At 41.7% G+C, this 121,896-nt stretch overlaps 2 protein-coding genes across 4 annotated transcripts; both read left to right on the top strand.

Annotated features, from left to right (window-relative positions):
* The first annotated feature begins 9,939 nt into the window (after positions 1 to 9,939).
* On the top strand, positions 9,940 to 50,935 carry tfpia (tissue factor pathway inhibitor a). 2 transcript variants are annotated; one of them, XM_037110592.1, is made up of 7 exons: positions 9,940 to 10,157; positions 32,866 to 33,066; positions 43,765 to 43,938; positions 44,846 to 44,908; positions 45,736 to 45,798; positions 48,879 to 49,067; positions 50,101 to 50,935. In XM_037110592.1, exons 1-7 carry the CDS (start codon positions 10,010 to 10,012, stop codon positions 50,166 to 50,168), a joined length of 906 nt encoding a protein of 301 aa, XP_036966487.1. In that variant the 5' UTR covers positions 9,940 to 10,009; the 3' UTR covers positions 50,169 to 50,935. The 2 variants fall into 2 exon arrangements, with proteins under 2 accessions (XP_036966487.1, XP_036966486.1); XM_037110591.1 differs by having other exon boundaries at positions 9,942 to 10,157; positions 43,762 to 43,938.
* A 1,660-nt stretch (positions 50,936 to 52,595) lies between these two features.
* Positions 52,596 to 80,643, top strand: calcrla (calcitonin receptor-like a). 2 transcript variants are annotated; one of them, XM_037110409.1, is made up of 13 exons: positions 52,596 to 53,054; positions 70,712 to 70,820; positions 71,944 to 72,097; positions 72,624 to 72,734; positions 73,369 to 73,481; positions 73,876 to 73,967; positions 74,075 to 74,201; positions 74,465 to 74,618; positions 74,844 to 74,904; positions 75,137 to 75,203; positions 76,596 to 76,814; positions 77,448 to 77,489; positions 78,082 to 80,643. In XM_037110409.1, exons 2-13 carry the CDS (start codon positions 70,746 to 70,748, stop codon positions 78,298 to 78,300), a joined length of 1,434 nt encoding a protein of 477 aa, XP_036966304.1. In that variant the 5' UTR covers positions 52,596 to 53,054; positions 70,712 to 70,745; the 3' UTR covers positions 78,301 to 80,643. The 2 variants fall into 2 exon arrangements, with proteins under 2 accessions (XP_036966304.1, XP_036966306.1); XM_037110411.1 differs by lacking the exon at positions 52,596 to 53,054 and adding an exon at positions 65,784 to 65,803.
* Positions 80,644 to 121,896: the final 41,253 nt, after the last annotated feature.

Below are 121,896 nucleotides of genomic sequence, written 5' to 3'. Positions count from 1 at the left end.
GGAACGGAAAAGTAATGCTAGGGAACACAAAACATTTTGTGAGGAAATGCAAAAGGAGGGGTTGTTTCTTTGAGCTCAGTGTTGAGAAATATCTTGCTTTCTGAAATGCTTCGCAACACATACAGTTGGTGAGGAGTTTTGTCAGCGCTGATTGTTCAATGGGGACATTTCAACTGGCATTTCAAGACACTGCTGGGTTTAGAGAGCCCACAAGTGTACAGTTTGCCAGAATTAGAGGTGAAACTCACACTGAAGCCATCAATAGTACAAATGCTTTCACTGTAAAGTGCTCCACCTGAAAGACTGCTACCAAAGGAGATGGTATGCATAATAATATTGAACTTATCATTTAGGGTGTGAATCTATCCAGTAGATGGGTCACAGCCCATTTCATCTCCTAACTTTGGATCCGTAATGACAAAGCTTAGATGATCTAGGGGGAAATAATTAAAGCAGGTTGGGAGAGTTGGCTTTGCATTGCATGATGTGATTGCATCACCTCAGAAGAAGCCTATTATTTGTGCAGCGGAGCAGAATAGTTTGCAAAGGGAAATTGCTGCCATTTGACAAAATTTGTCGAGAGGATGGCCTGTAATTTCACCCTGTAATGTAATTATTTCAGCATAGCCTTCTCAGTGTGTCCCTCCTGAGTGAAGGACAGACTGGTTAATGTTCCCTCTCGGGCATCAAGCTCATCATCTCTAAGATGGGAAGGATATTGCACACCAGCAGCTTCTAACGTTAAACCACCAGATGCATTCAAGGTTTCTGTTAAACTGAATTTTTATTCAAAGACTTGAATTGCCAATAAAGTCCTCGAGATGGCACGACAGCTGTTGTAGATGTCCCTTCAGACAATACAACAAAATCATCTGCAAACATAACCTTAAAAGGTTAGGTGATTACTACAAGCACAATCTGTTTTACAGTCATTTAGCTGCCAGAGCAAATTAAACAACATGGAAATAATATACCACGTTGCTTCACAACATTAGGAAATGAAAAAAATGTAGTGATGAAGCTCTTTCTGGCGTGTCTGATCCAACATGCATGTTAATGTACGAGGATTCAGAGCAGATACCATCCTCACATCTACATGACTGTATAGGTTAATTCCTAGTGTCTCCCAAAACAACTTATGTCAAATCTATTCTCATACGCTCACAGTTTCAGGCAGGAAAACTACTTGGTTAGGTTTAGGTTAACTTGTGGTTAGGCTTAAATTAATTTGGTTGGAATAGGTCAACATGAAACCACCAACCACCAAAGAATGAAATGTGAATTTACTGTGTAAAGGTCTCAAACTAAACCACAGTAACTGATAAGCACATCTTTTTCAATGGGCAACAATCACAATTCACCCCAAATTGTGTCTTTTGTGGTTGTAGAGGATTATCAATAATCCCCCCAGGCTGAAACCTGTGTTTATTTTACATTTTTCTAATGGGTAAACAAAACTTTCCCCAGAACTCTCGGGGATTATATTATTCACATCAGCTGAAGGACTCGTCGTCTCTGTGGCGGTGTTCTCACCGCTGCAGGCCCATAATGATTTGTTGGCCACTTATCAGACCTGGAGTCACGAGAAAATGAATTTTCTTTGTACTCCATCGTAATGCACTTGTGGTTAATTATCAGTTATGCGAACGGAGTGTGAGGAGAATCTAATTGAATTTGAGCACATTTCTTGTTCCTGGAATGTAGCTTGATGTTTGATCTCAAGACGGCGTGTCGACAAGGTTTTCTCAGCCTCTCAGGATAAAAACAACAGCAAAAGCTTTTCTTCCTTTCAAGAGGTAGATGCCTGCAAGCACAAAGTAAACAATTGTAATGTGTGTATGTGTGTATGTGTGTGTCTGTGATCCAGCTAGGAAGCTCATAACTGTCTATGCTTTCAAATTTACAGTTTCTTCAAAAGTGAGACCGCCGTGTCATCTGAAAACTCAGAACAAGCGTGAAATCTACTGACATGAGTGCCATTACTTTGTCTGATTTTCAATTTCCTACTTTTTAGTTTTGCCTGTAACCACAATCAGATTAGAATAACTTGGGATAGTACAAGGCCTTAATTGCAGAGAAAAGCTTACTCCTATATCTGTATGAAGTAATTGTCTGGGCTGGAAACTCCCCCGAGGCTCCTTTGTTTGAAATTAGCCTTGTACGTAAATCCATTTTAATCAAGTTCTGGTGGACTTGCCCTTTTAATGTGTGCATGCAATCTGATTTCTTCATGTTGAGAATGAGATATGTTTTAATGACAAAGGGGAAATGGTTCCTCTTTGAACTAGGGCTAGATGGAACAACAGATGCAAAACATGCACTTGGTGAAATGATTTAGAGCAGCGTTTCCCCAAGAACTACTTCTGCACTACGACGGAAAGTGAAAATAAATTATGATTTGATTTGGTTTTTGTGGCCCTAGTTGTAAGAGGAATGAGGGATATCAGCAGGAGCCAGTGTCCAAGGCAGAGTGCCTCTTCTCAGCTGTCCTCTAGTTTTTGCACATCCCCTAGACGGTCATGATGGTCCATGAGGAATTTAATCTTCAATCACACCATCACAAATACAAGAATTAGCCAGCAAGTGATTGTGTGGTGTTGGTGGGTTGTGTCTGGTGTAGCCTAATGACTAACAGTTTATACAGGATAATTACAAAAGAATGGATAAACATGATTAGCTAAACATAGCTAACTTTAACTTGTTACACTTAATTGATGGACACAACAATCTGTATGTAGTGGATAAACATAACTAGCTAAACAATGGATAAATATAAGCAAACTAGCTAAACTCAGGCTCATAGATAAATATAGCTAGTCTTATGCTGGTGGATAAAAACAACCAGTGTAATGGATAAATATAACTAGCTAAACATTTAAACATAATGGATAAACATAGGTTAACTAGCTAAGCATAGGCTAATGGATAAACATAGCTAGCTATGTAGGCTAATGGATAAATATTACTAGCTTAACATAACAAACCTGACTGATTTATTAAAATTTTGATTGTAGCCTGTGACAATAAACCCACTTCCTTATCTCATTTAAAATGTTTGGTACCTGCTGTGAAAAAGAGAGAACTTGTTATTTCAAGGACAGGTTCTTATAGGAAATAACTATCAAGCCAAATAGCCCTTTATAAAGTGCTTCCCAATTACGCTCTTTCACCAGATGGCAGATGCATCTATATGACGGTGATTCTTGATGGGAGCGAGGATGTCATACTTAATGGTGTTTAATTCTACCCGTTTTCTCTGGCATCACTTAAATGCTAATTGTGGAGAGGAAAGAAAATCCAATTAAAACACACTTATCCATCAAGGCACTTTAATCTGTCGCGGCCGTAACTTGTGACATTTAGCTTGGCAAGCGTCAACAGATTTATTTATTTATTTATTTTTCTGAACATATTCAGGAGTGTAAAGTGTAATATTAGCCGCTCATTTCATGCAAAATGACTCACCATCCTGTTAAGATGCCTCTAAAGCATCTCATATTTTTAACTTGAGGTTAATGTAGCTGGGGTTCAGATTGGTGCTCAGGGAACCGTCGTACCAGGTCATGAACAGAAGCAGAATGCAAGATATCGTGCTGTATCCTCTTCATACCGGAGAAACTGCAGCTTGTACTTCAGCCCCAGGTGAGAGAGCTTTCGTATGTCCCTCTGTGTCACTGTTGACAACCGATTCCAAGTTTCAAACATATCAGTAGGTGGGGCTGCCTGCTGTGAAAGAATGGACTGTTCGGACATTTTGTAACGCTGCGGTAGGTGATATAAATAGTTTGGACCGTAACCGTGGCACCATTTTACATCAAAGAGAGCTGCTTATTCACCGGCCCTCGAGCCCTGAGAGGCCACAAAGATTATATTGAGACAAATAATGAAGTTCACCAGGTGGCTACAGAATCCAGCAGGGGAGTTTTGCATTAAAGCCAGCAGGTGTTGAAGCTGTGACTCATGCTCCGTACCTTGATTTATAAGTGGCTTCATATTTCAATCCACACAGCGAGCCTCTGCTGAAGTGTATGCTTTCTCATCCACCACCAACAGAACCGTCCTTTGTCAGAGCCTGACTTCTTCTGACTCATTAAATTGATTACTAATCTGGAGGTTAACTCGCTGTGGAGTACATTCTTGGCTGCTTTGTCAAAGAATGTGAAGGAGCGCTCATTTAAAGTTGGACTCGTATGAATGGCGGGCTGTTATTTGTGTCAAGCCCTTGGCGCAAAACAATAGGCTTCATTACTCCGCTTGCTAAATCATTCATACTGAGTTGTCCCACTAATGTCATTTGACTATTTTCAAACTTCTTTTCATTAAAACTTGAGACATGTTTGGCTCCAGCAGAGGATTTCTAATGGAGCTAACGCGCTGCAAGTGTTATCTGAGCCAAACAGGGTATGACAGAATGAAGTAGCCTTGAGAGGGGGGGTTGGGGTGGCCTAATCCAAATCTTTTGGGGAAAGCAGCGACAGGACAGAAGATGATGGCTTTGAGGACCAAAACTTCAATCTATAAAAAGACCCAGACATGTTTGCAAAGTCTCTGTATGTATGGAATTGGAAATAAGAGCTTTGTTTTTGTTCCTTACCTTTAAGATTAACTTTACTGAAGTGGTTTTTCACTCACTCACAACCCAAAACTAAATATTTAGTAGCCTGCTGATTCTCCACAAGAGGGAGGTGTTTGGTCATTGCCAAACCACTTTACAGGCTAATGTGTACCAGATGTATTCTTGTTGATGTCACCAATTAAGTCAGCAGAATAAGTGATGGACAGTGTATGTTCTTGCAAACCACAGATATGTTGAAACGTTTAGTTTCTTGAGGTTGTGAAGATGCTGTGCTTGTGGTATTGTTAGGTTTAGGCACAGAAAACATTGGCTAGGGTAAAGAAAAAATCATGTTTTGGCTTAAAATACATGCTTTGGTTGAAACTAACACAGCTGGAGATGTCCTGATGTCTGGTTTTGTCACCAAGAACATGGCTAGTAATGATCCAAAGTAATGTCAAGAATATCTTTTTTTTTTTGGGGGGGGGTTGTTTGCCGCCACAAACACAGCTGGAAATTGTCTGATGGTTTCCTGGAAAATATGCAGTGGTACCACCATTACAAATGTTGAAACACAGTCTTGAACTGTGGTCACTAGCTTGGCAGTCGTCTTACATACGTTGGCCTGTGATATGTACAAATGTAACTTATCAGTCTTTTGTGCTTTGACATACTGTAGTAGTGTTAGTGTTATTTTTTTTTCACCTCTCGGGTTGCTCATATTTATGACTTGGGAGATACATGTACGTATGTTTTGTGTCTTAGGGTGTTTCATTTTAACTACGTAAAAAATAACTTGACTCGTTCATCGTCTCAGGATCTTTCTGATGTATTCTGTGTCCCCTTGGGGGGATCCAAACCTCCAGGCTGGAAACTGGCCTAAAAGAAATGATTATATTAGCTGCTCCAATTGTTAGAGTTAAAACAGCTGCAGGGCATAAAAGTTCCAGCTGTTTTTCATATGCATATTTTGGGGCTTTTACAACCACCTGCCAGCTTAAATGAGATCCTAAAAGGAATCGTAGAGTAGTGAATGTTAAATTGTGGTTTGTTTCTGTGAAACAAATAGAATTATGGAAGCTTTTGTGAGCTCTGGATTTTAATTTTCCTCCCTTTTTAAAATGTAATCAAGCCAGACATAACAATGAACAATAGATTTGTAAAAAATGTGTTGTTTCCTTTTTGCCTTTGCATTTCTAGGAACTTCAATGAGGGGCTCCTCGAGACAGACCGCAATCACTGACATCATTTCAAACAAGCCACAAAGTGTCGGCCGTCTTCTCCTACACATCGTCTTTAAGTGAGAAATATTGAGGTCATTATATCGTGGGAAAATTAGCACACAGGAAATTCCATCGGAGCTTTGGAGCAGATTTGCCCATGTGACTTTTACTTTCTCTCCCTCTAAGAGTTTCCATGCTGAACGTGTGGGACCACAGCGGCACTGTTTCCCTGAACAGAGTGAGTAATGGCACTGAACTGATTAGTCTCACAGACAGGCACATTCTTGTCCACTGACATCCCACACATGTGCATAAATGTGCAACCGAGCATGCAAACACTCACAATGTGCCAGGGCTGTAAACTGATGCGCTACAAGAGATTATGTGTGCTTTTCAGCCTTGAACGGTCAAAAACAATAAATGAATCTGTCTGTGGGTTGAGATGATTCAGGTTGTTCCCATTGCAGCTTCCTCAGGAATAAGAGACAAAATTGTATTTGTTTTTTACATTTATTTCTTCAAACATCAGTTTGCCAAACATTTTCTACTGTTAGAAATTATGTTATGACAACTGCACTGTTCTGTAGTCTGGATATAAAGGTAATCCAGAACAAAGTTGATCTTCTGAAACAATCCGAGAGATGTTGGGGCTTATTTGAGGAAATAAGATGCATTTTGATGGAAACACAATAATGGCTTGGTTACTTTTACAGAAGTTTTGAATCATGGGTTTATATTGCATCTGCAAATTAGTCACTGTCGAGATTCTTGCTTATTCCTTATACTGGCACCTGTGAATCGAAGTATGGTTACATACACAACATGTATTAAAGGGGCAGTACGTAGTTTTGGAGAAATAATTCAAACTCAGAACTGTTATATTTACAATATTAATGAGGTAATAAGACAAACTCAGATATATCAGTTGTTTCCATAAGTGAATAAAGTACCTGTCCTCAGAGGAAAATAAGGTCCCTGTGCACCATTTGAAGCTAGAAAGGTGGCAGGGTCCGCCACATGCAAACAAAAGTATAAGACTGTGTTGAACTACTTCCTGCACTGACATATTAATTTCTTATTTGGGAATAGAAATGAATGTTAATTAAGAAGAGACAGCTGCTGGAGCCACATGCGTTCTGTGCTTTAAATCTGAATCTGTGCTCTTCCTTTAAAACACAGCCGGCTGCAGCTCATAATGTGAAACCTTTATTGGTGATGACACACTGTTTCATAAGAAAAGCATTGCTCAGGTAGATATCGGCCTGGTACTAAATAAAATAGTCATAGTGTACTCAGGGTGGGATGATGTCATTCAACTGACTCATTCAGTTAATAAAATTTCCATTGGAGTATCACAGTCGATTGGCTTAATGACTCTTTTTAATGTTTTTGTTATTATCTTTTTTATAACCTGGAGCCGTAGACCCAGTCACTCCTGGGAGCTGACCGATATGACCACTGTCTTCTGCTGCTGGCTGTTTACGAGCTCCGTGAGAGCAGTTGGGGTTTTCGGAGGTGTACTTGGAAGGCACCTCAGCGCACCCTCAGGAAGAGGAAGCAAATATTAGCTTTCCCCGCACAGATTTTCCCAGCTGTTCTGGGGAATTGGACCAGGACTTCTCGTCTCAGTCCTGTCCGGAAAGACAGCACGTCGGCGCCCGTGTGGCACCGTCTGAGGACAGCTGGAACACTTTGAGTTTATGCAATTTAGAGTTTTTCTTTGTTTTGACATCTTTCACTTTCTTCTACAGCAATCTGAGTTAAGAACACGGCAGGAGAACAGTTCAGTACAGATCTGTTGAACAACTTTATCAATAAGCCAAAACTAGTTAAAGGACAAGTTCACCCAAAAATGAAAATTCAATAAATTAATTGGACCTTATGTTGAGAAATGGAGAATTGAGTGTTTTGTTGCGGTACACACAGCTGGAAAATTATCCTGAAGTCTTTTCAAAAATATCGAAATGTTGAAACGCAGTCCAGAACTGTGGTCACTGGCTCGGCAGCCTTCTTTCCTGCATCTCCTCCTCCATCCCCTCCACTCCCGACAGGACACTCAGGTCATAAACATGTAATGTGAACCTGAGAAGACTGAAGATGAATGTAAACCTATAGAAATATAAATATGGTACGTAGCCTGTGGGCTGAGCTCGGTCACCTGCTCCTGGCTGCAACATTTAAGCACTGAGATGATACAGTTCCTGTGTCGCAGTTCAGGGTCTGCATCCTTCGAAGGACCCGGCCTTTGCGGTCTTCGAAGGTGAGTCCTTCAGCAAGACCTTGTTAACCTCGTCAGCTGTTGTTAAATGGGATGGTCAAGCCTTTGGAGCATTTCCTGGTTGCGTCACCAGATGTTTTATCCTTACGTCAAGATTTCTGCCGATCTTCGTTTTCGGGCTCGCAAAGAATCTTGGGATATGTGAGGCCACAAAGGATAGTAGCGTTGCATTCTCCAATAAGAGGGAAAATAAGGAGTATTTGTGGGCTGCATCTGGAGGAGTCTTTGGATTGGGACAGACTTCACGTGGCGTTGTGACGTAATTGGCCTTCAAACGCTCCTCTAAAGGATGTAGACCCTGAACTGAGACACAGCATGTGTCTGTGTGCAGAAGTTTTGAGGATTAATTTGAAGATTTTGTATTGATTACTTTTTAAATCCCTACACAGTCTGGCCCTTTACATCTCAGAACTCCTCACCCCTCATTCCACTCCGAGACCGCTCAGATCAGAGAATCAAACGCTCTTAAAACTTACACCAGTCCCGACTCCGACGGAAGAAACGGAGATCCTGCTTTTATTGTTTTTGCTCTAAAGCTTCCAACAACTCCCTTTTTATCAAGTCTGTTCAAATGTTTTAATGTTCTTTGATATTCATCTTTATCGCTCTTGGAAGTGCTTGTTTTTACTAGTATTTTATTTAGTTTGATTTCTCTATGATTTGCCATATTTGCATCTATATTATATGGTGTTGTATTTCATGAAGCATCTTGTAACTCCGGTTTTTAAAGATGCTATAGAAACATCTTTATACTTTTTTATATGTCTTTCTGTTCTTAAAATACTTTGTACTACTACTGTTGTAAACTCAGTTTACTACAGATTAAACTACAGTTTGCCATTCCCAGATATCTGGACTGAACCAGACATGTTCATCTGGCCCACATACAACATGGAAAGATGGCATTTGGCTGATACGGGCCACAGCTCGCTCTATTCTGGTGGGCTTGGATCTTCCCTGGTAACATCATTCCGTGCGATTTGTGCGTTGGATATGTTCGTCTGGTACATTTTGCTATCTGGGATTATTTTTCCGCTCATCTACATGTTTGTCAATTCAATTTTAATCACATATCCAACAATCTCACATTTGTCCCAGAGGGGTTTTCCCATCTGTACAGCAGACAACACCCATCTTCAGACAGTGAAAAGACAGACTTTTTGTTCATAGCGACCCCCAACTGTGTATCAAATCTCCATCCTTGGCAGCAGTGCAGGCATCGCTATTTAACGCGTTCTTCTACATAAATCCAGTGTGGTATTTAACACGGCGTAATGGAATCAGTCAAGTTGGGAGAACGTTGGGTACAAAGTGGGCTGGCAGACTATAATTTAAGCATGTATATGTGCCAGATTGAAGCTCAATTATAGTATGTGTCACCAGCGGAGGCCTGGAGGAGCTGGGAGGGGTTTCAGAACCTCTCCAGAGGCCGCGGCTCAGGTCCAAATGTCCTGAACGAAGCAGGCAGCCGAGGCTGGGTAATAAGCTGCAGATGAAAATTTCTCATCACTCTGAGATGAACTGCTGTGGATTAAAGTGTTGTCGAGGGGTTGAGGAGATGCATCTCGGGGCTCCTCTTCCAGCAGTTCATCAGCTCCCAGCAGACACAGACAGAGAGAGAGAGAGAAGCCAAGTTGATGATGCTGCACTCCTTATATGGCTAAACTGATATGGGTAATATGATAAGAGGAAATATTTTTTTTAAACGAAATCCCCGTTAGACCTTTTCTTTTCATTCCCCAGACAACGTAACCAGTTAAGGGGAATATTTTATTTTGAGTGAATTGACGCGTCCCTCCAGGAAATTACTGAGAAACTCACTTCTACAGAGCCTGCAGGCTGGCAAAGTGTTATCAAGCGGAAGTACGCACCCACCCACACACACACAAGCACACACAAGCACACACACACACTCATACACACTCACACACTTCACTTCAGCCCTACAACTTGATGAAGTTCTCCTCCAGACTTTACATTCAGCGCGGATCAGCCTCCCTGGTCAGCAGCAGCATGGCTTCATCCAACAAGTGGTGGGTTTTGTGCGCCGTCTCGCTCTGCTGCGTCGCCCGCCTCGGGTCTTGTAGAAGACACAGAGAAGGTAAGACGATTGAACAAATAAATAAATAAAGTTTGAGTGTGAATACTGTTATTTCAGCTGCTTTTCACCGCGTCCACAGCTCGTGAGCTGATGCGCGGGCGGCGCAGGGGAAAGTTTCTGTCCAGAAACTCGTGCGTAAATTTAGGAAGTTTAGTCCGAAGTTCGTACATATTCACACTCCTGGCTTCAGTCTATTCTTGTTAAAACTTATCATGTGATGTGTAACATTTCACTACGTGTTATTGTTACTGTCACATTGCTGTAATATTCATATGTTATATGTGTTTTTCAAATTAAAAGCATAAACTCGCGTTGAAACGGGATATTAGCGCCGCAGAGTGTCTCCATAAACTGGCTTACTTTTACAAAATAACTTCGGCTACTGTTTCTTGTAGTTCTTCTCAAGTTTATGATACAACTCTATATACTTATACTGTACTACACGATCCATACTGTAACCAGTGCTTTCCACATTTGACGCACTCCGGGGATTGTGTTGTTGTGCCGGAGTCCATTCTTAAGCTCGTATTGGCGTCAGGTTGGACCAAAGTCCAACCTCGACAGCAGCTCCCAGAGCGGCCACGACCCACACCTGAACCACCTGGCACCTCCTCCTGCCCCGTCATGTCGCAACGGCAGCCTGGCAGGCGCTAATGAGGCTGTTGGGATTGGATGTCAGATAGTCAACAAGCTGAGAGAAGGAGCTGTGATAGTCCTCCTCTACTCCTCCTGTCCCGGGAGGGACAAAACCGCTGAGCTGGGCAGGACAGAGAGGTCATGTCGAGTGTGGCGGGGTTAGTTATTGGCTGAAGGAGTTTGGGGAGTTTGGTGATTCACTGTAAGACTTTAATGTGCGTATAAGTCAGCTTCTCTTATCTCTCAGGGACACACAGACGGGTTTATGCATCATTTCCCTGCTTGGATAGAACATTTACAGTCTGTGAGCTTCAGGAAGGCTGGAAACTTTCTAATGGAGAGAAAATGTGACATTTTGTCATCTTTAGAAATAATGTACAAGGTCAAATACTGTTGTTGTATTTATATAGAGCCAACCTACTTCTTGTAAATTAGTTTCTAGATGATAGCAAATGCGTGTAGTTTTCCATTAACATTTTGTTTTTGAATTCATGTTAAGAAGTAACTAATTTCTGACTGCACAATCACGCTCTGTTACATTTTGGTCACCTCGGCCAGTGCCGGCTCAACTTCCCCGTGAGTGTTGGGGCAAAATTGAGCTCTGGGCCCCTTTGACACCTTCGGTTCTTCCCTTCCTACATGCATGGTGTATGTATCTTGTTGTTTTTTAAGTACCCATGTGGTACAGTGCACAATGCACATAAGACAAGGCAGCAGTGACGGAGCATAACATACATTTTAAGGGTGGGTAAAAAACAAGTGGATTCAGAATCTATTCACAAATGTCAAAAATTGATTCACACCGTAGCATTCAACACATTAACCAAAGTTAATTAAAGTATTGAAGTATCATTAATTTAAAGTCTGTTACTCACGTTCTATTTGTTTGGGTGACGATGATGCTTACAGAAACCTTTACTTTTTCCTGAAGTAAGACTTTTGGGTACTTTTTACAAGACTTTGGATGGTTTCTGAGCCTCTTCACAAAATATTACAGAGTCCTGGAATAGTGAATTTACTATAATATTCATCAAAATACCACAAAGTAATAGCCAAGCAGTGAAGCTGGGACACTGCGATGTTAAATATGTAATAATGATTCTGGTGGTGGTTTATAGAGCGCTTTTCAAGCAAGAAGCACTGAGTTAGGGAAATACAGGGGTTAGAAGTTCAACACTTTTAAGCCATACAAATCATCATATGTGATTAATGATACTTTAAAATGACACCTACAAGAGTTTGGAGGCCAGCGCAGTGAAAGCAAGATCAGTGTGTTTGTTCTTGTTCTGTTGTTTTGAATGTGGAGCGACGGCACAGCTTCAGGCGAGTGAGCAAAATATCTTCATTATCAAGGTGAAAGTACAAAACGTGATGCATAATCTTCAAAGTAAAAGATCTGATCTAACTCAAAGATATTCCTCAGCTGATAACACCACGACTGGACTCATTTCTTTTACATGTTGCTTCAGGCTCAAGCCAGAGAGTCAAAAATAACCCAGGCATTTTTTGGGGTGCTGACTTCATGCAAAAGAGTTGCTGTATTTTGTTGGAAATGGACCTTATCATCACATTAGCTAGCTGCTTAGACTTCAGCCATACCAGACCAAGTAAGGCTGTAGCAGCGCGGCCTCAGAGAGCACTGAACTGGCCAAGAATGCATTTTATTGCATATATATGAAATACGGTCTGGCACCAGTTTGGACAGGATCCTGAAATCCCCCAGAATCAGATCAGATTTGAGTGGTTTTGCAGATAGACATACTTTTACTGTACAGTAGTAGATCTTAGACTAATTGGTGCAACAGTGTAATGTTATTGTGTGGACATCACATGTTTGGCATGCTATACTCTGAAAATATTTGAATCTAAATGTATTTGAGCGTTATTCATGATAACGTTAAATATTCTTTTACTTGTGTATTCTTTTTTTTAGCCAGCACTTAATATTCTTCTCATTTAATGGCTTGCAGTGGTAGTCTCTCAAGTTGCATAGTGGGTAATCCAGGTGTCAGCTTTGAAATAACAATCCAATAACACTGTTGGACACATTGCAGACAGTTTACAAAGAAATATTCACAATTGACACAGCAGAACCAGAGATATCAACCCCCCCCCTTTTTTTTTTATTTTAATACACACATTCTTCTTTCTTTTAAGATCTGGTGCCTACATTACCCAACAGCTGTTAACCCACTTTAATGAGTAAAACTGTTGGAGTAACCCTTTAAGAGGCTGTGGTTTCCCACAAGCCATCAGCTGACATTTATTAATGCCTCCCATTTGCAAGCAACACACGTTTAGCATTTTAACCTTAAAGCGTAAGGACAAATATGCTGAGTGTAAAAAATATTCCAAAAACCAAAATCGCGCCTCGGGGCAGTATCACAGAAACACATTACCATCCGGCAATTAGACTCTGCATCCATTGCAGATATGAGAAAGCGACTCGTGATGAGGTAAATGTAGAGAGGCTACTCACATTACAGTGGGCTTCAACAAGGTTTTTGTCCATTGAGGAGCATTTTTATTTTATTTTTTTTTACTATTTGCATATCATTTCAGTGCTCCCGTGAGGTAAAACAATGAGGGACAGACAGCGAGCCCCCTTTGAAATTAAACATCAGTATCAATGGCACACGGTCTTGGTAGCCTCACTAATCGTCTCATGGAGGCGTAAACATTGTCTCTCATTAATTTGTGGAGAAATTTAATTAGATGCTCACTTGCTGTTTGAAGTGGTCCTTTTATTAGGGAGCCCCGGGCCACAGACAGAGAGGAAACTGTGGAGCATGTGCCATCTTAATTAGCGCTTGCAATAAGGAGTAGACTTCAGAAAAGAACTCGCCTAAACTGTCAATAAAAACCGTTCGAGTCCATTACATGAATACACCTATAACTGGAAAGCATAGACACTTCACCGACTTGCCAATTAGGTGTTGTCTAATGTCCTCTGCACTTACCAGGATGCAACCCTTTAGTATTTTTAATGAGAAAACCTCTGTGGTGTCTCAACACGAATCTCACCTTGAAGCGGTTTCACTGCAGCAGAAGCAGCAGCTGTTTCTGGGACCGACACCAGAATTAGAATACAGATTATTCATGAATCAAACTGCAGTTTTTTTCCCCGAGTTATGCAATCCACCATTCTCTTCCTGTTCCCTGTTTGTGCGCGCCTGCACACGTTCACTTTCTATTTGAGTCTGGTCTATTTCCAGTTCTAATTTATAGGTTTGCACGTCAGGAGTTGTGTTTGTCATGCCAAGTCATTTCACTTTTCTATGTTTGTTTTTTTAATGACCGACTTATACAGTCTGTGTTGTCCCCACAAGTAATCCATCCTAGTGTTTACCTTTAATTAGAGCTGTAGACTTGAAACTACTACTCTGCTGTGAGGCTGGACTCGCTTGAGACTTGATTTAAGGCAAAATGCTGACAAGACTGGTGACCCATGAATATTAAGAAATGCTAAACTGGCTTTTGTTACATCCTAAATCTAACTGCCCTTAATAATTAATGACATAATGAGTATGCACACAATGACTTTGTGACCTAGTACAAAGGTTCAGTTTTTGGAGGTTGCACAAAAATAAAACTTTAAATCGAGCTTCGAGAATGGACAACACTCGACAGAACACTGTGGAAAAAACAAAATGAAAAAGGCTTTTAAGTAATTAAACTTTGAACTCCAAGTTGTTTCAGCATTAAAGTGTGAGTCACCAGCCTGCCTTAAAATCTGAAAGTAGCAAAACCAGTACTTTTAAATTGTTTATTAGGTGAAGGTGACTCATGGTGAGTCAACAACTATTGTTGAGGTTTGCTGAGAAGAGCTGCCAGTTTGGCCTTATTTGCAGTAATGCTGACTTGTTTCAGTTGTAAAGTTTTGCCCTCAAAGATGTGAGATATGTGTATGTTATGCCTTGGACCTGTAAATACTTGGGACTTGATCTGAACCTTTTCTCTAAAGTCTTGAGACTTTACTTGAACTTGCTCTCTAAAGATCTGAGACTTGACTTGAACATTTGACGTCTACCAGGCCTCTCAAGAAGTGAGATACGACTTGGACTTCATTTTCTTCAGAAAGACTACTCTCTAAATACTCTTAAGACTTGTGTTGTGCACATATAGCTATGCAATGAATAATAGAAAGTAAATCCTTAAAAAACACCTCTGCATGTCATCTCTTGAAAGCTGGGGTGGAGCATGTAGACTTTCCCTCATTATCCCAGCATGTCTGTTGCTGTCAGAATATTTTTAAAGAAGCCTGCTTTCTTCGTTGCAGAATGAAAAGAAATAACAATGGTCAGGGGTGGAAATCAATTTTGGGACTCAAAGTAACAGCAATAAACAAGTCATCTTTGTTGTAACTAAGCAATTTTCATGGCCATTTCTAACATTCTTGATCACTTCAGCTGCACGTGTTGCAGAGAATCTCAATGTGTGAGGTTGTTCTTAAAACAGAAAAAAACAACAGAATTGATTGAATCCTATTGTGCATGTGGCCTGGTATTGACATTCCCAGCTTGTTCCCGGCAGCATCACTGTAGATTACTGTACTTATCAGAGGCAGAGGGCTCAGTTCTGCTCCAAGCGACACCTCCAGCTAGTACGCTGTAGTTATCATCCGTTTGTTTGTCTCTTCCTCTCTCGATAGAATAACAGTGGGCATACTCCAGTGTGGTTGATATTTAATTTGTATTCTGATACAGTCTTTGAACACACAACTTAGTAAGGATGCCCCCCAGCTGAGTGGGAGTCGTGAACTCATGATGATACTCGTATAATTTAATTGACTTGGAATAACTTGGAGTTTTGTTTGACTTACACAACCACAGAGTGCGACCGAAGTTTAGGTGCCCTTCCTGAATCATCAGCTGCAGAGTATAAAATAAAGGACACCACAGTGAAACAAATACAAGAAAACAAAGGAGTTGCTCCGTCCCCTGAGTTAGTCAGTGAACTCCAGGCGCTTTTTTTGAACAATGCACAGTTAACAATAGACTGTTTCACATGCGATTTGTCATATGTAGAACACAGATGCTCAACCGAAAGACTTTGCCCCGGGGAAATTGGTCCTGAGCGCCAAACCTTTGAGTCACTTTTAACCTACTTCCACATGAAAAGGGGCTGACTACGTTGCAGTAAGGTGAAGATATGTCTTCTGTATGAGAAAATGGCTGTCAAGTCGAGGTTGACACCGCAGTGGAGAAGACAAATGTACTCCGTGGAGCATGAGCCACAGGTTAATCTGAGTGTCCCGTGTGCTGTCGCCTGTAGAAATTGGCGAATGATACTGGCTCGACTCTATATTTAGATGGAATACACTATCTCCTCGGTCATTTCTCCACTAACTTGAGAAGATGGTTACAGCGGGGTAGCCTCACACCCGATGACAGATCTAGAGAAGAATCTTTACCAGACCTGACAACCGAGAAATCTTTCTGCCATCTTGTTTGCTCACCAGCAGGATAAGAAAGCACAGCTCACGGGCAAACAGCTGATACCGATGCACAGCACCAAATGGGTAAAAATGAGTTTTACGATGTAATGTTGGTGTTGGGAAATATATGGCGGACTGAAACATCCAGCTTGTCCGCAGCTGGCCCCCATTAGTTGTACATTTTATAGGCGGCTATCAGTGAACATGTCGCGTATTCCATATGGAAATTTGGGTGTTTTGTGCTTTGAGTTTCAAATGGAAAATTATACATGGCCGGTTTTATGAAGAGGCTGACTCATGCAAAGTCTGTGAAGCTGACACCACAGTGCAGTGAATAAATACATGATTCCTGCAATTAACCTTTTCAGCCCCACCTTAACCTTTTGTATTCTTCTGTTAGACAGATATTGGCCCAATCCCATTTCAAAGTGTGAACCCTACCCCTCGTTTTTGTGGGAACAGAGAAGAGTTACAAGGGTTTGGAGTTGAAATGGGACAACGCCTCAAGGAACCTATATGACCAGACATCTCATGCGTTACTGTGGCATAGTGCCATTTACCGTCATTTTGCATGGAGATAGGAAAGTGTGGATGCTTGTTGTTTGTTCACAACTTCACACTATTCATCAAGCCATCAATTAAAACAGAGCACACACTCAGTTGGAAGTTTTCCTCCCTATTGCTCCATCCCAACAAGAATCGGGACCCTCTAGCCCAAGACATGACCAGGGCTGGCGCTAAGTGATAGGGGAGAAAAATGTTATATTTCAGAAAGGACTCTGAGTCTCAGGATACAGTTTGAGAAATGTAATGCTTTAAACTCTTCTTAAACTCTAGATTTCTGCATAGAAGACCCGCTGCACTCCTTCCACCGGTCATGTTTTAATAAACTTGGACCGCTGCTGTTCTGGCGGTCGGTTAAGAATTGGCTCGTGTGGTGCTTGTATAATTTGTGCACTTTTCTGTCGTTGTATATTTTACTTAATTACTGGAGGAGCAGAAACAGACAGAAGTGAGCCTTTTGTTTTTAACGTCCTCTCAGCTGTCTGCCTACACAATGTGTTGTATCTCTGAGAGCAGTGTGTGAACGACAGTGTGTGCAGCTGGGGATACGTTATTAGTGTGTCTCTCCGGCTCACAGGAAGCTTTAATCTCTCGAATGTTGACACATTATTGGACAAATATTTTCCATTTTGCACGGGGGGGCCGAATGACACCCGTAAGGATACTAATTAGGGACGATGTCCTGCTCTTCTCATGCCTTCATGACTCATTTTGTTCCAAAAGATAGTGCTATCTTTTCCAAGACTGGAAAGTTTTAACTGGCAGACGGATAAGGTTATACTGGAGTTTCCTGCATGAGTCGTATGACAATAATTGTAAGCTTTATTTAAGGGGCAGAGTTTCAGGAAGCGATGTGTTGTGGAGGATACTGAACTTGTGGGAGATAACAGTTGTTGTGAGTCCCTCGGAAAGAGCGATGTACACACCAGAAATGTACATACGCCGTTCAACTGCTCGTGTTATGGAAATATTCAGAAGTCATGTTGAAACAAAAAATCCAGCCCAGTACGTCTACGATAGCAGGAAAAAAAAAAAAAAAAAAAAACTCTCATCATAAGATCGTGTGAAGAGCAATTGTGAGCTTTGCACTCAATGGTAGCAACTAGAATGTCAGTGAAGCGTCCAAAAGATAAAAGATAGAGTTGAACTCGGTCCGAACTTGTTGAGGTAGCACTCAAAGAAAATACGTGATGAAAGAGTGATCGCTTCGCCTTCGCTGTGTGCCAGTTCAGACAAGACGGGAGCGGCTTCTTTCTTTTCAACATCTTAATGCTGATTGTCATCAAAAGTGAGATTTCTCAACTTTTACACTCCATTGCTGCACAGAGTCAGTGTATCAGCTACATGTGGGTAAATGAAGGGCTAAAATGTTTGTGGGAACGTTGAGTGTAGAGATTGTGGGGATGTGTTTGGATCTGCCCTGCAGTTTATCACGTTTAAAAGGCAAACACGGCACATCTGGTTCAATGCAGGTCCATCATAATCAGAAGACATTGCTCAACTCCACTCCAGCCCACCGCGGTTTATTTAAATTACAGCTGTGATCCCTTCATCCAGACGATCCTATCAGTCAAACCAGACCTTTAAATGGAACAACGTGACCGAGATCCAACACATAACAAGATAACAAGAGAATGCAAACCATGTAAACAAGTTCTTTCTTTGACTTTTTGGTGAGCCAATCAGCAGCAGAGCTGGGCGGGTCATGCCTTTTCTATCTGCGGCTTAAAACATGCCTGCTGTACAGACGTTAGCTAGCTATTGGTTTTAGTAGTTTCCAGCTTATGTAGAGACAGTTACCTCGAGCTCAGCTTTAAAAAAGACATGATCAGGTGTACCTCTCCAGCTTTTTTTGTGAAATGGGCGACTCTTGAGAGGAATTTGCGCGCATGCTGGAGTAATTTGTGCCCATCTTTTCTGTTGAGATGTCTCCAGTGATGACGAGGACACAGTGGCAATGTCAAAGAGGACAGACAATCTGGACAAAAATTGAGATAAAAACACAAACGGTGTGGGAGCTCAGCTGGATTTGCTGAAATGTATTTTCATGTGTGATAATTCGTAGCTTAGTTGTCCTCCCAGCAGCAGCAGCAGCAGCAGCAGCAGCAGTCGATCCCGCTCAGGAAACCCTGCTTTCAGACTAAACTCCCACTCTCACTAAAGCTCACCGATTGCCGATAGGAGAAACGTTCCCTTTTTTTTTCTCATTTGTATTGTTTGAATGATAACCTGTGTTGCAGAAAAGGACCGCCGCATCGATCCTCTCCTCTAATCAAGAGTGCATCTACAGTACAATCAGTCGAGGATGACATTTGCACAGACAGGGAATGAACCACTTGCTCTCGCAGTCTGGCCGTCTCATTGATTCAGCTGTGCGATCGCATCCACATCACAGGCGAGGAGGCTGAGGCACAAACATCCGCGGCGGCAGCCTGCAGAGTCCTCGAGGGTTCCCATTTAATGTCTGACAAATGATGGCTTCATTGTATGGGGCATATTGAAGATGCATTTAGAAAAACAGACTGCTTTAACTGTCATTACTTTCATGCGGCAGAAGCCGTCGGTGGTGAGTCAATAACCTGCTGCGTGGCCCCATCCTGTGGGAGTTATTGACCCGCTAAAGTGTTGTCTTTTTCTGATTTCTGTCAGCAAATAATGTTGCCCCGCGGCAAACAGCACACTCTCACAGCGCCGCTCGCACACATCACAGCGCCGCGATGGTGTTGATAATGAACGGGCTTATATTTCATTCATATATAATTCATGACCTTGCAGGGAGATAACACAATATCTCAGTATTGCAGAGGCTGCGATATGAGTGTTTTTTTTTTTTAAATTCATGTTTTAAATGACTGCTGATGCCTCGCTCGCAGGTCAGTAACACTTCACGCCACGTCCTCCCGCAGGCTACGCCGTGTCTGTTGTGGAGTTTACTCAAGCTGTTATCAGTGGCAGAAGGTCGATTGTGTTCGAGTGTGAGGAGCTGAGATTCTTATCTTTACATAAACTTTAGCGTTTTGTGCTTGTATACGAGTATTAAATCGCAGCTGTTGAACGGAGCCAATACCAAGACAATGCCCATGCACTTTCACTTTAATTTGTCTGAACAGCTCGAATACCGAATCATTAATCTAGTGCCGCACTGAATGATAGTAGTCATGGATTATCCATCTCTGTAGGCACTCTGCTGTTTGAGCAGTCTACACGTAGCTTTTAGCTTCACATTAAGGCTCCTATAGTTTAAACTAAGCTGCTACAAACATTCATCTTCCTTTACTGTATAAGCATATAATGACATATAATATTAATACAATATAATCTAACAAATTAAAATATATGAAGGAGTCCATGTATTTGCCTCCATATTCTAATATGTTGCAATTCTGCTTCAGGAATATATTACCAAACGAAATCAATGTACATATATTATATTAAGAAACATGACTTATGAATAAAAATATGTATTTTCTGGAAAACAAATGGTAATTTGTGTTTAGTAGGATAAGGAAATAATAGCAATCCTTAGTATATTTGCCAATATATAGAGAATATACAATTTTATATTCTCTATAATATTGAATAATTACATATTTTTTTCATATTAAGTAAATTATTTATTTGTTTATTTGACAGTGCGCAGCCTCTTGGCTGCACCAGAGTTAGCCATGTGCTAATTTACATCTGCAGGCAAAGTCTCTGTTAAGAAAATAAAGAAAAGAGGTAAAATATAATCACAACAACAATGTCACCAACAACAATGATAGGATTTCAAAACATTATGACACAACAGCAGTAACAACCACAGTTTATGCGGGTGGTTGTGTTTATGTGTGACATGTTTGGGTTGATTTTAGTTACGACCTCTTCAAGTTACGTTCACTGACGCTGCAGCTTTATTTTCTCTTATATTATTTGGTACTGAGGGTCCAAAAAAATGGGTCGCCCTAACAGAGAAGGAATATTTGAATAAACACAAATAAAACACTTCATTTTGGTTTAATTTGCAATTACAGGCTGACAGTAGTGTCATGACATTATTTAATTGACCGGAATAACAAGAAAAAAGTAGAATGTTATTAATTTTTTTGCCTTTTCTCTCTTTTTGTCTCATGCACTTATTTATTGTGTGTGTCATTTGTTAATGTTGTATATTAACTCAGATGGTTTATCATAATTAGAGCTCATCAACAACTACACGAGGCCCCACAGAAGTTCTTTTTCCCCCAAGGGAGCGATCCACGATGTTGCAATGTAAATGATAAAACATAATTTCACTTTGTGTGCACTGAGGTAACAGCGTTGCCTTTAAAGTCAGTCAGTCTTTTCATGCAGGCGTTTCCTGTCTAACATGCTTTTATACTATAAAAGAAAACCAATGCACTGAATACACAGCAGATGACTGTGTTTAAACTGAGCTCTCTGGGCTGCCTGGTTTGTCTTGGATAATAAACACCTCCGCGTGTTCCCTCCTCTGCATCTGATCCCTGATGTGTGGGAGAGAAGAAAAGGACACGACCCTCCCGGTGGCTCCTGGTGGGACGAGGGCACCAGGCTGCACAGAGGTGAGCCACCTGCCAGGCCTGACGCTCAGCTGGACCCCCATTATGCAGACAAATGGAACGACAGGCCAGGCGCCCGTTGACATTTCCCTCCACATCGCCGTGTAACTGCATGTAATCGAGCCTTTCCTCGCATCTCTGGTTGAGATCATCTAAACTTGTTTATTTTAAATTTACAAGCTGCTTGGTGTGAATTAAGCCTTACACGTTCAAAGATCTGAGACGAGCGAGTCATTCGGTACGTGAGCTGGGAGATGAAGAAACCCGAGCGGCACGCGGGACACAATTAAAGCAGGTATCACCGGGAAGCCTCATAAATCTCGTGAGAAAATGCAAGTAAAACATTTCAGAGACTGTCAAAGATTTTTTTTTACTCGCCTGTGTGTTTAAAGTAGCTGTTAAAAAATTCTTGTGCTGTGGGTCGGGCTGGCCCGGTTCTGAATCCCACTGTGGCTTTTTTACTCTCCACTCTTTCTTTCTCTTCCTCGCAGCTCTCTTTTGTGTCATTTAAAATAATTCTGGCTTTTGTGGGAGCAGCATTATGATAATACTACACTGGCTCACAAATAGGCGGCCGCGCGACAAATTGTTACTTTCCCCATTGTGTGAGAATGAAATGATGTAGCTAACAGTTTGTATAATGTAGATTTCTTAATTAAAAATCTCGGTTGTTCCGAATCCGTGTTCCACTTCAGGCAGCGGCGGCAACTTTAATCTAATCAAACTCTAAAATGCTGTTGCTCTTTGTATTGAAAGCCTTTGATTTTTTCCATCTTTGAACATTTTCTATTTCTGTTGTTGTTTTCATTTGGTTGTTACAGCGCGTGATGTGCTGAATAATTCACTGAGTGTTTTGTAAGTGGGACCCTCCCAATTTGGCAGATGGTGCCGTGGCACTTTCTACCCTACAGGCTTGTGCAACTTATGGCAAACTTATGCCCGCATGATTGTTCGCCATATGCTCCTTCTGGACGGAGAAGTCGCCACCAGGCCCCGGACACCATTTTGCTTCCACAGATGCAATGCTTGATTTCCCGCACAAGGCATGAGCGCTGTGAGGATTTGTGTCACCGAGCTGCAGCTCAGCTAATCATACACACCGCTGTCAGAGTACATCCCGGGCGCTGCACTTTGTCCAACTGATTGGCTGAGAAGCGACCGAGACAAACTTTAATTGGCATTGAGTGGGATTGTTCGGTTCGTCGGCGCCCAGACTTTGCAAATGTCAGCGTGCGGATTTGGCAGGATCGCTGAAGCGAGAGGGATTTCTGGTTCTCACTATTGTTTTGTTATCCCGCACATGTGGGAAACAGGTAGGGGCTCAACTTAGATATTGCAAGGAATAGATAATGCTGCCAAAGAAGGGGGGAGCGTGGAGATTTACGCCACTGAGCTGACATCGGAGAAAAAGTCAGTTGATAAAAACAACTGTTCAACTTTGCAGTTGTTAGATATTGGGAAGGGAGTCAGAGCTGTGAAAAGGAAGACTGAAAGTTCGATAATTTTTTTTGGTTTATCTGTCCAGTCTTCTGTTTGAAAGAGCAAAATGAAAAAAAACAAAACAAAACAAAAAAACTTTAGAAGTCGCTGTTGGAAACTGAGATGAATGTTGAAGCTGTCCCGGCACGGACAAATAGGTCGACAAATGCTATCGAGTTGTGCCGCAACAATTAACTCGCTCATTGCATCCCTCCTCCTCCTCCCTCGCCACCTGCCACGCCAACATGCAGGCGCTGATTAAAAATGCATCAGTCTCACAAGCCTTTGGATAATTAAGGAGGTTTCCCTGCAGTGCTTCTTGTTAGAGCGCAGGAGAAAACAGACACAACACATACAGTAATGGCTCTGGTGGAAGGTATTATGTGATCTTTTCTTTTGGACTGAGTCATGAGGGCACAGCTTTTTTTTTTCCACTTCTCCGGCAACAATCAACCCACCAATCTTGCCAGAGTTTGTCACGCTCCGTGCGCTGAGCTGTGCAGGACCGGGCCTGTAGGTTCACCACGCAGTCAGTCCTCAGGGTAGCCCCCGGTCTGTTCCCCGACCACACAGTGTGAAGCTCTCAAAGCTCTAATTGTTCGCAGAAACGGCAACAGATCTCTCCCGGAGGCACGAGCGTGTCCGTGTTACCCGGGGAATCCTTTGATCCGCTGGAGATGGTGCTTCAGAAGGTGCTCGCGGCCCACTTTGATCTCCCAACACGAGGCGCCACAGGAAGCGTTCTGCCTGTTTGCGAGATCGCTGCAGGAATGAGGTCATCTCTCTGTAGCAGCTTAAAGGCCGAGGTCTATTACCTTAATGAGCTGAATTTGAAATGATCCGCAGGTTCATTGTCTCTCTGGTTTCCCTCTTTTTTTCAGGTTCACTATTATCGAGCTGAGCCCTTATTTTGCTGCTAGTAGCCTGGGAGTCATGCACATTAAGTAGCAATCTCCACACTTGATTTAAGTGGTGTGAAAGGAGCTCTGCTCTACTTGAATCCCATCCGGCCTGACAGAGCCTCTTAGCATGAAATCTAAAGTGAAACCAAAGTGCTGCATGATAAAACCATAAAAACTGAAAGTGAATCAGCACACTCACCAGTTTGATTCCACTCAATATTCTGTGGCATCATAGACTTGATCATCGTTAATGGAGCTGTGTCTTTAAAGATTTAGACATTCTGAATTAAGATGTCCCAAAACTCCTTTGTTGTATGTTTTGTTGATTTGTGCACTTGTGCGAGAAAGACAGAAATTCCCTGGAGTTACTTCAGTGAGAGGGAAGTCGGCGAACGAGACAGAATTGTAGGTCAACTCTTTAAAACGTTTGCTCATGTGTGAAGATTTGTGCCTGAGTCACATTAGCTAGATTTACATCAGCCGCGGTGGTTGTTTAATGGTGTATTAACCACCAGCAAAGTGAGTCTGACCGCAGCATCATTCGTGTTAATTCGCCTTACTCACGCAGTGCTTCTCTGGCACAAACAGCCAGATAGTCAGCGGTGGCTATGCACTTCTTCCATTCTTTGTCGTATTTTCACCTGCTCCTTTCTTTAATGTCTTCATTAGATAAAGTGAATCTAAAATCCAGCTCCAGTCAGCAGTCAAACAGTAGTTTCCTCCTCAGATCACCGCTTCAGTCAGGTTGATAAACTGGAGTGAGGATAAAAACGATCTCTGAGCTCTCCTCCCCTCAGTAAACGGCTCTGGATCTGAGAAAATTTTGGAACATTTGAGTTCTAGTAACTTTTGTGTTGCCTCTCTGGGTTCAAGCTGACCCTTGTGCAATCTTTTGTGCGGCCTGTATGACAGAGCAGGTTCCAACTAGTTCTGCCTCACCTTATTTTGAAAGAAGAACTGTCAGCGATAGGCTCGATTCTTCTGCCTGTAAAGGTCTCGCTGCTGCATCTCATCTTTGCCACAAGCGCTGCAGACTGATTGCACTCTGTATGTTCGTCTGAGCAGCAGCTCCTCCCCACAAAACACTCTGTGAATGTCTTGTTGTGTGTTTTGCTTTGAAAGAGAGCCCCGAGAAACAGTGACCAGTTCATCAGCATGGCATCACTTGTGTATTTTGTATTAGGGGAACATAACAGTGGTGATGGTTTCTTAACTGTGTGGCCAAAGACATGTGGATACCTGACAAGCTGAAGGAGTTTGGGCAAAAAAAAAAAAAAAAACACCATCCAAGAAATTACAGCTATGCAAGAACAACTTTGCACATTGTCAACAGGAGAAGGCTGAGACCTTCTATTGGATCCACTTCCTCTCAAAAACAACTGAGGGCTGAACAGTTTGAAAATATTCTAGCGAAACATGTCCGCTAGGATATTTTTGATCCTTCATCACCTCTTCTCTTCTCTTCTCCGGAGCAGGAAGTTGTCACAAGTTGTCATTTGCGCTTGGATACTTGTGTGGACTGTGTCTCTGACCCTGATGTGACTTTTAAGACAGATACATTTATATACAGGACCCAAAAATACAAAAGAGAGAAAGAAATAGGAATAGCAGTATTGAGAATAAAAAGAGACCAAATGTGGCCATATATTTCAGATTTCATATCTTCTAAATGTAGGCAAAAAGGCAGCAAATCAATAAAAAACAAGTACAATACAGCTATGAAAACAAGCTTTAAAAGGTTAAATCAAAATGTGACAGATCATCAACTTTTGAACTTGTTGAACTGTTTTAAAAAGCCGCAAATGAAAGTTTGAACAATGGATGGTTGTTTTCAGGAGCTGTAATGACTGTTGCCAGCATATTTCCTCAGCTGCAGCTAATTCATTCTGTTGCAAAACAACAAATAAAGGAAAGATTTCCTCTCCCCTGGTTAATATTCTCTCTGCATGCTGGTGTCTGTATTATTCACGCCTGGCCAGAGATGGTTTGGTTGAGGCGTGTATCATTGGAGCAGTGGGCTGTGTCTCATATCCATAAAAAAACAAAGCAGGTGTTTATTTTTTTTAAAAACGCATAACAGCCAAATGATCGCCTCGCGTCACTTTGAGACGCAGAGCGAGCAGGTAGTGCAGGCAGCAGCAGATGGATGTGTGGCGTCAACTTGTTTTATTTTTATTTTTTCCAAGGCTCCGGAAATGGGACCGAGCAACAGCTGCATGTTTTCCATTACATACTCAACGCAATCTCCTGTCACACTCTTCTCTGACAGTTAAACACCATCTTCGACATTTGACAGGTGATGTGTCCAGCAGATATCTGCAGTTAGTAGCCTCAGTCGGGAGACGCTTTGCACTTGTTAGCAGGTCACATACTATGAATACAATTTGAAAATGATGTGATTCCAGCTCCTTAAATATGGATATTTTCTGGTTTCTACTCCTCTGTGACAGCAAACTTAATATCTTGGGGTAGTGGACCAAAAGAAAGGCATTGTAGGATGGCACTGTGGGATTTAGGAAACAGCCATTCACATTCTTCACCATGTTCAGGCATTATATAGACATTACAACTATTATAACCCACAATGCATCACTCTTTCAAAGTAAAAGGGTTCACTCTGTCGCTCTCAGTACTTTCTCCATTAATTGAAAAATAAACTTCTGCTTTGAAAAGATACATTTCTAGTCCTTGAGTTTAATTCTTTCCATGAAACAACAAAACAAAAACAAAAAAGCAGTGTTTTTTTCCTAGAGAAGGTAGAGCAGCAATCCATTCAGGGCTTCAAAACTGAAAGACGCCCTTGAGACAAATACATATAATGAGGGCAGCCTCTTTTATTTTTTGAGTCCAGCTCTAAAAAAAAGAAAACCTTGGGACGGGCCGTGACTCACCCTCAGCCCTTTGTCCACTCGCCTGAGGGCACGGCCCTGATAAACACTGACAGCAGCTCCTATACTGCAGGCCGATCACCTCTGATACCACACCGAGCGCCCTGTAGGCTTCTTCACTAAGACGCACCGCTGTGACCGAGTGTTGCAATCCAGCGTATCTTTATTTACTGAAGTTTGTACTCCCCAGCTTCATGGACCGTTTAACGAAGTGAGTCACTGAAGAGATGATTGTTCCAACAGTGCTGACTAACTTCACTATTTATACACATGCAAGGCACACAGGAGAGTTCAGCTCAGAGTCAATTTCAGGTGATGTTCCCCTCGGTTGTTCTCCTCTCTCAGCGATGTCAACACATGCGTCAACGAACGTCGCTTCTAGTTTCCGCTCATCACTGTGATGATGTCACTGATCGTAGAGATTTGCCCTCGGATGCTTCATGAATGAATGAAGCACGTTTAATGTCTCCTGAATTTTTCGTGCACCAACTCGCACACATACTTTATTCCCAAAGAATTCATCTAGTTAAAAAAAGAAAATATATTTTTGTTTTGAATATTTTAACTTGTCACACATCAACACGTCCTCATATTTAAACGACTGACCAGTTAATTTGCCAGTGACAAAACTACATGACTGTTGCAGCAAACCAGTGACAGGCATCACAGTTAGTTAAGTTTTGGGCACTAAACTTACTTGGTTAGGTTTAGATAAACATCATGATTTGGGTTAAAATAATTACTTATGTAACTCTGGTTGTAAACATGCCTACGTTATGCACGTAACCTCAGTTCACTAAATATAACTCACAGTTGGACTTTGGTCCATCCTACATGTACTTTTTGCTCTTTATACTACTTTTTCCTGACTTCCTCCTTTGCTGCTGTAATAATAACTTCCACGAGAGGTCACCGCCTATCAAGCAGCGTAAATATGGCTCATAATAAGCTGCTTTCACAGTTGACCTTCATGGTCGTTTTTCTGATGAGGACGGGCTAAATTCTTGTTGTCAATCACAATCAAAAAATGTGCTTTAGGATCTGTTTACAATCCCTCCGTACTCTGCACAGTGTTTGCCATAATTCTTGTGCATACAAAAATATTAAAATCACAAATTCGCACAACAGCACAGGCTCTTGGTTTAGCACTGGCACTTTTTCAACTTACAGAGAAACACCAGGACTGCTTATTAATGGTGTATAGATCAGTTCCCAATCACACACAGTACACTTGTCCTGTATCTGTATTGGTGTTTTCCTCTCACTCACTCAGTACAAAGGTCTCTGAACTTGGTTACTTTTTAAAAAAATCCTTATTCAGCAAATGTTTTCATGCATACGCTTTACTTTTTCCACTTTTTTTTTTTTTTTGTTTCCAAGTTTCCTTTCCGGAATTACACAGCATGGGAAATGTTGAGGAAGATACCCTTAAAAAGGCTCAGAATCTATCTCCTCTTATGGAGTGTGGAGTCGTATAGTTAGTGCTGCAGTTGAGGAAAAAAACCACGGGGAGCTGTCAGAACCTTGGCATCGCTCTGCTCTCCTCCTCTGATGCTGTCGACGTCTGTCTCCCTTTCTCAGGCTGTTTTATTAGTTGGATCATATTTTACTGTCATCCTAATAACAGTCTGTGCTCTTTGGTGTTGCCACTGAGTCATCAATAATAGACAGTTTTTTATGTTTTTTTTCTTTTGCTCCATGGCTGCTGTAAAGTTTGAGTTTAAGTCCCCCTTTGCAAAAAAAGACCCAGAAATGGAGGAATGGGATAATCCTCGGGTATACTAAACAAGCTGGGACTGGGCCTCAAACAGACTCAACCTGCCCATATCAGGAATTACAGGGGTGCTTGGCACCGTGCACATGTTGAGCAACTCAGATCTTTATCCAAATGTGTGAGTGTGTGTGCAAATCTTGGCCGAGCTGAGGCTGTCAGCAGCGCTCAGGAGACTGGCTGCCAATGGACATTTGACGCATCTAAAATCTGTTTTCCTATTCAGCACGGCCCGTATTTCAAGGAGCTGGCTGATTTGTTGGTTGGCTTCCAAGGGTTTTGCTGATGCATTGTGTGAGTTGGACTATATTTATGTACTTTCTGTTCAACAATATGGAGGACTGCTGATAACAGATCTGGATCTTTGGGAGGACTGAACAGAAAGATTGTTTTCATTCAGAGTCGTTGCAAGTGGTTTGCAAAACCAAGTTTACCTGAAACATTCATTTCTTCTTCTTTTTTTATCAATTTAAAATACTTCCTATTGCACAAGTGCTTCCTAAAGTCATCATCGAAAACAAATACTGGCCTGCAAGACTGCGGCTAGTTCAGCATTTGAACAAAAAGCAACGCTGTTCATTTTCTATGTTTTAATTTCCAAACATTATGTAGCCTTTAGTCAACTATCTGTGTATGAAACTGTATCAGATGACTGGAACTGGAAGTGGAGCAGCTATGTGCTTTATAAAGCTGACTGGTCTGTAGTTTACATGATCTTAAGAGATTTTCACTTTTAGTTCTACAGCATAAAATAAGTCACATAAATTATAGTGTTTGTCATAAAAAAAGGCAATTATGAAGACTTACAGGTGGTTTTATGAAACAAGAAACGTCATTACCGAACACGGAGGCTCATCTACTCAACAGTCCGTCTTTACACATAGTTGCAAATCATTCAAACTCAAACTTTTTGACTTACAGATTGAACATTTTATAGTAAAATGTGCCCAGTAGAGTGTCAAAGGAGGTCAGTGTTGATTATGCTGAAGTCTGAACATTTTTGCTTCTGCAAATCGCATTTATGCAAAAAAAAAAAAAAAAGGCATTTATCTGTGAACATTATCTTGCTCATATGAAAAACACCCAAATTCCCATTTGCTTTTTTGTGGGGTAACTGGAGCGACGCTAACCTCTGGGTTAACTGACCAAAATACGCCATTGTCAGGATTTTAATGACTTGGCTGTCAATAAGAGTGAAGTTGACACAGGTTAAACTCACAGTTACAACTCAGCTTTGACATTGGAAGAATAAAAATCCATGACTTTGGCTTTGGCTGTACTGTGGTTTGTGCAATGGCTCTATTTGATGGTGCATTTGAAATAAACTTCTACTACAGTCATTTTAAAATTGTACTTTTATGATTTTCTATGCATGCATGTGTCTGTGTGTTCTTGCTTTACTTCTGTTTTACTAACAGGGACTTTGGCTGTTTCTCTGTTGGACTGCCTCATAATATCTCTGTCTAGACACTGAACACGAGTGATTGAAGAACACACTGCTTATTGTACTTTGGTCTGTCTCAGGCAAGACAGAAATCAATAGGAAGGATGTTTTCTCCCCTCTCTTTGGATGGCCAAAGTCTGGCTTATTGAGCACTCTTATTTCAAAAAGAACCTACAAAACACCAGTCTGCACCGTTCCTGTCTGTTTCCTCCAAAAAGGAATTCTTCCGTTGTAGCCATGGCAGCGTGAGGCATCCACTGAGAGCAAACAGTCTCAACTTGTCGTTACGTTTCTGCAAAGTTTGTTCAGTGAGGTTCAGCAGTGATGTTGTGTTTGCATAGCCAAAATGTGGTTGGATAGACAGATTCCGTGTTTGTGTGTGATTTTTTTTTTTTTTCCCCCCTCTGCTAGACAACCCAATCGTGTGCTGCTTATCAGACACGACAAGAAGAACGTAAATAAAAAATACCAAGCGTCTCTGCGGGGAAGCCTCGCTGGCCTCACCCCACCTCCCACGCATCGTAGCAGCACCACAAGGAAGGAAGGAGATTTGGAGTGTTTGATTGGTTTCCCCGATCCCCGGTAATAAGTTAGAATTGGAGGCAGGCTGTAGTGCTGAGTGGCTGCCCTCATTACCTCGCCCGGCACGGGGACTGTTTGTTGACTGCTGTGCTGATAGGACGGGGCAGAGTGGATCCCATTAGAGGATGTGCTGTGATAGAACTTTGTACCTTACAGGAAAGAGAATTTAGTGTTTGTTATCCAAGCTCTCCAGTCCCACCAGAAAAAAAAAAAAAAAAAAAGAGGTTGAATTGGACGATCAAACCACATATGAGGTAAATGATTGAATAGAATCAACAACAGGAAAAAACAGACTTCAGAGCAAAGCAGCTCTGTGAAGCTGTGCTGCTGCCAACACTAATAAATGTTGGCAAACATTGTTACATCTTTACATCTCTTTACGAATTGCAGTGTCATGTTTTGAAAAAATCTATCCTTATGAAAATGTTTGTTTGCCACAGAACCCACTTGGTTATGTTTGGGGAAAAGATCAGGTTTTGGATTGTATCTCCACAGGCATGGCAAGAAATTGTCCAGACATCTCATCAAAAATACATCGTTATGTTGCTATAAACATGTCAGGAGAGGGGTTCAACATCTGCTTAACACTCTTACAAATGTTGAAACACCACCTTGATCAGTAATCTCTCACTTGGCAGCCATCTTAACGAGCTGAAACATCCCCTCCACATTAATGCCTGGTCAAACATGACACATTTTATAGAAATGTTGATATTTTACATTTTGGAGAAATGTACAATATCAACAATTCCAGCTTGTTTGTTCTTTTCTCCCCTCATACATCTCCCTCCATATTGTGCTAATGTGATGAAACATGCATTTGAAGTAGATCTCTAAAACATTCAATGAGAGATCAGATAACATCAAGGTTATTGTAAATTAACATGTGCATCGCAGAAAGACATTTTAAAACGCCGTCACTCAAAGCCTCGCCGTATGCGGATCCCTTTGGACGGAGATCCTTCTCTTCTCAGTGTGTTTTGGAGCAGCGACACAGCTACAGGCGGGCATAACAGAGACCTGACCTACAAACAGCAGGGATGAGGGCAGAGAGAATCATTTCCCAGCAGCACACTGAGATAGTAATTTAACATTTGCAACAGTGGCTGGAAGAGCTCAGAGGGTTTTATGTCACCCCTTTCCTGGATCTGACAAAGCCAGTGTTTACACATTATAATGACGGTGGAGAAGTGTGTCTATGCAGAGCTAATTCATCGTCCACAACTGTATCCAATCGTGACAATTATGAACAATGGGAGCTCGGTCTTTGTCCAGCAGAGTAGTCACCCTACATACATCGATTGAACACTCGCTTCACAGCAGGGCAGGTCACTGTAAAGACACTCCGATCATCCTGTCTGTAGCTGCATGATCTGCTGCAGTGCATCCCACCGCTGGGTGCTGCCTTCACTCAGCCCCTCTCCTCTCAGCTACCGCCTGCCTCGATCGGCTTTTTGTTTACTGGGGAGATCCAGGTGCTCCCGGACGGCTCCTAATTCTCACTGCAAGTTAAATAAACGAAAGAACATCTGCAGGCTCGAAATCTAAAGCAGATGTGTTTTAAATTATTTCTTCAAGCGCTCAGACGATTTTTAACATTTTCACTGAAATACTTAAAATAATCATGAATTCAGTTTTTGTCGGGGGCTGAACCAAACAAACATGTTTGCTTCCATCTCGAGTAGAGCCCGACCAAGGCTGGATCTTTGGGGCTAATTCCAGTATTAAAGTGAAACATGCACCAAATTGCAACACAGGCTTTTTATTTGTGAATGTACCTGAGTCAAACCGTAATAGCATAATCATGACGAAAGAAGCACATTTAAGATTTACCGTATTTTCGTTTTCGGGTCAAACTCATTTATGCTTGGGGCAAATTAGCAATAGCATTGTAGTATCACCAGGGTCTCTACACATGAAGTTTATAAAAAAAAAACTTTATAAACTTTGTGAAACTCTGCTGGTGTCTGTTTATTCAGTGTCCATCTTTACTCACACAGAGCAGGGAAGTGAAATCCGGTCACTCGAGACGCATGTCGAGTCACCTAATCCGCAAAAAAAAATTGCACCTTCCGCGGTTTGCTTATTTGCACTCGGCCATAATGTGATTTTGATGGTAATTGGATGAATTCTGCAGACTCTATTGTGTCTAAATTTTGGGTCAGGTCACACAGCGTGCCATGTTTCGCCTTCAGCAAATCTTTCACACAGTCTCCCTCTGCAGCAGAGGATCTGAAGACAGTTGGCTGTCAAACCATGAACTCAAGCCTTTTAGAAAATTACAGTGGCATGCAACTTTACCTTATCTGAAAGCCCGGGGTTAGAGTTTGATGCTGTGACCTAATTTCCTCTCCATCCACACACACACACACAACAAAAACCCTTTTCACGCAGTGCCACAAAGAGGCATAGCACTAAAAGTTGAATTTCTACCCTCCTCTTTTAGATGGAGCGCTGCCCGAGCTCTTCATCTTCAACGAGCTGTGCGCCCTGAAGGACGATCCGGGGCACTGCAAGGCCATCAAGGACCGCTTCTTCTTCAACGTGGACACGGGACGCTGCGAGCTGTTCGAGTACGGAGGCTGCGGCGGAAACGCCAATAATTTTGAGACCTTGGAAGCTTGTGAGGAAACGTGCGTCGTCTCAGGTGGGTTTTTTGCTCTTAAGAGTACATTAAAAATCAGTTTTGCGAAACGGCTCCCAGAGATTCACCTTGAACAAATCTGACTCCACTTTAGAAAGTCAACAGCAACACGGACCCCATCGTCATGTATACAAATGGATCATTTTTCATACGGGGGATGTATTCTAGTTTTTTGCATTGTTTTGTTGTTGTTAGGAAATGATCAGTTTTGTTGTCAAGGACTTGTGTTACTCATTAGACTTTATTGGCACCTTGGGCATAAAAATCCTATTACAAAGTCATTTTGTTGGTATGCGGCTCAAATGGAAAGTTGCCAGCACATTAATTCTGAACAGTTTTCCTGGAGGCATCTGTTTAATGAAAAATATGGGCACTTTTAAAGAGAGAGAGAGAGAGAGAGAGGCGTCCGGTGTTGTATTATTCATATGTTACACATGCTAAATTGATGACAAATTAAAGTAGAATTAAGTGTCGAAAACTAATAATGAAAATCTGTTGGACTTCCCCACTGATGTCTCAGTCTGTAGATGAATTTTCTTTTGTATTTCCCACCACGATTACGTATCATGTAAAATTCCTAATCCTTGAACATCTCAGAACAGATGCTTCTGGTGGAAACTGTTATCTTATAATCATCGATGGTATGAAAGAAAAAAAGAGGCCAGCTGGTTGGAGAGGCCGAGCTCACGGGTCCTACAGTATACGGAGGCCAACCACTGCTACCATGCTTCATATGCTGATTATCGCCTCACTTCAAGCTGCCAAGCTCTGCCTCTCTTAGCTCCTGCTGCTATGCAGTGTCAAGTTTTGAATTCTAGTATCACATGATGCGAACAGCAATTACATTGGCGTTGTTACATTTTTTTGGTTTGTTGTGGAATTGCCTTGACTTCAGCGAGAAGCGGACAAAAAAAGCATATTTATATGGCAACTGTTGATTTCAGAGGCTGAGGCGACGTCTTCTGTGTGAAGGTTTATATCAACTGATGAACTCAACGCTTGATCGATGCTGACGCCAAGAGCTGGACGGAGTTTTTAAATCACATTTTTAGAGGATTTTGTTTTGAAAATGAGAATCCTGGCTACACACGATAACTGAAGCTACAGTTTGCAGGTCGCAGGTTTAAAGTGGAAATAACTGAGCAGCATTGCTCTTGTGTTGGCTGGATTGGTCAGTTGGTGGCTAGTAGAGAGTAAAACACACATAGACGAGCCACGTGTGTGTTATATTTATGTTTTATTATTAAGGCAGCATTTATATAACTATTTTACCTTTTTAAAAGCTTTAGCATCATTTACGGTCCAGTGAGTGTCTGTCAGTCCCACTCGGCGCCTCCATCACTTGTATCTGCGCTGTGTGACGTGTTTTATGACACTGTGTCACACAGAATCAACCGTGTCAGTGAAAGTGAGTCAAATTTATGGAAAATGTTTTCTGCTCCTCTGCGGGCGGCTCTGACTCGAGGTTCCCTGAGAGACAGATAGTTGTTGCTATAGCAACCGCTAACTGCTGCTAACTGTGACTGCCCCTAGCTCGTTAGCTCATCTGATGCGGCATGTGATGTTGTTGTTACAGAAACCAGGGATTTGTGTTTACAACAGTGATATTGCACTGGAGCCAAATCACATAAAATACATAATGTTGCTTTAATATTGAAAAATAATCATAAGATAAACACATGAGCAAAATATCGTAGCCGTGTCGATCATACAGTGGCGACATTCAAGATATAATTGACGTAGTGACGAGACGCACATGCAGCATTTTTTTTTCCTCTCAGTGCAGAAAACTGTTCAGTCAGCACTTCACAGTGTAGACGGCGACTGCCCATGTCAGCATGCTCACGCCCTGCACAGGAGAGGCAATATAATGTTTAATCATGCAATAAAATCAGATAAAACTCATCAGTGGAAAATAATGACATCAATCAAGTACATAAAGAAAGCGATAACTCTGAGGACTGTAACTGGCATAATAAGCAGATGATGTAAATGCTGAAACATCCACCCTACGTGTTTCTCTTTATTTATCTGTGCAGGAAATGGTGTTTTATTAAATAACTCTGTGTGTGTGTGTTTTTTTTTTATAGTTCAATGGGAGTGAAATGTAAAATGTAGCTAAAAATACTTTCTTTTCCCCACCGGATTGTGAATGGAGTATCCAGGTATGCGCCGCGTTCAAAACAACGCAGATGAAAGCAGACGTTTATAACGGGGAGTCGGGATAAGAGTGTCGTTATTTTTTATTCTTTGTTACATCAGCTGTGTAGATTGTCATTACAAGCTGGTGTGAGAAATAAATCAAATCAGCTGCTACTGACTGTGAGAGACCAACAACTTGTTAAAGTGGCACATAAGTGGGTTCTTTTTTTTTTTTTGCAAAATGAAAAAAAAAAAATGCATGTACTTGACCATTGGCCTTGCTTCAGTTCTCTTCTCTGTCATACAGAACACAGCGGAGTAACACCTTGAGCGTGTTCAGCAGCTGCTGAAGGTTTCCCTGTCGTATTGCTCTGCAGTGAATACACACAGAAGAAGCACTAAACCCTGAGTGACACAAGATCCGAGTTTATATAAAACACCCGAGGAGGACTAAAAAGACCAAGGTTAAAGATCACTGTGAATGTGAATGACGACAAAGAGACACGTTCGCTGACATTTGCTCCATCTTCGTTAATCAGTTGTTGGTAAAAAGCATGATGTCAGCTCGTGTCTGCACTGAGCTGTTTGTTAAGTGGGACGTCAGTAATAACGACAAGCAGTCAAAACTACAGCAATTAAGACGCTTTTACTCCAGGGAGCTGAAATCGTTCACAGTGAGAGAAGCTGGATTCATGTGAGCGGCGGGATGTTTGTCACGCTTCCACGTAAAAGGAAGCTGAAGGATGGCAGAGGGACGCACGGTATGTAAAGTGTATCTGCCATCTGCAGCAGGAAACACAATACATCTTTAATGCTAAAGCTATTCTGGTCAATATGAAATATGCCCTCGCTGGCACGGCAATAACACATCTATCAGAGTGGTTTTTTTGGGTTTTTTTTTTTCTGATGGCATGTTGTTCTGCGCCGTGACAAAGTGCTTTCTCCCACCGGCAAAGAACGACCTTCAACTTTCTTATTGCGTGCCACGGGATACGTCATGGCATTCTCTGACAGGAGGATCACGGAGGAATTTGCATCCGGCGGGCGGCGCCATATGCAGTTGATGCCTCCTTTGTGTGACCCCCCCCCCCCATCAGTCTCCACACAAACGCATCAACACGACGAGGACAGGTGCGATCGTGAGGGGGCGTGTCTGATCCAGAGGTGACATTCAGTCAAACAGCTGGACAGAAATGTGAAGGTGACATCAGGCTGCTCTCACTGTTAATGAGCGTGAGCCAACTATGAGTAAGCTTTAAGACGTACACATTTGCATCACAGCGTGTTAAAAGGGCAGCTTCACGCCTGTTTTTATCGACTCACAAAAATATGACTCATTGCATAACAATGTTACGCAGACACACACTTCCTAGTGTGGAATCATTTTACCGCACTGGGTGGTGACTTTGTCTTACCGGCCAAAGTCAAAGCCAAACCCCAGTCTGTCCTGATGCTAGGAGGGTTTTCATGAAGTCCTTTTTGTGTGTTCACACTGAAGAAGGAGTTTCTTTGGCCCGCTGCCTTCCAGATCACCAGGTGTCACCTGCAGCCCCAAAAAATGACTCTTCTCATAAACAATCACTGGAAGAGGAGCAGCCGCGTGTCACAAACACCCCCGAACGATCCTCCCTATTATCAAACTTTCACTTTTGATTTAATCCATCTCAGCCAATCGCATTTGGACAGTCTACAAGAGCCACTTGATTCAATTATTTTATCCAATCTGTGTGCGTGGAGCCAAGAGGAAGTCAACCGGCTCAGAGGCTCAGAGGAACTCCGGGGCGTGAATACTCTCTGTCGGCTCAGCTGGAGGAAAACGTGCTCCGTGGATCCAACACGCAGGAGCTCGAGGAAGCATTTCATTAGCTCACAGAGCAACTGTTGTGAGAACTCAACTGCTGGGAAAATGTGTCAGAAAACTATACATAAGTTCAGAAAAGATTTTGGCTAGCCTGGTTCTTTCACCACTAACACAGCTGGAAAATGTCCCAGTGGCTCATTAAACATATCCGGTGCTTTCAGGTTTACAAATATTAAAACACTGTCTCACTTGGCAGCCATGTTGATGGTCTGAGATCAGTGCGATGCAGAAAGGTCGACTTTTTGTTCTGGCACCTTTATAGGTGGTGATACAGCTACTGAAAGATCTTGAAGAAAATATTTGTGAAGTTCAACTGGAAACAATCAGGTTTTAGCTTAAAATACCTGCTGTGTCTGGCAGTCTCGTTAGGAAAAACAAGTTTTGACTCAACAAACAGGACATAAAGACGTCCGTTATCTTACTCTTTGAAATATGTTTAATTTCTTGGAAACTGACTGCAAAAACTGTATATTACTGTATGTAACTCTACCAGCATCAGACATGAGTGTGTTCGCTGTAAACAACCGAAGCCATTAGTGAGAAAATGAGGTCGCCTTGAGCTCGACTGCAGTCAAATTAATGATCTTGTCATTATTATTGGCTAATTAAGTCTGATGCATTTGTAAATGAATTCAAAATGAACATAGGTCTATTCATTGTCACTGATCAGTACTACCCATTAATATTATCAGCATGAGTCGAAACAATATCACAGAAAGGACGCGCGCTGGATTCCTTTATTGATGTCTGGTTCAGTGGAGTCACACTAACAAGTCGGTGACTTTTTAAAGAAGCGTTTTATTTAACAGCAGCCGACATCGGAAAATGTCACCTCATTTGTAACTTGCAGAAAGCATCACTCAAAGCCTCACGTCTTCTGCAGCCGTTCTGTTTATCACCAAATCTGTGACATTTTTAATCCCCACAAAGAGAACAGACTACACAGAAACTTTCAACACTCAAAATCAGTCCAGCGATCAGTTTACCTCCCGCTGAACTGATATTATTACACGTGATGACGTTTTCCCAGACAGCTGAAAAGACCGTTTGAGTGAAGGTCACAAACTGATGCGAGGAACATCCCGCCTTACCCATCCTTTTTCTTTATCTCTGCACCGGGAAAAAGCATTTTTCCTCCTCAGCCATGATGTTTTACTATAACCCCAATAAGTCATAACCAATTCGGTCTGACACCCCCCCTTTTTACAGCTCAGCTTGAAGAGGTCAGAGACACAAACACAGCGTTCCTGTGTGACAGTCGTGCTTTTTTTTTTTTTTTTTCATGCGTCTTTATCTCAGTGTGTGAGCACAGGCATTGTTAAAAACGAAAATAACAAAAGCAAGAAAAGGGAAAAGAAAGAGGCAGAAAAGCCAAGAGAACAAACAATGTGATGGTTGCCAGAGGCGGCAGAACTGGATAGATTGTTAAGGGAAATCTGGACGGGGAAAATATGAGGCGACTCTGATAATTTATTGTCTTCTTTTCAAGCAAGTCCCTGAAGTTGGAGCTCTGCAGTGGTGGGATTTGCTGTTTTATTTGGTATAAATTGACAATTTGGTGGGTTTGAGGCTGTTAAATGGACAAACAAAGGACATTTTGCTTTTCTCTCCGTCGAGCTCAGCCTTCACACATTAACCTTTAACCCTCATCGAGCGCTGGGCCTTGAGTCCTTCCAGATTTATGTAGGACTTCAGGACTTTTTTTATCATAAAAAAGTAATCAAAAGTATCCTATTTTTGCACTACGGATATGGCAGCTGAGGTCAGTGTCCGTCTATGTGATCGGATCACATCTGTCTCCATCCAGTGGCAGCAGCTGGTCGCACACCAGCGTTCATTCATTTTGCTGACATTTCTATTCCATTACAGATCAGCCGTATTTTTTATTTTTTTGTTTTGCCACGGGATGTCTGGCCAAAAGGTTGTGTCAGCACTTTTAGAAGAGCAACAACAATACGCTTTCAAAAATAAGTTGAAATGAATTGAAGCGACTGACGGAAACGGAGGGAAAATCAATCGAGCAAGTGGAGCGATAATGGAGGGACGGCGATGCAAAGTTCCTGCAAACATTGGGAGTGTTCAGCGGATCAATTGTACATTTTGTTTTCAGATCATCTCTCCTCTGGCTTTGAAGCTCAAAGAGGGGAAAAGCAGGAAACAAAAAACATGAAGACGAGCTGGTCCTAAATGTTGAAGTCTGTTTCGCTGAATTATTGAGGTTTCTGTTTGGAGAGCAGCCAAAACTCTCCGGAGCGACAAACAGAATAATTCACATCCTGCACTTGGGAAAAAAAAAAGAAAAAAAAAAAAAAAGCTGACCCATAATTCTCCTCAAAACACAAATCACCTCTTCCACCTTCACGGCCTTGATAGGGAATTTTTTTGTTTCTGAATTATTCATCGCTGCGTTGCTCCAGAGAGCGTGCTAGACTACCCTTTGACTCTTGTCTCTTTACACACGCTTTTAACTCAAAGTCACCTCGTGAAATGTATTTGGATCTCTCAGCGATAGCCTCTTAATCATCGGTCGCCCTTCACAGGAGTGCTGTTATTCACAGGCATCACAGATAAACCAAATAGAGTGTGTGTTTAGCGTTTTGCGACCTCCGGGAGCCGCATTAGAAGCCCTCATCTGTTGGGACACATTCGGTTTAGACAGGTGGGGAGGCGGAAGGACTCGGCTGAATCCTAATGTAGCTCCTGACAAATGTGACTGAGCTCAGGTGCTTTTCAGGCAGTAAATCACACCGTCTGCTCAGCTGATTGTCTCTGTCTTGTTGGGAACCCATGATGACTGCATGTGGTGTAGAAAAGATGGTTGCAGTCTAAAGCAGTCTGGGGGAAATATTTTGGTTTGGGGACAACGTCTGGATCTCAATCATGGCCTAGTCTCGAAAAGTACATGTGTTTATGAAAATCCAGAGAGTTCATAGTATAGGATCAGGTTTGAAGCCAAAACACGTCTTAACCAAGTCGTTTTGTTGCCTAAAGCTAACCAAGTAAACTCTGTGAATTATGAGTTTATTGGGACCAAACCAAAGCTGAATGTGAAAATATCAGGAAAGGAGAAAGAAAGCACAGAGACAGAATATTTTTTTACATTAAATGAGTAAAACTGAGGGTTTATTTCACACAAACCACACTTGGTGATTGTTGGAACAGTAACGAGACAGACCAAAATGTTTTGAGGGGGTTTTACTTGAGTTTTTAAACGTTTTGTTTCATGATGACAAAATGATGGTTTCTGCAAACAGAGTATGGCGTCTTCAGCCGTTTCTGGTTGTACAGAAATGATCTTTTTCAATAACAAAAGGTCGGTCCCTGCAGGAGTCATTTCAATCATGTCTGTAGACTTTTAGAAAAACTAAAACTGAGTCTGTCAGAGGCAAAAACAAGCACTTAACCCTCCTGCTGTCTTCAGGTCAAAAATGACACTAAACTGTGTTTAACAGAGAAAACACCTGAAATGTTTTTTGGTTTTTTTTTTGTTTTGTTTTTTTCTTTTTCAACTTGAAATGTTATGACCTTTCCTAAAGTGATCCCAACATTAGAAAAATTGAGAAATATTGCCTTTATTCATATTTCCATGGAAGCTGAACACCACTTGGTTACAGAGATTTTCTTTGGGCCATTTTTGACCCGGCAGGTGACAGAACCCTCAGTTCTCTCTGTGCTGCAGAACACAGATCTGGGACCAGCAGCTGTAGTGGTTGTGGTCGCCCTCTCAGGTCACCTTGATGCTTCATGTTGTTCACATTTAACTATTATTGGAAGGGCCTTCTGTAAATAGCATTCAAAACTACTTTCTGCACATTGGTGAGACCTTCTTGGACTATACAAGTACTATTTCTTCATGAAAAAAAAAAATATTGTTTACCACCTTTGCAGTACTTTAAGAGCTAAAATCTACATTAGTAAAGAAAATATATATGACAGCTGTGTTGAAATAAAAACAAGTGGTGTCCACTGAATGAATGTCTGTCGGCTCTGTAAAAAGGGAAAAGTCTGATATTCACACAGTCTCTGATCAGTGACAAGTTGTTTATTCATGCAAAATACACTTGGCATTTAAAATTAAATGAAATTGCTTTATTTCAGATCTTCAGTGAGGGTGGGAGGACAAGAAGCGTATACAGAATGTGGAGACAGCTGGAGGGTTAAAGATATTAGGATTACACTGAAGTCTGTTTTGCGGCTGCCAGGTGCACTAGCAAAAGAAAATGTGTCCCTATTAGTCACTCAGACACAAAACATGGGAAAATAGGGTTCAGTTTGAGGGATAGCCAGCTCACCTGTTAAAGATAAATCTCTGGGTATAAAATTGAAAATACTTTTTGACAAATTGATCATCAACCATCAGTGTGTCGGACCGCGCAACCCAGTTCACCTGCTGCGATCAGACGTGCTCTCCCTACTGCTGCTGGGAAATGTTGATCACGGCCTGTCAGCTCGCACCTGTCTGGTTTGACGTCGCCACTGAAGTTTGTAGGAAACCGAACAAGTCTACTGGAAATTATTCGTTTGACACCGCGGCTGTGATTGTGTTACAGACTCAAATCAAGCATGAGCCTGTCACTGGATTGTGAATATTTTAGGGTTTAGTGACGGCTTATTCAAATAATCAGCAGGGCTCCTGACAACCCCCCCACAACAGCTCTGCTATCAAGTCCTCTGTGCTCCAAACGTTTAAAGTTACAGATTTCAGATTGAAGAGAATCCGAATGCAGTTTGTAAGAAAGATTTCAAACGTGAATAATCTCCAACTTTCTACAAAAGCATAAATGTTGCATTGCCACATATGAAAACTGAAGGCAGGAGGGAGAAGCAGCAGACAAACTGGAAACAAAACATGTTCAGTGACAACAACCTTACGTCAAGCTCACAGGGTGGAAGATGCAGAATTTAGATGATCATCAGACTGTAGCTCCGAGCTATAACGCCCTGATCCCCACATCGCTCAAGACCTGGGACTGATAATGTATGACAGAAAGAGAAAGCAGAGAAGAAAGATATGGCAGAGGAGATCCACAGGGGAGAAGGGAACATAAGACTGTTCTTGCTGGAAGTGTTGACTTTTCAGCTCGCAGAGAAAAAGATGGGGAGTGAATGTGAAACCTGACTGGAGTCGAAATGTCACCGTGCTGCCAGGAAGTGGGCTCGCTGTGAAGATGACCTGCAGTTCATTTACTGGACCTCGTGCTCTCCACAGGCTTTGAATAGCTCTCTCCTCTGTCTGTCTTTGTTATCGTGTCACTTCCCTGGCTTTTTCTTTTAAAGACGTGCTTCATTGGACTCAGTGTTGCCTTACAAAATATGTCATAAGCAATGAAATCATCGTTTTGTCCTCGTAGTTAAATAAAGCAGTTTCGTTATTCTTTATCAGTACAATAGTGCTGTGCGGATGACGCAGTTTTGCCCAAAAGTTAGCATCAACCGGGTTCCCTTGACAAAAAAAGCCAATTTAATTTTGGAATAATGCAGAAAATAACCCCTGTGGCCGACAAAAGCTCATGATTTTTACATGTTTTGTTCAGCAAGGAGCTCTCGAAGACCAATTTTATGTTTTGGAAACAAGTAAATGCGATTGCCAGAAGAAAAAAAAGCTAGTTAGTCCATAAATTAACTACACCACTGTAGAATGACCTCTGCTAGGCCTCCTACTACAAGTTTGGAAAGTTTGCAAGCTAACATCTTTCTATGAGGACGGATTTATTAGTTGAGTTTGTGTGTTTGGTGTGATGTTGTATAATACCCCCAACAACCTGAGGAGTCAACAACCGCCTCTTTTAAGACATATGAAAGCTTCAAAATTCAGAAGACGGGAATTGACTTACATATAATAAATGGTGGAACAAAACATGAAGTAGTTGTTGTCAACTACAGACACTATTCTGGGCAAACTATATTATATTATATTATATTATATATATATATATATATATATATATATATATATATATATATATATATATATATATATATATATATATATATATATATATATATATATATATATATATATATATATATATATATAGACGATGCAGACCACCATGTTGTTGCTGCTGTTAACATTCACTCAAATTTAAAACATTTTCAGATTTATTTCCCGGGTGTTTGTGTGCTGATGCATATGTTGAGAATTACTTATATTCTGTGTCTGTGGCATTGCAGAATTACAAACTCTGTGTACGTTATGCAGCTCTGCGTTGTGTAATGACATTTAAATCACCTTGAACTTCTGACTTAAAGACAGAGAAACTGAAAGTGCAGAAATGTAAACTCTTCTCCAGGTTTTAGAACTCATTCCTACAGCATTTTTTAAATGCTGTCAAAGCAAAACTAAAAAGTCAATTGAGGCAGTGAAGTATCTCCTGTTTTTTTGTTTGTTTTGTTTTTTTCCTCTCTTGTTTTCACTTCACTCTCTTACAGGAAATTGATTTTTAGAAAATTACTGGAGTGTTATGTTCAGAATGAAAATGAAAAGTAACGTGGATCGATGCGAAGAGAGTGAAGATGAAATAAACCGTTAAAGAAAGTCCCGTCTTTATGTTCGCAGCCTCGGTTGCAAAAGTCAGGAATAAATGTAATATTTTGTTGAATATATAACAAATCTCATCTGGAGGGAGAAATTCAAATAATGAAGAGTTTTCTTTGTCTCTGTTGTTTCTTTGTTCTGCCTCTCACTTTCCCAGAAGACAAGAACCCGTGTCATCTAGACGAAGCTCCGGGTCCCTGTCGTGGGCTGGTGACGCGCTACCTCTTCGACAGCAGGAGCCAGCAGTGCAGGCAGTTCTTTTACGGCGGCTGCTTCGGCAATGCCAACAATTTCAGGAGCATGGCGGAGTGCCAGGCCAAGTGTCTGAACCCAGGTGGGCCCCGGTTAAACGTCTGTCCTTTTTTTCAGTAAAGAGTGACGGCCAAGCAGCTCAGACAGCTTGGTTCTATTCAAAGCTACAAATGAAGTCTGGGTGGGTGTATTGGGTTCTGCAGGTGTGGATCCTCCAAAGATGCCGTCATTTGATGGGAAACTGACGTAAAAAAATGCCGCTCAGACCACAAAAGGGTCAACACATCTACAATTCAGCCTCACAAGATTTGTAACTGTTGTGTTTTCATTTCATTGTGAGCTTTATAATTCAGCTGGACAGAAATAATTACTTTTCTTGGCTTTGACCTCAAAGCAAAAGTATAATTTATATAACTCTGGGTTCACAGACAGTCGAGGTGCAGCAGATCACAGCTGCTGCACAACAAATGAAAACTCATTTCAGCCCCGGCGACAAAATCAAAATAGTTCTGGCTCCGAAAATTCAACTTTCTGATGAATTCTGGTTGACCATGAAATCACACTCCGCCTTGATTTAGCATTTAAATCGTTTTTAAGTGACCAAAGCACACTCAATTACACTAGAGTTAGGCAGGACTTACAAGTCATTTAGATATTGAAATTGTCAAGGAAAATAACGAGCGAGTGCCTCGACTGTGACCAATTCTGCCAACAGCCTGTGTTGTGCTGAAAAATCAATTGGAAAAGCTTTTATTAATGGATAACAGTTTCAGATAGATGACTCTGTCTGCTTTTATTACTGGATTATATCTGTTTGCAGACCAACGCCCTTTACAGTCCAACACTAATGAAATTAATCTGAAAATAATTAAGATTGATGACTGGGATTTAATGAGATCCCTTCTAAATATAGGCCGATGTCAAAGTGTGCGCCGGACAGCTGGAGACGCTCTGATCTCACGTTTCTGTTTATCCTTTTGTCAAAATAGCAAAACCAACGAGGGCGCCAGAAGTCCACACGCAGTCCGCTGTGCAGCCCACCATCGACGCCGGTAAGACTGAATGCAATCATACTGTACCTGTACCTCAAGACTGATTAATGTGTTAATGTTCTGTTATCATTGTTATCTTATAATCACTCAGTGTACAGAAAGTTTGTGTGGAATGGTTCAACATTTTGGGAAATATTACTTGTTTTACTAACATTGTTTGGCGCGAGTTTCTACGTTTCTGAGGTAACAGCTGTATGATGGAATAATGGAACAAGGTGGCTCTCTGCTCGTGGTGCTCAAAGTGCCAAAGACACATTTGATAACACCATAAAACCACAGGGAACAAATCAGGGAACACAGGGAACAGACACATGAAGGCAGGAGACGCCGAAGAAGAGTAAGGGGAAAACACAGACTTGAATAGTACACAGGGGTGAATGAACAAGTGAAACACAGTCGCACACAGAAAAAATGATGGGAAAACAGACAAAGATAGGAAGAGGAAGATAAAACATTGTCTAAAACTCAAGACAAACTCAGTGGAGAAAGTGCACAAAACTACTGGAATGGATCAACTCGAGTCTGTCAGGAAATACTACGGTTGCATTACTGTTTGTGTCTGACTCAGATAAATGTAAAACATCATGTTGATTCATAAAGCTCACAGGTGCTGGAAGTCAGATTTGTCAGAAATATCCAGGCTAGCTCTTTCCCTCTGCTTTCAGTCTTTATGCTAAGCTAAGCTAATCACCTCCATGTTCCAGTTCTGTTCTTACAACAAAGTTATGTGTTTAACTTTCCCAGAGTAAAATTAAAAGTTAAAAACCAAAGATGTTGAGCTGCTCTTTAAGATGACTGATCTCTTGGTCTATGTGTTTGTTTCTCAGGAGAACAGACTGTAAGCCTGAGTCAACCTCAGGTGCAAACCAATGACTCTGATCAACCGAAAGGTAAGACAGAATGACTTACGCTGTGCACAGACAGCGATGTGGCACAATTGCATTTAAAGTAAAGAAAAGTGAAAAACACAAGTGGACAAGAATAAACACATATTTCCCAGGTATAGACACTTGAAACTACACGAGTTGACATGTTTTTTGCATATCCCGAGGCTTTCTGAATGTAGTGACACTTGTACAGAGAGAAGTGGAAAACAGGGAGAGATTGGAGGAAAGATAACATAAACAACAGGAGGGCTCAGTGTGTTCTGAGATCAGTGGGGAATGGGAAATCACGGTGCATTCTGGGTCAGCGCTGCTGTTTTTGGAGGATAACGACCCAGCTGTCATGTATTATCTACCTATAAAACCAAAGAGCGCTGAGGCATCTTCATGATGACAACTGTGTCGGCTATAAGGAAGGAAGATGGGTTTTTAAGTATGAAAAGGGGGGTGACTGAATTGTTTGTGGCAAACTGTTACACAGCTTAGGGCCAACCACTGAAAATGCTCCGTCATCTTTGGTTATTAGTTGGGTGTTTGGGTGCAATGAAAGGAGGGCAGAAGTCAAGCCATTTTGAGTTGATTGGAACATATTAGTCACACTGACCACACACACAGTCAATAAGTATAGTACTTGCTAGCTAACAGCTAACATCTGTACAGTTGGAACATTAGCTCCTTTGGCCAATAAATCACAGTACAGACAGTACAAACATTCCTGTGATGATGCAAGACAAAACAGAACTTTACGATCTCTCTGTACAAACTACAAAAAGGAACTTTTTCAGAGACTGCCTGGTTCAGAAATCTTCATCAGCGAGGAAAATAAACTGCGAGTGATATCGTTTTCTCTTTCAAGATGAGAAAACAGCTCACACAAATGCAGACAGTGAGGCACAAAGCCAGAGGAAGTTGATTCATCGCAGACATCACAGAGGCCCAGACGTTTGGGATAGATTAACTGTTGTAATTAAATCAATCAGCCTGTCCTCAGAGTGGAGACCAGTGCACGGCTGAATTATGAATTCCTCTTAAAAACCTCAAAGTAAGCAAATCCAGTTCATTTATTAAATCTGTGTAAGCTGCCAATAATGTAACCGTAATAAAATGAACTACAACGTCCGAGGTGCAGTGATGCATCGACGCTGGACAGCCTGCAGAATTGCTTCTGTTGTGGAAGGCAAAGTGCAGAAACCGAGTGCATCAGTGGCTCCTTCTCACAGCCCATTTGTCATGTATTCCCAATTACTAATTTTATGTGTATTAGGAGCGAGGGGGGCATTCATCACGGTCGTCGTGTACCGGGGATCTTTTGTGCTGCAGCTGGAGAGCACGGGGGGAAACCCTGGCCTGCTTCCCAAAACTCATTCAAGGAGTTATAATTTCAAGAATTCAATTTCACTCTTGTCAGAAAACACAGAGAGGGAGAGATTCAGGATGAGTGAGCCTCACTGGCACCGCCTTCGCATAAATCTGCTTCTTTAAAAAAAAAAAAGTATTTCTGCGATCAGATCTACAGCATAAGGCGTGAATATCTCTCAGTGGCATCAAAGTGGAACTCCTTAGAGCAACAATCCATTATTCAGATGTTAAACTGGACAGATTTTCAGGAGGACGTATAGTCATGATTCATGGGAGATATAAATACGAGGGGATAAACGGCTCTCAGTGATGATGGGAGCATTTGGGAAGTCACAAAAGCATTTTTTATTTTTTTTTTTAAAGATTGGCGTGAATCATTTTACTGAGCTTATGTTGCAGTACAGAAACCAAAGAGTGACATCTTGTGGTTATGTGACGATGTGCACTCAGAGACTCAGTGGGCGGTGCTGCGACGTGTCTGAATAGAGGAGCAGAAATCCAAACATGCCAACACAATAAAACAGCAATGAGTTAATGGTGGATACATCAGTAAGAGTACCATACTGTGGAAATACTCAACTACAAGTCAGACCTGCATTCAAAACCTTACTTAAAAAAATGCAAAAATATAGATATTATCTTCAAAATGTACTTGAAGTGCAGCAAAATGTTCTCCATCAGTGTTTTACAATGATATCTGATGTTTTTATTGATACACATGTGTCATTGTACAGCTGTAGATGTTTAAGATTGAGCTCTTAAATAGTTTAATCTACAGCAATGCATCATGGTCTATAAGATAACCAGTAAAACCTTTAATAACCATCACTGATAAATGTTCATGTTGATACATGATCATTAAAGTTGATTAATAGTTATTTCACTGTTAATAAAATACTCTTTCCATTTATCAAGCAGTTGTTGGTGTTCATAAAGATGGGACGACACTTTACAACATCCATCCAAATCATTATAGATGAGCTATATGTTATTCAATAAATATTATAAACCACAGCTGCAACTTAATAAGCAGTTGCTTAATAAATGGTTCATAAATCATGTAATTGTTTGTTAACAGTGAAATGGTGATGGTGTTTTTTTTTTTTTATGTTTATATAATGAGTCTTAAACTAAAGAGAAAAAGTCATTTAAAGTGATTAATCACATCTGTAAAGTTATAATTTATCACCATTGACAATAAAAATCAACTTCGTCACATTTAATCCGTCTCTTTGTCCCATTTGACCCCCAACAAATGAGGTAATAATGAGGTGAATATTGGAGTCACGCTGTTTGAAATCAATGTGGGAAAGATCAGTCGTGATCGCTAACGAGCTTTCCCCCCAACTCGACCAAACGGCTGCGTTCTTTCTCCATGAAGAGAAGCGGTGGAATAAATCAAAGCGGAGAGCTGGCAGGGCCCTGCGGGAGGCCGCGCTAACCACTCTCTCTTCTCCAAATCTGTCAATTTAAGTGCGATAGCCTGCAGGCACTGGACGCAATCTATTCCGAAGTCAGACTTGAAGAATAACCGTGTGAGGATATGAACACACGTGGAGTGTAAAAGCTGAGAAACATGTTGAAGGAAACGAACAGGCTGTATGAATCTCTTCTTGCTGTGTCATCCTCTGAAATGGGAACATCATGTAAAGGATGGGTTAAAAAGATCCTACACATCACCAATTGTTTTAATGCTGATTGATACCGAAACTAACTGTGTTTTACAGAGTTGAGTCCTACCAATCTGTGCTTCCATCCTGTGGAACGGGGAACGTGTGGCGGTGCAGAGAGAAGGTTCGCTTTCAACCCCAAGACCAAGAGGTGCCAGGCGTTCGAGTACAGCGGCTGCGGGGGCAACGGCAACAACTTCACACACCGGAAGGACTGCATCATGAAGTGCATCAGACGGAGAAAGGGTGCGGTTGTGATTGTCATTTCTTAGAATGTGTGTGTCCGCTGTCGTGATTGAATAAATAAAATCAGTATTCACTGATAGAACTGTTTAGTTGCCAGCTCAGTTGTGTTTCTGCAAACCACGGATTTGTTGAAACTTTGCGTTGCTTTAAGTTCAAATTTTAGGTTGTGATACTGAACCAGACTGACCAGGTTTATGCACAAGAGCCGCTCAGTTAGGATTAAAAATTATTATGTTTATACCGATATGTTCTCAGCCCCAGGCAGCTCAGTCAGGAGTCCTAAAGCTCCAAATTATAATCCCTCACCTACCAAAGTCCCCACGGTCAAGGTACCAATAACGTTTATGCAACATCCGTGTAGACTTTCAAAATAAAAGGCTCCATGGATCAAAGTTGGCAGCAAACTACAAGGTTCAGTTATACTTTCAAAATAAAACAAGCTGTTTACAGTTCAAACAATGAGATATTGTACGGTATGTGATTTTTGGACTGGTTTTCTGAGGTCTTGGTAAAAAAAAATGCTTGGTAAGAGTTACAACAAGATCATATTTTGGACAGAGCAGAAGTTTTACAAGTGACGTATGACCAGATTTACATATGTTCGATTACTCGTGGTCTCAAACAGGATGCACAACCTGGTCTGTGAGTGACCCACCTAACCACTTCCTCCTGGACGTGTTGGATTAATGACCAGGCAGCTGGTTTGTACAGTTTGAACTTATAAAATGTTGAAATGCTGTCTTGACCTTTGACCTTTGGCTTGGCAGCCGTGTCGTCTGGCTGTAGCACCACCACCAGCACTAACACCTCCTAACGACATGTATCGTACAAATGTCAGCACGGTACGTACGCGAAGAACACGTTTGAACATATCCGTGTTTTGCAGAAACGTAAACTGCCAACATTTTATTTTTCTGTGACCGAGCTGGTGACGCACATGTTCAGTCTGTACGGCTGCGATCATTGTAATTTTTAATTGTTTTAATTGTAGCTTTCTAAAATGACGATGTTGTGTCACTCCGTTGTGTTGCAGCTCACGGGAAGAGGATGATCCGAATAAGGAAGAAAAACATCGACAACATCATCAATCGCTCGGTCTGAATACTCGCTCCTGCATCAGACCCGTGGAGCTGAATGTATTTATGTCCATATTTTTTTTCAATGCTCAACTCATATCTACTGTTTTTAGCTCCTAGAGCACTTATAATTGTAAAATAATCATGTTAAGTGTGCCTGATGTAGCTCTGTGACTGAAAGCAATTATAATCACATTATTTCAGTGTATCTCACTGACAAAAAACACATTTGTTTTGCTGATGTCTCGTACGGCAGATCATCACACTGCGTATGAACACGTCACTGTCATTTTTTATAACGCTTCAGCTGCATATTTACTGTGTTCGTGTGTGTGTACAGTAACTGATGCTTCTCTACAGTGGTTCTGGTGTCGCTCCACTGCTGTTAGTCAATGCGAACGATGGCATTAGCAGATTAAACCGGAGGACGATCTTTAATCTCGGCTCACCGGCGACGGCGTAGAGAATCTTCTTCAGTAAACACATTAATCAAGACGACCTCACAGCTGTAAAATCAATGTGAACGAGATAACGACTGATTTCTTTTTTTTAATCAGGTTAAACATGAACACTTGTTTTATTTGAATCAATGTTATGCCCATTTTTTTGTAAATCACAGTTGCAGCCGTGCGGGTGTTGTTAGCCAGGACGACCAGCAGGAGGCGGTGTTGTGTAAAGAAAGAGCTCGGTCCTGCTCGGCTGCTCAGTATCAGCTTTACTGTCTCGTTTTTATAACCATGGCTGTAATGTGCTGGACTGTAAGAGTTTATATAATAAAGTTTAACGACATCCGTCTCTTTTCTCTGGTTTTTATTTCCCACCGGTCTTATTATTATTACTACAGGTGCCAAGTTGAAGGTTTTTCACAGTAAAAAGCCCAAAAAATAAAGGAGAAAAAAAAAGACAATTGACAGTAAAACACATTGGAATGATATGATTAGAGATCCCATAGTTTCTATATGCTGTATTAATTATTCAAAGCGTTTTCATAACTTATGCATCAAACACACTGGACTGATTCCCTCCTCCACCCCAGCGAGACAGACGAGCAGCTTGACAACAACAATTGATGGAAATGTATTATAGATAAACAATATATATAAATAATTCATTTGTTAAAATGTCAATAAATGAAACCAAACTGTGTCCAGCATCCCTGAAACTTATCTGTGCAGCTACACTGAGGACATACCCTGTGGTTCCAGTTTTCTTCTAAGACTCGATGTTCTGAAATATGAATTACCTCCATCTGATACATTTTTTTAAAAAGTAGGTTACTCATCTGTTCCACTTCTGGCAGTATGGATAAATCTCTTCAGTAGCATTCAGGTCCCTACAGTGGTAAATAAATGGAAAACAATACAATGGGAAAGATGCAACAGTCAGTATTTTCCTGTTAACATCAAATATGAAATATGTGCGACGTGCAAAGGTGTCACAGACCTGCAGAGAGTTATGACTCTGCAGCTCCCCTCGTCTCCACCGAGTCGACATTTTAAGCGTCTCTCAGCTCATCGTTTAGTTTTATTTTTTTTTTCCTGGACAACAGCTTTATTTTTCTCGGTGAAGACGATCTGGCCAGCGTGCAGCAGACGGACAGAGTTAACATCTGGACGTGGTGGAGCGTTTAGCAGCCACATACTTCCCTCAGGAGACGATGGCGGTGAACAGGAGGGTGTATGTGGACGCGGTCATCGGCTGGAGAGAAATACGACTCCGGCTGAATGCGATTGTTGTTCCAGAGAGACTTCCGCCGACCGAGCCAAGCTAACTAGCACCCAGCTAAGACTTTCCAAATTGTTACTGGACTGAATAGCTCAGATCGTGATGGTGCATCATGTGCCGTTGCAATTACACGGTTTGTCCCAGGCCGCCAGGAACAGCGCCGGGCTTTGAAGCCAGTTGTCGCACTGGCCAAACAGTGTAATCAATGTCATGTGATGCACTGCGGCCAAGAGAGACTTTTTCCCATAAGCTACCATTGTGAAAGACGGGTCTGTTAAATGGTGGATACAGTTTTTTGGAGCGAAATGACTTGGATGACTGTCATAATTGGAGCCATTCGGTAACAGTAACATTTGTGAAATCCAGAAGAGCCACATTTATCCCCATTCAAGTTAGCCGGGCGCTCACGCACACGCTCTGTGAGGCCGCTCGAACATGGACGATCCGTGTATTTTTTTATCGCCAGGAAGTCGAGACATTTTGGCTTCATTTTGCTCCACTGAGAAGCTTTCAAAGGAATCAATGGAGCTCCCTCTCCAGGTTTTAAAGTCCACTACAGAAGTTAACATCAGAGCCTGCTGCTCCTCCTGGTGGACTGGCATAAATCTCTCTGCACTCTCTCTGGGGGGGGGGGGCTCAAACCTGCCCTCGGTTTTCTGGCTACGGCCCTGCTTTTTCTTCATCACCCATTACAGCAACACTAATGTTGGCCAGCAGCTGGAAAAATGACAAGACCATTAAAAAATGTACCCTGTTAGTAACACACTCCTCATCCCTACCAGCTGCATGGAGGCTGTGCAGACTGTGTTGCAGGGGAATCTTTTCCTGACAGCACGAAGCACACTGCAACAACTCTCAGTGTACATAGTGTGCATCACAGAGTGGGAGTTCAGTCCATGCTGCACTGTGAATAACTCGCCGCTGCTCCTCAGCTGTGGGCTACAGTGCGATGATGTAACAGGAAGTAGTGGGTTGCCTTCCAACGTCAACCTGACAGCCGCTCCGGCTGCGCTCATTCAGAGCCGGAGATCCGCCGCGTCTGGTCGCTCCCTCCACGCCGAGGACCGAAGACACTTTGGGGGATTGCCTTGACCGTGTGTGTGTGTGTGTGTGTCTGTGTGTGTGTGAGGGAGAGAGAGAGAGCTCCGGTGGAAACCTCCGCGCTGCTGTTGGATTTTATTCTCCGGTAGGACGCGCCGACACCAGACTGTGAATGCGTGCTGTGCGTGTGGTGTGTGTTCCATGTTTTCTGTTCAGTCATGTCGTGCAGAAAGATGAACGCAGGGCTGCCGGTGCGTTTTTTGTGTGTGTTTATCGAGGTCATTTTCCAACTGTGTGTGTGCGTGGATTACAGAGTCGAGACACGTGCATTAGCGGGTTATGCTGCTGTCATGCCCCGAATCCATTATGGATATATAGATAAATATATATTGCACGAGCATCCATAACTGTGCTCCAGTTAAGCTGCATTGTCCCTCTGCCAAGTGAGAAACATGGATGTGATTGGAGGATATAGTGGAGCAGCTGTCGTGGACACAATTAGGCCATCCGTGCGCGTCGTGCTCGAACATTTACATCCAATCCATAATCCACAGCTCTCATGAGATGACGGCGCTCACCTTTATCAGCTTTATACTGGATTTTTTTTTGTTCTATCATGATGTGTGAGGCTGTACGCCGAGAGTTCACTGTTGTGTGATCATGCGTAATGCGTAAAAGCCGTTAAATCGGAATTTAAAATTACGCAGCGTGTTTTTGTTTTTTGTTTTTTGTTTTTCTTGCAGAGTGGCTCTTTGTTGATGGCTGAACTTCAAGGATCGATTGTTAGGCATCGGCGCGCGTTTGCACGGCTCACTGGGCTGCGGTGGCACGGATCGCTCTACCGTACGAACCGGCCACACATCCGCTCTGTAGATCGAGATGATCGCCATTAAAAGTGTGTGAAGGGGATCGATCACTGGCAGGTTAACGATAATCCGGCTCCGCTCAGCGTCGAGGCGCTGATGTTCGCGGTGGTCGCTGCTCGCTAAAATCATCTGCATGGTTACATAAGCGGCAGATTTGGACGAGCTGGAAGTTTGTGGGCTGGACAGCGAAAGGCGAAAAGAACGACGGTGACGGTGATGATGGTGATTGTGATTATGATGATGCGTAGGAGGAGGATGTGATAACGGTGGCCACAGTTGGCACAGGATGCCAGGCTGAGGACAGGCGCACTGGTGTCGGGGTGAGGTGGAGGAGGTGGAGGAGGTGGAGGTGGAGGAGTTGTGGACTTCTTCTGTCACCTGCTGATAAAAAAATGTGCAGCAGGCTGTTGATTTCTCTCTCCTGGATTCTGCAGTGATGAATTGTTCCCAGACAGCCGATGATGTTAAGTAATTACAGTTTGATTCAGCCCATTATGTTGAAAAGGAAAACACAGCTATCCAGAGTCAATTTAAAAGACAACAGGTTTTATTTATGTTTTGTTTTGTTTTTTCCCCTGTCCTATTTGTACATGCTGCCTTTAGACTCTGGTTTGAATCGTTTTGCATGTGAAATAACCTTTGAAAAGTTGTTTTTTTCCCCCTTTCTTCTCCTGCAGTATCTGTTCTTGCAACAAAAGAAAAAAGACATGCATGGTGAAGATAAAGACCGATTTGGGTCATTTTTAAGGAAAAGGGCAACTGTTGGACCTGACAGGTTAAATATTCTGCAGACTTGGTTTCTCTATAATCTCATGGACAACCATCAAGTTCAAGGTTTTCTTTGTTTCAGTCCTCAGAACGTCTCATCTGCTTCATCACCACTGTGTGGGTGTGGTTGGATCCGATTTGAGTGACAGTAGCCAGGCGACTCAGCAGAACAGCAACACCACCGTCATTCATTTTGATCTGACTCATATTTTTCACAGTATTTCAACATGTGCGCACGCCACTGGCTGCTTTTGAGTGGATCTTGGAACCATCTCCAGCTGTGTTTGGGGTGACAAAAAGCAGACATTTGGGACAGGAAGTTGTGACATCCACGGCTGTGTTTGTAGCAACAAAACCTGATTTTTTTTTTTTTTTTTTTGTGACTTTTTTTAATGGAGACCTTGTAATGTCTGCAGCTGTGTTTTGGCCACCAGAATAGGTTATTCAAGCCAAAATACAATGGTTTCCTAACCGTAACAACGTGGTGTTTATGGCTCAGTCTAACCAGACTGTGAGCACAAGACGAAACCAATGACTGAACTGAAAGAAGCGACAAGTTGCAGCATAAAGAAGTGTATAGTTAACAACATATCTGTGGCTTTCCAGAAACTTGAATCTACTGGCGAATGGGTGGCGTGACCTTTTTACATACATTGAAATAGATCAGAAGTCTGAAAACTAGATTATACGTGCAGTAATTTGATTTCACTGCTCTGCTAACTTGTTGATCATCACATGACGTCTTTTAAGTCTACATCTTTATTCTCTGTGCAGTATGAATGTCATGCCACTTCACTGACACAAAATGTTGGGAGTGAATAAATGTGACTCATTAAATTCATCTTCTTGAGTTTCTACACATGATCATGATTTGGAAATTGTCACAAAAGTAAGTCGAGTTTTCGCGTCACTGTCCGTCATCAGGACTCTTTGGACTGCGATCGGGTCGAAGCTGCCAGTTGGCAGCGCCGTCTGATGAGTCTGTGTGGCCTTTTTTTTTTTTTTTTCCCCCTCTGACATCTCCCAACGCCCGCGGCTTACACCAAATACATGAGCTGATTGTGAAGTGGGGGAAACGTCACGCAGCCCATCAGATTTCAGCCCCCAAGCCATCCTGCGGAGCGTTCACTGCCTGTGCCCAGAAAACGGCTATTAAAAACGTGGGTGAGACAAAAGGTCTTGGCAGCATAGCTCCCAAAGCCCATCGCCATGGTCTGATGGACGTGTTCCTGAAGCGATGGCATTTGGAAGGTTGTGCCAGTGGAATCTCATTCACACTGTAGCTGACACTGCTGCACAGTAGCTCCGCTGTTCATTTAGGGTTGGGTTTTTAGGATCGTGTTTCTGCAGGAAAGCAGAAAAGGTGTGATTTTTTTTTTTTTTTTTGTCCCTCTTGCCTTTCATTTAGGAGCAGTTGTCGTGATATTAAAATGGCAGTGCAGTGATTACATGCGTCTTTAGCTGATCCGCGATCCTACAAAACACTGCTGGCAACCGGCTCTGATGAGAGCAAAGGCTGGCCGATTCGCAGGCACAAGAGTAATGACGACGCTCGTGAAACTTCACCCCTCATAAATCATCGTGGCACACTTGGCTCCTGCACCCTGCTTCTTATTGATTTACCTCTATGTCCCTTGTCCCGTTGCAGAGCGCTCACATGTATTTATTGAAGGATGCGTGAGCCAATTTCGTCGTCTTTCAGCATCTTTTACCGTCCTTCAAGCTCATTCGGGCTGAACCTTCGTTGTATTTCAGTCCAGATCAAATCAGCGACCCGGGTATACATTATATGTTTTTTCCTGCCGGTGCACCCCAGACTGATCTTATCACATTACACAAAAGCACAGTGATGCACATAAAGCACTCCCCTCAGGTTCTGGATTCAGTTTCCGGGATGTGAGACCTTTTGAGGGTAATTTTTCCGCTCATACATTATGGAGGGTCATTTTTCTTCCCTCCCAGTTTCATTTCGGCCCACATGGTGCCGGACGAGACCTGTCACTGGCCTAATGTCCTCACAGGCAGCATCTGCGAGCTTTTGTCTGAGTGCAGCGGCTGGCAGTGTGGGCTGCAAGATAGAGGACAGTGGACAGAGGCTGTGCGGTTTCTAAGGGTGTTCCATGTTTGTGCGAGCTAAACAAACCGTCAGTGACATGCAGGCTTCCTGATTTACTGTGTGGGAGGGGGCTTCTGGCATATGGAATAGAGGAAATGGCCCCTGGGAAACTGTGTTTGTCAGCCTGTTTGTCTTCCAAAGGTGAACCTGCAGTGCCTCTTTTAGTTAATTCTTGCAACACAGTGAAACATTCACTATTGAAAGGCTCCCGTTTACGTCGCTTCGGACCTCTCATCCACCGCGTGTTATCTGCGGCTGTGAGCAAACGTCCGTTGCAGACATTTTGCTGCTGGATCCCCAATTAGCTAACTTACTCTACTGTGAAAATGTGACTATTATTATTATTGTCAAACCCAGGCGGCCGTGAGCTGTGCCAGAAACCACTCGACATCATCGCAATTAATTGGTTTCAGAGGTTAATAGAAGTCCCAAATTACAGTGTATTATTGTCCGTTCTCTCATCACTACAGCTTGGAGACCAACCTTGATGAAAAAAACTGAACATGGACTAGCTTGGGGGCGGGCATCTCTGTTTTTTGTTCAACCAAATGCTCCAGCAGAAGGTTATTTTTGCAAATGTATATGCTCAGGGCATGTGAGATTTTGTTTGATTGGTCTACAAGTATGTTTTTATTGTCTTACAAATGTCACAGGTGGCACGTTATCAACAGGTTTCCCGAATTCCTCTTATACAGTATTTGAGAGTTAAAGATCCGCCTACTCAGATTTCATCGTAGCTCACTCATGTAAGCAGTTACAGGTTTTTGTCACACCATCCTGCAGGCACTCGGAGAAACCTGAACCGGTTAGTGATGACGTGAATAGCTCCCTTGGAGGTCAAGTCTAGGGCCCACAGCAGGCACATGGAGGATATTCCTTGACATCCTTGGGGCTGTTTTTAAAAGTGAGTTTGACAGAGGGCCAGGTTTATTTTTGCCGTGGCACTACCGCTCGGGGAACCACTCTCAGGACCCTGCTCTCAGCCTGCATGGTTCATCCATCAAGAATATCATTTATTTCACTGGCTCTTTGTTTGACAGCTCTTCCATGTTGTTGTTGTTGTTGTTGTTAAATTGTTCATTGTCTTGTATGTCCAGTATCTCACCTTGGGAATCTCGGAATTTCCTTTCTGGCTGACACAGAATGTGAGCGTGGAGCATTTGGAAATGTTCGGATGGACGGAATGACGCTGACAATGGGAGGATCAGTGCGTCGTGTTTGACTCGCCTGCAGAGAGATCGCAACAGGGCATCTTTCCAGGTTCATAATGTGTCCACGGCCGGCGGAAAAGGGGCTGATAATTGAGTTGAAGCGTTGTTGATGAAGTCCTCTGCTATGAAAAACCATTTCCCCCGCATGCCAAGATAAAATCTGCAAGAACACCCATTTAAAGTCTCTGGGCAGTTTTCTTGGCCTGATAATCCTCTTCCGGCTGTATGCCAGCGTAATGACTGCTAATCGCTGCAACAAACACAGCCATGAAACTAGAAAATCTGTGAAAAGCAACAACCAGTTAGGAAATGTCACACAGAACGGGAACAGAAAACCCTGCTCTGAAAGCCTGAGCTGCTGTGTGAAGCCGTCAGCCTGCCGGTGCACTTAATGCACTTGACAGGGAAAGTCGAGTGACCTGTAAAAAATTGGGTTCCGTGTAGTGGAAAGAATTGGCAGAATTAACCACTTTCCCACCAGACTGTACTGTAATGCCTCAGGTTAAAGCAGCGCGTACATGCTCAGCAGGTTAGGCTATTTAAAGAACCACAGAAGCTAACGCTGCATCAAAACATTTACACTGACACCAAGGAGAATAACTAGCAGCTATGCAGGTGCAATGCACAGAGGAGCCCGTTTTATTTTTAAGCGGTGTATTTTTATGTCGGTATTTATGCTATTTTTTCCTTTGCGTAGACTGGAGGCCTCTGGAAACGGATCCCTTCTCAGCAGTGAGGCTTATAGTGTTTGTAGTGTAGTGTGTCCTGTTTTACAAGTAGTTCGACACTATGGGAAATACACAAGATTCATGTCACTCCCACGTCTGTATGGTAAAGACAGCCCTGATTCTTGGGTAGATTGGGAAGCTGTGCAAAGCATGAATAAAACCGAATGTGATCGTTTGCTAATCCTCCTACTTTGTCAGCTTCATTGATTTTTGTAAATAGACGCTTGTCATGAATTTGATGGCAGCAGTTGGACAGAGAAAATTGTGCAACGGGTGATGAACTGGTATCACGACTGCTTATAAGAGGAACATCTTTGAAAAAGGCTTTGTGAAACACATGATTGTATGATTGATATCAGCACATGGGCTCAGGAACAGTTTGTTTGCATTCTGAGTTCTTTTCCATTGTTGGAATTGCAGCTGTTGTTTGACATTTTGCGAAACACACAAGATCGATACCAGTCTCATGTCTGGTGCAGCCTAGCAGACCAGTAGTTTAGTGTAGCATTAAGACAGAAAGTGGAAAGACTCAAGTATTCGGCAGGTGATTCTACGAACCGTCCACTTCTCACCGTCGGTTGCAGGAAAGTGCCTCTCTCTCGCTGTAGAAGATCAAAAACACCCTTCCACCAAGAAAAGCTTTTGGTTCCATGATTTGCCTTTTTTCCCATTTGACTAAACTCAGTTTCTGATTTAACTGATGCTACAGCAGCATCTATGTTCACCTCTTGAAGAGCCGCCATTGTCGTTTGTCTAGCTGGTCGTCAAACATGAGCCACGTCCGTTGTTCGTTGCAGGATGCTGATGGTCGGAACCGCAGTGGTTGCTTAACTTACAGCCCTGCGTGTTGGATTCACAAGATTATGTAATCACTTACACTTAAAACTTGATATAACGCGTTAGTTAATGTGTTTGTCTATTTTGTTGCATTTGTTCAGAATGGGCGATGGTGAAAGAAGTGCTCAGATCCTTCTCTTAAAAAATCCTCCACTGCAAGTCAGTCACACATTGCAGGTGTTCTTGTTGTTCTTCCTGGCCTCACACTGTTTTCATAATGAAGCCATCTGATTAATTCAACATCTGAAACCTGTGACAAGAGCCCCTCGACTCCCCGCCGCTTTATGAGCTCAAATCTGGCTTTACTGGGGCTGTTTTTGATGAGCATTTTACAGAACTCGCAGCGGGTGTTCATTTAATTCTGTGTCCAGTTCTGAGGACGTTGGTTTTCTGACGTTAAGCAGTCCTGATACAATAACAGTGCGTCTGCGTCCACCCCTGAGCCCGTGGCTGGTGCCCTCCGCTCCTCGCTGATAATGCCTCCGCCGTGTTTGGATGTTTTTCAGAACCTGTTCCCCGCGGTACGTGAAAATTGCTTTGTGACTCATGCAACCGACTGCAGAGTTCAGGCACTGAATATTTGGCATCATTGGTAATTTGTTAGCCGCTTGATAATGTTTTCACAACTCGCATTAAAACTGATAGACCTTTTTGAAAAGCTGACACGTACTTGAAATTTAGCGCACCATGACTCACCTGTGTTGCAGGCTGTTTTTTGTTTTTTTTTTTTGTTTTTTTTTATGGGTGCTTGAAAGTGCAGTTTCAGTGTTTGCTCATCTTGTACATGCTGTACAAGTGGCGGTAATAAGGATGTGAAACCACATCCTGGAGGACCAACATGAAACTCTGTGTCTCATGTTCCACAGGAGTAATATTTAGAGCACATTGTTCCCCTGTGATGGGTCTTTTTAGCTTGTTTAACCAATTCCAAAACATTGTTCCTCTCATTCAGTATTTCCCTGATTGCTAACAGACTTCACAGAGACTCCTTATGGAAAAAAGCTCTCACTGTGAACCGCCAAAAGATTTTTAAACATATTAATTGGCTTTCATGAGTCGGCAAAGTGGAAGAGACCTCTGAACAGTTTAGAAGTAATGAATTCTGATCCATTCAAGTTGATAGTTGGAAATAGAGCTGCAACTATTAATCAATTGACTGAAATGTCGATTTAAAAATTTGGCTGCTCCTGTAACCGGTTTGTCAAACGTTTGCTGGTTCCAGCCTCCTAAAAGTGGGGATTTGCTGCCTTTTTGGCATTCATGTTAATAAATGAAGAGTCTTTGGGTTTTTGGATTGTTTGTTGGACAAAAATAAGTAAATTCGGAAATTCTGTTGAGCATTTTTTTGACATAATGTTTAGTTCTGACAAACAGCAACAGGCTTGTGAGTGCAGTGAAGTTTTAAGCAGCTATACAGTCAGATAACATCAACATCTGAATCAAAAGGAAAGTGAATGTCACATTCATAAAGACTCCAAATGAATGCTGGTGTTGCTCTGCGTCTGCCGGATGTGGAAACTCAAAGTTGTTCAGCCAAGACATTAACTTAAACACCAACTTGAGATGACAACATGTCAACATCGTCCCCAGGTCGCCTAAAAAACATGCGACTGCAGCTTTAAAGTTCGCAGCAAAGACAGCCACACAGATCCAGGCAGATTCAAACAGAGTGACTAATATTTCAGATGGATTGCTTTAGTATTCATTGTTCGATTTATTGCTTAACGGAGCATTAATCCCTGATGATTCTGAACCACAGTTGGCTTGCATTTACCCTAAATGATAATCCTGTATCTGTGCAAATCAGATGAAGGCACGATTACAGTGATGGAAAGACTGCCTGTACTGTTTTAAATGTAATTCAAATCAATTAATAATTGGTGTCTAAAGGAAGAAAAACTCCTCTGGATGCATTACACTTCCATCCACCTGCCCACCCCCCACACGTTTCCTATCTGTCTCACTATAAAAAGGGCACACAGCATGTTCTGTACTGGCGCTGAACATTGGCATTGGAAGAAGATCGTGTGCGACAGATTCTTTCAATATTCATAAGTCCTCGGGACACAGCGCTGCATCATCTGTCCTTTAGCCGTGCTGCCCCCAGGGCTTGAATGACCATTGTGAACGCTTCTACATCTGACATCACCAAACTGTATTTTAGGACGAGTGTGAGCGTCTCCTTTCTTACTTTCACGAGCTACATTTGGTGTTTGAATGCAGTCTTTTCCCTCCGTTTCAGCACCATGGTTGTAAGCGGATCCGTGTGCTCTTCCCTGAGAGTGTTGGCATGCTGGCAATGAGGGCGTGAATGCAGTGACATGAATACTTCGGCATCTTGGTTGTTGTCTGGAGGACAACCCTCCCACTCTTGCCATGTTAATGCAAAGAATATGGCGTGCATCAGCGTCGAGGAGGTCTTTTCATGCAACAAGGAGGACTCCTCCCTCACATCTGTGTGGGATTGTTATTGTTTTCCCTGACATCTGGTGGTGCCCTTGGCAACTCGGAGGGCTTGCATGAGGCCTGCTCTCATGTCCTGGGCTTGGTAACATCACTGGCTGAGATGTTAAAAGTCTGATTCAGACATTTTTTTTTTTCTTTTTTCAGTCACATGGGAGAGATTATCTGAATGTAAAGCTGAGCCCATGAGAAAAAAAAAAAAGACCACAAGCTATATTTGGTGTTGCTGATTGAGAGAGGAAGCTCTGAGATCGCTTCCACACCGTTTTTAAAAGCTTCTCCTCCTGTTTCTTGTGTTCCCGTGCCCAGCACCTCCTGCAGACAGCTAGGTTGTTTTTTTGTTTTTTGTCTTTCTGAGAACTTCCTGTTTCATGAACCCTTTTCTATCCGCTCTCCTCAATCATCAGCTCTCATTGTGCTCATGAAATGACGGACATCAGCGGGAGACCAGGCTGGCTGGAAGCTGAACCCGTTCCTTCCTCCTCCAGGTCAAGACTTCCTTGTCAGAATCACTCACAATTTCTCTAAACTGAAATTGACCATATACCAACACATTCTCACTCCCAGTGTGTCAGATACAGCATGCTTGGTTAGTGGCCTTACATTTCAAACTGACAGTTTTGCCCTTGAAGGAGTCTGTGGTTGAGTTAGTACTAATGCGTTTCATGCAACATCTGATTAGACTTTGGAAAGAAAGGCCGCTGACGAACAGTCCACATAGTATCATATATTTTGACTTTTGGAAAATTATTAATGTTGTCCAATGGTTGCGGCTTGTTAGGGTTAGGAAGAAATCATACTATGGTACTTTGTGACAGTGACAGAATTTGATGTCACTGTCTGATTTTAACTTGTTGTTGTGTTGACATTTCAATACGTAGGAGTTAAATTCAACGGCTTCAGTGGGGTGATAATCTTGTAGCGTGCTTGTCGTGCAAATATCTAATACTGCTGGTGATGGGTTATCTAGAGGTACGCAGGAAAAACACTGTTTTGCAGTCGGAGACGGGGAACACCTCATGAATGTGCTAATCTTTTGTTAAAGCAGATCATAAAACCGGTATCAGAAACTGTGTCATTCAGGAACCAGTATTGAAGTCAAGGTATCGGTTTCAAAACTTCTCACAGATACTTGATGCAGGTTCAGGGCTGGGTAACGTTAGTGATGTCGTTTACTCTGAAGCATAGGTTCAGCGACCAGGCTGCTGGATTTGATACACGGGGAGTGAGAACGAGCTGGATATAAAGATTGAACCATTTTTCAAACACAGTAAAAACCAGCATCGCAAGTTTTATACTATTAGGCCTTTTCTTAAGTCCTGGCTAGTTTTAAAAAAAAAACACTGTAGTGTTTAAATGATTTGCACTGTCCTCTCTAAAATATACTGAGATAAAGTAAAGGCACTTTGGAGTTCTGCAGCCACTGACAGAATCAAAGAGAGGTTATAAATATAGTCCTATTATCTGCAATGATGTGATTTTCAAAGCGAACATATGTACCCTCAGACGATCCAGCTGGATACAAGATGTGGTTTTGCTCATTAGATTCGGATGATGTGCTTCTCTCACACCTGCACTCCTCCAGCCGCTTCCCAACAACCGCTGCGGTTCAGGTAACGTAAGCGCGTCTGATAAAGACACTGACCTGAGACACGTGTTGCACGTGCCGCTCCATGTAAAGTGAACCCGGGCTGTCAGTGTCAAGTAAACGTGTCACGATACAGAAAATGGTGAGAAACAGTGGATGGGTGTTGGTGTAGTCACATCTGATCTGATGCTCATCACCTCCGGAGTGTTTCTGAGGTCAGAGGCCGTCTTTGTGTTGTCAGTGGAGGGCTGACAATGAGTGTCAAAACTAAGAGAAAGGAATCCACGTGATGGGATGCAGCACACATATGCAGAGAGTGTTGAAATGTCTCAGTGGGAGCATACACCCATACATAATGGGTGGTGTACATTCTGACATCAGCACATTTTATCCAGTCGATCTTGGTTGTTTCTTACACACAAATTAGTTTTTTTTCATTTCTAAACATCATGTCTTTCAGTCGCTTCATGTTTAAAGGAGAAATGCTGCAGTCATGCTTTCGGTCTTGTTTGGAATGCGACCTCTGTCATGAACCCGTACTCCATCTGAACTCGGATATTATCCCAACACCATCCACGCCCCCGCCCATTTAATCCACCAGCTGCAGACCTCTGAACTATTACTGAACAGCTCAAATTATGATTTCTGTTGATTCATCTGTTGAATGTTTTAATCTATTTGTTGTTCGGTCTATAGATTGTCAGTGAACTGTACTTCTTTTGGTCGTGACGAGCTTTCACCATTTTCTATCATCGAGGAAACCAGAAAACAATGATAAACATAACAAAGACTCTTCATTTACTGTCGACAATGTCAAATATTTCTGCTTGAACAATGACTGAAACGATGAATAGGCTGTCACAACACTGTTGGCGACTAATTTTCTTTTTCTATTTGATGATGAAATATTCACCTGATACATCCTGAATTCTCCTGGAGGGAGCAGTCTGTACTGGAAACATAAATACTATATTTATATGCTTATATAAATCTATCTGTGCTTGGAACTTGACCCAGAACCAAAAGGTTCTCTGACTCCCACTGTTTATAGAGATGATATAAGCCTGCAGGTCATTTGTAATCAGATCCAGAAGGCACAACTGTGCTGTTTCCCGTGCTGGCTAGTTTTCTTGTCTTTTTGTTTACCGCACGCACAAGAAACTTACCCCAGTGACCAGTTTTGTGTTTGCTCGATTCAGTTATCTGTCTCTGAAAGCCAAACAGTTCAGTGTTTGTTTTTTGCCTGATCACCAGATGCTGCTGGACGCGTGTAGTATCGGTTTAGCTTGTCTGAGTTTTTGGGTGAAAATTTGCATTTTTCTTCATGTTTGTGCTGAGAAAAAAATATTCCTTTAGAGGGTTTAATGGGTTATTTTTTCTCGTTGAAGTCCCACTATCTTAAAATTATGGACTGTGCATATTAAACATGTTTAAAATGAAAGTTACCGTATTATCTATGTCATCGGAACTGTGTCATGGTGGTACTCGTGAGAAGAAGAACCGATAACATGAACGATAAGAGAGACAGAGCAGAAACAGCAAACACTTGACGTATTGATTGGCAGAGCTTTATCAGCGCTCATGGCTGCTTCCCTCTCTAGTTAAGCCTGCGTCGTGCCATAGTAGAGAGGCGGTAATGATGTTACAGGCTCTCAACAGCCTAATGGACATCCGAATGCCACTGAGTGGAGCTCAGAGTATGGGGCGCCGAGCGTCCTGTGAGGGCAGAAGGATGTTTACAACATCTCTGCATGGACAGAGAAAGAGTCCAGTGTGAGAAGACAACAGCTGTCATGCATAGGCTGTTTTATTTTTTCCCCTCTCTCAGGTATCTTTCCGCACGCTGGCCGATGTAATAGGTGACGTCAGCTCTTGTGCAGATTGTACATGACTAACCACTTCTGTGAAACCCTCGGCGGTGCTACAGATAATAGTGGACCACCCACAGTTCACGCTGCTCTGTGGTTGGATGGAGTTGACCCAAACACGCCAATAATCAATTGTTGTGCGTCTGTAGAGGCTGTTCTCTCAGCTCTCAGCTGGAATTAGCAAAGAATATTCACACAGCATGAGATTTTTTTTATTTTTTATTTCGTTACCCTCAGAGTTTTTTTTTGGTGGGCCGTCGTGAGTTTGTTTTTGATTCTGTCACATCGCTGCTAATGTCTGCCTACATCTGTAGAGTGGTTTGGAGGTAAAGCTTGTTTCTCTCTGTGAATTTATCAGTTTTCTACCTGACGTGCAACCTGAGATACTCAAATAGTCTTTGACTTCTAAATGGATCTGCATCGATTTCTGCAACTGGTCAACAGTAGAGGTAATGGACAACATCTTATTGGTTGTGTACTTCAGCAACAACATCTGCAAACTTAAATGTTTCACAATGACACAATAGTTTTGTATCCATCCACTCGGCAGAATAAATGATGGCCATGTACGTCTCTGTGAACCAGGAATATGTTGAAACTTGATTTGTTTATTGACGTTCACTTTTCGATGTTGTGACAAAGCTCCTTTCTTGTTGAGTTTAGGCACAGTAACAGCTTGGTTAGGGTTCGGCAAAGATCCTGGTACAGCGGCAGAGTCGACTATTATTTTTAAAACTTTGTTTATTTTAAAAAGGACAAGTGACACTGGCCAGCAAATCCAGCATGACTACAGATCCTGAAGAAACTATGGAAATCTTGCTCTGGCCTCTAGAGTCAATTGAAACAGTTTCATTTCATTCTTTATTCAAGTTGTATTTTCCTTGTTGACTTCTGATGAAATGCCTTTTTATATTAAGAACACATCAGTGAAATGTTCCCTGTGAAAAACAGATTCAGTCTAAACATGCAAAATGTTAAGACAGATAAACAGCGCTTTTCTCAGAAGGTCATGGAGACTAAATCAGAGCTAAACGTCCTGTTAATGCTGAACGTTGCTTTGTCTGGTAGGCAGGAACAGTCATAAACATGCAGTCATCTATCTTATCTTTAAAGATGCATTTCGTCCACACCGGCTTCTGTGCCAGACTAAAATTCAGAGCACCAGCCAGATCCCTCGAAGCAAGCTGGAGTCAGATCTGCTCTCTGAGCTGAAGAGGAGGCTTCTTTCTTTGGATATTGAACATTTTTCCACCCACGACCTTCGTCCTTTTCATTCATTCATTCATTCATTCATACATACAGCCCATGGCAGAAGAATAGGTCTTCATATTGATCTCATCAGAAGTGTTGGAGCTAAAAGCTCCAGAGCTAAAAGCACTGTTAATATTGAATGTTGATTCATCTGGCTGCCAGGAACAGAGCTGCGGATGCAGTAAACATTTTATAACATGATCAGATAACAGGTCTGTGTGTCTGTCAGCTGATTTTAGAGTTGGTGCTGCCCCCAGTGGCCAAAACCAGTTTGAAGCAGCTTTAAAGTGAGGTAAACTGTATTCATATTCAAGCTGAGACATCTCGTGGCCTGCTGTACCAGAACTAAACATTTCCAGTCAACATAAATGATTATAAATGAGTTCCGTACTGGTTGTCAGTGCAAGACGAGGTTGCTTTGGGACAAAGAATTGAAACCATATTCTCTGTGTATTGAACTGAAAAAAGATTGATTGGAGCAGAAGGTACTTATGAACATCCACTCTTCAGTCTTTGATCACATTCATTACAAAAACATGTCGTTATTCAAAGAGAGCCAGCCGGATCAGGCTCTTCCTTATTGGCTTTTAAATGTCACTTCTAATCACTATGAAGCCACTATCAGTTACTGTAAGTCATTTATTTCTTTTCCATCATAAACCGAAGGTAATCACGGCTGAGGTGAACAAAATGTCATGATGGAAATTCCCATGATGAATGATTCCACTGAGACAGGAGGAGGTCAGAGCTTTTTTTCGTGCATCACCACATTTAGGATGAGAAAAATGTTGCTTTTTGACCACGAAAAAAAAAAAAAGAGGCAGCAGCCAAAAAAAAAAATGGATTAAGAAACACATCCCGACTAGCAGCTATTGTGAAAGCTCTCTGTTAAGTTCTGTTCTGTGTTTCCATATGACAAAATACATCCTCTGTATCTCTCTTGCTAATGTACAAAATGCATCCTTTGCCAAGAAATAGCTCGGGAACTTGGCAAAGTAGGTCGCCGTGTGTGCATCTGTGTGTGTTCGCACGCATGCATGTGTGACAGAGCAGCTGATCTCTTCCTGTTTCTAATTTGCACATCGCCATAACGTTTTACAATCCCCGCTCTCAGTAAGCCCCTCCTCTCCCCAGTGTGCTGCACGTTTAACGCTGAGCAGACTCGCCGAGGCGCGGGGCCAGTCACCTCCGTGACAGAGCTGCAGGGAGACTCCGACTGGGTCAAATCTGAAAGTGATGTGCTGACCGACGACCCCCCGCAGCGCCTCCCTCCGCTCGTCTCACAGTCATGGTGTGTTGCAAGACTGTTGTTTTCGTCAGTGAGAAGAGTTTATTTTGGCTACAAAACAATTAATATTCTGGCTTGTGGAAAAGTCGAAGCTTCACGTGAATAATTTGCAGCATCAAAAGTATATACATAGTAGATGAACTGCTCATGTAAAGTAAGTTAGGTGAATAAACATTTTTGTTTTGGTATTCATTCAAATGTACAAACCACATTGCCACAATGTCATTCCAGCTCACTTGTTGACATTTTACAGTGTAAAGGAGAAGAAAAGCAACATGCTCATGTGTGGCAATCATGCTCGTGTTCTCTACCAGTCGTACGTTACGTGACGTCTGTTGGAGCCCCGTGACTCATGGAAGTCTACGGAGAAATCTACGCTCGCAGCAGTTGCAACACGAACACTGACGACATGAGGTCAACTTCAGTTAGAGAGAAAAATGACTTGTGTCTGAATCACTGACGAACTCGCATGTGCTTTCTTTTCTTTCATTCATTCATTCATTCATTCATTCATTCATTCAGAATGGCAGCTCTTCTTGACCTCTTTATGAGTGTCGGAGCTAAAAGTGCCGCTAATATTGAGCATTGATTCGTCTGCTAGCCAGGAACAGAGCCGCGGACGGAAATTATTTTATGACATGATCAAATTTCAGGGCTTCGCATGATGAACACTAATTTTCTTGTGAGCTACATTTAACAGCAACCACCTGTAGCTCAAAATAGACCCTGTAGCTTATCGTTGATTTGCTGTTAAGTGCATTTTACCGTTTTGCTGTTGCAGTGTCGGTTCAGCTGCACCATTCCACCAAGTTTAAGAAGACTTGAGATGATACAAATACGAATGTTGACCTGGTTCGTTCGGGGTATGCAAGACATGATTATATTGCACCTCTGAATGGGATGTAATCCACTCCTGACACTGTGCACCTCCGTGTGTCATCCTGGGTTCAGGTTCTCTCTCTTTCCCATCATTCCTCTCTTTTTACCTCACAGCTGTGAAGTGTAAAAAATAAAACATAAAATGCTTGTTAAATAGTTTCACACTGAAAGCGATGCCGCTACGAGAACCTAGATTTGTTTCAGGTATTCTAACAATGCTAACAGCCTGTTTCTGGTTATCCTTGGTTGGCAGTATGAAGCTGTCAGTCAGTGCTGAGAAGCATTCATGACCAATATAACACAATAAAAGAAGGAAATAGATCGGAAGACAAGCAGCAGAGCAACTGTTGGCAGCGAAATACAAACCAAACATTGTCTTAAAGTAGCACATATCGCACCCAGAGAGAAAGACATGATGACGATGCAGCCCTGTCAGTGGTTGATAGTTCACATTAGCTGTTGCAGGCAGGCTTGAATTATCTAAAGCTACCTGAGCACACTCAACGTTTTGCAAAGCGGATTTGTACAACCTCGGGGTAACGCTTCCATTTGGATTTCATCTCATCTGTTATGCAGCAGCAGTGACATGAAATCCCAGTGGCCTGCAGCTTCGCCGCAAAACACCTGTCTGGGATTCTGCTCTGATGAGATACAAACATCCCCTTTTAAAAAAAAAGAAAAAATGAAACTAGTAACACCTCAACAACTCATTTAAAACTGCTGTCACATTGGAGAATTGTTATGATACAGTGCAGAGGAGATACAGCCGATGAAACACGGCAGCAGTGAGAGGACTCAGGTCTCAGATGTACTTACCAGTCTTTTGTCAGGGAACCAGAACCTCGTTGGATTGATGGGTTTTGTTCCAGCTGCTTATTTTGTCAGCTGCGTTGTTGTCCTTTTGATCGTGAAGCCAAATTAACTTAACTCAAACTGACTCCATGTATACAGTAGGTGGTGGTGTTGAAGTGTCCTGTTGAGGCAACACGTCCTCAAACCTCAACAGCAGAACAGTTTGTTTGCTAGTGACTCCCAGAGTGAATGTAACAGTAACAGGCTCACCCACAATTATGTGGTCAAGAAGAAATTAATCTCCAACTATTTTAATTATGATCATTTCAGTTATTTTTTCAAGCAACATGGGAAACTTTTGCAGGTTCCAAAGTCTTAAATGAAAAGTCGTTGGGTTTTAGACAATTTGTAGATGATTAATCAACAGTGTGAAAATAATCCTCAGATGATCAATGAAATAAGCGTTGGTTTGATCCAAGTGGATGTCCTCCATGGTCAGACTTCCTTTCTCTTTATACTTCTTCACCGGACTTTCTCCTTCGGGCCGGCCATCATTACTACGACCACTAGAGGTCGCCGACATAAATATCGCTCGTGAATGAGCTGCTTGACTTCCAAACCTGTACATGTTGATCCAGTTGCGGCTCACTGCTCATGTTTACGTATACGTTTGATTTTTACTACCAGAATCTAGTCACTGCACTTCATTACAGTTCCTTCGCTGTTTACTACAGATTAACCGATAAGCATTCTGTTACCCAGATCCTTATTCGTCTGTCGTTGGTTTGGTCACGTACAGTTGGGTTGTCCTCTGTTCGTCCTTTCCCTGGCTTTAAATGTGCTGTCTGCGTATGCTCGCTGACTCTATCTATGATTTCTGACTGATACGAAAAGAATTTAAGTGGCCTTCAGTGAGAGCGATTTCCCGGTTCCATCTCATTTGTCTACAGTATGTTGTTGCAAATGAGCCTATGGATCCGTTCTCATTTTTAAATTGACAGTGATGGCAAATACAGTAGCGATATTTCATTTGATTAAAAATATTTAACAGTGGGAGAGATAAGGAGCGCAGTGAAGTGGCCCTTTATGAGCAGGTTTCATTTCACTTCAACCATAGGACTTCATAGTTTCTTCTTCTTCTTTCCAGATCTGCAGCTGGTCCATCATCAACCAAGTCCGATATGGCCAAAAGGAAGATGGATATCATCGGGCGGAGCGGGGTGGTGGCACTCATACTGCTGTGTAATCTATCCAAGGTAGGACAATCAAATCATAGAAGTGTGCATTTTGTAGCTTAATCAGTGAGGTTTGACAGCCAGAAAGAGTCACCAGGTCTTACTTCTTGTTTCTGGACCAAATTGCAATTTTCCAAACTTCAATTATTTGGCAGTTGGCGCAGTTTCATCGTAAACAGTTAGAAAACAATACACAACATCCCGTTGTGCTGGATAAACAATTATTTTGTGCACATAAATTAACCAAAACTTGAACTGTCTCTTGTGTGTATGCAATAGCAATTACAATGATTAACGCAGTAAAATGTGGCCTTGTTTCATACGTATTTTCTTTTTGTCGTTTTGTCAGTATTTAGTAGCGCTGTAGACACGTGACAGATTATGTGATGGTTTGTGAGGATCTTAATTCCTGAGAAGTTTCACTTACAGAGTTTACTGTAAAGCCCAGCTGGTCACAAATCAGGTTTCTGCATACATAATTGTCATATTGTACATAATGTTCTACGGTTTAGCAGCCTGAAGGGTTATTCTTTGTATTTAACTCAGTGGATTTGGATACATTATACAGGAATCAAAGAAAACGGTCTGCAGTAACAGAGCACACATACTAAATGTGAGCGAGACTGTAGTTTACTCTTCAGCCGTGGCTTCATTTGACCTGTTCAGACTTGTTTTCGTCTGTTTATGTTGGACGGCTTTTTAAGGATTAAAAAAGCTGCTTCTGGTCGGTGTCTGCTGTGTAATAAATAAAAAGCTGGACATATCTGGTTGGCAGTGTTTCTGCATAGATGTCATGTTTTCCATGGAGCTCATGGATTTAATGGAGTCTTTAATGGAGACTCCCTTTTGCTGGCATTCTAAGTAGCAGGCTGTTAGGAACGTCTCTCTTTAATACGTCCCCACGGAGTCAGAAGACTCGGCCCAAAATGGGTCCAGGCACCAGGTGCTTTTTCTGAAATGAATCTCAGTGTTTGAGAAGTCAAAGCAGAGGGAATGTTTCTACATCTTCCCAATCTCTGTACTATCTTTTTAGGACCAGTTGTGTTCATGCCTAATTTATCTGAGTGAAATTAGGCAGATCCTCTTGAGACAAATCTTCTCTGAAAGCAGAACAAAAACCCATCGTTTCCCTCCTTCCTTGCAGACTTTTGTGAAGGCGAGCCTGGAGGTGAACGAAACCCACCAGCAGAATCTAAACAACGGCTACCACGACATGGGGGTCACCAGGAACAAGATCGTCACGGCGCAGTTCGAGTGCTATCAGAAGATAATGAAGGACAACACCAACAACAGAGACGGTAGCTTGTTGTGTTTCACGTCCACTGAACGGCACCAATCACTACTTTGTTTCCATCCACGTTTTGAAGTATTGCGCAGGAGAAGGTTGATGGAAAGAGCATCAAAATCAAAATATAATATAAGTTCTGTTGTACTAAACGTAAAACTGTTTCCACCCCAATAGTAGAAGAAGAAACTGTTTGTGGCTGTTGGCATCTTCCTCGAAACTTCCATTTGCTGATTAAGTGCCATATTACTTTGTAGTTGGCGAGTGGTTTCATTTCTTCTTCTTTGGATTAACTGACAGTTGGAAAACAACTGGTTTTTCCTCTCATTTGTGCCCTCAACATCTACTCTATTTATTCCCACCACGTGTAATGTAGCCTATCCCATTATCTTCTGACGCAACGAGGCCTAATCAGTTGATGGAAACACTTCTAAAGTTTGCTTCAGATTCACTCGACAGTTAGATGAAAACACAGCGACAGGACGCGAGTTAGAGCGGATCATGTGATTGTTGTAATACCTCTTCTTTTGTGGTTTTAGAGCCCATGTGTAATCGTACGTGGGACGGCTGGCTGTGTTGGGACGACACAAAGTCGGGAGTTGTCACAGAGCAGCACTGCCCGGACTACTTCCAGGATTTTGATCCTTCAGGTAAGATCAGCGGCTCCAGAGGTGCATCTGCACCAAGCATACATTTTATTGGACTGTAACTGCCACACTGCAGACTTGTAGTGGTAGATGATTATCATGATGTGGGAATAAACTGATCTTCATGCGTGAAATTGGTGAAGTGCCCCTCACAACTGACATGGCAACGAGCTCTTTGTGTTTATGGAAATTTATTCATTTGTTTCCATGTGTGCAGTCGTGCTTTCTGCATGGATACGTAAACAGTAAATTAGTTTTAAGTGCTGGGAGATTCGGAGCCAAAGCTTGAGTGCAGCACATCCTTCAACAGGATACGCAGACGAATAATTAGATTCAGTCGCTCTAATCACCGCTCTCAATCGTTTCATGTGGATTAATGTGTTTGTTTGTTCGAGTTTCGGAGCATTATTTTAAGTTAGGGGCTACAGGGGACAGCTATTGAATTTCTTCTTCTTTGGCAGTCTATCTGCCAGAAGGAAACTTCCTGACTTTATTTGAGCACGCTGCCTTTTGATTTCAATCTTTACTTGTTTGGCCCCTGGGTTTTGTTTTTTTTACCCTCAAATACAAAGAAACATCCTCTGAGACTCTACAGGATTTAAACATTTGTATCCATGTGTCATGTTTTTACCTGCAGAGATGGTTACAAAGATCTGCACCGACAACGGTCACTGGTTCCTGCATCCGGAGAGCAACCGCACGTGGACCAACTACACCCGCTGCAACGAGCACACCAACGAAGGCAGAATGGCACGTCGCTTTACGTAAATGGCATCGGATGCACATAGAATATTAAATAGTGAAGCACGGCTAGCACCGACCTTTTGATGAACCTCTGGACAGTTACGATACATCTGCGGATATGTGCACATCACATGCATCATATTGTGGAGGCAGTACACAGTTATTATACTGTAATACTGTATTTTTAACTAAATAACCATCTTGGCTGAAATCTACTAAAATGTTGATTTAGCAGGGTTAAAAATGTGCATGTGTCCAACTTAAAATACCCCTTTGACATGATTGTAATGTCGTTATTTAATAGGATTCCTCTTCAAGAGTGATTTTAGATTGTCTGACAACATGAGTGTTCATTACAAGGTCGACAGGATCTCATTTGTGTCTCGTTTTTTCCTTCCAGACGGCGATGAATCTGTTTTATTTGGCGCTCATCGGACACGGGCTGTCCCTGACCTCCCTCTTCGTCTCCCTCGGAATATTCTTCCACTTCAAGTGAGTCAACTGACCTCACCGTGGCATGCTTGACAGACAGATAATTCTCTTTCTTTGCACTGATGAATACCACGTTGATGTAATGTCACTCCTTTCTCTTCTTGCAGGAGTTTAAGCTGCCAAAGGATCACCCTCCACAAAAACCTCTTCTTTTCTTTTGTTCTGAACTCCGTGATCACCATCATCTGGCTGACGGCCGTGGCAAACAACCAGGAGCTGGTGCAGAGGAATCCAGTGAGCTCATCTCCATTTATTTAACACAAACTTTTACATGTCTTTTGTAATTATAGTGTCTCTATTTACAACATAATTTGGGGTTAGATGTGCCATAAAAGCTGCACGAAGGTTTTAGTTTTCATTTCTGTCATCGCTGAAATGAATCAGCCATTTTCTAATAACTGTGAAAAGTACTGCACAGGGGAAATAACAGCAGGCAGAGTAAACCATGTAACTGTCACCATCCAGGTTCATTATGTGTCTGTGTGTTTTCCCCACAGACAAGCTGTAAAGTGTCCCAGTTCATCCATCTGTACCTGTTTGGATGCAATTACTTCTGGATGCTGTGCGAGGGGATCTACCTGCACACTCTCATCGTGGTGGCTGTGTTCGCTGAGAAGCAGCACCTGATGTGGTACTACCTTTTAGGCTGGGGTAAGTCAGTCAGGAAGGAAATCTGGCTCTGAACTAAACCATTTTTACAAGTTTCCACAAACTGGCAACAAACAAGTCACAAATCCTGTTTGTAGGCCCGCCCCTTAAATTCAGATTTTCAGTGAGGTCACAGAAATGTTTAAACTTAAACTCAAATATTCGACTGCAGGAGTTTGACTGGATGGGGGCTTTAAACTGTAACTGTAAATGTTTGTTTGCTTGCAGGATTTCCTCTCATTCCTGCTTCCATTCACGCTGTCGCTCGAAGTTACTACTACAACGACAAGTAAGCATTCACGTGCTCGATCTGTTAGAGAACATATCGCAGCTTATGTGATTAAAATTAAGTGCGTTAAATGACAGTAAAAACAACAGTAACACAACTTTTTAAATAGACAAAAAAAATGTGAGATGCAGCTGATTTTGCCAACTCAAAAAACAAGAATATTCTATTGTTGCTGCTTCAGCTGCTGTTGTGTTAGCTCAGACTAACTGTCGTCCTCTTTTCTCCGCTGCAGCTGTTGGATTAGCTCCAAAACGTCGCTACTCTACATCATTCACGGTCCCATCTGCGCTGCTCTGCTGGTAAGAAGTTTCAGCCTTTTCCCAACACCGATCAATTACAGCAAAGTAAATCATAATCGTGTCTATTTACTGAGATGATCTGTTCCATATTTCTCTTGGTTGACTGGTTTTATTGTGCAATGATGGAAAGAAAAAAAAAAAAAAAAAAAAAGGAGTCTGGTTCTGAGTCGACGCTGTGGGGGGCCTGAAAGCAGGACACAGTTTGATAGCACGCATAATTGTGTTTATCTTACGAAATCAATGCATCTGCCCCTCTGACGATCCACTGGTCCCCAGGAACATGTTGCATTCTAGGAATTCACCTAATCAGCACAGCCGGGCACGCTTCAGAGAAAACTGGTCCCTCAAGTCCCTCGTAGGACTAAATGTTCAGCACTTAAAAGAAGCTTTTTACAGGGATTTGTTGAGGTTTCAGTGCCCAGGAAACGTCTCGGTTTCGTTTCCTTGTAATGGATTTTTTGTTTAAACTTTCATCACACTGAACAGCTTAGATGTGTAATTATGTGGCAAATCACTTTTTCTGTCTTGCGGCAAACATATTCGGAGTAAGGTCGGTGTTCCAAAACCATCAGAGCAAACACTCAGGACTGAGGACTCAGGAAAATGTGTTTCTAAAGAAATCCTAACCATCATAAAACACTGTCCTGGCAAATCTTTGAGAAAGAAATTGAAAGAAAGTGAGACTTTCATGTCTTTGTTTATAAAAACAGGTCTAGCTGCTTTATGAATACTGTTAAAGTACCAATAAGCTCCATGCAGAAATGCACACAGGCTGTATTCATTATTCACAGGTTGTGATGTAACAACTATACACATCTAGTTTGGCTTTATTGCACAACGATGGTGGATATGATGCAGAAACATGTTGGGTGATGCCTGTTCAGGCCTGTAAGAGCTGGCCAATCAGAGCAGACTTGGGGGCTTTAAAGGCGCAGGATGTAAGAAATAGCCATGTGGCATATTCAGACTCCTAGCGTTTCACCAGCGTTACTTCTAACGGTAGCTGCTGTTAGCCTTTTAGCTCAGTTAGCATTACAGCTCAGAGAAGCAGAGAAATGTTGATAACACTACGAGCAAGGCAGCTTTGGACTGGCTGGCTGTCAATATTACTCTGCAGCAAAATACATAGACATCAAAAATGTTAAGACTGTTATTTCCCATTTTCTGATGATAGTTTTTAAGCAATGTTTAATAGACAGGCACTAAAACGGAGCGTTCAGACTTGGGGTGAACATCTTGAACATGAAAGCATGAAAACATATTCTAGAAGACACCCACAATATAAGCAAGAGCCTGAAATTGATCGGAAAAAATGTGGCTTTTAAGATACAAGCAGCTAATACCGAAGTTATTGTGCTGATTTACTGACGTCCTCTTGTTTGTCCCCCTCAGGTCAATCTGTTCTTTCTCTTGAACATCGTGCGAGTGCTCATCACCAAGCTGAAGGTGACCCATCAGGCGGAGTCGAGTCTCTACATGAAAGCCGTGAGAGCCACCCTCATCCTGGTGCCTCTTCTGGGAATTCAGTACGTTCTGCTTCCCTACAAGCCGGAGGGACGGGTCTCCTCCGAAATATACGACTACATCATGCACATACTGATGCATTACCAGGTCAGTGTGATGGTTTGAGCTGCAATCGTATATTTTATGTGATTTGACAGGTGCTTGAGTCGTGGCTGAGTGATTGTTTCCAACTTCCTGGAACATTTCCATTAAAGACACATAAACAGCTGTACATTATGTCACGCCCAGAGTGTATTTTTAGTCTGGTATTCACAGTTAACTGTCCGTTGCATGCGCCGTCCTCTTGTCCGTTATTATGAATCTTGATGCATTTGTGGCTCTCTCTCCCTCCGATGCCAGAGACATTAGGTTTACTAAAAAACAAACTGTTGCTGGGATGTAAACCTCATTATTTCCCTGGCTTTCAGTAAAAGCCAACCATTCCCATCAGCCTCTTGACTTTGTTTATGCTGTAGCGCAGGGAAGAGCAGCAGGAAGGAAGACATACGTTATCTGAGCTAAAAAGGGCTGAAATCATTTGGACGTTAAGCGAGGGGTTATCTGATCGTGCTGAACCGTCTCAGCACGGGCAGCGTCGGAGGGAAAAGCTCACTAAAATGTACTCACAGAACCTTAGACCTTAAAATATCACCTACAAATACTCATTGTTGTGCCTAAGATGTATTATTAAGGTGTACATGATCTCTTTGTCATATTTTTCTTTTTTCTTTTTTATTTCAGGGTCTGCTGGTTGCCACCATCTTCTGCTTTTTCAATGGAGAAGTAAGACGGGGTTACACCCTTTCACTTTGTTTTAGTTTGGTTTTGCATGTGCACAGACACACAGCCGTCAACACTTCCTCTGTGTGATCAGCCGAACTGCCTTGACAAGTTCAGTCCTCCGGGAATCTGCAGGGGGATTAAACATTATTTACTGTCAGCAACAAGCCACGGCCCTTTGAACCGATTGGCATAAATTATGCAGGTGATTGATCTGCATACAAAATAGCTTGTTGTTGCCTGAAGTCAGTGTGTTACAGGAGCCGCTAGAAACCTCCTCTGTGTTGATGCACAGTGGAGCTTTACTGCTATCTGATGTTATTAGATTCAGGTTTGTGTAAAACCTCTTTTAATAATCCTGAGCTCATTATTCGCTCAAAGAAACGGTGACTTTGTGTCGCCTATACATAGAAACGTGGGCACATAAAGGTACTGTATGTGCTGTATATACTTCTTTGATCAGAACGTGGTCGTCAGAATGAGCTTCAGAAAGATTTAAGTACCTTAAATGCATGAAATGAAGTTCTTTCTCAAATCTCATTAAATAAAGAAACATGATTTTCTTAAAAATGTGATCTGTGGTTTCTCTGCTCAGGTCCAAGCAGTCCTGAGGCGGCACTGGAACCAGTACCACATCCAGTTCGGCAGCAGCTTAAACCACTCGGACGCCCTGCGCTCCGCCTCCTACACGGCCTCGTCCATCACCGAGGTGCAGGGCTGCTACAGCATCGACGGCCACTCGGAACACATGAACGGCAAAGGCTGCCACGACGCAGACGCCGCCATCCTAAAGTCAGACAGCCCCTTCGCCTGACACCAACACTCGCCTGACACCCCTCCCCCTTATAAACTACAGCATGTTTGGAGCTCCACGGGAAACTCTCTTCCTGTAGATACAATGTTGGAAAGGAATGAGCGGGGAAAAGGATTTTATACCCAGGCTTTCACCCACATGGAGGATATTGTCAGTCACGTGGACACAGGCCCCCTTTAACAGAACTGTTCGGTGAGCTCAACTCGTCCTGCGCTGTTTTTTTGTCTACAACTTGCAAGTGAACTGCTTCCGCCCGGACAAAGATGCATTCTGATAATCACTCCGTAGTTGCGATCTCTCTGCCCGACAGATTTTTTTTTTGTCTTTAAACGGATGAATATTAACTTCCTCGACTGTCATTTTTTTTCCCTCTAGGGGGTCTCATGTTGTGCACAAAAAGCCTTTGGTTACACTGTAAAAAAAAAAAAAAATTGACATGGTTAGTGCCAAACCAAGAAAGTCCTCGCCTGCCTCATTTATTTTTTTATATTTCAGTACAGAACCAGAACGAAGATAGGATGTCTAACAGGTGCGTAATAATATATTAAAAACTATATTATATCTTTCACATGTTAAACTTAATTTATCTGAAACATATTCTTGTTTATGAAATGAAATAAATACCATACAGTATTTATTTAACTTGACATGCTACTTTTTTTTGTTTCCAAATTTAGTCATTTAAATACCAACATGACTTGTTGCCAGCTTCACAAACAAGTTTCTCTGTTTTTCTTGTTTGTTTCTATGTGTGAGGATGATTTACAGATCGCGCCGATAGCTTGCGGGCTTCGTTTTTTAAGAGATTTGAAGTTGAAGTGATCCTTACTGCATCCTTTAATTAAAACAAACAAACAAACAAACAAACAAAAACACCTGGTTGGCTGTAATGTAACTTGTGTTAACACAGTATTATCACCGTGAAGCCGTCGTGAAATTACTTGTACTCCGACATCTTCTCATTACACTCGAATGTAACAGTGACGCGTAAAGACCTGGCTCTGAGCATTACATACATCACATTCCGCATACGCTGCTGTCTTCAGCCTTACTCTTCTCAAATTACGCAGATTTAGCCGATACATAAGCATTTCCAGGTGTTCAGACTGAAAACAGCGCTGTGTTAGAAAATGCAGAGGGCTCCGTCGCTGTGGTCAACTGTGAGAAAGTGAAATACGAGGCCAGTTTGAGGGATACGTCCGTGACTTTTTGAAAAGATCGGTTTGGATTTTGTAATGTCGTTTTAATACACTACTCACATGTGATTGAAAGAGTTATAGCTGACTTCAACAGTGTCGTCTGATCATGCTGGCTGTTAATCCTTTTTGTAGTGCAGGTACAGAAAAAAATGGTCTCGCAAAAATATGTTGTACAGGTCAGACAAATTCAAATATATTCAGCCAAATCAAGTGAGTATCTTCATGCTAACTCGTTGTGTGTTTATTATAAAAAAGGGGGAATTTTGTAGCATAAATAAAGATTATTCTGGTTATTTTTTTCCCTTCCCAGTACAATTCTGCTACAGTTCTTGTGGACTGAACTTCATATATCATTTACATTTATTTATGGCCACTTGTGCAGTGAAAAAAAAATAAAGAAACTGTTCAGTTGCATACAGGTGTGCGAGATGCTGCTGGGAAGCAGCAGGGCCGTGTTTCTTATAAATAAATGATGTGGTATCATACTGGTGCATGGACTCATGTAGTCGTTAGGGATTCTATCACTTTAGGCCGTATCGGAACAACCCTGAATGCTACAGCCATGACTTGCGAAAGGATATCACGCTGGACATTTTATCTGTGGGAAAGGTGTGACCAACCAAACCAGCGAAGTTATCAGCCAGTCAGACTTTAAGAGCAGTGTCAGCTTGGCTTTGATTAGTCAATGCAGGGTATTTTCAGATGATGCTGGATTGCTTTGCGTCCAGTTGAGCCCAATTTAAAACAATCCTGCGTTTTTAATTTTTGCTTTTTTTTTTGGTTTTTTCGCTGGAGCCCGCTGCAACAAAAGCAATGACCTCACTATGAATGAGGGAGCTGCACTTTTTTCTTACACAGTGCTCGTGTCAGTCTGAACTCAGCCTTATTCATGTGATAAAATTGTCATGTCACTCAAGAAGCTGTGCGAAAAAAAAAAAAAAAAAAATACTGCAAAAAAAAAAAAAAATGTGTGAAGCATTTATTATTCAGTCATTATTCATCAGCCCGAACCTCCAAACTTTTTATTTACTCTCTCTTCTGTTTTTCTGAACATTTCAACACATTGTCCACAATGCTGGGAACATGAGTCACTATGAGCTGATGTAAATATTTTTGTAAATTTCTGGATAAAGTGGATAAACTGAATGTGTGAGTGCGCGTGTATGTGTGTGCATGATTTATATATACACAGTATTTATGAGTACATTATACTCTGAAGCATTGAACCATGAATGAACCGTCGTATGTGACAGCAGGGTGTGGGACGCTGATGAAGAAGTCGTTTGTTCTACGTCTGTTTTTAAAAAGGGAGGAGTCGAAAACGGGCCGGAGTTAAGAACTGGGGGCTGCTGTGTTCCAGCCCGTATGATTTGCCATCACCTTTAGATTCTGTAACCTTTCTATGTTGCCTGTGTTTGAGAAGTTCCTTCTGTGTGAGTTATTGATGCCATATAAGCAGAACAGACATAAAACATGTTTGCTGACACTGATGGGTGTATTTCTGATGCATGAAGGCTCACAGTCAAGCCTGCAAAGTGCAAGTGTTCTTACTATTGAAAACAAAAAAACAATTCTCAATGTTTGTTCCTTTTAAAAAAAAACAACAAATAAATAAATAAATAAATTCTAACTGTGACTCAAGTATGACGTCTACAGAAAAGGATTAGGGCCGTTATTCAGAATTACTTTCTTTTTTTTTCCTGAAACTAGATGTGAATTTGGATGTAAAGATTCTGAATTACAAATTCCAAAGGGGAAAAGTCCACATTTTAAGGGGAAAAGTATGAATTTAGAGGGGAAAAGTCTGAATCATGAAAACAAAGTCAGAATTACGAGGGTAAAAAAGTCAGAATTTGGACCCTGATCCTCTTCTGTAGCGGTCAACACCCTGTTGGTTTCAGATACACAGTTCCAAATAACCACCTTCCAACAAAGTGTCAGTAAATTTATCACATTGCTTATTTATGTTTTATGATTATTTTGGACTGTCTAAATTTTACTCATCATTTTTAAAAGACGTGTAATTTTTGTGTGAGAGTTTTGTTGGCTGCTGATGTTCGCGGTACAGGAACAGTCTCACAGTTATCGTGTGAAATCAGGCCGCGTTCTCACACCTCCACGTCAGATCTGCAGGACAGTTTCTCCATTTTAAAAGCGTAAAACTCTTCAGCCTACATTTATGACCCGTGCAGATTTACAGCCAGTGATCGATCAATTATCAAGCAAACAAAGTCATTTACTGTGCGCTGCATCGAAGCTACAGTAGCTGTGGAAACGGAATCTTTTTTGTCAAAATGTAGTTACTCCTGCTTACCAATTTCAGTTGTGTATTTATGTGTGAAATGTTCTCATGACTCTCATGTGAAGTCCCCGGTGACATGTTGTAAAGTATGACACAAAGCATTATGGACAATGTCTGTAGTTTTTGTTAATACTGTACTGTATTTAACTTGGTAGTCTTGACACATTGACTCCACACTGCTGTTTGAATGTAACTGGTTGTGTTTTATTCTCTGGATGTGAAAAACATATACAGTATATATTTACGTACAAGGTCTCATTTTTATTATTTCAAGACAAAGCTTTCTAGTGTGCATCTGCATATCAATACAGTACAGCTTAGCACCAGCTGTCAAGTGTAGTACTTACTATTTTGTATATATCACCACACATTTTTTTCTTCATTTTGGACTTAATGTAATGGTTGGTCGAGCCCAAGGATACTAAATTTCTTATGGTTTAATGTTTAAAATGTATTTAGGGAATATTAACTGCATTAGTGACCAAAAGCTCAACTCCATTTAGTTATTTTAGATCCTATCTGTTCCCAATCTTCAACCACACAAGCAAATATATTTAATATCCTTCATGTTCGATTCACTGACATTGCCGAGAACAAAATGTAACTGATTTGACACATCTGTGATTCCATGGTCGGGTCTTACAGCGGCAGAGATCCCTCACAGTAAGTGTTAGAAAGGACTAAAACCCGTTTCTTTATCCTCATTGTTGTGTTTCTCCAAAAAACATGATGGGAATGGGGGGGGGAGGGTATCAGGTTTGGAAACTAACAAAGCAATGCACAAATCACAAAAAGGGTCAAAACAAATGGGTCCCCTTGGTAAAGTAACTGATGAACAAAAGGACTGGACCCAAAAACCAAAGGTGAAGTGCCAGTCACTGATCAAAATGTATGGAAACTGACCAAAAGAACAAAAAAACAAAAACAAAACTCAAACAACCTCAACTCAGATTTTCACTTTTCAACAGAAACCACAGAAAGCCAACTGGTGGTATCCACTCCCTGAAGTCACACAACCCACTGAGCGGCAAAAACTGCAACTCCCCCCCATTATATAAACTCCCAGCTGACTGATTACACTCAGCTGAGCGAGAACATCACAGGTGCTTCCAATAGCTCCTGATGACCTGAGACGCAGATCTAGGGAAATCTCTGTTCACTGCCGGACATCATTCAGGTTCCCCAATCAGTTTTGCAGAGAGTACTCTGAGAAAAATCAATTTAAAAGATATGTGACACCAGAGGATTATGAGCTGATTATGTCCATGGCTGATGTTTGTGAGGGATGGTGGTGACCGAGCGATCTGAGTCACACCAGCGCATCTTCGTATGGACACCTGATGAGGTTTCCTGATGATTATGTGGCAGATTGGTTGGAATAAGCACCTGAACAAATCTGGAAGAGGGCATTTTGCTAGACTTTTCTAAATTATATTAGATTAGTCTGTTGGGGTTAAGAGTTTGAGCAGCTTTCTGACGGAAATTCTGATAAATGTGACAAAAGCAAGTGACATCTTCCACACGTGAAATGTATATTTTCACATGTGGACATTTTCAATCATACGCAAAAAAAAAAAAAAGCCAATAACTTTTCTTTCCTCCTGTTTATACAATGTGTGAAAAGACAAATTTCACATCACAGTTTTAATCATATCAGGTAAATATTTATTTTCAGTGAATATATAGGGTTTCAAAAAGGTCATCACACAGATTGTGATATGAAATGACTATGGTGTGACGTTTGTCTAGTGATATCGAGTCTCTGGCGCTCATTTATTATCCCATCTGAAATGGGAATAATTGGAATAATTACTGATTACATATTATTTATGAAATCATGAGATCTATTAAAGCGGGACCGCTCCATCATGCACCGGGGTCGCTCCATCCACATGCTCCAGAAACTCTCTTCTTTGGCATTCATGCACATTCACAAAGAAATCCTGATGATTTGTTGTGATTGTCTTTTGTTCCAGTATCTGCTTTAAAACAAAGAGGTCCACCGGCGCAGGACAGCCGAGATCCTATTTGCTGCTGAGTCTCCGCAAGAATGCCATGCCGTCATTTCACAAACTGCTCTCGGAACGAGTTCAAAAGTTCATTCTGGACTCTCTAACTGTACTCTGCAGAACACCAGGAGGCTAAAGACATGTTTCCACCAACAGCCCCCTTCTGTATCCCAATTATAAGTCCCTGCACCGGTCGTTTCCCCTCCACTGACTCTAACCAGCCTGAGCTGACATGCGGAATTTCTTATGACCCTTATCAGGGGTTTTGGGCCGCTTCCTGTAGTTTCTACATGAACAGACATCTTCGTGTCTTTTTCTCTTTCTGCTGGTGGCTCGTACGTGACCTGAATAACTAAGGCTGTACACCACTGGCTGGTAAATAGCGAGGAGAGGCTGCTTCAGGGCGCTGTCGCCTGCACTTAGCCTCAAAAGCAGTGATATATTCGTACAGTGCACAAAGTGCAGCACAGGGGCTATTATATTGTTCTCTCATTAACACTTGTGGATGGCAGTGACAGAGTTGTTTTTTTTCACACTGATATATAAATAGATGATATATTAAAACACCAGAAATGAATCCAACGTATGCTGCTGCAGAGGCAGCGTTAAACAAAATAAGAAGATCCACCCTGTCCCTTACATGCTGTTGTCGAAGGATGTTTTTAGCCAAGATATTAACGCTGTATTGAACACGGTACAATCAAGATTTTTATGATAACAATGTGTCAAATGATGAGGGTTGCCCTGATGAACCTACACACTGCAGCTCCCCGCTGCTTCATGGATCCTTCTAGAAAACTGGACCGTTCTGGTTCCATCTTCACACTTTTTCTAGTCATTTTTGGCTCATGAAACCAACTCACACACAACCTGCTCAGCAACAAACAGCAGAAAAGATACTGTTGATTACCAGCTGGTGATCATAAAGGATCATTTAGCAGCAAAACATTCACATACTGTATTTCTGTGGAGACCAAAATAGAGCTAAAATGAAACTTTATATTCACTTGATAAGGTGATATTTCAATGTTGTGATCAAGTATTTAGGTAATTGGCATCAGCACACACATGTTAATTCAGCTAATGTTCCAGCTGTACATACTGTACATTAGCTATAGCTAGCTTGCAGTGTAATCCTCCACCTCGCTCCCGGGCACATCACCCGGCTTTGATGCCATTTTACATTGGGTTAAAGTCAAATGATGTACACTGGCGAAAAAGGACTTTTCCCCTTAAGCTTACATTGTGAAAGAAGTGGCAGTAAAATGGTAGATATACATCTGACACAATCCCTGCAGGATCTGAATCATCTGCTCCAGTGACATTAGGAGAGTCGAGAAAAGCTACTGTACATGATTAAATAAATGTATATTCATTCACATTAATGAAGCATTAAACCAAAGCTGGTCTCTTGGCTGGTGGAAGGTTTTAGTATACACGCTCTTTTAGCTGCACAATGCGGAAGATTCGGGTCAGTTTACACCCGAGAAATGCATTTTTTTCAGCTTCATGTGCCACTGAGAAGCTTTCAAGCGTATTCTCCTGAGTGTCTTGTTATGTGACAGATCAGACTTCTTCTTGTCTTTCTATCATTTTGATCTCCTTTTCTGTCTTCTCTATATTTATGTGAATATTTTAAAGTTAAGACGTTTGCTGCCTCCTCAGATGTCGTCACCTCAATTTACGGCATCTAAAATTGATTTGGGCCCTTTTTGTTTTTCCAGAACAACACATCTGAGCTTCACTTTGTGATCTATATGAACTTGACGGTCAAAAAGAAAAATATCACCCGATCACCGACTCTTGAATATATCATTCAGCTTGTGCAGAGAGGCATTCCTGTTACATCAAATCACGTGGATTGTTTCATCTGATCCTCCATCAGCGTCACAATAAACACAAGTGGGATTCCTTGAACATTTTTCTCTGCAACTAAAGGGGCAACTGTCATTTATTATTAAAAAAAAATAAAAATAAAAACTACAATATGTATGTAGCACAGTCATCTTTGTCACTGTGACCTCACTGAAATCATCAATGAAACAAGAGGATCAAGACTGAAACCATTCAGCGACTGGCTCAAAGAAATGATTGGAATCTGCATCCCAGACACGGAAAGAGAGCAACTGCCAGCGCGTCATTAGACCGACATGCACTGAAACCACGAGAGAGGTTACATTCCTCACAGTGCCAGGGGTTACAGTATTAGCACATGAGTTTCCCATTGAGAAAAAAAAAAGAGTGCCTGCCTTACAGTGCAATGGTTTGATTCATTTCAACACAACACTGACTGAAGCTTTCACTGCACCGCGCCGAAGCAGCTCCACAGGATGAGAAGGCGCCAACGAGTGTGCCTGTCGCTATCTAATCACCCCATCCAGCGCCCCGTCATGACAGCAGAGGAAGTGGGTACAAAGGGAGGCCACTAGCTCAGTGAAAACATTTACCCTGTCTTGTGCTGATAGCTGCTGTTGTGTATACGTAGGAGAACAGCCAGCCTTACTGGAAAGACGCTCGGCAAGACTGTTTACCTTCTGGGGAATCTCGGAAATTAACTATCAACAGGTCAGACGGGGCGGGATTCAGAAGAATGTAGCCTGAGGTTAGGGCTGATCCGAGTCGGGGGGCCGAGACCGAATGTGACTCCTTGGATCTTTGTAATCAAGATCATCTTGTCCAACAAATGTCTGTGTGGATAACTTTGCACTTATTTCAATTATTTCATTATTATTATTATTATTATTATTATTATTATTATTATTATTATTATTATTATTATTATTGCCTCTCCATCTGTCTTTCCACTCATCTGTTCATCCATTCATTCAGACTTTTCCAGGTCAGGGTTATGTTGCCAACAAAATGGCAGAACAACCCAAACATCCTTTTCCCCAGCGGCTTCCTTCTACTCCTGCTTCTTGTTGTTCTCTAAAACTTATATGTCCGATGATAAAACACAACCAACAGTGTCTACATTAGGCTTACGTGTAAAAGTGCCATCTTCAGCTGTGCAATTTGTAACTGGAGGGAATGTTTGTCACTGTCTTGGGAATGTGCCATTATCTTCTGGATGATAACCTCTTTAGGTCATCTTTAAGTGTTGCAGCACCAGACCTTTCTTTCTTGCTTTTATGAGTGTATTTTGTGAGTTTCAACTGTTGTTTGTCTACTTAAGGGCAAAGCTTTGGTCTGTACTGAGGTTAAGATTGTAATGTAACCATTTTAACATGCACATTTAAGCTGCTTAATTAAAAAAATAATAATAATCTAATCATGCTAGCTTGTTTTTAGCTAGCAGTGAGGCTTTAGGGATGGCAGTCGGTCTGTTTGTTTGTCCATGACATCATGTTTCCCACACGTAGAATTTACTCAGGCGGGTCACCCACCCATTTGTATAAACAGCCGCTAAAGTGTATTTTGGTAGCCATATCCTTATACTTTATTTTTACTTTTTCACCCATGTGAGAGAATGATGCCATCTGTGATCCGTGAACTAGTGGACAGTTTGCCGTCACTCTACTCATCAGATATACCTGCACCTGCTACGGAGAAAAAATATTTTTTATCATATCCTGGAATCCACAGCTCCTGGAAATTCCCTCTGATTGTGACGCCACCTCTCCTCAAGCCCTGTACAGTCCAGGCCTTCAATTTGTTAGTGCTCCTGGTTTGGTACCACATGAGTTTGCATAATTTCTATAGTCTGTCATCACCAACATGGCTGGTGATGGCCGTGCAATAAAGGGACCAATAGTGGAGACAAAACTGAAGGGAAATGCATGGTGAAAAGATTAAAGCATTGCATAATGTGACATAAATACCTGCGTAACTAAAGGCATTTTCACAAGCGTCAGCCATACTTTGCTTTATCCATCCATCCATTTTCATCCGCTTATCCGGGACCAGGTTGCAGGGACAGCTGCCTGAGCAGGGACACCCAGACTTCCCTCTCTCCGGACACTTCCTCCAGCTCTTCCGGGAGGATCCCAAGGCGTTCCCAGGCCAGCTGGGCGACATAGTCACTCCAGCGTGTCCTGGGTCTTCCACGGGGTCTCCTCCCAGCGGGACATGCCAGGAACACCTCCCGAGGGAGGCGTCCCGGGGGCATCCGAAACAGATGCCCGAGCCACCTCAGCTGGCTCCTCTCGATGTGGAGGAGCAGTGGCTCTACGCCGAGCTCCTCCCGGGTGACAGAGCTCCTCACCCTGTCTCTAAGGGAGCGCCCTGTCACCCTGCGGAGGAAACTCATTTCAGCCGCTTGTATCCCACTTTGCTTTAGTGCTAATAATTAAATGATGGCATGTTATATTAATATGGTGAGTCCAGTAAACATTGTACCCACTAAACATCAACATGGCAGCATTTTTCGCTGATGTTAGCTTTTAGCTGAAAGTGTGCTTTGCTTAATAAGTACGATCTGTTGGAGGCTAGCGTGACCGTAGTCTCTTACTCGTTAGGTCGGCCATCTGTGAGACCTGTTTACATGATTCATGCCCTGTCCTGAAGTCGACGCATCAACATCACTACATGAGTAACTCTCAAGTTCTGATGTCCAGAAATCCTGTTTGTGTAACAAGCTCGTTGACATTCACTGGAAGAGGTTATGAAACTTTGCTTGAGGCAACATTTGTTTTTAGTTTGTCTTGTCTGTGTTTCTGTTAATATAATCTGGATGGCTTTTTTTCTGTTTTGAAATATCAAAGTAATACAGGGTGTTTAATCCACAGCGGTTGGTGCACACCACAGTCAGACTGGTTGTAGGACAGGCTATTTGGGTAATTTGAGTTATTACTTGAGCAACATAATGTACCAGGAAATTGAGAGCGACTCCGTCTGACCTCTTCCAGGATCTTTTTCACTGCTCTCGGTCCATCTCTGCATCTCTCACTGAACCCCTCTCAAACTTCACTTTATACCCCATAGCTTCCCAGCAGGGGCCTCCTTAGGATCAAGGCCTGGGCAGGTGCAGATATCTGAGAGTCCTGCTGTTGTATCTCTCCCTCTCACTGTGTGAGGGGTGAGGGGTTCACCAAGCCTTCCCATTCCTTGGGAAACACCCCGGGAGGCTTAAGTTTACAGGCCGTGAAAGAGTGAGGCGGCATGGTGTTTTCTATTCCAAGGGATTCAAATTGAGGCCGGATGATAGTTTAAAAAAAACAGCATATTGAATAAATTAAAGTTGAGATAAAGAGAGGGATGATGTTCATATTCTTGGTTAATTAAGACGTCTCCAGGGTTCACAGACTTCCAGAGATATTGAGACGGAGTGGAAAAAGCCCTGCTTCTAACAGGTCAAGCGCTCGGTGTTGGCAGGAGATTAGAGCCAGCTAATGTGACCCGTCGCTGGAGGAGACCAGTAAGGGAAGAAGAGGACGTGTTACTGAGAGCTGCCTCGTTGGTGAGAAGTAATTTGACCTGAATTCTTTTGTCAGAGGAGGGTTGAGTGAGAGCAAGAGTAAAATGTTTATCCGGAAACAGAGATTGTTTTCTTTTTTTTAGGATTCAGGAGAATGTGACAGAGAGGATAGTGTTGCATCTCAATGCATGCTCATACTGAGGCCACTGAATAGGTGGATTGCCAGTGACACCAAAGACTGTTCCTAAAACAACATGGACATAACAGTGTTCAAGCAACAGGCGTATCAGACCTTTAACGTAGGTTTTTGTTTTGTTTGGTTGGTTAGGTTTAGGATAACATAATTCTTTTACATTACTAACATGACTCCAGTAACGAACATACCTATGTTACATACATAACTTCAGTTATTTGATAAACATGATGTCCCTCTTTATATTACTTCACCTGACTTCCACTAGAGGGTTGCCGCCTAACCAGAAATGTAAATATGAGTAATAGAGATCCACATGAACAAACCCTAAAACCTCTCAAATCAGTTTTTGTGTACAGGTCTCTGGTTACATATCTTAGATAAGGTCTGTATAAGAGATTTTCAGATTTTGCTGTAACTTAGGGCTGTTCACCTCATTCGCAATCAAGAATGAATTGTAATAACAGTGTAACAGTGTAACAAAGACCCTCATCAGGTCTCTTTGTACCAAAATGTTATTAAAATTGCTTCTTGATTGCAAATGAGGTAAACGGCGTGCAGATTGTGCAGATTGTGAGTGTGTTGGCCCTCGGCCTTCTCCTTTGTGCCTGTTGATCCACAGGTGTGCAAAAGTTTTACTCTGCATATTTTGTTCTAGGACATAAAACACCACCATGTTTGAGTGATAAAGTGTTTACGTGTCTTTTAAAAAGGCTGTAGCCAACACGTGGCTGGATGAGACTGCAGAAGTTAGTCAGTGTTCATATGTGAAAATTATCTCACTGAACAACACATGTAAGTACCATAAATGTGGCTATCTTCCAGGTGAGATACTGCAGATACGTTTCCAGATTAATTTTGCACCTCTGCATTCAAAGCACCGTATATCACAGTTGAATAGATGTGAGTGCTGTGCTTTAGTTTGTGATTTTAATTTGAGTTGTCTCATACACAGGGCAGGATTCATTTAAACATCCACTCTGCTCCTTCCTAATAAAACTCCTGTCAGCATCTGGCAGCTTTATTGGTCAGTCTGAAAAAAAAAAAGTGTGCTATGTCTGTGGATCTAAATCCAGCATGAAGAGCTTCCAGGAAGTAGCTAAAGCACATCAGCCAGAAAGCAGTTTGGCAGCTGATGCTGGAGGGTGTGATGACAGGTGTATCCTAACAGTGGCACGGACGCTGCTGAAAGTGAGAATAGAAAGATAAGCTGGGACGGAGCTTTTAGCGTGTGTGCGTATTGATGGCTTTGTATGTGCATAAGCGAATAATGTGTATCCTGCATGAATTGCATGAAGGAAATTTTACATGTTGTAGATTGTGTGTATGCTGCAAGATTGTGTGGTGCACACAGAAGTGTTTATTCCTTCAGTCTGTGCAATTCTGCAGTCCATGCATGTTGTGCATTTGTGTCCATGGCAATGAAACACACACCAGGACGAGCTTCCATGTGCCCTTGGATCTGACACCAGAGGTTGGAGATTTAACTCCATGCTAAATCTGTCACCTGGAACCCGGAAGAGATCAGCACCTCAACTGACACTGGCAGCATCAGCAAGAGCTCCAGCTGTAAAGTTTTAAATGTATTCAGCAAAACAAATGAGATATTAAGCCAGAGGCATGGATACTCTGCTACTGCTGTCTCAGATTTGTAAAGATAAAACAGTTACCAAGCACTAGATGCAGTTTTGTTAGCAGCAGGTTTCTGGGGATGGCACGGCACCATCACACATCGACTGTGTTTCTGTGTTGACATTATAACTATACAATTAAAAAAAAAGAAGAATTGGGAACAAAAAAAATACTTGGGAACATTTGTTCTGTTTGATTTCACTGTAGACAACATGTTGCTGATATAGAATAAAAGAGGTAGCAAGACGATATTGTGTTGCCTGATCATTTTGTCGTATTGACCAGATTACAGTTTCGTTAAAATGAGGTCAAAGCAACATGAACCCATGTTTATTGTTCGTTTCATACAAAGCTTTATACATTAGACTGTGTGGATGATGTCATCAGGGTCCAATACAATGACCTTGGCTTAAGTGGTTTGCTCATGAAGACAAAACAAAGTTTCCTCGATGACAGTCTGTCATTCAGCAAGCCATAGTTTAACAATTTAAAGAAGTGGCTTGTTTGTGGAGCCGACTGCTCAGGACGTCTGCTAACGAGACGCGCTGAGTGTGTAGCCTTCCTATCTCACAAGGAAATGACTGCCCAGGTTGCTCATCACTGTGAAGGGCCACAAGCACTCAAGACTCTTCCTGTGATTGTGAAGAACCTCTGCCTCGAAGCGTGTGTTCTCTCTCCTCTTGTTGGCATTAACATAGTTTTGGTTCCCCACCCAGTTGTAACACATACCGGTACGTAGGGAAAAAATACATTAGGGGAAAGCAAAACACACTTACTGCTTTCTGTTCCTGAACAGAAAATATTTGAACTAATCAGGGTTTCTAGTCCGTTTTCTGGAACTCTTAATGGGTTATCATCAGACAGCTCTGCTCAAATACGGAAATACAGAACAATGAAACACGATATCCAGATTAAGATCATGCTTATACCACTTTTGTCCACAGGAGCCGCCAGAATCAACGGAAAGTGAAAGTTCCTCGTAGCTGCTTTAACATTGTCCAACTTTGCTGCAAAATGACCAAAGACAACAAGAAATATGAGTGGATTTTGGATGTTAAAGCAGTGGATTTATATACAAAGGAATGGCAGTGTCTTCAGAGATCCTTCATCTTGCCTCAAAGCAAAGCGTCTGAGCCCAAGAGAGCAGCGGCACTCTGCAGGTACAAAAGAAGCAGCATACCAGAATAAACCAGCGGCGTTAGAGATCACCTTACCATGCAGCAGATATTGCTCTGCAGGACTTGTAAGAGCCAGTGTGAGAGCAGGTCATGGTTATACACTGTCGCGTCATGGTAATGAAATGTGATGGGTGTGCGCAGCAAATCGGCTGAACGAGCATCGCACCTTGGAACATGTAGCACACATGAGTGCACTCGCAAAGCTCAGCCCGAGTAGAGGCACTCTCTTACTTAATGAATAATTCAATGGACTGTAGTTGCTCCCTTTAATACAGAACATTTTACAGTTTATTAGGGATAACAAGTAGTGAAATTGGGAACAGTGAAATATTAAGCAATGTCTTCATGAAAAGGAATTAAAGCATCTAAGGAAGGAAGAGCATGGAACTGAAAAGAGGATTTGCAGGGTTGTTTATGTCACAAGTCCTCGTCCCAGGTGGTCTGTGACACAGAATATGGGTGTTTTTCTTCAGTGATGAGTTCCCTTTTTAGGTTTTACTGTAGAAAACTTAAACATAAATACATAAATAAAGATGAGAGACGGAGAGAGAAGCCAGGAGGGAAACCTGATAAATGATGTGCTCTTCTTTTAGTCTGCTTATTCTATTGCAACCCCCTGAGATTTATCTTGCAACCACATGACCCTCAGCTTGGGAACCAGATGAGTATCAGGCAGAGCAGCACATGAAAAATGTAAAAGTGAGGCTAAAAATACTTTAAATATGGATACATCATAATAAAACATACTCCAAAACAATACAAACTAAACTGTAGGAAAAAAAAAAAAAAAAGTTGTCATGGCTGCAGAAGAATTGTCATGGTTTAATTGTTTGAAGAAGCACATTTTTAATCCCATGTTTATGATTGAACCCTTCTGATTTTGTGACTTGCAATCTTTTTTTTTTTTCCTTCTGCAGTCCTAAGCAAAGCAAATAAAATGTCATTTTAATCTCCTGCACAACCCCAGATAAGAATTGTCTGTAAACACAGGATGGATTGTTTACATGAGTCTCCGCTCCCTCTCCTGCCCTTTGCTCGTAACTGAATGCAATTAAGGAAGCGATATTGAATTAATGTTGGCTTCAGTGTGGGAGGGCTGCCAGGCTTTGTATTGGAGGACAGACTAAAAAATAAAAATACAAGTTCATCACTGCTTCAAAACCTCAGGCAAGAAGTAGTTCTGGTCTGACTCACTTTGGGTCAAGCAGTCTGAAGAATGTAAACGTGTCAGGTAGGGATTCACAGAAATGTGCTTGTCTTTAAACCCTTCGGTATGCTGCACTACATGGAAAACCTCATCTAATCCCAATCCTAACACTCTGCTGCCTCAATCCCTTCAACACTCAGCCTTAAGTGACAGTAAGCACAGAAAACAGAAACAAGAACCCTCCATCAGCAATGGAGACAGCTTAACATGTAATAGCTCTGCTTTTGTGTTTTAAGTACTTGAAGGAGCTTTCTTACTTTATAAATCACTTTGTTGCTGCTTACTGCCAAACCAGCTTTCATCCTAAGTAGTCTTCCCTTCTAAGGAGACTTTAAAACATCTTATTTAGATCAGGAAGACACATGATTATATAACACATTTTTTCACATGAGTTTTGGATTTGCACTTCCAGGTTATGAGGTGAGAACGTTTATTCCACCAAAAAATGTATTTATTAATAAACAAGTGTGCAAAATCATCCAAAACAAGTGTGTTTTACTTTCCTTCCATTTATGTGTTTAAGATTTAAAATAATAATAAAAAATAAAAAAAAATACTTGTCATGCATGAAAGTTCATGTTGGTGTTCCACCCACTGGTTTTTCCTGGAGCGCTCAGTTGTATCCCACTGAGCACAAGCTGATCTTGTTGTGTTGGTTGTTGTTCCTGGAACACCGTGATTAATGTTGCTCCAGGACCATCACTGCAACTGGCCATTTAGGTTTTTTTTTTATGTCACTGCTGTGCTTCTTAGAGAAAAAGGACTGGAAAAATACACACATTATCCTCTCAAATGTGACAAAAATTGTCTAAACCTAACCAAGTAATTTTGCCTTAACTCAAGTTCTTTTGTAACCTCAACCTACCCAAAAAAATAATAATTTCTGTTGCCTAAACCAACCACATATTTTTGTTTCCTAAACCTAACCAAGTGTTTTTACCTTAACCTAAGCATTTCTCATGTAATGTGTCGCCCAAACCTAATGAAACAGCGACACAAAACAGAAAACAAACAGAAAATATCAAGAGAACTTAGTTTGAAAAGAATAAGTAAACAAAATATTAACTGTAGCGGCTGCAGATCAGGGTAGAGCCAGCATCTTGTTTTTGGAAGGGGGCTGGTTCGATTCCCCTGGTCTACATGTTGAAGTGTCCTTGGACAAGATACTGAACCCCAAAACTGCTCCTGACATGCTGGTCGGTGCTGGTCAGCATCCGCCATCGTATGAAAGTATGTATGAATTAATGTAAGTGGCTTTGGACAAAAGTGTCTGCTAAATGCCCTAAAATGTAAATGTAAATGTAAAAATCCAATTAGAATATAAACCTGCGTGCTGGGTACAAGAGTCCAGCACTCAATCCATGAAGCCACCAAAGCTTGCATGAAAACTGTCCTTAAAAAAATGATGGTCCTCGAACAAAACTAATTATGATGTTCTAGGAGCAACACGGACTTCTAAAAGCTCCACGGATAAAACAATAACAGCTGCTAAACTAATTTACCTCCACAGCAACTGATCACAATCAATCTCCTAATAAAGACCATGTGATACAACTGAAAGTTCCAGAAAAAAGTTTTTACATGTAAGATGCATTACATTACAAATGCATTTACTCTGTACATTAAAACCCATGAATACAGATGAATTACAGATGGTATCCGAAATAGATATCTACTGTAGTGATGGCATGAAAATAAACTCTGCATCTGACGCAGTGTTCTAGTCCTGTAAGTTCCAGCACTGCAGCATGAATGACTCATCACAACAATGACTAACATGACCTGTGAGCCCACTCTAAGTGACAGTCAACTCACGGAAAATAGAATTTGCTCTCACAGTGTTGCATTATGGACAAAAAAAAAAAAAAAAAAAAAAAGGTACCGCAGCACACCCACGAATTTGAGCACTCAACACACAGACTTTTGATGGGGTTTCAGGAATAGTGCAGCCAACCACCCTCAATGCTCATGCACAAAGACTGAAATCCTGTCCACTAATTGATTTGTGTGTATGGTATCAGAAGGGTTTGCGTTATCAGTTCTGAATTGTGAAGGTAGATGTGTTGATATCCCGGTCGGGAGGGTTCCTGAAACAAGCTGTAACACAATAAAATTGGACAATAGGAATAATAAGTGGTGTGACATTATAATGGAGTGGTTCAATTGTTTTGATGGCTCTACTTGATGAAATATTGGCTCACTGATAGCTTACTTATGTTGTTTGTTTTTTGTTTTTTTTTCATGTAATATACTATATTAGCATGTATTTGCAATTGCAACCATTTGTGATATTTGTACGTCAGAGCACTTCACAAAATGCTTACAAGGTGCTTCAGAAACAGTAGAAAATGTTAATCAGTAAAGTTGTTAAAGCAACAAGGGCGAGGACAGATTATAAAATATGACAAAATAAGGTAGACAAAAAAAAAAAACTATAAAGACTGTAAAACGGACAGAGAGTTTCTCCTGCAAGTTGTTTTAATCTTGACAGGTCCTGATGGTAAGGCCAGATCATTTCTCTTTAATATACAGCCAGTAAAACAGTTAACAAAAAAACTGCTCGAGGACCTGGAGGCTACAGTCAGGCTCATCTGGAGTTTAAACAGCTGCCACATCAGATTACACTGTGTTCAACTTTAAAAGGAAGTGCAGAGCTTCTCTGGGGGGGAATTGGTGGATTTAGCGTCTGTTTTGTGCCGCTCAGCCACGAGCGGGCAACAGAGCAGATGTGGAAATGTAAACTCTTTAATTTCTGTTTTGTCATATTCTAGATTTTAACAGAGTGAGGCTGTAATTAGGCCAACATGTCTCGGTCAGTGGTCCTGAGCGTCAAACTATTTGCAATAAATACAAAATATGGCTGAATCTGGTTTTTTTTTAGTTTTGCAGGTGTGTTGTCATAAACCAAAGTATCTGACACATTTTGACCTGATGGTGGCGCTACATGGATGACTAATCTATCAGCAGAGTCATTAGCAACCATCTCATATTTGTCGAAACATAAAAACCCACCAATGTAAACCACATGGTGGCACTAGGTTAGGGCAAGCGGTCACCAAAGATGTTAGGATTCATGATGTAGTGAATGGTACAAGCAATACCGCCAATATTTGTTGGGCTTCTTCCATTTGGACTGAAGTGGTGGGCTTACCAACAAACAGACTGCAATGCCAATCCTCAAGTCCTCATTCCCAGTTGGAGCTGGGTCGGAAGATCTGGTCCAACGCCAACACAAAGTGGGAGGATTTGACGACCTGAGACTGAATAATCAACTGTCTTTCTCTAGAATATTCCAGAACGCCCATAGGAATGGGTCCAATGGGTCAAAAGACCTAGTTTCTTACCTTGAGGAAGACTTGTAACCCTTGAGGCAATAAGGACGTTTGGCGTGTCGGCATCTGCGACCAGCTACAGGTCAATCCATATTACATCAGCTGTGTTCCTGGCAGCAGAGAAGGTCACGTTCATCCAAACTCAGTCCCATACAAGAGACAATGAAGCTATTCATGCCTTTTTCTGTCACAAGTGACTGCCACAATAAGATTTACAGTAAGCATCTTGTGTTTGTCACAATCTGTTTCCTGCCTCTGTGATTTGCTGATCTTGTAACTGATTTTGATTGTATTGAAGAATAAATGCAGGCTGTCTGGGTCTGATATTTGCATTTTGTACATTAGTCTCAGCATATTCTTCACCATCTCTTGTAGCATTTTGTGAGTGTGAAGCCTCTCTCCACTTTAATGAATGTACAAAATGTCCTTCCATTCAGTAAATCATCGTAATCGCTACCTGCCACACTGATTATTCTAACCACACTGTGTCAGTCTATATCTGCGCAGCATGGTAGATGTATGATTTAGACCAAAGCCTTTCATATTGAGAGCTGCAGTGCAGGTGAAAGAGGTAGAATAAAACACATCAATGTCTCCTCCACCATTCTCATTGCTGTATTATCAGTAGTGTAATAGAGTACAAACAAAATAACAGATAAGAGTGACTGTTATTGTACTAGATGATTTTCAGTTTCTTGACAATAAATCTTGAATCCAGGCTTTTTGTGCCAGTGAACTTTCAAGGGCGAAAACAAGGAGGAAGTCAAAGAATCACGAAACCATCTAACTGATGATATGGGAGAGCCCAGAATGGAAAAATGTTAAAAGTGCCGCCGCACAGAGACTCGTGAAGGATGAATGCACTTTGGCCGTGAAATGTAGGTGTGGTGAGTGAAGATGAGAGTGTTTTGTGTCCTCAAGGCGCTCAGTAGGATGGGCAGGAAGGATGAGGTGGAGCTCAAGAAAAACGAGAGAGGAGACACTGAGACAGAAAGAAGTGAACACCATGCTGAGGTCAAATCTGTGTCAGAAGACCCTTTTCAACCCTGTTGCATCACGCGGCATGCATTGTGTAGTGCATTGTTTGGATAGCAGCGAGGTATCAGTGTCAGGAAGCTGTGCAAAATACTCTCAATGTCCTCCTGCGGCCATTTGAAATTTAAAGCATTTGCTTTGCGGTCCCAACAATGTGTGCGAGTGTAATTGTCGGGTCCACACAAGATCCGCTCTCACAATCAACACTGAAACAAAATGTTCTGCTATCTTCCATTCAACCGGACTCGAGGACTTTGCGCAACATCCATCCCGGAGATTAACTGCATCCCAGAGTGCTCATCGAGTGGAGTGGAGTGTCATGTGAAACAAGATACAGCGAACCAACCCAACCTCTTAAACAAACTCACAGCAACTGTTGGAAGGAAATGGGAGTTGGTGGTGGTATTAAATGGAATTAACAGCCTAAGTGGTGTGACTACACTGGGTATGGCCTGTGGAAACTTCCTGCATGTGCTGAAAAAGTTCCCGTGCCCTTGATTTGGACCTGGTGTGACACTGGACAACCCCTGACTCTCCATTTCATAGAACACTGGCTTCCCATTAGCTTCCCTGAACCTTTTGTTTTGAAAAACCCTGCTTTGTCACAGCAGATCATGAAATAGTAACAAAATGTAGAAGACCGTGTCAGTCTTATTTCTCCAACCTGCTTCAATATACTGTACTTTTGTTTGATGGTCTTTGAATAGCAAAGTGAACTCCATCCCTTAATGATTGGACCTTGAAGTACATGCAGAATAAATATTGTGTGTTAAGTGTTTTAATCACATCTTTCTCCACATTTCACCAATACGCAACCAGGCCCAACAATGAAAAATATGACATTGCTATGGATGTGTAAAGATGTATAAATGTTGCTGCCAGAGTGGTGTGTTTCTGCAGACTGACTGCACAAAAATACAACTTAAGAACTTGTATAAAAACACAACTTTTGAGGTGTCTCACTGCCTGAGGAAAGAAGCTGTTCTGTAGTCTGGTGATACGGCAGCAGATTCTTCTATATATTTTGTCAGATGGCAACAGGGTGAACAGACTGCGTGCTACTGTACTGAGATGATTCCTGATGAAGTTACTGCTTGCTTTGTTACCAAAGTGATCGCAAACTGCAAAAAGTAGCTGCAGTTAGCTAGTCAGCAATCCTATTTACTGATTCAACCCCCGGGTTGCCAAAAATACCACCTTGTTACTGAAATCTGTGTCATAAAACTGGCCCCCCATGTTGTTCTATCACTGGTCATGTTCACTGGAAGCTGCACGTCTTGCCAGAGTTGATGGACTTGTTTGTTGTATTGCGGTTGCGTGACGCATGTTTGGCGCTACTGACGACTGCAAACACCAAACAACAACCATGACAACAACCATGACAAGTCCCTAAATAGCCAAATGTTTTTAGAGGAAACATGTTGTAATGCTGCAGCAAGTACTATTCCACTAGCTGTTTCATTAGAAATGAAACAAACAGCTTATATTATGGTGGTGTGACTGTAGGGTCTGGTGCGTTGGATTAAAGGGCATCTAGCAGGGAGATTGCAGATTACGTCCAACTGAATGCCCCTCACTTTACCCTCCCCTTCGAACATGTAGGAGAGTATATATCCAAGACTTGAGCGAGGTCAAGTAAAGCTCATGGTTCAATGTAGAGTCATGTGAAAAAAAAGAGGCATGAGGTTTTCTGACCCTGGGAACCTCCCCGTTTTCTTTCCCACACTATTTTCAGAAGCAGTTTTAATGAAGTGCTGTGCTGATAGATGTATATATTTACATTACAGACACATACAGGCTGTTCAGAAAGTAGTAAGATTCCTCTGTATTGTTCAGTTTTAAGGAAAGTGGGTCAGTTTTAATCCAGTTAATAAACTTGGATATGAGCACCAACGCACAGATGTGGTCAATTCTAGTCCAATTATTAAGCAGATGATGTGGAGAGGAAAAAAAAAAAAACAATCTGAGTGATAACATTCCATTTTTTATGGGAATCTTTCTCATGCATGAATTCCCACTCAACGAGACAAGAAGAGAAGGTATTATATAACATGCAGTCAGTGTTTTCAGACCAGCTCTGAGCTGAGAACTATCTTTGCTCACCCGCCGACATTATGCACCTTTTCTCTTCTCCGGATAAACAGACGTAGATGAAGATGATAATCTGCGTATCGACAATATGAATCCGAGACTGTCTGAACAATCCCAACAATGACTATCAGGGGACTTCACGTAATTAGTATTTGGATTCCCCTTTCCTCTGTTGTCATTAATGCTCATTTAGCGTCTGTACTGGCTGAATGAAAACCGATGCCTTTAGTATTACAGCCACAAATTTGTTGTTTGTCTCTCGGGTAATAAAGAGCAGTTTGGCGCTGGTTGTGCAACACGCTGTGCTTTCTGCAGCTGAGACCCATTGCTTCTCTGTGTCTTGTCTACAGCTTGTGCAGAATACTTCTTGGCGTTTACTGAATTTGATCATATTACAGCCCTTCGACTAATGGCCTGTAAGTCTTTTATTTTATCTGTGTTGTGTTGGATGACTTGCATGGTTTGCCACAAAGAGGTACATAGTAGATGACTGCAGTTGGAAAAATGATGTGAAAGACAAGAAATGGCATTTCAGTTGATGTTAAATATTAAAATACGTCTTGCAATGAAAGAGTTTTGTTCAGACTTGACATTCAGAAATGAAATGGGCCTTCATGACTGCATTTCTCAGGCATGTTGCACTTCACTTCGACCATCTGTTTTTGTCTCCCAAGGCCAAACTGGCACTTCTCTCCTTCTCCCAGCTGTGATATCATTTTTGTTTTGAAAAAAAAAAAAGTTTTCATCTAAAATGCTGATAAAAATAGAGAGCCATTTTTTTTCTCAAGCGGATGAGTGTTCCAAGGTTTGAGGAAATAACTTAGAGGAAATCACTGTCTTTGGCTTTATAAATTAATCGGTGCTCAGTTGTTAATATCAACAAATCTTTTTACAACATCGACTTCCTCAGACACCAACAGGTGCATCCACTCTCAGTCCAAACACAGATGTCGAGTGCAATATTTTGGAACAGAAAAGTCCTAAAATAGAACTTTTTCAGTCATGGGACGGGAAATGTGACTACAGACATAGACAAAAAGATATTGTGGCTGTGGTTGGCAGGTTTCATAACATATGTTCACTGCTCTGTTGTGCATGCTGGAAACTCAAATCAAAATAATAACATAAATATTTTCTGAAATATGAATATAAAGGGTGTCAGGTTTAGACTTTAGGGGGCAGTGTATCACCAGCGCAACTACCAACCTCACTGTCTCTGGTTGTAAGAAGCTGTTCTTAGCTCTGAGGATGTTATATTAAAACCTGGACACAATGTTGGACATGGAGCCAAATTCATTCCTATGAAAGCTGCTCAGGGGCGTATGAAGCCAAAATGGCTGAAGTTCCAGCTATAAAATGATCCTGATCTTCCACGTTGTGGGGCCCACAGAGCGTGCACACTTGAGATTACCAAGGACTTGGATAGAGATACAATGTTTTAATCTTGTAGATCTTCTAGACTTTCCAATTATGGCTTGAATTATTATAGTGAAGCTAGCTAAAATTAGTAATCTAGGATCAACGGGAAGTCGCTGTGGGCAACAGGGCTCAGCTCAGATGCTCTCAGCAGCCTTCAAGACTGTTTAACATTAAGCGATTTAGTGTTCTTGTTTGTTTAGAGATAACTTTGAATTCAGACAATGCATGATTGTATTTTTTCTATTTAGTAAGAGAAATGGATGTCATATACTTGCTTTTGTGATTTTTGTGAGTTTATTTTGGTCACTTATTAGACCAAGTACGAACTTGCTGCTTGCATACATCTCCCACTGTTGTCTCTTGAGGGACAAAGTGGTTTTACCAGACTGTGAGCTAGCTGACAGTGTAGGCTGCAGTATGTAATAACTGTGTGTTGACATGTGCAGCTTTTATGTTTAGATTGAAACATTTTAAACAAACTAATGAGCGTGCTAATTTCATGAGATATCTCTGCAGCACAGCATGTAGACTTCTTTGACGTGTCATCACTGTTACTTCACACTGTTGGTAATGTTATTTCATTTTATTGAATGTTTTAAACTGAACTATCTTAACTTCTGGCCTATTGACCATTTCAGAGTCTGTGCATTAAGGTTTATAAGACTGACACTGAAAGTAGCCACCAAAACCTTAAATCAAAAATGCCTGGCATCCATTGCAGTCACTCCCAGTTCTTGCCGACCCGCAGACATTGAAACATTCTGCTGGTGCTGTTCCTTCTCAGCAGAGGACGGCACCGTGACTGCTTGGGGTGATGCTTGTATTATGAATGACCGCGCTCGTCCCCCAACTAGCCAAAAACGGAAAACCAAAGAGAACAATAGAAGAAGAATGTGCTTAAGTTATTCCTGTTCTGCTGTTTGTCCCCTGCTGGTTTGAGAGACAGTGTTCGACAGAAACTCTGGGTGTGTCTGTTGTTTAAAGTGGGAAATGGGGTTGAAGACCCACACTCTGTCCTTTGGAGAACACAGGAAACCGAGAGAAAAAAGAAGGAAATGCTGATACATTTTTGCGGTGATGCTAGCAAGACAGTGTCAGGCCGCCAGACAGAGCTTCAGCATGTTTTCCACTTTGAAGACGGCTGAAAAAAAAATCCAAAAAACGGCCTTGTTAATGTATGTTGCAGACAGACAGACATCAGTGAGGAGACTGAAGAAAGGGAACGAATGGATAGAGGAAGGAAGTGGTCATGGTGCCGACTGTCTGCTGACAAGTCCACAAGGCAAGATACCATGTCAAACACAAACAAGGCTTCCTATAGCTGCAGAACATGTTGCTTATCATCACCCCACCATGTTTTTGAGCTGAAGAGTTTACAAAGCTATCTTATATTTAAGGACCTATAAGCATTTTCGCCAGATTAAACATATATCATCCATATTCCAGACTTTAATCACATGATATCATGATATGAAAGAAATAATCTCTAACCCCAGGCTAGGAGTTGACCCAGGGATAACTTGTCCCCTTTTCACACATACACACTGCAAAGCCCAGGGCTACATGTATGTGAGTCACGCTGCATTTGTTTCTAGCCCAGGGTCAAACGTCCACTGGAACAAATGTTTGCACTTGACAATGACGAGTGACCGCTGCGTTTGCCTGAGCCCCGTTTCACAATGGCACCTTTTAGCCACATGTTTAGTCAATTTTCAGAGGATATCCCTGTAAACTCGTGGGTATCCCTGCTCCACAGCCCGGCCAGCGAGCCCCTAGTTTGACGTTGGGTTGGGCCCACTAATGAATGTGCCAGGATTGTGCCATTCTGAGAGCTTTTCAGGTTCCAAGAATGCTTTTAGCTGTGGGCTGAGTGCAGCAGTGTGAAAAGCCCAATTAGTAAAAATAACTTCACAGGCTTCCAGTAGATATCAAACTTTCCTGAGACAGGAAAAGAGAGCTCTATAATCAACAGACACTACTTCTTGGCCTGGAGCAGGAACTCACTGGACAAAGTCTGATTTATAACCCTCTGCAAATCTAACGTGTTGATGTGTTCGTAAAGCTTTAGAGGTGGACTTTTGCTAGCTTTAGACAAGGCCGGGCTTGCTGTTCACCCCTGTTTCCAGTCTCTCAGCCGACTTCCTGCAAGAAAATGAAGAAATGTATTCACCAAACTGTCGAGCTATTCTTCTGCACAAACACCTGAACATGCACAAAGGATGTCTGACCAAATATCATGAGGCTTCTGTTGTGGAATTTTCCCTTAAAAGGTTAAAATGTAAACACACATAGGCTGCAAAAACATTTCTGTCATATAGTATAGACTGCAAAAAAAAAATGGTTCCCATCTTTCACTGGTTGGGTCTTTCACTAGAGAATTTTGCTCATCGCCATCTTTACAGGAAAGGGCAGAGGGTCCTGTCTTCAAAAACCGAGCTCCGTGAAATGACATCCAGATGTTACCCCAGAAAGTTCTCACATGAAGCAAAAGTCACAGGGGGAACAAACTAAACCATATAGAGACATAGCATAAATAATAGATGCCCTCTTGGGTGAAACAATGACAATGAATTAGTGCAAGAGGAGGGATTTGTTTCTTTTCCATTCTTTTGTTTTTTGTTTGTTTAGACAAAGATATTCTGGCCTGAAAACGCTCTAGAATATAATAACATCTTTTGTTTTACGTTATCATGACCATTGTTAGATTTTAGACACAAATCAGTTATCAAACATTTTCTAAAAACTGAGAGCAAATCTGCAGAATGAAAATAAATGTCAGCACCTTGACAACCGAAAGCTCAGCTCGACGGCCTCAGAGCAACTGGTGACCCGCTCTCATATGTTGCTTGAACCTTTGTCATGCCTCTTCCTGTGAGGCCGCCGGGTCGGGGAGGGAACCTATCACACACTGCAGGTTCTGCACAGCCTGCGCAGTACTAAAAAAGGAAAAGGTCCTGCACAGGATTTACAGTAGTAATGGCGACAGAGATTTTTGTGAGCGCTCACAGATGTGCACACTTCACTGTGACCATAACTGATGTTGCATAAACATTAATATGAGAAAACACTGTGTCCATTAAACCTGAATATCTGCAGCATGAATTCACATTAGGGAAAACTGAAATCCAGGTGATTTTGATGAATTAAAGGGTCGATGGTATACAAGGTGCTGAGTAAGTCGCTAGATACAATGCATGCAATTCAAATAAGATTACAGGTTTGTATGAGCATGACACTGGTGATAAGTATAGTGGCCCTGAAGGTAAAAAAAAAACAATATTTAATAACATAACATTTTAGAAAACTGCAATATTTCATAAAACATTTTAGGAAGCACAACATTATACAAATCAAAGATCTGAAATCTCATGTTTTGTGAAATGTTGAAACGATGTGCTTTGACCTTCGGGACAATTCAAGTAAAATTAAAGGTTTGTATGAGGATGATACTGGTGAAAGGTATGGTGGCCCTGAGGGTAAAAAACACAACAATATTTAATAAAATATTTAATAAAACTAACACAGAGAGATAAAGATATCATGTTACACTGATTCAGTCACAGTGATGATGCTCCATACGTTGAACACGGTGAAGAATACATTACAAAGGTTATAAAACATCAATCACGCGCGGTGAATGATCTTAACCTAAAGAGGTGAGACGTCTCTGTGCGAGCGTGACGATCACGGATCATCGCCATCATTAGCAACACACAGGATGACAAGCTACCGTGTTTGAATGCAGCAACACGGATCAGTCCTCTGGGATCAAACAGGGTGACATCACAGCACATCAATAAACATAATAGCCTCCACCTCCAGGCACAATTAGCTGTACATCAATACATGGTAGCCGTAGGAGGGCGGGGTCGAGGTTGGTTTGCCAGTTTGCCAGTGTGCAACCCTCCAAAGAACGTCAAACTGAGCATTAACGTGTGTTTAGTTTCACTTCATGATTTGTCATAAAACAAAAAAAACTAGGGAAGTCAGAAAGTATACCTTTGTGTTGGTGGATCAGTGGTTTCAGATACAGCTGGTTTTATTCATACTGCAGCAACACTGACAATGAGGACGAGATTTTTTTTTTTTAAAGAAATCATGTTTATTGATCAAGTCATACCCTGAGGATGTGCCACTCTTAGACCTAAAAGTCAGCTGATAATGTCGGGGTGGATTGAAAGAATTATACTACTGTTAATCTGGGAGAGAAGAAGAGTTCATGCCACTCACACTGTAAACAGTAATTTGGTTAAATCTAAATTACATCGTAGAGCATCTGTAACTTTTTATTTAACAAAAAAACAAAAACAAAACAGAGGTGTATTTTAAAACTGAAAGCCGTGGACTAAAATGTGTTTTCTTAAAATCGGATTGGACTTTTGTTAGCTCAGTGCCAAGACAGCCTTTATCAGTAGCATTTTATAGGACATCTCTGACAGCAGATGTCCACCAGCAGTTTTGGGGCTTTTATATAACGGAATGTTATTTTAAGTTGTGATTATTGGAATCTTTTATTAAATGATCAAGTCTAAAATGATTGGTTTAACAGTCGAAGCTCTTTACTGGTCAGTTTCTCCTTAATAGTGCTTTCCTTTGTTTTGTTTTGATTTGATCACGTTGTAAATAAGAACTAACCGTCGATGACCTCTTGAGGATACTGTCAGTAGAAGCTGATTGACTGATTGACTTATTGATTGCTGTAAACCCTTAGACACACACATGCATGCGGTGATTTTCTTCATGGTGGCACCTGTCTTTTCTTGTTGCCTTGTTAGACCAAACTGAAGCTTGTTTCGGGGTTTGGTCAGTCTGAGAGCAAAGTGAATTTAAGCAACAGAACAGTTGCTTATAAAATCAATTCAAAGATGTGAGAGCAATTTGAATTTCCCCTACAGGCAGCAGGAATTCAGGAGAAGAAGTTCTTCTTGATTTAAAATGTTTCCGTCTAAACACAAAAGCTGCACACGCCGACACACTGTCAGCTAGCTTGCGGATAAAGTCTGCACAGCTCCGCTCGGCTTCGACCAATGCAGGTTCTGATTAAGTGAAGTACCAAACAGCGCAAATGGCTGCTTGAGATGAATATGTTAACATGGACTGCAATAACACAACAGCTGTCAAATTTGCACAAATAACAAGAGGACGGATGCTTTGTGTTCGACCCAAAACACGGCTGAGCGAGAACGCCAGTGTTTCACATTACGTTTGCTGACCTCTGAACACATCAAATGCTTCTTATTAAATTCAGAGGCAACACCCAGCAGAGTGTTTTCTTTTGTTGATTTTCAGTCAATTTGTAAACAGTTAATCACATGGAGATGAAGTCACTTCAGACGATCTCCTAAAAGATGAAACGAGCAGAAGATATTCATTTTGAAACCCTCGTGTTTGTTCTCAGACCTGCTGTCAGTCAGTTTGGTGAAGACCTGCCTGAATTCTCATTAGGAAAAGAAAGCCCTTTTTTCCTCTTTATTTAAAGTAGGATTAATCATTTTGTGACAAAGCTACATTTCTCTTTGTTGCTGCATGATGTCCCAAATCCAGCGGGGCTTCAGTGAGACAGCTGTGGATATTCGAATTTAAAAAAAAAAAAAAAAAGAGCTTTGGCAGAGATACAAAAAGAGCCAAAGGGCAATAAAAAAAAAAAAAATGCTCAACGTGAAGTTTGCTTTTTCTCAGATTTGATCTTTTTTTTTTCTTCCTCCCCTCCAGCAGCCCCCTGCTGTCTAGAGATAACGGTGGTACAGTTCAGTCTGGGAGATGGCAGTGTCACGGGGAGAGGAGACAAAAAAAAGTCCAGGGTTGCAAAATTTCCCTGCAGCACAATCAGCAAATCAGTGGCTGCTGTTTCATCTGTATGTACATTCTGCATTACACTGGCTCACCTGCATATAGAAAAGTGGCTGTAATTTCACTCCCAAGTTGTTCTTTTTGCATTACGGGGCAGTTTCTGCTTGACTGCACTAATACGCTGCACCGAGGGGAAAGGCTGGTAGGACTGGGTGAGATCATTGGGAGGCTGACATGCTTTATGACCACGGACCATTGGCTAATGTTAGCGTTACATAAGAACGGCCATTTCTACACCGAGTGTTTCAGTGATGATACCAGACAGGAGTGGAGAGTCAGATTGCGAAATGAGCCGCGTGGCCAAGCCAATAACACACATCACCTCTTGTCTTTGGGGAAATGAATGTTTGGGAGTTTCACAAATACAAGTACACACGCTTTTTCTTTTTTTTTTATTTTCTTTTTTTTTTTACTTTGCTCCAGCACATTCAGCTCCTACAGGGCTCATGTCAAGTACCATTACTGTATCCATCCCGGTTACTTAAACAGACTTTACTTTGGGTGCGCGTGCTCTTGTTTCAAGATGAGGCCTTGGCTTCCACTTTGGACGGACGTGTCGTTTTCAATTCATTTCACTTTGAGTGAAATGCCAAAAAATCACGTTAAAGGTCGAACGCAGTTCGCCCGACATGAGGCAATTTGTACTTTAACATCACATGCTGCTGTTGGATGAGTGGATTGTTTGAACATACTGTCATGTCTGTAACGATCAATGAATGATGATGAACGAGGGGCCATATATTGGCCCCAATAATGATCTTACAGATCTATTAGGGACATTAGGTTTCAGATCATCACAAATTAAAAAAATAGAAATATAAACTTTAAACATTATAGCATCAAAATGTACTGTTTGATTTAGACAAATAACTTGACTTGTACACAGAATCTATTCCATTTATGTTTGTACTCCAAACCATGGTGTGTGGTCGGGAGTGAATACAAATCTGAAATGTGAAATGTCAGTAGCTGTGGCTCAGGGGTAGAGCCAGCGTCTTGTTCTCATAAGGTCGCTGGTTTGATGTCCATGGTCTGCATGTTGACGTGTTCTTAAGCAAGATACTGAACCCCAAACTGCTCCTGATCTGCTGGTCGGCACCTTGCATGGCAGCCATCAGTGTGTGAATGTATGGATAAATTACTGCAAGTCGCTTTGGGCAAAAGCTTCTGCTAAATGCCCTAAAAATGTAAATGAAAGAGAGGCATCGACATCTAAGATAATACATCACATGAACACATCAACATCAACCACCACCTTCCCGACCCAACTGCCAGAGTAAATGTTACGTCTCTGCAAAACCACGGATACGTTTTTAAAAAAAGGTGTCTTTATGTTGCAACTTAATGTTTGTTTAAGTTCTATTTTCTATTTCTTCTCTTTCCATGATGCAGTGCTCATGTTACTCATAAAAAAACATTTAGTTAGGGTTAAGAAATCATCATGATTTGGCTTAAAATGCCTGTTCTGGTCACCAGGATCACGGATGGAGATGATCCAACTTCCTTCCTGTGAAAAATAACCGTTCATGGTCGTCACAGAAAACAGCTGGAAATGTCCTCAGGTGTCCTTAAAAAAATCCACTGATGTAACACAGCCTGGTTGGCTTGTAGCTCCACCACCACACCCTCCACCTCCTGAGGTAAAAGGCAGCTAACAAGCACATAATGTGAACGTGATATACCACGTTTGTTAACACATGTCGACCCTTGGACGCATCTGTGGTTGCAGAAATGTTTACATCCCGCCGGGCTTCCCTTAAAATATCTGTTGCTGACAATACACAGGCAGGGAGGGAGTCGTGTGGAGAGACTTTTAAAGGTTTTTAAGTACAAAGCCGTATCATTAGGGAGGTTTTCTTTGGTGAGCTGTCAAAGGGGAAGACAGGATCTGGCTTTGGCACATGTAACAAAAGAAATGAACACTTTCTCACAGGAATTAGTGCTGGAATAAAGAGCCAAGGGGGAAGTCATTGTCAGCCTTGTCATTGTGCAGTCGGTCCCTCCTGTCAAGGTGGACACAGCCAGTGGCCGCCTTCATCAGGCCTATTGTGAGGTCTCTCTGCAGACGTACGGATGATTAATCACATTCCGTGTGTGAAAATGACTCTCTGCAGTTTTTAAATTGTTGATAAATGAAGCTACAGGCCTGCCAACTGTCACGTAAAAAATAAGCCTCATTAAGATCTTTAAAAAACATCTTGATGCTCAGTCCTGCATTGAAAGTAAACCAAAGAAAGTGTAGTATGAACCAAAAACAACCGCCAACAGGTGCAGTGACACAGGTGTAATGACAGCAAGCATCAGTCATTCCTTCTTTTCTTTCTTCCTTCATTCCTTCTTTTCTTTCTGTCTTTCTTTCTTTCTTTCTTTCTTTCTTTCTTTCTTTCTTTCTTTCTTTCTTCATTCCTTCTTTTCTTTCTTCCTTAATTCCTTCTTTTCTTTCTTTATTTCTTTCTTCCCTACTTCCTTTCTTTCTCTCTTTCTTTCTCTCTAACTTTCTTTCCTCTTCCCTTCCTTTCCTCATTCCTTCCTTCCTTTTTCTTTCTTTCTCTTTCTTTCTTTCCTCCTTCCTTCCTTTCTTTCTCTCTTTCCTCCTTTCTTTCTTTCTTCCTTCCTTTCTTTCTTTCCTCCTTCCTTCCTTCCTTGCTCTCTTTCCTCCTTTCTTTATTTCTCTCTTTCTTTCTTCCCTCCTTCCTTCCTTCCTTCCTTTTTTTTGTTCTTTCTCTCAAATATTGTCTTCTATTTGTGTTATTATAGTGTCTCGGTCATGTACCTATACATCTTCACACTGGGCTTCACACTGTGTTCAGCTTGTTAAGTCCTGTGTGACAGGGAAGTGACTGTCCGCATGTTTTATCGGAGAGAAATCTAAATGTGGTTCAACAGACACAGTCGTGTTAAAGATACCGTGCACCTGCTCCACAGATTGTTCATATATCTATAGCTGTAAAACACATGTGGCCCCTTACAATACCTCAGAAGGTCAACACTCTACTGTACAAAAGGGTAAAGCGAGGTTACCGGAGGATTAACTCTTATCACATCTCCCACATGGCCTCGCTGCTATAGATAGCCCCGTCTCCCTGACCTCTCACTGCTGCCCCTAACAACATTATTTGGCTCGATTAAACTGACATTTGCAACTTTGCCTCGGTCTCATATTATCCCATTTTGAGCCGCAGCTGCACGTACACACAATCGTCTGTGTGCAGCCACCAATTTGCAATTCAGCCCCATCGCCGTAGCTAGGAGGAATGATTTACTTTCATTATTTTCAAAGCCAAATGCTGCCTGTCTGCTTATTGTTGTGCCGATAAAAAAAGAAAAAAAAAAAAACACGGCTGGCTTGCCCTCAAAAGACTGTGTAATGGTCGAGGCAATTTTATTTGGGCTTTCATCATCGGGCGCTCTATCATTTCTCTCTACCATTAAGGGAAGGATTGTGCAGCAGATGTGCAGAAGAGTTCACATCCAGGAACAAGGCGCCGTTCATACGATCAAACCGCCGAGCTCTCCCCCTTTTTCTCTGACCCTTATCTCGCTCCATACAGGTGTCAGACCACAAACATGGCAACTCAAACACATCATCCCGGCACGGTCGCCTGCTTCCTTTTATTTGTACAGCTGAAGCTCCCGTCGCCTTGGTTGAAAGGCACTGATGATGCACTTGTGTTGGAGAACAGATGAGTGACCTTTGCAGGCAGACGACCATGAGAAAGTCAAGGAAAGTAAACATGCGTGTCCACGGGGCGACCCGCCGTGTTTTCACTCGTTGGTATATCTTACAATGTGCTTCGGGGCCATTTGATGTCCAGACACAGCTTATGATGCTCATATATACAGTGACATTTCCCATGGCTCCAGACTCACCTCTCTCACAGCGAATATATTTTTGTTATTTTTAACCAAGCAAGGAATTTGGTGAATCATGTTGAACGGGCATAACATAATGATTACTCACTGAGGAGAGGAGACAGGATGTAATAAGTGAATACTTCTTCCTGCACCATTTCAATGCAAATTGTGTGAACAGTTTTTATGTTTTGAAAACAATACGTGCAGAATAAATATCTAGTTTCCTTGAAAACAGTATTATGATTGTGAATGAATCATTTTAAAAGTTTCCCGGGTCTGCAGTGATTGTTTTTGTTAACCTTCCTGTCTGAATTCTGACGGCTGGTTTCAGCTTCAGCACAAACGATGTTTGTGAGCCACCGTTGGTGTCATGTGATACCTGCGTTTCGTCAGCATGGAGAGTCTTGGGAGTTGCCAGTTTGTGGGAAAATTAAAAAAGAAAAAAAAAAACAGCAGAGTGCCTACAGTGTTCACCCAGCATACCCAGTGTTTCCCACAGGATTTTATGATGGGTGGAGGTTGAACCTTCTGGGGGGGACGAGGGCGTGCAGCCCCGGAAGAAAATGTTGCACATTTTAAAGTAAAATGCAACAATCTGGTGCACTTTGGGACGTCACTGTAACAAAAGACCAGACAGCTGCACCTCGACGTCTTTCTTATTTCTTTCCATTACTCAAACACAAAGCTAGTTCCACCTCACTGAAGTTGTTAACACTGGCACCACTTCAATACGAAGGGGGAGGCAGCATTATTTGTAGGTCCGAAGTACTTGTGTATATGTGTGTGTGTGTGTGTGTGTGTGTGTGTGGTGCAAAACATTTTAAATTGTCAGCACTATTATGAAATATCAATATGAGACTATCATGGGCTGCTAGAGTCCTGTTAATTAATGGGAAACACTGATGCCGTACTTCCTAATGCTAGCTAGTTTGTATGAGCAACATTATGGTTAGCTAGCATTAGAAACATAAACATTTGCTGGTCAGGGTTCAGGGTCAGGGCAAGTAGCTGAATGTCATCAACAACATCTTTTTATGCTGATTTTGTTATTCTTGATTTGCTTTTTAACTTTGTTTTTTTACATGTTCTCAATCAATTACTTTGTGTAAAGGAAAGATGCAATTACACCAGAGTAATCTACTGTCTGACATGAATAAGTGGAACTCACAAGAATCTCTTGAGTTTTTATGGCAAAACACGTCCAGATAATGCGGATGTGTTTCCCTCCCTTCAGCTCAGTTAATGGTCTCTTCCACCTCCTGAGGGAAATATCTGACTCTTCAGCTGCTAACTACATTCATCATCTAGTCATTCGCTGTCTGCCTGTCTGTCTGGTGATGATCAGGCAGCGTGAGAGTGAAGAGACAGTTGAATTCCTGTCCAGAAGAACAACAAGGTCTAAAAAACTAAATGCAGTTTTATTGTCAGCTTTCTATCACATTTCAACATGGGTGAAGATTTGAAAATGATGTGTTTTAATTCAGAAATAAAATGTGGAATCTGTCCCTCGCTTTCAAAGACTATCAAGCACAATATACAGAAAAAAAAGCTGGAAAAACAAGCTCATGTCGAGAAAACATCCTCATCATCAAAGCTGATCTCACATAACAGAAAGTCTGCTGAGCGTTTAACCACAGCAGACCACAGGCGGAGCGAAACCCAGTATCCTTACGGAGCAGTTCTGTGTGACATACATCGGACCCGGAGCAGCATGAGCAGAACAGCTGCTCTGCATTTGCTCCGCAGGCCAAATAAATAAGTTCCAGCAAGCCGTTATAAGCAACACTGGCTCTCCATCACATTTGTTTTCAATTCAGTCAGCTGTAAAAATCCAGCCATCGTAAATCAATTTGGCGTTTTTTTGAGGTTTTTTTTCAAGCTATCAACAGCCATCTTTGATCCGCCCCGTCTGCACGGCACATGTCCCACATTCAATAAGCTCACAGCAGATTAGATTCTCTTTGTCTTTTGAAATCAAGCTGTCAAAAAATCAGCACTAAAGGAAGCTGGGTTTGTGGAATGACATAAATATTTAATTGCACTAGATGTTCTGTCGTGTAGTACAAGTGTTCAGCCATGCCAGCAGTGGGTGCGTTGGATGGCGGCGTGGGTTTGGTCGGTCGCGCCACCACGGAAATACCTCAACAACCATCAGACGGATGGACATAAGACTTTGTACAGACAGTCGTGGTCCCCAGAGGATGAATCCTGATGACTAATTTGATTCCCTTTTCCCCCTGTATGAAATAGTTCAACAAATTGTGGATAGATTTCAATAATCTCGAAACTTTTACCTGAGTGCCATCATTAGAGCCATATGTACTTAGAGGGTATAGTTTTCTTTTTAACCACTGTCCCGAAAAACAACTCAAAACGTCCCGAAAGGAACATAAACTGAACACTGTTCAACCCTTCATTTACTCTGAACAGAAACTTCTGGTCCTCTGTGTTTTACCTCTATTACCTCCATTAGCTGTCGTCTATAAGCTCAACACACTGTAGGACTCACAGGCAGCTAACGGCTAACTAGCCTAGCTCAACACTTCTTTTTCTCCTCGGTTCCACACATTCATTTAAAACTCCTGAAAATAAAAAATGCAATTGGGTTCCACACATGGGGAAAAAAAATGATTGTGAAAAAAAACATTTTGTTTTTTACTTGTTTTTTACAAATTAACATTAGGCACTTAGAAAGATTATACTTACTTTTTTTTTTTTTTTTTCCTCACCAGATTGCAAATCATCAACACAAAATAGAAAATGGAACAAGAACAGAAAACAATTCTCCCTTCTATTAAAGAAGAAAAATAGGGGGTCTCCACTAAAAATGAGTTGACTGCATCCCTTTCATACTTTAATAATTCAAATACAGTAACCAGCTGTACTGTAGTGACGGTAACTATCGCAACAGCATGAGGATGATATGAAACTCCACTGTAGTCAGCCGTCGGTTCAGTTTGTCTTTGACTGTGTTAAAGCCTCGCTAAAGATTTTCATCTCAGAGGCCCGATGGGGAAGATCTCTGTGATTTCTCCTCATTTTTTCTTCATTTCTGTTATGTGAAGATTATTCTGCACTGTGCAGACCACAAGAGGACCTCGTCAACTTGATAACACACAGATAGAGCATCTGCTACACTAGGTCTTTAATATTAAGTGTACTTTTCATTATCAGTTGGATCTGATCAGTTTCCTGTCCACTCTCTGTGTGATTTTTCTTAATCAGTCGCTGTGACGTTATCCGGTTCTTTCCTATATTTGTGTTTGGCCAATAGAGGTTTCAGACTTCCTGTACAGACTGTACTGTCTTGGAGACGGTGACCTCAGATTCCTGCATCTTTAACCCCAAACCCCTTATCACATGTCGAGCTGAGCCGACTGCAGCATCAAGTCTTTAATGTATTACGTCCCAAAAAATGTACTATTATCCTTAACTAGCCTTATTTACTGCATGAAATGTGGTTTCTCCACAAACTTTTTTATTTATTTTCCTGTAATATTTTCAAAAAGTTGCTTTATAGCTTGATATGTAAAAAAAAAAAAAAAGGGCTTCAGGTTCAATAAAAAGAAGTTGCTGGTAGAAAGTGAAGGCAGACGGAGACACAGCTGATACAGATGAAGGCCTGATTAACCGATCAGATGTCCTGCAGGTGTGTGCTTTCTTAACAGATATAAGGTGGTTTCTAACCTGTCACTTCTGTTTGTCTCTCCTGAGGGACTGAGCCGAAACGCAAGCCGCCACGTCTGATCTATACATGTCGGGAAGACGAGAGCCTATATGTGGCTGGCAGTTCTATATGTATGTGTGACAAACAAAATGAAGGAAGTGAGATGACACTTGAGACCTGACAATCTCTCAGGGTATCCATGTCAGCCCCTTTTCAACTCCAGGCTATATCTGAACCCATTTACGCCAAAGCAGAGTGCTATTTTTGGCACAGCTGGAGGACTGGTGTGCTTTGTGTGTGTGTGTGTGTGTGTGTGGGAGGTGTTTTTAGAGACTAGTGCATCCATTTTCAATTTGAAAATATATATATGGGACTTACTTTTAAAAGGATTTGCTCCTTCAGATGGAAGGAATTGGTTTGGGATTGAGTGCGACACACAGGAAAGGGAAAGTGGACAACACTGGTGCAAATGCTGAATAAAGGTTTTCTCTTGCTCTCAGGTATTTCAAAAGTACATTTTCATGTCGGCTTGATCCTTGAGTGACACTTGAAAAATGCCAGAGAATTAATTCTGACATTCAACAACCTGAACAACAGCCCACACTTCCCAAAAGGTCTCACCTCTCGCCTGAACAACAATCCACTTCCCAGCATAGCATAACTGCCCAAACCTCAGGAGGGTCAGTGTCTACTAACGTAAAAATGAATATTGCTCTCACTATATTTCAAGATCACAACGTGGTTTTACATTCACGTGAAGATGGCTAAACACCAGGCCTTTGCTCCGCAGTCCTGTACAGCCATCTATCTTGACTAATGAGCAGGATCTCTTTGACATGATTGGAAACCTTTTAAACGCACAAGAAAAGCAAGCCTGCTAATAGCCTGCTGTTAAAACAAACACTGTTGATCCGGCCTCTCGTCTGTGTAACAGATACCCCCCCTTTTTTTCACCGCCGGCCGCGTTGCGTTCGCTGTCTGGCCTGGTGGGGGGGGAGGAAGGGGGTTCACGTTTCGAAAGCTTGGCAGTGTAATGGCATGTGAAAAATGTCCCCCATGTTGGGACGACAGAGAAGTAGAACAATAGGGCAGGATAATGTATTCTGATGCTTTCTGAAGCACCGGTGCACCAGACCTGCCAGCAACGCACTGAACTGTGTGAAGCAGTGTTTTATTAATGGGTATAATTATGTTTTTTTTTCTGTAAGATTTATTTTTAGTCATCACATCAACACCAAAATCATGCACTAAGGCAACCAGACATTAGGAAATTTTAAAATCTAGATGATCCAAAAACTGTCAATCATGTCACAACATTAACATTTAAAGTTTTATTCGCGTGCGGGGAAATAAAAGCCAGTCAGCTGAGATGAAATTGTCAAAATGTGGAACATTACGTGGGAAAAAAAAAAGTGTGAAAATTTTCTGTTTCTATGTGATTTGGTGATTTTTTTTTTATTTTTTTTTTTTTTTTAACATGTAGTGCCCAGACATGAATGAAGAATGTTGCTTTAAGAGAAAGTTGGGTGAAGACATCCGTGTCACCTGTGTAAAGTCTGATTAGTTGCCTCATGTGATGTCACTTGAGTCGGCGTCTGTTGAGGCTGAAGACTACATGTTTGAAATTGGAAGAAAACAAAAAAAAAGAACATTGTGGACATGTGGAGTAATAATGAGTTCATCTGTTGGAACTGAATGTTGGAAAAAAACAATGAAGTTGACGTCATGTGAGGAGGAAACATTTGCTGCGTCGCAATTCAAGGTCCGCATCCTCCAAAGGACCTTTGAGGTCTTCGAAGGCGAGTCCTTCAGAGACCTTGTTAACCACCTCAGCCGTTGTTAAATGGGACGGTCTATCCTTTGGCGAAAGCGTTGATCTACGCCGTGCGATGTCGCCATTTTCTCTCTTTCTTTCTTCTTTTTCAGGTGTGCAAAGATTGAGAAAAATTTTGGGATATGTGAGGCCAGGAAGGATCGTAGCGGTGCATCCTCCAAAAAGGGAAAAGAAGGAATGTTTGTGGGCTGCATTTGGAGGAGCCCTCAAATTGGGACAGCCTTTGCGCGGAGTTGTGACGTAATTTGACCTTCAAATGCTCTACCGAAGGATGCAAACTCTGAATTGAGACACAGCGTTTCGTATTTCATATCGTAGAGTCACTGCATCATTTCTTTTGCTCTTCCTTGTCACTCCACTACTGGAAACGGCTGTCAGTGTGTTGTTTAAAATGCCCTGCGTGATTAAAAAGCACATGAACACACCGATGTCAGAGAAACAACTCCCAATGTTGGGAAATGGGACCATGCATAAGAAAGAAGTGAGCAACCAGACCTCCTCATCTTTCTCTGAAGCTCAAGGCTAGCAGCTACTAGCATGACACACCCAAAGCTCTGACCAAACTGTCCAAGTTCAAGTGGCATTATGGGTAATGTACGCACCAGGTTATGAAGGGTGTAGCAAATCATTGAGCTGCTGTTAGTCTGGATGTCTATCATGATATTACAGGAGTTCCATGTTAAATCAGTGCAGCATTCTTTTATTATTAGCAGTAAACAAAGGGAAGAAAAAACATACGCTTTGGCCTCATAAGAAATTGCTGGAGAAACACGGTAAACAGTTCAGATGAGGCGCCTGCGTGCGTTTGTCATTCACTGTCCCCCGTAGGCCAGCGCTAATCCCGCCGCTGTTTTATGATCCACCAAGTGCGTCAAACTGTTTCCACTCTGAGGCACATCCTCCTGCCGCCGAGCCTCGATCTGCACTCTTACTCCACACATCCAGAGCTGCTTGGGCCAAAGCCAGGCGCTCAAGGCCTCTTTTCCAGGGCAGAGAGGAGGAGGTGGAGGGGGTGGAGGAGGTGAAGGGACGGAGGGGGGGAGTAAGTAAGTCAAAATGTTCATATTCACTTGTCAGTATTTCTGTGTAGGCACGTAGAGCAGAGAGCAGCTGGGTGTGATCCAACAACGAACGTCTGTCCACAGAGAATACAACCAGCTGATCGGGCGGAAACATTCACACGCTGATCTTCCATCGATTAAAGGTTAATATCTCCCAGTAAATCACATCTAGACATTTGTTTACCACCGGAGAGAGGCACACAAAAGTACAATGATGCCAAGTACATTTATTCAAGTACAATCTTGTGGTAGATGTAGAGTATTCCCATTTTCTGCTACTTCATACTTCCACGGAAATACTGTACTTTTTACTCCACTACATTTATTTGATGACTTTAGTTACTAGTTACTTTGCAGATTACATCATCATCATTTTTAAAAAAAAAAAGGTCTCAAACAGAAAAAACACTGATGACAATCTGAATATCGCATGTTATAATCGGCCAGGTCAATAATCTCTCGATCCATAAAATGCAGTATATATATTTTAATATACGTATAATTTACTTTTACTTATATTTTTGATACAGTTAATGAGATACTTTGAACCTTTCACTCAAGTATGACTCATAGTAATATTTTAACACAATTATTTTAGTTGATTTGACTTTTGAGAACTTGTTGCAGAGGTTTATGTGAAGATTTAATCAAACTTAAGTGAGGATCATTATCCATGAGCTCCATGTGCAGTTGGAGGTCAAACTGCTTCTTAGATGCTGAGTTAAAACCTGTATGTATTGTATTCTTTATGTTTATGTTACTGTCCCCGTGGATGTACCTGAAATTCAAAAACCTGTTATGTAGAGCTACTTGGATGAATTAGGATTTTAACTCAAATGGTTAGAAACTCTGTTCATTACCAGAGCAAAACCCAACCTTGTACAAGTGTGACCTCTGGTGGCCTGGAAGGTGACGTGCAGCCGTCAGCTTTGAGCTACGTAATGTGCCTGAGTGTGTTTGCACAGGAGAATCCACCCAGTGACAGATAATATATGAGGCACTCAGTCAAAGAACACTCTTTTCTCCTGTATTTCTCCCAACTGATGTGAATTTTTCCACCTTTGTTTTTTTATTGTAACCAGTTGCTGGTACTACAGTGTGTAGTTTAGTGCCAGAGAAGGAGGAGAAAGACTATTTGAACACATTTCAGACACAATGCAAAGAAGTTTCTTCCGTAAAGTTTTAAAGGAAAGGGGCTGTAAAAATCTGCCACGTTGATTTTTGCTGTCAATCAAAACATGGAAAAGTTATATTCCTTTAGCTCTGTGGTGTAAACTTTCTGTGTTGGTTATATTTTATTATTTTCATTCTTTAAATATCATCAGAATATAGGAGAAACAGTCCTATAATCTCAAGTTTTTCAGGGGTAAGACCTGAAAGCTAAAACTCCCTTTTTTTTGTAAGTCTCGAGGTCGGCGAGTGATGAAACATTATCATCCAGTACAGAAACACTTTCCTCTCCAACTGTCACAAACACAACGCTCGGGTTTTAAACCATTTTATTGAATATTCTGATAAGAAAAATACAGACAATACAAGAATATATCATTTGAGATCCACCTCGTGATTAGTGATCATCTTCACAGCACAGCCCTGGAAGACACAGCAGGTTTTGTTTATCATGATGCAACAGTGTTTTCTTTAAATGAAATCAGTCGCTTGCTTTAGGAAAATGTTCAACACCATCCTTCTTTTCTAGCATACAGGTAGTAGACTGAGTGGGGATGTGTGTGTTTGTATTTAAAGTCTCTAACTAAACTAGACTTAAAAAAAAAGCTTCAGCTACCTGCGGCCTGTAATAACATGAGCAGACACAGAACGCCTCAGCTCGGTTCAGCAGATGTCTTTAAGATCACTGGAAGCTTTGCTCAAAAAGTCTTGAAACACAGAAGTCGCTCGAACTCAAGGCTCTTCAGCAGCTCATCCTTAAAACGCATCCGGCCATCTGGTGCATACGTAGACCTGCTTGTGTCCGACATTCATTTGACAGATGCTGTTGTGCAAAAAGATCTATTATATTTTTTTTTCCCCATACACTTAATACTGGCAGCAATTTGGGCTTCATTATTGTTTAATCAAGGATGTTCGGAGAGGAGGAGCACAGGACTGAAGCAATAAGCTCAACATGGCTGCAAACTCATCAGCTCTCTGTGAAGCTGAAGCTCATTTGAGAGCAAACTATCAGCTTTGTTCTATCTGTTGAATATGAAACTGGAGTTAAAAAATGGAAACATGGAGAGCAGCTAGCCTGGCTTTGTCCAAAGCTGATGAATTACAAGCACCACAGCTCAATAATGACATTACAAAACCTAGATTTAACCAAATCTGAATCAGTTCAGTTTCTGGTCAAATTAAATCAAATGACGCTTCGGGATGGCAGCCGACCTGTCCTACAATCCCAGAGTGTCAGTTTTGAACAAAACTCAAAGATCAACATTTCTCACAAATGGCACCTTTAAAAACTCAATTTATAAAAGAACAACACAAGGTGCATTCACTTGTTCCTAGAATAATAGGAAAAATGAGCTCACAACTGAGAACATTCATGTGAATGCTGGAATATCAACTTAGAAATGTTGCTGCACAACTCGCTCACTTTGTGCTCATGCACACAGAAACATGGATGAGAGTAAATGTTTGGTTTACGGTTAAAAACATTTTAATGATTCACACACTGCACATCAGTTTTTCTGGCTCACGTGTCATTTAAAACTCCTTAGCTGCTGATTTTATCACCACAAACCCTGATAATAGCGTTACCAACTGGGGGAATGAAGCCATCTGAGGAGCAGATAACTAAATATGACGCTAACGGAAGGTGAGACCGCAAAGGAAATATCTCAATGTGCGTGTTACAGACAGAAAACTAACGCCAACAAGTGTGACGTACTGAACAAAAGCTTTGTGCTGGAGGGTTACTGACATTCAAATCAACAGGTGTGTGTGCAGTACAGGAAGCAACTATGAGTCAGACATGTCATTTAACGACTAACAAGTGCAGTGTGTGTGTGTGTGTGTGTGTGTGTGTGTGTGTGTGTGTGTGTGAGTGTGTGTGCTGTACCTTAGAGGAAAGCAGCGTCTGGCCCACAGCTCCTGTAAAGACAGCAGCGTTCAGATTTGCTAACACACACACGGTCACTGTTGTACAAACATCTGGCAGCTCTCCATGAAGATGTTACCTGCTCCCTCTTGTCCTGATGTAACCGTCACTGAGAAATTCATATCACCGTCAACATCTCCAAGCGTTATCTTGTCAGCGTCGGCATAACTGCCACCGGTTATGACGTAATCTGCTTGGGGAACCTGCTGACTCACGTTTCCTGAACACGGGGGAAAAAAAAAAAAACAATCACACGTTCTGGTTTCAACACGCTCAGATCGAAACACTGGCGAACACCAGGTTTCATTTCTGAAAGGAGGACAGCTCCACGTCACTTTATTTCACAACTTTCGTTTCATTCTCACCAGATGGATCTTTTCCCTCCACTTTGCTTTTGAAGTTCACGGATCCCTTCACCTTTCCCAAAGTTAGTTCTCTGTTGGTAAAAACGCTGCCATCAGCGGTATACGTTTTCGGCCTGGACGGTTCTGTAAACATTGATCACAATCGTCAGAACTAACCAGAAAAATCAGATCACAAGCTGTTTCCTTCAGAGGATGCATGAGGAAGTTATTACCTTGTGATTACGACATAAATAACTCAGAAACTCGAAAGAAAAAGAAAAAGAAAAACAGAAAAACAAATCCAAACTAAACTCGGGAAAACAGAAGAAATGTTTGAGGCATGGCCGCTCAGGGAGCCTGTTACATACTGGAGTCCTGTATTATTGAAATGTAGGACGTCTAGATGAACTAAACAAACCTAAACATGTGTTTTTTTTGTAGTACATCTAAAACTCATGTCTGCTATTACTTATATCAAGAGAGCTGTCTGCTTATTGGCCCCTTAAAAGAAGTAGAATGTTGCACCTTTAAAGGCACACTTGGTAAAAACAAAAAAATAAATAAATAAAATAAGTAACGCACTAACAAAATGACATTAAATGAATTTTAATCCGCCATGTAATTATTTACTCTGATGTCTGACATCACACAACTTTAAGACCATTTTGAAACAAGCATTTTTCCATCTCAGTGACACTTTTGTGTCTACCTGCAGGGCGTGGCTGCCTGAAGTGGGGCCTTCAGGTCCAGATCAGCCCTCTGAAGGGGTTTCATATGGCTCGCCATGTGAAGACGACTTTTAACAAACTATATATATCATAATCATCAACTTCTGTGGCATAAAATGCTCTTCAAACATGTAGGATCCAATAACCATTTTGCATTTTACCAGCCCACCTTTAAGTTTCAGTTTGTGCCCCCCCAGGAAAAAA

This window comes from Acanthopagrus latus, chromosome 9 (genome assembly GCF_904848185.1).
Source record: "Acanthopagrus latus isolate v.2019 chromosome 9, fAcaLat1.1, whole genome shotgun sequence".
NCBI classification, from domain to species: Eukaryota; Metazoa; Chordata; class Actinopteri; order Spariformes; family Sparidae; genus Acanthopagrus; species Acanthopagrus latus.
Note: the sequence above shows the minus strand (reverse complement) of the source record. Positions and strands in the feature narration are given on the sequence as shown.

Excerpts from the sequence above, each read along its gene's own strand:
- tfpia (XM_037110591.1), top strand. The coding sequence starts at position 10,010 with ATGAAGTTCTCCTCCAGACTTTACATTCAGCGCGGATCAGCCTCCCTG. Across the intron at positions 10,158-32,865 it reads TTGTAGAAGACACAGAGAAG|ATGGAGCGCTGCCCGAGCTC; the intron begins GTAAGACGATTG and ends CTCCTCTTTTAG. Across the intron at positions 45,799-48,878 it reads TGACTCTGATCAACCGAAAG|AGTTGAGTCCTACCAATCTG; the intron begins GTAAGACAGAAT and ends TGTGTTTTACAG.
- calcrla (XM_037110409.1), top strand. The coding sequence starts at position 70,746 with ATGGCCAAAAGGAAGATGGATATCATCGGGCGGAGCGGGGTGGTGGCA. Across the intron at positions 72,735-73,368 it reads CCAGGATTTTGATCCTTCAG|AGATGGTTACAAAGATCTGC; the intron begins GTAAGATCAGCG and ends TTTTACCTGCAG. Across the intron at positions 76,815-77,447 it reads ACATACTGATGCATTACCAG|GGTCTGCTGGTTGCCACCAT; the intron begins GTCAGTGTGATG and ends TTTTTATTTCAG.